General features: G+C 41.1%; 1 protein-coding gene across 1 annotated transcript; it reads right to left on the bottom strand.

Annotated features, from left to right (window-relative positions):
- Positions 1-401: 401 nt before the first annotated feature.
- On the bottom strand, positions 402-99,804 carry grik5 (glutamate receptor, ionotropic, kainate 5). The gene is given in 24 exon segments (XM_051956388.1): positions 402-2,713; positions 4,028-4,149; positions 5,513-5,641; positions 8,497-8,722; positions 9,873-10,038; positions 12,202-12,375; positions 12,613-12,722; positions 13,304-13,417; positions 14,354-14,557; positions 16,929-16,994; positions 16,996-17,037; positions 20,563-20,625; positions 20,627-20,668; positions 22,428-22,580; positions 22,991-23,148; positions 23,738-23,930; positions 24,703-24,881; positions 31,298-31,463; positions 31,832-31,929; positions 36,614-36,778; positions 37,454-37,615; positions 94,417-96,369; positions 98,918-99,084; positions 99,358-99,804. Coding segments are annotated over 21 exon segments (3,309 nt in total). The 5' UTR covers positions 37,566-37,615; positions 94,417-96,369; positions 98,918-99,084; positions 99,358-99,804; the 3' UTR covers positions 402-2,086.
- Positions 99,805-121,896: the final 22,092 nt, after the last annotated feature.

Raw genomic sequence — 121,896 nt, 5'->3', positions numbered from 1 at the left:
AGAGATTGCATTTGGGTGAAAAAGACTGAGCTGCCCACATGGTAAAATTATGTTATTTCATGGATGTGGTTTTTAACACTTGTTGACAGAAAGATATATAACATATAAGCCTGTTTCCCCTAATCTGACAGTCATCTAAACATGTTGGTTCTTGTGTGAATGAGCACCCAGATCACGTTTCCATAAAAGTCACGGTGGAAATCGCACTACGATTAGACCTACAAATGTTTACACATAATTTTCAACACAGCACCAGTGTGGACGGCTTGAAGTCACAAGACTGCACATGCACTGACGCTGGAGCTTTTCACATGGGTCAGTATTATGTATGTACCAATGGCTCTTTTCTTCACTGTTGTGGGTATGGCCTGGCTGGACGAAATGCTGAATAAATCATGATGTGAAGTGCACACAATTTTAAGTAAAAGCAGCAAAAACAAACAAATACACCAGTATTCCCTTCAAGGAACCTTGTTTACACAGTTTAGATTCTGCACTGTTTAGCCACAGTTTCATCCAACTACAGGGCTGTAACATTAACAAGATCATTAAAGGAGACGAGATTCTCTTCTCAGCCATGACAAAAAAAACAAAACATGTATTTCTTTGAAATCTATTTATCTGCATGTTTGACTGTGCTCAACCCTCTCCTAAATGAGTTCCCAGTCACTGAGGGGAGTAATTAGGCGATCAAAAGCTTGAGACAGTATTGACAAGGCTATGTTGAGGCTATCATTCTGGAAGGAGTCGCGACTGTGGACGGCCAAGTCAGTCTGCTGAACAGAGAGAAGGGAAGAAGCGGCAGCTAAAGCCTGCTGGCACATTAACAAGCTCCTTAAAAGATGCCCAGAATTAACAGATCAGGACAGATCTAATAATGAAAGTAGTTCAGTGAGGGATTTCTCATTTCAATTCACTAGTGTCCTTTTCCCTTTGTGGCTCTCTGTCTCCTCTCTTTCAGTTATTCTCTATCTTGTCGGTCTTGGCTTGCCCAGTCTCTCTATCTCATCCATGGTGTCTGAACAGAGGTGAAAAAGAAGTGAAGTCTTGGCAAGCATTACCCAGGATAAAGAGACATTAATTCCACATTTCAAAACCTCTTGCTCATGCTCGCTCTCATTTTTTGGGGCTGTCTGATTACATTGGTAGAAGGGTACTGATGCTAAGTACATCATTTCCCTAATTTGAGCAGTTAGACACAGACTTACACGAAGCACAAATTTTGCACGTGTGCACACCCATGCACTCACTCACGCACACACACACACACACACAGAGGAAACAAAGACAGACCAACTGTTTTCTCTGCTACTGTTTGCATTATGTTCTTTTGAAGTCATTCCATCTACCTTCCTTGATGTCATCCAAAAAGCAGCTAATGGGGCACAGGGAGGGACACAAAACTCTTGACACAATTAGCTGATGTCAAGTTTCTTAGTATGTTAAACTCCACCATATTGTCACATATAGTCTGTATTTGTTACTCCCACTTAGGACAATGGTAACAAAATAAAGACAACAAAAGAAAAAAACAACAGGAAATTATTCTCTGGAAGTCTTTTAGTAGCTGTTTTAGATCACATACGTATACAGTATGTCCTTCAGCAAGGCTTCATTTCACTGATGGGCTAGTTAGCTTCCAGGGAAGTGTCTGTGGAAGAAAACCAGCACTCACATCCCTAAAGGTGAGGTGAGAGGGGAGTAAGGAGGCAAAAAGAGGCCAGTGGAAACCATCATCTGGTCAAGTGCATTTCTTCTCAGATTTGTCCAAATTGAGCTGTTCATCACAACTGATTAGAGAAGACCACCTTATAGCCAGTTCTACAGCTATAAGCCTCAAGCTCGACATGAGAAAATGTTAGTTATCCTCATTCTTTGTCTTGGTAAGGTCATCTCTTTTTCTGCAAGCTGGCCTTGAAGACTTCAAATCCTTTTTCTTCCCCTTCTCTCCCTCATCTCCCACTTGTTTTTTTTGTTCTGAGATGAATTTCACCTGTGGAAATGTCTCCCGAAGCAGCAGAAATGTCATTCACTAACATCACAGGCTCCCTGCGGTCCTCTCATCTACCCTCAACTGACTCTGGGCTCAGTCCTGGTCTCCCAGTAGGTCTGTGGTGTTGCTGCTCTGTGAAGGTGGAATGGGTCGAGGGGTGTGAGGTGGTGGACTCTGATTTAGTCGTCCCGGGCTGGGTGCCCCTCCACCCTCACTGTCTGTGTTGGACGAAGATGGGGGCGGAGGTGGAGGTAGCCGTGGCAGAGGGGCAGATGAAGGTGGTATTCTTGTTGATGTTGATCCTATACTGCTGCCTGATCTTAGGCTCTGTATCCTTCGGCACTCCTGGCAGATCCTCACGTGGGTGCAGCTGCGAGCGGGCAGCATCACAGGCGTGGGGGCAGGTGGAGGTGGGGTGGTGTTGGCGCCCAGTGGATCATCCAGAATCCGCTGAGGCCCAGGGCCCAGATCTGGCGCTCCTGTCCCACCTGCTCCACTTCCAGCTCCACCTGTCAGAGGGCCAGCTCCGCTATACAGCTTGCCGTTGCTGAGCCGCATCTCCCGGACAAGGCGCAGGGGCCGAGGGGCCCCCAGAGCAATGCGGGTGGGGTGGCGCAAGGCTGCTGAGCTGCTCAGGGGCCGACGGCGGCGCATACGGGAGCTCTTTTTACAGGAGACGGCGTTTCGGAACTCTGTGATCATCTCCTGACAGACAGACACCTAGAGGAAAAAAGGAAGGAGGGAGGAAAGAAGGAAAGACAGAAGGGAAGGAAAAGGGAGGAGGCCGAGGTAGGGGTGGGAGTGCCACAGACACAAAGTAGGCAGGCAGCAGAACAAGACAGTGGTAAGGCAGTACATAAATAGGAGAGCAGAGGGAAAGTAACATAAGGAGAAACAAACAGAAAAACAAGGCGGCAACGAGGCAGGAAGAACAGACACAGTAGGCATGGTAAACAAAAAAGTTGCAGCAGAAGTGAGGGCACAGAGATTAACAAATGGATTGATGGTTTTTAAAACAGAAATGAAGAGGCGATGGGAAGGATGTGGAGATGGATAGAGATGGGAGAATATCCAAGGAGCAGAGAGAGTTATTACAATCCAAACACACAGAACACCAAAATGTTGCTTAGTTTATGAGCACTTCATTACAGCACTATGAACAGACAGGCAGGCCTGCAAACTTAAGCGCACATACACAAAAGCATTCACTCATACAGCAACTGTGCAATCCTCTTAGACACACACACTCTAACGGCACACTTTTACATCAGTAAATGTTTTTCATCATTCCAACAGCAATGACTACTGTCATTTTGACACGTGACAAACAAAATGCATTGACATGTCCACTACAGACGAACATTCTCATTGAAATCATGATAAAAAAAAGTTATGTGCTCACATAAACAGAAACAGTACTCATTATTGGAAAACAGACACTGATGGCCGAATGACAGGAGGTGTGTGTGTGTGTTTGAGAGAGAGACAGAGGGAGACGCACAGTGAAATGGGTGAGAAGTAATCCAACAATGGAAACGAAGAATACCAGCGTACATGTGAGGCATGTAAAAGAAGATACATCATGACATTTAATGCCAGAGAATTAGGATCACACTACTTGTTTATGCAAGCAAATATTGGCATTTCTCAATATTGCTTCTTCATACTATCATGTTTAGCTCACAAACACTTATTGCCATACTGTTAAACACCAAACTAAAAGGGCACAATGACATCAAAACAGGCAGAACATGCACTTAAATTCTCAATTCCTTGTATCATTTTAGGACACTGCAGTTCAGAGCCGCATACTTCAACATTCCTCTCATCTCGCATGCACATAACACGTTGAATCTCAAATGTTACAGCACACACAAACACGTACAAATGGAAGCAAAGGCTGAAAAAGAAATCTACCCATTCTCACACACACAAACACGCACACACTACATAATCAAAAGGGCTGGCAGGATGCCATGGGAACCTACTGGGGAGGTGTCTGTGGGGTCGGCGAGGGCAGGTATGGGGGCATACCTCATCGGTCTCTGCCGAGCGGCGTGTGGACCACACAAATTCCATAATGGCCACAAACACGGCAATAATGAGGCCACAGATTAGAACCACAAAGATGCCCCCAATGTTCTCCATGCCCAGACCTGAGACAGGGCCACAGGAGACAAACATTAGTGCATACATGCAAAAAAAAAACACATCAACAGCAGTATCAGTTGTAAAAATAGTTTGGGCTGTCATGGAGTGGGACAGTCTGTGGAAACAGTGGAAAAGACTGACAGTGAAGTCAGTTTTGTTTACATGATCCAACATCACAAATCACTTTAGAAACGGCTGAGCATACACCAACGGTACAGACAATCAGGATGACAAAATTGCAAACTGTAATCATATGTGATCATATGTAAACATAACACGTAATCAGGCATTATATTATGACCACTGACAGGTGAAGTGAATATCTCTTCATCGTGGCTCCTGTTAGTGGGTTAGATTACTGACAGTTTTGTTACCAGACTGCCTATTGCCTGTTTCCATTCACTTGGTGAGCCCCAGTACCCATACTACTACATATGCCTGTTCTGTCCCACTACATTCAGACGCATTTGCAATATGCAACCCACATGTCTTTCTCACCATTCTGAGCCACAATCCTCTGAACAGCTGAAGATCCATCACATATGCCATTGTGCTTCATGCGGGTATAAACAAGCTTGAGCCACTGAGAGAGCACTCACTGAATACTGCTCATCTGACAGATGAGAGTTCTCTGCAAGGACAACACATTCAAGTGTGCTAAGCTAGCCAGGCTCTAGCTCTGTATCAGCTGAACATTCATGAGCTATTATCTCATCCAACTTTCTCCAAGAAAACAGCCCTATTTAATAAAATGTTTAACTATTTCCTTTTATACTTACTCAAGGGACATTTTTGTGATCTTTTCTTTTGGATGGAGGTCTTTTATGGAAAATATCGGACTTAGTTTTTTAAGCTTGACTCACACTGGGATCTAGAAATCCAGACATCTCCACCTCTGCAGCTTTATTTTTGACTTTTTTTTAAAGTGTCTCTTGTAAGTAGCTAGTAACTGTATGTAAGTGTGATACTACATCGCTAGAGGGCTCTTTTCACTAAATTTAAACAATCATGATGTTAAAATGTTTGAGATAAACTGTACGAATAAAGATAAAGAACACCAAAATGTCTGGCATGAAGAATTTTGTTGTCAAATCATTTTCATTGAGCAGCACTAGCATTAACAAAGATGCATTTTCAGTGTCTGTCATTCATAAAGGTGCAGACAAACTCTTTCCAACTAGATTCATATTACACACCACCTAAGACAACCAGAAAACACTTGGGAAAATAAATTGTGCAAAGCACCCTCCACAAGGACATTAGTTAGACATTAGCCATCAGCTGGACTGTAGCAAAGAGGGAGGAGACTATTTCTTGGGACATTAGAGAAAAGGAGGGAGAGGACACAGACAGCTGCGGTCAACTCACCCTTGGCACGGTGGTCCTCCTCTTTAGGACACCGGCCTCCCTCCCACCACCTCCTCTTCAGTATCTCTAGTCTGTTATTCTCCTGCAGCTGGAGGATGGCCAGCGTGATCTCATCTCTAAACGGAGATCCTGGAAAACGGCAGGAAAGCAGTATAAGAGCATGGTAGACAAGGACCAGAACAAGAGTCCAGACAAGATAGGAGTTATTTCAGATGAGGGGGAAAAGATGAAAAGAGGAACCATGAGAGAGTAGGCTATGGAGTAAAACAGAAAGAATTGCTGTTGCAGCTTTGAGATGGCTCCAAGTGATCTTATGGTGAGCATAAAAAGAGGATTAGTGAGAGATAAACAGTGAGATTACAACCAGGCAAAGAAAGCGGTACAGCTGCCGGCCAGACAGCATATGTTATGAGCTCAGTAAACAGCATATATAGAAAGAAAACAGTGTCTACAAGAAAACGGCCTCTTTGAAAAATGTTGACAGTTCAGTGGATCATCATCAGTACTGAATAAATAAATGAATGAAAACATTGTAAACAGCAGCATAAGCATGAATAACAGCTTTGTCAAAATCAAAACAGAAGGAAACAGCTCCCTTGGCTTATTCCAAACTGTAAATAATAAACCTACCATGGCGTCTAAAATTCAATATTTTAAACACACCTCAAAAATCAAACTGAAATGTAATAACAGTGAATTACACTGTTCCGATGATCAGACTGTTTCCTGCTGAAGTTTGGTATTTTTCAGAAAGTAACTGCTTATTGCAGTACATACCTCCATTTACAGCGCTATATCATTTTAGAGAAAGACTAGCTGCCTGTTGCCAGTCTGTGTCTTCATGCTAAACTGAGGTATTCTCTGGGCTGCAGCTTCATATTTACTGAACAAACTTCTGAGATATCAATCATCTAACTCTCAGGAAGAAGGCAATCAAATGTATTTCCCTAAATGACTAATTAACTTGTCTATGGCCTGAAATGTTTGCTTACCCAGAGCCCATGAGAAAACATCTCTTGTACAGCTTTTTACAATCTATTAATGTCTCTTCGTATGATCTCCCAAGACCTGTTTTGTCCCCGTTGTCTGTCGCTCCTTTATGTCTGCATCTGCTCTCTGTGATAATAATGTGTGTAATTCTTCTTTCATCTTCCCATTCCTCCACATTCCTGGTTGATAACAGTCAAACCATGACTAAACTCTCCACACTGATCCTGTGACATCTCCTCTATGAACAAAAGAAACACAAAGCTTCACTACAGGTGGCTATGTTTGGAAAAGAGATGATTTACATGTTCATTACTTGCAGGTGAAACACTAATCTCACAGAAAAAAAATGAACTAAGATCTCAGATCTAATCAGTTTCACATCTAACATCGCTCATGTTTAAACACTCTGCACTCTGTCAGGCATGCTCAGTTATAGTTTGCCACTTTCATGCCAGAACGTTGTACTGTAAAGGTTCACCAGTCCTAAAACCTACTCTAGTCTTCAAACAGGTCACTGGGGCTATAGGTGACCTACTTCACTCTCAACTGCTAATAGCTCCTAGACTAATGACTGTACTGTTGACTATTTTAGGATTCAGTCTTGAGCTTAAATGTCATTTCAAATGCCCTGTAAGAACAGCTTTTTTTCCCCACTGTCTAAACATTTAGAACAAGCCAATGACAGTCTATTTATATACCTGCTAGTGCACTGAAATCATCTTAATTTTCCTGTTATTTATGTCACTTCTTAGCCACATGGAACACAAATTCATGTTCTGAATGTGAAATTCTTGTTTACAGCCTTGTCATTGTTTACTACTACTCCAATGTCAAAAGATCAGTGTGTAAGTCAGAGGTGTGACGGCACATGTGACAAGTTTCGGTTTACAGCTCAATTCCTGGCACGGTTGTGATAAGAACCACAAACATATCACAGCAAAATGGCGCTAATGATTGTTTTTACTGTTGATTAATTTGACAATCATTTTCTCAATATACTGATTAGACGTTTGGTCCGTAAACTGTCCAAAAACGAGGGAAAATGTTGATCAGTGTATCCACAAGCCCAATATGAAATCATTCATGTCTGGTTTTGCCAACAACTTTAGGAGTAAAGAAATCTGAAAACCTGTACACTTAAGAAGACGTAACCTGAGAATCTTCCTTTAAAAAATACTTAATGAATTGATTATCAACAAAGTGGGTGAGTAATTTAATAGCTGACAAAAAACTGATTAACCGTTGCACCTCTACTGTAAACTAAATCCTTCAACACAGCGGTTCTAGTGGCCAGGCCTCCAACAAGGGTCTGCAAGATCTAAAGGATTATGAGATGATTACCAACGTAGGAAATGGAATAAATCAAATCTACACTATGATTCACTGCTTTTCTCTTTACTTGAGTGTCCAAGATATACGGCCTCAGGTCTGATGACTCAAACACAAGGTCAATCCTCGACCTTTGGCCTGAGGTAGTCTGGAACAAAGCACACTTATGAGCCACCTTCTGCTTGAACGTGGTGTCCATCATGGCCAGTCTGTCCCGCCCCTAAAGTCAGCCAATGAAGTGGTGGACCCATTGGGCGGTGTCTCTTCTCAACATCTTGAGGCACTTGTGGCGGACCATTCAGTTTAATTTGCTTGTTTGAATGAATATGTTTTGTTTCAGTCCATTTCTTTGGAAAACAGTGGCAGCAAATGTGATGAAGCACAGTGTTTCTACAGTGAGTGTGATATTTATTGTGACTGATTCTTGTGATTGATTCAGAGGGAATGTACCATGTTTAAGTAATGATGAGAATTTAAACTAATGGACTGAACTAATGAACCTCAGTTTGCATAATTTTGTGATGTAATTTCCTCCTACAAATTTATGAAATCTACATTGTTCCACATTTTTAGGTAAAGGTATTACATGGTGTTTAATACATTATTAGTTGCTAGATGAACTTTGTAATGTTTGCTTTTGAAAAATCATATCTTCGTATTATTACCCAGTGGCATGCCAATGCCGTAGCCTTTGGTGTCCAGCAGGCCTCCTATCTTTGTGAGATTACAGTTGAGACCGCGATGGTACTCGTTCATAGTACTCTCCATCAGAAAGGCATACTTGGAGTTGACCACGCGGGCGATGCCCTCCTCTGTGCTTTTCACAAATACACTGGGCTGCTTGGAGTTCATGTAGTTCCACATCCGCTGGTACGTCTGGTACCGTGAGTTCTGTATAGCAATGGGAACAACAACGAGAATTTAGAAGTGACTACAGGTGGGTGTATGAGTTTCCCTGCGTGTACTACCTTTCTCTTTGAATGAGAATGAAAAGATGAAAAAGGAACAAAGGACAGAGGGAACCACATAAAAAGCGAAATAAACGCTTTCTAGATTAACAAGAAGGGAAGTACACATGAGACTGACAATCCAGTGTGAACAATAACAAGCAAAGGAAAACACCAATGGCAAACCGAGGGGGAAACCGGAGGAGAGCAGAGTGAAATAAAAGCAAGGTGAACTAAGATAACAGATTATTTGCTCATAGTGTAGCTAATGCATCATCTACATCATACAGATTGAGGTAAATCAGCACACAGGAGGTGGTTCAGCACTTAACACAACATGGCAAGCTCCAAAACAGGATTAAGTGTTTAAAGTGCACAATTACATTTTGTATCTCTGTGTGTGAGAGAAAAGAGGAAGAGGGTAGCATCTGTGTGTAATAAAGTGGGTGTGTTCTAAGTGCGTTCTGTGTGTGGATTAGACACTGAGCAGGGTAATGTACTATAGCAAGGAAAGTGGCTTATGTAGGCAAACAGACCAGTCTTTCTTATATCCTCAATATGGACAAATACTAGAGGATGAGAAAGACCTCACAAATTGGCATGTAGCCATTTCCCATCGATGCACACAAATAAATAAATTCATTTTAAATGCTCAGCTATACACACTCCCACATGCCAACATACCCACACACATACACACACACACACACACACACACACACATTATGACAAGCACAGATGCTGGCACAGATGCCGGAAGCGTTTTCATAAGCAAACACAGGCCGTCAGCCACTTAACACAAACAGCCATAAAGAAAACAACAGAGAAACTCAGAGATATAGCAGCAAATATGAGGACAATAATTGACCCTATTTACTGCAATGAAGCCAGAAACACTGCACTAAGTAATAAAGATTGTAAACATGAAAGCTTTATGAATAGCCATTTACTCAGTTGCAATGAAAGTTATTCATGAAAGTCAGGAACCCAACACAAAGAACAATCAAACATGATCGCAAAGATAAAACACATAATTATTCACAAACCCAAAACACAAAGACAACCAGAGACACAGCTGCTGTGGTGAGTCGTACCATGAAGAAAGTCATGGTGCTCCCTCCATGGATGGTGCCATATTCAATGTTGGTCTGGTCAGCCAAATCATCTGGAGACTCGATTGGAGCCTCCATCCTCTGGACGGTCAGGAAGGCTGCCAGGTTGGCCGTGTAGGAGGAGATGATGATCAGGGTGAACGCCCACTATGGGAAGAAGAACAAGGCAAAGAGATCAAATACTTTAAGTGTGGAAATAGATAAAATATAGATACAATTTTTGTTGTGTACACAGAATTCATAGATCACAACATTCATGCATTCAAATAAACAGCAAATAGTAATCTACATTTTGAGCTGATCCCAGCAAAAGAAAAATAACAAATTCAACATATTGTTCCTCATTGAAAAATCATCTAAAATTCAATATTTCCACAAAGTAGCCCTCTTACAGATTTGTAAAGAATGAAATACAAACAGTAAAGCAATACCTCTCAAATTGTCAATTGCACGGGTTAATATTACCACGCAATCAAAAATACTCCACACCCAAAACCTTACAGACGGGACTCTCCCTATTCTTGCGTGTCTACAAACTTTATTCAAGATGAACATCCTGTACTCACTATACTTATTAGCAGCCCTTATCTTGCTCAATTCAAAGTAAAATGATTTTCCTGTCCTCCTCTACTCTGCATCTCCTTAGCTCTTAGCCATCATTGTTTCTTGTGCAGCATGCATCTCTTTCAGAGGTACTCTGTGGCCACTAAAGTGTTATCAGGCTAGTGTTCCTGTAGGGTTACACAGTTTTTTCAGTGTTTGCAAAAAAAAAAAACCGTAGTGCTCAGGGATTTTATGTTGAGTCAGGCATCAACTATGTCTAAAATGTACAATAAAAATGGTATTATCTCACATAACAAATACTTCAAACTTTATTTATTTGTATAGCACTTTTAATGCAGAACAACACAAAGTGCTTCACAAGAATTAAAAACAAAGAAGACAATAAATAAATATAATTAAAAATAGAAATAAAAATAGAAAAAACAACTCTCAAATATGTTTTTAAAAAAAAGCATATGTGCAATTAAAGATACAGGAAAGTTGCGTTTTTTTTGTTGTTTTTTTTAATTATTTTTAGCTAGGTAACCAGTGAATACACTTTAAGTTACGCTACATAAAGGTAAATGAGCTTTGGGGAAAAAACATGCCAGTTAAAGTATATATTGTCATAATGGGTGAATGTAATTAAATCTTGTTGTGAAGAGTCATGCGTATTTCTTGGACCTAAAGTATTTCTGGTTCCAATCTTTAGAGTCACTTATAATTTAACCGTTTTCAACACATCTGCTATTATTTTTATAGTACAGTTTCATTGCTCCTGTACTAATCTTTTATCTTTGCTGTTACGACCATTTGGCACTCATTGTTTTGTGCTCCTCTTTAACCTTCATGCAATATAAATGCAGTTCTAATTATTATTATGGCAAGTAAGAACTTAATAGTTTAAAGATCTTCTCTGTGAACGTCCTATGAGTATAAAAATACTCTGCTTTCAATAATAATCAGTGTCTGATAGGTTTCATCAAAAAAGAAAAACAACAAAGTCGTAAAAACGTCTTGAGAGTACATTGACTCCTTCACCCTAAAGGATTTTCAGATGAATGTGAACACAACCTTTTACTGTTAAACATCTTTCTACACACTGAAAATTAAAGAGGCGATAGCTGTGAAACATATATCTCAGTGGAGAGTTGTAGATTGGCTGACATGAGCATAAGAAATAAACTTACTGCATGTGTGTGGGAAAACAAGTGGTGCTTTAAGCAAATGTTTATTATGAGGAGAGACTGTACAAGGAGATCTTCTGTCATCTACACTTTTACAATTCAAAATTAAATGCGGTGTTATTCATTTCAGTTCAATTCAATTTTCTTTATGTGGCTCAGATTCACAACAAATGTCACCTCACAGAGTTTAGCATAGTAAGATGCAGACAGTACGAATTATAAACAGAGAACAGAAAACCCGACAATCCAAACATGAAGAAGTTGCTGCCAGACTATGGAGAAGCTTTGATTTCTGCATATTTTCTATGAACAAAGTCTAAACACAGTAGGAAGTTCTCATTTCTCCAGAAATGTTCACAGACTGTGCTCGGCACACCTCAGGAAGAACAGCTGATCCGGTGCTACAGAGTATTCTGTTACCAGCTGGTATTTCCTAGTGTGTGTTTTTTTTGGTTTGTGTTGTTTTTTTAAGGGGAAATGTATCTGGCGACATAGCAGATTGGCGCGGCCCGTTATCGACGGTGTGCACGGCCCAATAGTCACACTACAGACGTGGAAGGCATGGACTGGCCATAACTTACCACACCCCACTAACACATCTGGTGGACAAGGCTCTGGGCATTATCTCTGATCCCTGCTGCATGAAGCCGCCCACAGGAAACCAAAGGCTATTTCCCAGGGTGTACTGGTTCTCCAGCATGTCTCTGCGCTCTCGCAGGCATGGGTGAGGGTTGTACCACTCATAGGGGCTTAACCTGGTGGGGTAACAAGTACAGTCAAACAATCTTAGGGACAAACTGCAGTACAGTTATGCACTCCTGTTATATCATTCAAGCCATCATCTATCAGTCATTTGACCCCTACCAAATTGTCTGTAGGGGTTGTATAAGGTAAAAGATTTCATTATGTGACACGTTCAACAAGATAAATGGCGATGGAGCTCAGATGGGAGCTGCAGACTATCAGTGCAATGTGTGATGTAATGTATTGACCTTGCAGCCAGGAAGAGCACACAGCTGACAGCCAGGTAGGCGAGCAGCATGAAGAGCCAGACAGCTGGAGAGAAGGGATCAAGGAAGGAGAAGTAGCCTGGCTTCCGACCCTGGTATGAAGACAAAAGAGGAAAAGAAGAAGCAAAGAGCTGGGGAAGCAGCGACAGATGGTAGCTGCTGGACAGACATGAAGGTACACGGTGTTTGAAAAAAACTGTTCAGTGTCTCAATTGTAAGGGTACGTCCTATTTGCACCACAGGAGGGCAGTGTCTGACACTGCACTGGGAGATCATGCCTGCAGTGCTTTTACACATTAACGTTCCAATCCATAATCACTCTTTTCACAATTCTGTTGAAACACACTTAGCTTAGACCCAAAGCCTTGTCAGAAATGTAAACCAACAGTTACAGAGCAGTGACATATGAAGAATTATAAGTAATGCCAAAGAATCTGTGTGGACTTAGTGGATGCAGCATCCAGCATACTACACAAATACAAACATCAGCTTCAGAGATGAGATCAACTCTCACGCAATAAGTGGTCAGACTCTTTAAGATTTATCTTTAAAGGTACAGGCTGATGTCTTCTGTGTGACCCTGTTAGCTTTAAAACAGTACAGGCAAAATAAATTAAATCCAGTACAAGATCTGCAGTGAATATCATCCTACAGTCCCAGACAACACTCTCACCAGTTGAACTCTGTACAAGATGCTGATTCCCAGGGTCATGAACGGCTTAGAGAAGTCAATAACTTTCTCTCTTTCTGATGTGATGGTGAAGCCTGCCACGGCCAGGTCTGCTTTCTGGAGGATTGAAAAAGATAGATAGGTGGATGGACAGTAGAGGGGACAAGTGAGAGAGAGGGAGAGGTGGTGAAGGAGAGTCGGGGGGAGGGAAATAACAAGTGGTCAGGTAGCTGTGCAAAGAAAGAAAGACATCTGCTGTTCGTACAAAATGTTGATTTCCCAGAAGAAGAAAAAAGGAAAACTCTGTACATACACTTGAAAACGCATTTGCAAAAACATACAGTCGTGCACCGTTTCTCACAGACATTGTCCACCATCTAAATGAGGTTAATTGCAAGCAAGCATTGGGTGACTGGTCTTTCCACCTGTAGAAAACCTTGCAGGTCTCTGGCCGCTCTGCCTCCTCTCCATCTCTTCCATTAAAAGCTAATTGATGAACATGGGCTGCTAATTAGAGCTGAGTGATCAGGCATTAGGGAGGGCATGGAGGGAGAGGAAGCATGGAGAGCTGGGGGAGCACAAGTGTGGCAGGCCCCACACAGGGACCACAGTCTGATAATTGAAGTATACCGTATGGTAATTAAGCAGAGAGGGGCTCTCATTAGCCTGCTTCAACCAGAGTGACTGTCAGAGGCACACTAGGCGAGGACACGGGGAGGAAGAAGGGGACAGGGTGGGGTAGGGGCAGGATACTGCGAGAAAAGATGGTGCAGACAATTTCAGGCAATGCTACCGCTCTCTTTTGGGGAATTATCAAGTCAGCATTTGTCCTAGATAAGAGTCTCACTCCCCTGTGAGGGCAATTTCAGACATACGAAGTTACAGCAGAGTTGTGGTTTGGGGCTACAGTACAAGTGTAAGTAGGTGGGACTACACAGTTCTGTGTTGGGTGTGAGATTCTGTTTGTAGAGACGCTCGTGGAACATTTGTGCATGTTTCTGTGTTTCTGATGTAAGTGAGGCAGAGAGAAATGGGGAGAGGGAGAGTATTTACCCTGTTGATTAACTCTCCAACCATGCCAGTCCATGAGCCGTTGGCCTCTGGAGCCCCATACAGCCCATCATCCACCAGCTTGATCTTGAAGGAGAATTTTAAGATGTCTGCAATCTCCCTTAGCATGTCAACACAGAAGCCCTCGTACTGGTCGTTGCCCTGGAAGTCTTGGTAGTTGTCTTTACGCATCACATACGGGTTCTCCTAAACACAGGGGGAATATATGAGGAGTCTCAATCTAAAACACAAGCATACAGCCTGAGCAATGGTTAACTGCAGTAAAGGAAGATTTTGGTTTCACGACTATGCGACTATGCTTTTTGGATTTTTGGCCAAGTTTCATGGGAAGAGATTTCATATCTGTTCATTAAATATGAAGCCAAAACCATAAGATAATTGTGCTAGTTTAGCAAAAGGCTGTCATAAGGATGAATTGCTATCACATTCCATAAAATCTTCCTCCAATGTCTGTAAATGTCGCTATTAACCTGTTTTGTCCTGTTTGTTTTCTTGCAAATAGTGCAGTATTTGTTTTTCACAACAAAGCAAAGAGCCATATTTCCAGCAAACTAACTATTCCCTTAGGATATCCAACATAGTAGTGAGTTTCTCTTAGCATGTCATTGGTAATTTAGTGAAAACAAGGAATTCTAATTTATATTTAGTCAGTAGCAACAAAAGGGACAATTTATCCAGATGCATCATGGGAATCTTTGCTTCAACAGAATCAGTTTTAATCATTTTTATTGGCTTCATGTGAGTCTCAGTAAGTTATTGATATCCAATGCTCTTTGTTTTTTAAAATCATAATTGGATCCATGGTTGCAGATGTAGATGAGAGCGAGAAAAACAAATAGATTCAGTCACCACAGGCTGCCCACTGAAAAGCTGCCATCATAAATCCAGAACATTTCCATCACACTAACAAAAGTACTTGTATAAATCTTGAGAGAAAACAACAAATACTCCTAATTGCAACCAAAGAAAAAACATATGATATCCCTACATTGCCCATCTTAATTTTTTTTGATAAATTCTCTTGTAAAAAGTTATACTGTTTAGCATAGTTGTTGTCTTGCAATAGTCTTTTTTTTTAATGTATGTAATCAAAATGGAATTAGGATTTTGCATTATAACATCAAAAAGCAATGTCAATTCAGGTTTTTGTTGCTATTTTGAAAAGGAATGTCAGTGCGAAGATTTATTATCGCAATAATATGAATGTATGATGGAGCCACATCAGGAAAGACAACAGTTCCATTCAAGCTAACTACCTAATAATAATAAAATAATCCAATAATCTGTTCATTCATATTGTTGGCTAACCATTTGAACTGTTGGCCATATCTTTTCAACCAGTGTATTTATTTTTCACTATTACCTGGGTCAGTCTGCGTCAGTTCAGACAGAATTCAGGAAATATACTGCTTCACTATCTCCAATTTTGTTCTAAGTTTACCTATTTGTTATTGGGGACCACCAAAAAAATTCTTAACTGAATTTTTAGAATATTATATGTTTGTGAATCTGTGTTTTTTCCTTTCCTCAAAAGTATGTCTTATCAGAGAAGCCACTTTAAGTATCTCTAGATGTATAACTCCCACAAACACTGAGTTTGGTGAGGACACATTACAGTTTCCAAATGATGGAGTGGCTCTAGCAGAGGCCAGGTTTTTTAATTATCGAGCCTTCAATGGAAAGAAAGGGAAGAATCTTTTAAACCAGTGTGGTTTTGGACCCCGGAAAGGTCATGTGAGTATATCAATATGGATCCCACTATGTACCCATCTTTCTTCCAAAAATTACAGTTCAATCATATGGATCTGCTAGAAAATGTTTTGACTGCGTTCGCCACAATTTCATAGCTGTCGGGGTTATGTGTCTGGAGATATTGCACCTGAAAAATGGCTTCTTAGGTAGGGCATTTTGGGTGAAAACACAAAAGTTCTAGGTTCAAAAACATACAAATTTCAGTCAAAATATGTCGCAGATTTATTTATTTTGACCCCAAATAACAAATAAGTGTAAACAAAATCTGACGGCAAAGCAACACTGCTATCTGAAAAGACACAAACTGACCCATCCATGGATTTAATCATTTATGCATTGCTTTCATTTATGCGTTTAGCCATGTAGTTCTACTGTTAACTTTTCAACTCAAACCTGTTCAAGTCCACTAAATTCTTAAATTAATCTGTAATAACTGAATTTCTGGAATTTTTTTCAGATGAGCTGAGCTCATCAGCCCTTGTTACTGCAAAAGAACCCCTGTACCGCTGGCTTGGAATAATCACTGTAAAAGATTTACTTCCTTTCTGTTATGACACTGCTCATATGAGAACCAGAGTTAGACAACCTCTGGTGTTTGACATTATGAGAATTTTGGGAGTCTGATTTCTGTTGCACATCTTTCTCAGTGCTCTGTCAGTTTCTGTGACAGTTACAGCAACAGCAAAATTACTGTAGCAGAAACAGACCAGAACACAGCGTGAGCTCCAGCACAGTCTGTGTAGCAGCACAAAAAACAACTCTGAGCTCACCAGTGTGGACATTTAGAGGGTAACTGTGACCTTACCAGTATGGTGGTGACAATGAGGGTCTTGTTTGCCAGCGTCTCCGAGACATTAATATCCAGACTGGTGGGAGTTCATTGCCAGGGTGTTGTTGGAGTACCAGATTCCGATCTAACAGAGAAGAGAAAGCGAGAGAAATCAGTGACATTGTGGGATAAATAATGCATTCTTCACTGCAACTGTTTTACTGTTGTGGCAGCCGATATGCATCTGTAGTAAGTATTCCAGTAAGTGCATTAATCATATTGGCCTATTTATAGTGTAAATACATTTGCATGTTTAATATTTGATCCTTTGCAGTAGCATCCATACTGCTAATTACCACATATGCTTGTTGATTTAATTGTCCCACTGGAGCCATGTACTTGCTGTACTCCCAACCATTGTAAATAATAAAACATTTTTTTTAAAAAACTGCTGTTTACAAGCAGAGCAATGAGCTGGGACAAAATGGCAAAAAAAAAAAAAACTGCAATGAAAAGCATTCATGATCAGGAGTTTCATTGCCATGCATTTTATTCCCCTTTCTCACACTTTTCTTAAACTGCATGAAAAAACAGTTAACATATTTCTAGTTTATGAAGACAGTAAAGTCACTTTGGTGTCTAAGTGTGCGATAATGACCTAACCACTGTGCAGAGTGGAACAGCAGCTCACAGAGTCATTTCTTTGAGAAATATAACAGTACATCTTTCAGTAGGTCAGAGGAGAGGTAATGACAGAGTCAAAGCTTTTCTATGACACTCTTTATCCTGCCTTGACATTTAAGAGTGGTCTTTTTCCTATGAACCACCACAGTCTGCCTCCAGAATGGGTGTCACCGCCCTAAGAGGTGGGCAGAGTTAAAATGTTAATTACCACAACATAACTCTCAACTAACTTTAAGCCTAACTTTAAGTATATTTATTAGGTGGCATTTTGTGTTAACATGGGAGACAGATGGCCATGAGTAGAGCTCAGGAAGACATTAAGAGGAGACGAAGAGAAAATGTTTCATCTAGTCAATGCACAGTCTTGATCTGCATTGGTGTGTTCACTGATGCTTAATTCATCCACCTGAGCCCCTTAATGTCTAGGTCTGCCAACAGCTTATTGTGGGTTCACATCTTGTCCAACTAACTTAACTAATTAGTTGTGACTTCAAAATATTGGATTAAAAGTCAAACAGCCAGACTAACTGGGAGGATCGAGTGTAAGGAAATCATAATGAGGCTTACGTTTGTCTGCGAATCTGTCCGTTCGTTTGGAACAATACTCAAAAATGGACGGATTTGGATGAAATTTTCAGGGAAGGACAGAACTGACACAAGGACCACCTCATTTGATTTTGGCAGTGATGCAGCTTATAGTCTGCAGCCACAGATTTGTTAAAGATCTCCTACTGTGAGATGTAGCGGCTGGCATGGCGTCACCATGACAACAAGTGAACGCTGTTTCAGTATCTGTACACAAGGTACGCATGCACAGCACATGCCTGTGTTCACCGCAAGGTAATTTTGGTTTATCTAGTTAGTTTGTGGGTGGATCTATATTAACTCATTCGCTGCCATTGACGTCTATAGACGTCAATTATGTTTTTTGACTGGGGGGGGCTGCAGGATAGTCTGTCGGAGCTTGTCGGTGAAAATCCTGGAGTTTTGGAACGTGAGAGTGTTGCGGTGGGCCAAAATAATGGCAAAGACAGTGGCCATGGTGGGGCGACAGCAAAAAGTGCCGTTGCCTACAGCCGCTGGCGATCAAAGCCGCGCTCGGTTTCGGTTTCTGTTTCGCCACCACCGCTCTCTTGAGCTCATCTGACGAAGCCGAGTCAGATGAGTTTAGAGTGAGCACACATACACACACACCTAAAATAGATTGTTTATATTTTGTAAGATGTATTGTTCTGAACCAAAATGTTGACTTGTGTTGTTTGTTTGTAAATAAACGATTTAGCTAACAAAAGGTTAAAAAGTTGACCTCAAAATGCTTTTCCGAGTTGTTTTTGTTGTTTCATATAAGTAAACAACTGTTCAGTTGTGTGGGATGTCACTAAACCAGAAAATATTGGCATCAAAGTGACTGCTCTGATTGATGTGCCTCTCTGCACAAAAAGCTCGTTATCTTTGTTTTTTGGTCAAAAACAGGTGTTTTTGCTGAAACGACCCTGTTCTGCTGCCGATAACTTTAGAACCGAAAATGCTAGAAACAAACTTTTTTCCTGATGAAAGAAGAGAATCTACCCTTTCTTTCGATAGTTTCCATGTTTATGTAGTCTTAAAACTTGATATTCTGTAGATCTTGAAAAATCTGTCAAAATTCTTAAAAACTCTGGCAGTATGGGGCTCTTTGCTCTGAAAACAGCTGGCAGCCAATGAGTTAAATGACCAGATTCTATGTTGCTGTGATTTCTGAATACACTAATTGAGGAATGAACAGACTTGGCGGAGCAGCTACTGTGCTGTCTTTGCTTTTCTTTGATTGTCATGTAACTTACAGTAGTGAATATTGACTCTTCTCTAGTAGCTCAGCAAAAGTTACATAAGCTTATTGTAAGCAAACTCTTGGGAGTTTATTATTATTGTTTTTGTTGTAATTATTAATACATAAATATTCATATATTTAATTATATTCATAAATGCATTCATGTAATATTTTGTAAAACAACACAACATTGTCATAGTAAAGGTACAGTTCCCCGGAAAGACAATTGATGATGATATCAATTTACTGCCCAGCAATAATCTACCCAAAATCTAACTGATTGCTAGGCTTGGGCTACTACTTAGATCTCCAAAGTGCAAGTTGTCAAAAAAATGAGGTTCTATAAGAGATTCTATGAAACAGCAAGCAGTCATGAACACTTGTGTAGTCCACATCGATTGCAAGACCTGACCCAGCCATATAGAGTCCAAACGAGACCAAAACAATACAGATTCAGAGTTAAGCTTCAACCAAAGCCAGTTCAATGTGAAACAAAAATAAACTCTGTAAATATCCTATAAAAATTTTATTTACAACATATAGTACGAAGACATGTAGATCTATCCGCACATATATTTTGCACTGAGCTTAAGGGAAGTATATGCGGATTTCAACAAATTAATGTTATATTATTGTTTGTAGGGAAAGGAAGAAAATAAACCAGTCATTAAAGGAATACCATTTTGTGTTTTTATATCAGAAAAATGTCTATCAGTGGCTAAGAAAGACAATCCATAGGCAAGTTAAAAAACAAAAAACAAAAAAACAAACTGGGGTATGGACAGTCCAACAAAAGCAGTGAATATTCAGACAGACAGTGGAGACTGGACTTGCTGGACCTGATAGAAAATTATGCAGCTATTTGAAAAGCAGCTGAAGGCTAAAAAAAACCACACCTAATGTATTCCATTGACTTTCACAAAAAGCATGTTTTTTGGAGCTGAGACATCACACTGGTTTAATCGCAGGTTACAGTACACCAAAGTGCTTCCAGGCGAAACACATCAATTTCACAAAAGTAACAATTTGGCAACCATCAGAGGAGATTGTGATGAGGCTGACCTCAGTGTTAAATGGCTCCCCTGGCTTTGTGAAATCAGATGGGTGACCTGTAACTCATCCATAGCCCGAGGGCAAAGCGACCTGGCTTCTGTTTGATAACAGGTGATTCCTGACCTCTTTGTGGCCCCCTCTGTGTTTCTCCAGGATCCGCAGGGTGTAGTTGGTCCTCTGACCTTTTGCTGTTGAACTCCACTCGCCCTGTCAGACCATCGTACTCCACCTGGCAGACATACGGAGAAAGTGAGGTGATCAAGCATGACAGGCATGGAGAAAAGGAGAAGATAAGAAAATGAGGTGAGAACACAGAAACAATTCAAAGAAATTGAGAAATTAATAGCTTCAGTATTCTACAGAAAACCAAACATTTTTCTCTGTACTATTCATCAAGATTAGACAGATATGAACAATGAGGAGGAGGAAAGACAAACGCAGAGCAAGACAGAGAAAGATGATCAGTTGTGGATTGACTAGGAGAAACTGATTGATCAAGAAGCTCAGATAGATCAGCAGAGAGAGTCAACAGCTCTCAAATAAAACTCAGATCTGCACCTCATAGCTCATTTTGCCTCTCCAAAGCCCAGGTGCTGGCACAGTTAGCGCAGGATATGACGGATGGCACAGTGTTGAAGATGGAGCACACCATGATGTTGACTAACAAAGACAGATGTCGGGCCAGTGGGGCGGAGACAATGAGGGATGAGACTCGGGCTGCCTTGACAACAGTTGGTCGATGAGAGAAACAAGACAACCAAATATGGGAGATGACAAAGAACAAGAAGAAACAGAAGTTACATGCAACATGAGCTAAGGATGATACAGAATGTCGCTGTACTGTCATTACTTATCAATCAGTCCATTTAAATGAAAAGAAATCGACCACAGTTATGATCAGTGCCCAATCCTTTGAAATCTTTTATCAAGCAAAATGCCAGACATTTGCTTGTTGTTCTCAAATGTGAGGAGTTCAAGTCATTTAAAGTTTAAAGGTTTTTCTGTTTGGCCACAATTTCTTAAAGGTTATTCTTGTAAAGTGTTTTATTTATCTCATGCAACATTCCAAAACACAAGGATTTTTGTTTACATAAAGGAAAGCAGCCAATTCAAATTTTAGAAACTAAAAGTCAACTAAAATCTGGACTTCTGCTTAAAAATGATTCATCAGTTGATCAATAATCAAAATAGGAAGTAGCAGAGTAATAAATACACAGTCCATTATTTCTGTAACTGTCACCTTAGGGTTTGGAAAATAGCACATTCTCAGTATTTTCTGACATTTTTATTGATTATTTTAAAATTAGCCTGCTTCCTAATTTTAAACCAACCAACAACAAAGGTCATTGTTAGTTACAGCCACACTTACATCGATCATAAAATGTGAATGGCATTGATCATCTTACTGTAATACAATATTCTGCTGTGAAGCTTTTGTGTTGCAGAACTCAAGTGGGATTCTTATATTGACAGGTACCACCGCCGTAAACATTGCTGCAGACCATGCAAACCCTCTGATGGCAACAGCTCTCCCCAATACCAATGGCCTCCCCAGAGGGACAACGTGCCCAGACACACAGTAAAACAGCTTGAGGAACACAACGACAGCCCAAGGTGCTGACCCAGCCTCTAAACTCAGCTGGTCGCACATCTGTGTAACGTGTCAGAACAAGCTCAAGCCACAGAGGCCAGTCCAACAAGTCACATGACCCAAAGGATCCATTGCTAATGCTGCAGTGTCCCATGTCCATGACTCAACAGGTCACAGTGTTTTTTGTGGCACAAGGAGGACCGACACAATATTAGGTAGATGGCTTTAGAGTTGTGGTATATATTGCTACAGTATAGAGAATAAGCCACTGTGCTAAATTTAACTGACATCTTCTACCCATATTTCTTTTGATGCGTGTGTATCTATGTTCACGTACAGGTGCTTGCATGTCAGCAGGCGATTATGCAAGACATACTCGGTCTAATGAAGCATTTACCATACGCAGGTAGTTCATGAGACTGGTCCCGTGCTGCCATATCTGAGGTGAGGTACAGCTGAGCGGCTTCACTCCAATTTCCTGACTGCGGTTCAGTTCCCTCACCGCCCCCACCACCACGTGCACCGCATCAAACATCAGCGCCGACGAGAGCTGTGGAAGGTGGAGAGGACACACGAGATATACAGAAGTGGGAGAAAGGCAGAAAGGGTTGGTTGGAAACACGGAGAGGAAAGGCAAAGAGTCGAGGGGAAGATGAGGAGGCGGGTGCAAGGACAGATGATTGAAGGGTTAACAGGGATGGTGAGAGGGAGGCGGGGAAAATGAGAGGAGAGGGAGAATAGAAGTGAGGGATGAGCTAACCAGTGGGGAGGAAACAAGCATGGATCCATCAATACTCATTAAATACAAGCAAAAGACGACCTGAATCCTTTTAACTGCTTCATGAATCAGTGTGAGAAATAAAGCAGCTTAATGTCAAGAGGAATGCAAACAAAGATTCTTTTTGTTTCTGTTTGCTCTAATGGTGGGCATGCAGAGGTAACTGTGGGCCTGACACTGACCGCAGGGCCGGGGTACGTTAAGTCACAGCCCTCTCTCCAAGACAGGTTGAGGCTCCTGATGAACTCCAAATAGAAGGGATGGGTTGTGTTGAACATGGAGAAACCCACAATATTGGATTGTTCATCCACTATGTCATCCAGTCTCAGTAGAGGGAATCCTACAGAGGGGCAGGAGTGGGGAGGGTGTTTGCAGAGACACAGAGAGAAAATTCTAGTGAGTGACAATGTTGACAGTGTATCAAACCTGTGCATCAGAAGAAAAATACTGTGCAAGAAGAGTGCGATAAAGAAAAATGAGAGGCTACACAGATGACAACATCTAATCTCTGATCAGAGAAAAAAAAAGGGCCCAGGCAGCTAGGAAAGAGAAAACCATAATACAGGTTAAAAAAAAGAGGTTGATGGAAATGACTTAAGCAGTTTGTGCATCTAAAGCACAAGAGCAGATCACGTACAGCGGGCAGAGAGAAACAAAAATGATAGGCACGGCATAAAATGACTCAGGAGGAGAACATATCAAGACGGGAGATGCAAACACTGGAAGCGCAGAGAATGTGGCGGGCGGTGAAGAGAAAGGATACATCACATCTGTCATCACCTTCACCTCAGACCTCTTTCTTTTTTTGCCATCCTCCTCTGCATTTCAACATCTATGTACAGTATGCTTATTTCTCAGATCTCTCCGTTTCTCCACTATTCCCATCTTTCATCTCCTCCCCCTTTTTTTCCTCTGTCACCTCTCTCTACCTCCTTCTATCAAATATTCTCTCCACTCCAACTTGCTCATAAAGGGACAGTAGTGAAAGAAGAGTAGGAGAGAGAAACATGTTAAAACAAAGGAACAGAAGACAAAAGGGTGAACGAGGAAGAATTTGTATTCTCTTACCATGGTGGTGAGGATGTACTTGTAAAATGCTGATGTCATCCCCAGCTCTGATGCCTGTAGGGCAAAGAGAAACAGAAGAACATGGAAATAAACAAAAGACAGGTCGTATACAGAATGTGAAAAGAGGGGGGAAAAAAGGGAAAATTTAGAAAGATTATGAAGAGAGGTGGGGGGAAGGAGGGCAGTTACTGAGAGGAAGAGAGCAAAGGAGACAGTTGGGGGACAAAATAGAAGAGAATGTGAAGGAGGAGAGGGAAAGGAAGCATACGTTAATCACAGTTTTACATCATCAGGCTAACACTAGGACATTTTGCTGAGGGCGGACAGCGGCTCCAATGTACCCGGTGAAAACATCCCATACGCATTCAATGTGTGACTCACTGCGCTGGCTATCGGCACTACAGGCCGTACCATGAATCAGAAGCAGCCTTGGAAACATCTGCACCACATCCCAGCAAAAGATGTTCTTTTGTCAAATACTTTTGTAAGAGTGTAAGTGATTGTTGCTGGCAGACATGCATAGATATTGTTTCCTATGTAGCTCTAGAGGGCACAGAAGGTAAAAAAAAGAAAGAAATAGATGTTAATTTTGTTACAACAACAAATGTGTAGCCTGTGGAACTTTGAGAGAGCGGCTTCATTATCTTACAGATGGTAAGCTCCGCATACCCTTTGTGACTGTAACCCGAATTTCCCAACTGGATATATAAAAGAAAAAAACTTGAATCCCCTTGAGTCGTACGGTTCGTACTGTTTACAACACTGACTTCAAATCTTGAACATGTGTGGGCGGCTCTGAAGAATGTTTTGATGTTCAAGAAATGACCTTCTTGAGAATAAGGTAGGAGACAGAAGCATTGGCGTCAATAATGATGGTCGCCACTTTGTCATCACGGATCTCCTTCAGCAGTGGCGTAGGGTCCAGGTTGTCATCCAGCATCCTTACTGACAGCGTCTCCCGAGAGATGAGAAAGCGGCGGACCAGTTCCTCCAATCTCAGCAGGCCTGAGGGAGAGCAAAGGCAGAGACAAGTCGCATATCAGTGTCTATATCGGTAGACATAGCTCATATTTCCAAAATGTAAGCTTTGCAGGGCCCTGAAAAGCTTCATCTATTCTTGAATAGCCAAATATTTGTTCTATTTTGCAAACCATGATAAATGGGTTGTTTAAATCTCAAGGATATTAAACACAGTATGTCTGTATTAATTCTCTCAGCAGGATTTTTTTTTTCCATCTGTCAAAATGCTTGTCAAGATGGTTTTCTTTTCAGTTTTGCATGTTGGTTTGTTAGTCATCGAGATATCTTACAACCTATCATGTATTATAAGTTAAACTGTAGGCCAGGAAACAGGTGATTAGTTTTGTTGTAAATACATTAATTATAGCTGCATATCACAACAATACAAAACATAACACAAAATACTTTAACTTCCAAACTGATTCAGCAGGTACGGCAAACTGTACTGCAAAAATAGAAATATTGCTGTACCTAGACCTTGACTAATCCAAGTAAAATAGAGCTCTGGAGCTCTAAAATGGTTCTCAAATATAACTTAGTTTTTGTTTCTTGCTTGTTTTTCATTGGGAAAACACTTAGCAGTCCAGCTGTGACATTGGCCTTGAGGGCCAGCTTTATTCCCAAAGCAAGATGACCCATTTTAATCCTATCAAACAGTTTCCACAATGATCATGAGAATAAATTCATCACTAAAGTCTTACTCATATAAGCACATCGCCCATCCATCCATTATCTATACACCGCTTAATCCTCTGTAGGGGCTCAGGAGGGCTGGAGTCTATCCCAGCTGACTGAGGGCTAACACAGGGTTCACTCTGGACAGGTTGCCAGCCTATTGCACGGCTACATAGAGAGACAAACAATCACACTCACATTCAAATCTACGATTTACAATGACCCATTAACCCCAGAATGTTTTTCGACTGTGGGAAGAAGTTGGATCACTCGGTGAAATCCCATGCAGCGCAGGGAGAAAACTGCTTGACTTGAGACTTGAACTCAGGACCTGGTAGCTGTCAGGCGACAGTGCAAACTGCTGTCCATCAGATTACCATGACATGTACACACGTGGACAAAATTGTTGGTACCCCTCAGTTAAAGAAGGAAAAACCCACAATTCTCACTGAAATCACTTGAAACTCACAAAAGTAACAATAAATAAAAATTTATTGAAAATTAAATAATCAAAAACAGCCATTACTTTTGAATTGTTGATTAACATAATTATTTAAAAAAACAAACTAATGAAACAGGCCTGGACAAAAATGATGGTACCTCTATAAAAGATTGAAAACTATTTGACCAGAGTGACATGATTAACTCAGGTGTGTCATTTAATTGACATCACAGGTGTTTCCAAACTCATAATCAGTCAGTCTGCCTATTTAAAGGGAGACAAGTAGTCACCCTGCTGTTTGGTGAAAAGGTGTGTACCACACTGAACATGGACAACAGAAAGCGAAGGAGAGAATTGTCCCAGGACATCCGAAAAAAAATTATAGACAAACATCTTAAAGGTAAAGGCTATAAGACCATCTCTAAACAGCTTGAAGTTCCTGTGACAACAGTGGCTCATATTATTCAGAAGTTCAAGACCCACGGGACAGTAGCCAACCTCCCTGGACGTGGCCGCAAGAGGAAAATTGATGACAAATTGAAGAGACGGATCGTTGGAATTGTATCCAAAGAGCCCAGAGCAACCTCCAAAGAAATTAAAGGTGAACTCCAAGGCCAAGGTACATCAGTGTCAGATCGCACCATTTGTCGTTGTTTGAGCCAAAGTGGACTTCATGGGAGACGACCAAGGAGGACACCACTGCTGAAAAAAACTCATAAAAAAGCCAGACTGGAATTTGCAAAAATGCATGTTGACAAGCCACAAAGCTTCTGGGAGAATGTCCTTTGGACAGATGAGACCAAACTGGAGCTTTTTGGTAAGGCACATCAACTCTATGTTCATAGACTCAAAAACCAAGCATACGAAGAAAAGAACACTGTCCCTACGGTGAAACATGGAGGAGGCTCAGTAATGTTTTGGGGCTGCTTTGCTGCATCTGGCACAGGGTGTCTTGAAAGTGTGCAAGGTACGATGAAATCTGAAGACTATCAAGGCATTCTGGAGAGAAATGTGCTGCCTGGTGTCAGAAAGCTTGGTCTCAGTCGCAGGTCATGGGTCTTCCAACAGGACAACGATCCAAAACACACAGCCAAAAACACCCAAGAATGGCTGAGAGAAAAGCGTTGGACTATTCTAAAGTGGCCTTCTATGAGCCCAGATCTGAATCCCATTGAACATATGTGGAAGGAGCTGAAACATGCCATTTGGAGAAGACACCCATCAAACCTGAGACAACTGGAGCGGTTTGCTCATGAGGAGTGGGCCAAAATACCTGTTGACAGCTGCAGAACGCTCATTGACAAATACAGAAATCGTTTAATTGCAGCGATTGCCTCAAAAGGTTGTGCAACAAAATATTAAGTTATGGGTACCATCATTTTTGTCCAGCCCTATTTCATTAGTTTGTTTTTTAAAATAATTATGTTAATCAACAATTCAAAAGTGATGGCTGATTTTGATTATTTAATTTTCAATAAATTTTTATTTATTGTTACTTTTGTGAGTTTCAAGTGATTTCAGTGAGAATTGTGGGTTTTTCCTTCTTTAACTGAGGGGTACCAACAATTTTGTCCACGTGTGTATGTCAAGACATAAAGGCTCCCCCCCAAGAAAAATCCTACTATCCCAACAGAACAATTAATGTGTGTACTTGTGTTTTGTAATGGTTATATTATGTTGATGTTATTGTAATGACCTAATACGGTGATTTCCCCCCCAAAAAAATACAAGACTGAGTGAGGCCGGAAATTTGCAATTTAAAAAAAAAAAACAATTTTCAAACTCCAAACTGTTCTATTTGAATTATTATTATTATTATTATTATTACTATGTTGGAAACTACTTGATAAATGAATTTAGAAATATCGGTATCTTATGCTATGAAATGCTTTGGCAAGTTGAGACAGCCGAGCAGAAATGTGTGGCATTGTGCTGTGTGATAAAACTGCACCTTTCAGAGTGGCCTTTTATTGTGGGCAGTCTAAGGCACACCTGTGCACTAATCTTGGTGTCTAATCAGCATCTTGATATGGCACACCTGTGAGGTGGGATGGATTATCTCAGCAAAGGAGAAGTGCTCACCATCACAGATTTAGACAGATTTGTGAACAATATTTGAGAGAAATGGTGATATTGTGTATGTGGAAAAAGTTTTAGATCTTTGAGTTCATCTCATAAAAATGGGAGCAAAAACGAAAGTGTTGCATTTATATTTTTGTTGAGTGCAAATATTCCAAACTGATGTAGCACCTTTGTTTTAACCTGAACTTGGGTCTACAAAGCACTTTAAATTGTGTTTCTTAATAACTCATTCACACAGCAATGGTGGCAGAACTAAAATACAAGGTGCCTCTCCTTCCATTGGAAGCATTTTGGGGTTCAGTGTCTTTGCCCAAGGACACTTTTGCACACGAAGGGCTGGGAATGGACTGAACAGGTTTTAGATATTCTATAAAGTCATGACTACTGCTAACCAATTTAAACAAAGAAGAAGAAGAAAACCCGCAATCCAAAAGGAAGACACATGCAACATAATTTCATTGACGTTAATAGTACAATATGTTGTATTTATTTAAGTTGTGCAGCCAAGACAGAGGCATGTGCTCTTTTAATGTTTTGTAATTCACTTTGTCTCTGCTGTCTCATTCTTCACTTATTGCTTTTCATTTCTTTGAGTAATGCAACATCTGCACCTCGAGTAAAATAGTTTGTCCTCAAAATCCTGGAAACCTTCAAGTCAAACAACAAAACTGGAGATGCAACAATTCTCCATACCTATGGGCAAAAATAGGGACAGAAGGAGCATCAGACGGACTGAATTATGATACTTGAGACAAGTCGCCCACTTCAAACGAATTCCTCTTGAAAATGAGTATAACCAATGGCAGTCAAGACTCACTTGACATCATGTGTGGAATAAGCCTTGACTAGAAAGTCTAGTCTGCTGCTTCCTAATTGTAATTCCATAGTAAAGCACCCCTAGCTATGTAAATAAGTGGTGGGGCAGGCATCTGGAGGACGGAGGGGAAAGGGAGAGAGGAGGGAAGAGGTAGCACACAGAGCCCTTCAGCAAGAGAAAGCCTCTGTAAGCAGTGGGGTAATCACTGAACCAGGCCAAAACTTTAATTAGTTTGAGGAAAGAGGGGGGAAAAAAAAAATCAATGCACCTTGCAGCTTCCTCTCCTCTCTACACTCACTCTTCCTCTTTCACATTTTCCCTCTCTTCCCACATAAGCTCTAACCTCTCTATCTCTCTTGTGTTAACCTTGTGTTCTAGTTACCTCTCTCTGTCTTTATCCATCTCGCACTTATGCTCCCACCGTCTCCTCCTCCTTCTGCTCAGCTGTTCCCTCTCGCTGTCCTTTACCTCATCTATCTCATGGAAACTGCATAATGGAATTAGGCTCAGATAGCAAGATCTGATCCCGGCATAGCAAGAGAAGGACACACTGGATTTTTTTTGCTCATTTGCAGAATGTATTAGTTAACGAAGGATAAATGCATTAATGCCATTAACATGTTGTCAAAAAAGACTACTTCATAAACACATAGCTTCATCAAAATGCATGTACTGCATGTACTGCAGGTGCCAATGAAATGTGTGACTTCACACGTTACTCACTGCACTTACAAAAAGACAGAATGTCTACTTCACTTGAATGCGCTGCTCTACACTGGGGTAAACAAGATGAATAAAACAAGTGGGCTGGCAGTAAACATTGTCTGGTGTTGAACCTCCACTGCACAAAAGAGCCAAATGCACACACACACATCGAGAACCCCAAACTCTACTCTTTAATGTGCAGACTCACAGCACACTCAGGGTATAGAATACGCACACTATTGAACTCAAAGACACGCACACGCACGAGCAATGTAAACCAAGCACCCAGAAAAAAAAACAAAAAAACATCAAACACACACGTACTCTGCCACACACACCCACACAGTTGTTCAGAGTGTGGAACAAGCCTGTTGAGTGGCAGTTAGCACCTATTCGGCAGCCATGGCAACCAGCTCCACGGCGAAAGATAGCGCAGCCAAGTGGGTCAGAGTCTGTGAGTGTGATAACCTTGTAAAGATCACCTTCAAGCCAAATATATTACACACAAATGCACCCCTCAGTTTCAACACCAGTGAAAGCGGCATCTTTTAGCCCAGACGGTGACCATCAGCCGATCTGTTGCCTCTAATTCTTATGAGGGAAAAAGCCTGGTGAAAGACAAGGCTCTTATCTAGCCATTCAACTGATGATCAAAACTGAAAGAGATGTCTGATGCCATTTCAAAGCTCTTTTAGTTCAGTGAAATGACAAGTCCACAAGGAATTTAGCTTACTTTCAGGAAACCGCGGGAAGGCTGGCTAACTGCTGGGGAGCTAATGAAAGCATCTCCATGATTGAATCCAATATTCATAATGTCACAGTTTTTTGTTTGTCAAAATTCACCCTTTTCACAAAGCCACAAGAAGCGCTCAGACTTCAGTCGTCTCACTAATTCTTTATTCAAGCGCCCTTTCGTTCTCAGACAGTTCTACTTAACTGGTGTGAGCAGTCGACAGCTGTACAACACGACATCCCAGCTCAGTTTCACTCCGAAATGGACAAAAAGCCAGACAATTATTCAGTGGAAAAATCAGGATTTTGTCACCTCTTATAGTGCAGACCATGTTCTGTCACGTATTCGCAAAGTTGTCTTTGAACACTACAGCCACCATCCAACCAAGGGTTTTAATTCCCAGCAACTCTCGATGGGGGAGTGCATAATAAATCAATAACGGACTCTTTCAAAATGAAAATAAAGAGGGCGAGTGACTAAGCCCCGAATCCCCTGTGATGGTAAAGCTCTCAGAGTGCCTGGCAAGTTAAATCAAATGTCCCTTAAGTTCTTCCAATACTAGAAAGCATTTCAAACATGAATATTTATTAAAATGGTTTGGCCTAACAACCCTCTGAGGTGGATGAGAGACAGGGTGGAAGAACATGAGTAATAAACAGGAAGGCTGCAGCATGAGCCATGTTTTGAACTCTGACAACAGACAGAACTTTATGACCAGACTGTCAAAATGAATGTCCAACAGCGCCAAACAGTTACATCCGCCCAAACAGTGTGAATGAGCCAACACTCCCACAGAGGCATTTGCACACACAATTGCACACATACACTGGGTAAACAAGCTTGCAAGAACGCAACTGATGCATTTACACCCACCCAAGTACAAATACAGCCTTGCAGTCACACAGAATGCACTGTTTAACTATACAACAGGCAGCATGTGTACTCACATTCAGCCTTGGCACAGACCAGACTGGCTGAGGGGTAGCTGAACGAGCGTAAGATGGCTCCTATGGCCAGACTCAGGTCCTCGTTGCTAGGGTACAGAGTCACAGAGGCAAAGCGCAGGTACGGCAAGCGTGGAGTCTCCTCCGGACCAATTTTTACATGAGGGATCTGCGAAAAAAAGAGAACAGGGAGAGGAGAAGTGAGGAGAGAAGAAGGCGAGGCAAGAAAAAGCATAAGCGCCATCACCAACCAACACAAACAACCTATTAGACTGAAAAAAAGGAGATAAGAAAGGTGGTGGGGTTCACAAAACAGACACACAAGAATCAAAGGCTTTGGTAAGAAAAACCGTCGAAAGAAATTGACGATGGTTGATTATATGAGAAGAATTAAAGATGCAAGGGAAACTTAATCTCTGCATGCATTTATCATGATGTCTTTGAATAGGAGGGGTAGTATGTAAGAGAGAAAAGATACCAGATATGCAGAGGTGTGTACATATTTGCACTGTATGTGTGCTTATCTTCAACGCTCACCTCCTTTTCCCCACATATATGACTGACAGTAGAGCCAGAGGCGGGGCTGGAGGCGGGACCTATCACAGAGACGACGCCTTTGGGTAAAATCTGACACACTGTAAGAAAAACAGGAAAATAAACACTGAATATGCAGACACACACCTTTCCTCTGCTTTGTTTTGATGCCAGCACTGACTTAGCATACAGTAGGGACTGCAGTCAAGGGAAAAAAGAGCAGCAAGAACTGCATGCATTATGTTTTCGGCTTAAGCACTTATTAACACCACATTCTGTCTCAATATAATTTCATTTATTTTGACAGAGACACTCCTAGGACTGCAACTGAGGAGCCCTCCAGTTGCCTACTGCTGTTCTTCACTTGTTAAAACAGCGATTTCCAATGATTTTGAAGACATGCTGCTCTAATTATACCCTGTGGAACTAGAACAGTAACAACAGACTGGTGGTCACCTTCAGTTAGCAAAAGTCATTTAGCATGATTACCCATTTTGGAGGAGGAATTTAATGTGGGAAACATCCATCCATCCATTCTCTATGCACCGCTTTATCCTCACTAGGGTCACGGGGGGAGCTATCCCAGCTGACTCGGGAGAAGGCAGGGGACACCCTGGACAGGTTGCCAGTCTGTCACAGGGCTACATACACAGACAAACAATCACTCACATTCACACCTACGGGCAATTTAGAATTACCAGTTAACCTCAGCATATTTTTGGACTGTGGGAGGAAGCCAGAGTACCCGGAGAAAACCCACGCATGCACAGAGAGAACATGCAAACTCCATGCAGAAAGATCCCAGGCCCAGCCCAGGATTTGAACCGGGGAACTTCTTGCTGCAAGGTTAAAGTGCTAACCACTACACGACTGTGCAGCCCAATGTGGGAAACCGTTTCACATAATTGTAACACATTACATTAACTCTTCATGAAATTATATGATTGTTAAATCAATAATTTGTCTCCCCAGGGATGACTCAAGTGAACATGACTCAGGATAAAGTACAATCAGGCAGAGATTTCACTGTAAACAGCCAACAAATGTTAGGCCTAAATGAAGAAGTTCACTTGTATGTTTGTTGTGAAACACATCCGTAGAAAAATGCTGATATGTCCAGCTTTTTGTTTTAGTTAATTACAATGTGTACCTTTATTTTCAACATAAGAATTTTCTTTTTTGTCTCCAATTTACTGCATAGATATATGACAAACTATATTCATTGTCAGCCCCTTGCTTGACTTAAAGACCATTGTGGTCTTTAAGTGTGGTCTCCAGTTGATCAATAGCCTTAACACTCACATTTCCTCCTGACATAGATGATTTAAAAAATATAGAAACAATTTAAAGGAATTTTTTCATATTTTGGGAAATATGGATAGATGAAAAGAGAGTCCAACAGTTTGTGTGCAGAATAAATATTAAGCTACAACCTGTATATAGAGAATGGGAAGAGGGGGAAACAGAGCCTCGTTCTGTCTAAAAGTAACAGAATTGTAGAACCAACTTCTTCAGTGCTCATCCCTTAACATATTATATATAAAGCTCAAGACTAGAAACAAGAAGTTGCTGGAACTATTTGCTTTGCGATGAGAAGTTGCCAAAAGAAACAATCCTGCGTATAAACCCTGCAAAACAAATGGTCCGTGTACACTTTTTTAAGGAGAAGGCATAATTTATTGTTGAACAAGGTTTAAGGTGTATTTTGATAGAATAAAGCCTTGTTATTAATTTCCTGGTTTTACATCTTTAAGTTCTCAAGGCTTGGTAAGATTAATTAATCTGCTGCAGGCTGTAGTTTGGGTTTGGGATATATAAATATACACTGCTCAAAAAAATTAAAGGAACTCTTTGAAAATACATCATATTTCAATGCGGGGAAAAAACAAACTGGATATTTACATTGATATGGACTGGATGATGTGTTAGGAATGAAAAGTGCCACATTGTTTGATGGGAATGAAAATTATCAACCCCCCAGGAGGGCTAAATTCAAGACACCCCAAAATCAGAATGAAAAACTGATGTGGCAGGCTAGTCCATCTTGCTGAAATTCCTTGGCAGCAACTCAAAATGGTATTCAGTAGTTTGTATGGCCTCCATGTGCTTGTATGCATGACTGACGATGCCGGGACAAGCTCTGAATGAGACGACAGATGGTGTCCTGGGGTATCTCCTCCCAGAACTGGACCAGGGCATCACTGAGCTCCTGGACAGTCTGAGGAGCAACCTGGTGGTGTTGGATGGAACAAAACATAATGTTCCAAAGGTGTTCTATTGGATTCAGGTCAGGTGAGCGTGGGGGCCAGCTAATGGTATCAGTTCCTTCATCCTCCAGGAACTGCATGAGTTCTCTTACCACATAAGACTGGGCATTGTTGTGCACCAGAAGGAATCCAGGACCACTGCACTAATGTAGGGTCTGACAATGGGTCAAAGGATTTCATCTTGATACCTAATGGCAGTCAGAATGCCATCGTCCAGCCTGTAGAGGTCTGTGCATCCCTCCATGGATATGCCTCCCCACACCATCACTGACCAAACCGGTCATGCTGAACAATGTTACAGGCAGCATAACGTTCTCCACGGCTTCTCCAGACCCTTTCATGTCTGTCACATGCGCTCAGGGTGAACCTGCTCTCATCTGTGAAAAGCACAGGGCACCAGTGCTGGACTTGCAAATTCCTGTGTTCTATGGCAAATGCCAGCCGAGCTCCACGGTGCCAGTCAGCGAGCACAGCGGGCACTAGAGGACGCTGGACCCTCAGACCACTCTCATTACATCTCTTTCTGATTGTTTGATCAGAGACATTCACACCAGTGGTCTGCTGGAGGTCATTTTGTAGAGCTATTGCAGTGCTCATCCTGTTCCTCCTTGCACAAAGGAGCAGATACCTGTCCTGCTGATCAGTTGAGGACCTTCGACAGCCCTGTCAAGCTCTCCCAGACTAACTGCCTGTCTCCTGGAATTTCCTCCATGCGCTTGAGAATGTGCTGGGAGACACAGCAAACCTTCTGGCAATGGCATGCATTGATGTGCCATCCTGGAGGAGTTGGACTGTCTGTGGAACCTCTGTAGGGTCCAGGTATCACCTCATGCTACCAGAAGTGACACTTACCCTAGCCAAATGCAAAACTAGTGAAAAACAGTCAGAAAACACTAGGAAGGAAAAAAAATGTCAGTGGCCTTCACCTGTAGACTCATTCCTGTTTTGGAGGTTGTCTCATTGTTACCCCTCTAGTGCATCTGTTGTTAATTTTATGAACATCAAAGCAGCTGAAACTGACTAAAAAGCCCCTCAGTTACTTACTTGACCAGATCATTATACCACATGTTTCACTGATTTGATGCAATACTTTGATTAAAAAGTGTTCCTTAAATTTTTTTTGAGCAGTGTATAGGAGAGGAAGAAAGCCAGTAGATAGCCAGAAGTTAAACTATTCCTTTACATTCAAACCTCTGGTGCTGACCAGTTCCCCAGCTGACACAACACTGGCCATTTTATGCGCTCAGGGGCTAGATCACATCGTGTAAAGAAATGCTTTACTGACATATTTTTGCTGTCTATTAATGTGCACTGAATTCATTTATATTGATGTGATTTCTCTCTGCCCACCTGAAAAATGATTTCACAGACACAGCACAAATAAGTCTGGTGGCTTGACAGTGCTATTCTGACAGCAAAGAAGCTCCTCACTTTCTGGTATGTTTGGCCGGTATTTAAATTCGTTTAAATTAGTCCTCCACAGTATCTGCCACTGTCTGTGAATGTGTGTATATGGTCCCATTGTGCATTTGTGTTGCAAAATGACTGTGTATGTGTGTGTGCATGCATGTGTGAATGCCTGAGTGGGTGACTGTGTGCATTTGTGTGTGTGCATGCATGTGTGAATGCCTGAGTGGGTGACTGTGTGCATTTGTGTGTGTGCAAGCGTGCCTCAGTCAGCTGTAGCTGTAAGATGATGAGCTCTCTGATCCAGAGACCAAAAAACGCTGTGAGCAAACAAGCCTGTCAGAGTCTCCTGCCCATCGGTCAAGGACACACACAGACACACACACCCCTACAACTCAAACATGCACATATGCACACAACCCTTTCTCGGGCACACACAGACATTTTGCCAGTAGCTCGTGGCAGGGTCAGTGACCTATTAGAGTAGGAGCAGGGAGTCTCTGTCTTCTCAGTGGCTGGATTCTGCAGTACTTCTTCTGTCTTTTCAGACTCCAAACATTGCATTTCAGCTCTGTATATCAATACATATTTCATGGGGTAATCTCGGTGGTATGGTGCTGCTTTCCGATGGCCTGCACTGTCGATGTGTATTAGTATTTGATGATTTGTTTTTGTAGTGGCCCTCACAGCAAACAGTGTCAGCTGTTACTGGAGGGCACAGGTTCACTGTTTTTAATGAGCCAGTCTTAGTGGCCCATTACTGGTCTCCAATGGCATGTAAACTAATCAAGAAAAGTCCTTACCGGCATCTAATTGGATGAAGCTGGTAGTGTTTTATCACTGTAGCCATCAGTTGAGGCTGTTGCTCAAAACAATGCAGCTTTTTAGAAAATTGCATTATCTTTTGAAAAACAAATATATATCAGCACCTTTCTAAAGTGCTTTGAAATAAAAACCTGCAGCACTACGTGTATGTACTATGATTCTTTTCTCCTCAATATTGGTCTCTCTGTCCCGCTGGAATTGTTTCTGCTGGCCTTTATCATTCTCTCAGATGGGTTGTGCAAATCTACACCACTGGTTGTCTTCGGAGTGCATGGGTTCCACTCACTGGTGTCAGTAGTGTCGTACTGGGAGTCTTTCTGCAGCTCATATATGTCCACCTCCACTCTCGCTCGGGCTGGACCCTCCATCACGCTGTTGATGTTTTCTCTGGCCAGGGCCAGGGCCAGCCGCTCCCCACGCCCACACACAGACTGGTCATCCAAGATTGCCGCTAAAGAGGCAAAGAAAAACAAGAGAGATGGGGGGGGGTTAGGGGAGAGATGGGACAAAAAATGAAGGTGGTGGAGGAGAGAGAGTGGAAGTACGGGTGAGGAGAAAGCAAAAAGCGTGACAAGGAATCGAGGAGAAGCCAAGAAAACTGGTTAGCAATGTTATCCATGCTTCTACACATGTGGAAATGCATATGAGGAAGACAAGTTGAGCTGACAGATAGAGAGATATACAACCACCAACTTACCAAGAGATCTTGTCAAAAATACAAGACATCAGTAATTAAAGTAGTTACTTGACAATTTGAGAAATATTCTTATTTGCTTTTTGCTGAGGGCTACATGACAACACTGGTGAAACTCCTTTGCCTATTAAATATGAAGCCACAGTCAGGAGATGGTTCACCACTGCAAACATTTATACAAAGGTGAGCCACAGAGGATTGGTCTCATCTTGTCAGAGCAGTGTGTTTTACATGTTGTCACAGTTTTCAAACAGGTTTTCATTGACATATTAATGATTATGAGCAGGGATGCTGTAAATCTTTCTCCTCTTGTAATATTTAGGGTGACAAGCCTCACTTTGAGGAACAAAAATGAAATCAAAGAATGACAACTATGTCAAGAAACTTTTTGACTCAAGGAAAGTGGAAAAGGCAGGACGGCTGGCTACTCACCCATGCGGACCGAGGAGAGCAAGGGGGCCTGACTTAGGGACCGTGGCGGCATGATAACTAGCAGGAAGGAGAGGAAGTGTATTGACAGCAGCAGTGCTGGCAGAGCCGGCATCTTCTACTGCTCCTCATGGAGAATGGTCTGCTGGCTTCCTGTACCACCACCTGCAGGAGTGGAGGACACACTGCATATTACTTCACACAAACCATCTCCTGGCACAAGATGTCTCCCTGAATTGTCATCATGGGGCACATCTTCAGTTTGCGCAGTCATATTTGCATTAAGTGGGAGCCCCTATAACTTTACAACACATACAACACGCTTTCACACTCTGCTATAAAGATGTTCACTGTCATATCACAGAGACAGCCTGGTCCTATGCATACAGTTTGTCTAATAATATAATACAGTACACACAACTCTATTACTGTCTGATGTGTAAAGTCTGCTGTTTAGAAGTGACAGGATTCAGCCATGAAGAGATCTCCAAAGGCAGTTCAAAGTAAATCTCATATAAATCCAGCACATACATACCTACACTGCACATATGCATGCACACACGTGTTCATAATTAAGTAACTGCAAACACAGAGACTATGGTCACATATAAGAAACACAAAAACATAAGTGCCAAGACAACCGCCTTGAACATACGCAATAAGAAACTACAAACACTCCACGTCTGTACACATTTACATCCTTTCTATAACCTAACCTCAACCCCCACCTTCAAGCAGACGCACAAACACCAAAAAAAAAGAACACAAAGAGAGCTCAGCTGAGCTCCAGCGGTGCTAAGCAACCTTCTCCAGGAGTGACAAATCCTTGCTCTGACTGACAACATGACAAGGCAGTGTGAAAGGATGGAGAGATGAAGGGAGGGATGAAGACAGAAGAGAGGAGTGTGACAGACAAGCAGGAAGGTTGAGGGAGGGGTGGTGTTGGTGATGGGACAATGGTGGTAGACGCTGTTGACCTGAGAATGTTTCCAGTGTCTGCTTTACCAGACTGAGCTATAGACGATCTGACGGACAGCTGGAACAGTTAGTTCAGGACCTTCAATTAACCCTTACAGCTATAAACAAGGGGTGCTGGTTGTAGTAGGAGGCTGAACGTAGACTCTGACAAGTGCATGTGGGGGTGGAACTAAGCTGTCATTATGTCTTTGTGTATACACTTGTGTGTATATTAAAAACAAAGATCAAGCGGTTTGTCAGTCACTTTCTCAAAATAACATGCCATTACTTTCCATCCTTATTTCATATTGCTATTTTTACTTTAGGATCTTAAATGTATGTTTTTTCTCCAGTCACTTTTCCAACACTAGCTTGGTTTTAAGGTGTTTCAAGTACATAAAAAATCTGCAGCATAACTCTTTGAATCCTTTCACATCTTATAAACCAACCACACTTCACTTTTTTGTTTCCTCTGTTCTCTGTGTAGTTACTGACCTTCACTTTCTTCTTCTCTAAGTTACTGCGTCTGTCATTCATAGGGGGGACAAAGGTTTCCGTCACCATGCTTGTAATACTAATAGCATGCACTGAACTATGGAGATGGCTGTGCTGCTTTCATTATGGTTACCGCAGGTCAAAGTGAGCAGAGGCAAGGCTATCTGTATGTGCGACACATTATATATATTAACAGGCACACAGTGGGAGTAATTTTCCTTCTCATCATTTACAATAAATCATTGTAGTTCAACACAGTGCGTTACAGTTAAGTTCCCAATAAATTAATTACTGCACCAAGTTCAAAGTTCCATGCTGTTGTCAAATTTGGGTGTATGAGTGCAATGGTTATGCAACAGCTGATTGTTTTGACCACACTGTGAAAACACAAAGGGATGCTGCTGTTGCACAGCTGTGCATTGTGCCTCGCAGTGCTGCATTTGCTGGCTGTTATCCTACTACTATATTCCGTTTGCTTCCCACACCAATGGTCTCTTTCTCAATTTACTCTTCCCCAAAGTGTGTGTGTGGTGTCCGTACCTGTGTGTTTATTCCACAGTATGTATGAGCATGCGCTTACCTTGTGAGTGTGATGGAGTATTGATCGAGCCCAGCACAAGTGGCGGGCCCTCAGGTGCAGTCAATCAAAACAATGGGGAACCTATCATGGGAGTGCTGCATTTCACAGGAGCCATCTGATTGGCTATTACCAAGAAGCAGATTGCTATGATGACGAATAAGATCCTAACCGAGGCCATGCCTTCATCAATAATGGAATGAAACCGGTGCGCTTTCAGTGTTATTGAGAGATATTGACAGCATTAGAAAGAGAAGATTATGGTATCTATACTGTGTTGAGGAGAAGAGGGGGAGGGAGGAAGGCAATGGAAAGCTGTGATAGAAGTAAGGAAAATGGAAAAGAGGGAGGGGGGAAGCAGAGGGAATGTGCTCAAAATGATGAGGGAATAAAAGAACAAAATTGAATACAGAGAGAAGAGATTGTCTGCAGAAAGAGACAGAACAGGATAGAGACAGAAAGGCAGAAGAGCAGCGGTGAAAAAGTATATTTGCTCAAGGACTGTGCTCGGGTATAAACGTGAAGTGCTTGCACTCTACTTGAGTATTTTAAAATGAATTTAACTTTATACTTTCACTGCATTTCAAAGAGAACTATTAAACTTTTTATTCCACTACATTTTGGATATCCAGTAGCTGGTTTTCTGAAATAAAAATATCCAAATAAATAGATGATCAACTTACAAAACAGGATTCATTGTTTCAGAATAGGCTCCCAATAGTAAGTACATGCTATAATCCACTATGATAAAATACACAGGGGACACACTGTACTGTCCCATTGTCCTATCATTACCTGAACAGGTGAACCTTGTTTGTTAGATTGTGTTATACTCATCAGTGCTCCTTGTATTACAAAGAAAATTAAATTCCTTACCAGTAACAGGAAAACAATCATCTCACGATATTCATCTATGAAGCTTTACAGCTGAAGCTTCAAGTCTGCGACTTTTTAAAAAATATATATTACGCTTAATTACAAAGTCCAAAAAATACTGAACTCCAAATACACATCTACAAAATATATTATCTTGCATGGAGAGTTTAAAAGGAAAGAACTGCAAACTGCACCAAAGTCCCCTTCTCTTAGGGCAATTTGAGATGATCAAGCTTTATAATCCGACATTTTTGTAACTGAACATGTCATTTTATTGTTGGTTGTTTGACTTGGTGCTTTTGTGAATGGGTTGTGACTATTAATGGTTTATGTACTTTATCTAAAAACGGGTCATTTTTGATTAAGTGCTCTCTGATGTTGCTTTTAATGATTTATTGAGATGTGACATTACATTTGGATGACAGCAATAGTGCCAGCAAATTCTGTTCTTGTCATTACTGTAATTATTGCTATTTTCAGAGGGCACCCTGCACAGCTGTCCTTATTAGCAGCTTTATGTTTGTTTAGCCACAAGGGAGCCTTTTCCTTGTCAATCAGGAGCAGAGGGACCACAGCAGGGCCAGACTGTTTCCAGTTACTCCGGCTATAAATTGATTTACCAATGCACAGCTAGTAAATGGGTGCAGTGTTAACATTTTCACAAACGTTCACCTTTTTAAAATAATTTAAACTTGTTACACTGTTTAGAAACAGCAGGGAACATTTATTTAATTGCTACATTTAAATACCTGTCCTACATTACCTTTGTTGATATAGTTTGAAGCAGATTTGATGCTAGTTAATTTGCAGAATCCTCCAAAGCTGCAAAGTGCAGTTCACCGTTGAGCGAATAAAATCCAGGGCAAACATTGTATAAGGAACTAAAAGATTTTCAGGGAAGTTTGATGATCATCATGAGAATACCCGTTTTAATTTCTTAATCACTGCAGGTGATTGTAAGAGAAGAAGTAGCTGTGAAGTAGTGTACTGCAGTGGAGGGAATTCAGGGAAACAGATGCAATAAGAAACAAACTGAGTGCAAATGGTGAGACACTACTGCCGTGTATAATTTGCGCGGGCTGTGCTTCTGGCTGTCGTACGAGCTCCGTTGCTGCAGTAGTACATGGCTGAGTCCCTGTAGCAGTTGGGTGTCAGTCTGCGGGGAGCTGGAGCAGCAAGGGGACCACGCGGAGCCAGACAAGTCTGAGATGTACAGAACACACTGCGACGAGCTCTCCTCAGTAGCTTTCATTCTGCACCCTGCTGTAAGTCACCTCACACGCTGGCACCGCTGAAAATACGCACAAGCTAAAATACATAAATATCCTGACATTTTCCTTGTCATCTCTCTGTTTCCCCCCCATTCCCTCACCCGCTGTCCTCAAGCCCCACCACCATCACTAACACTTCTTCCCTACCAAGCATCCTGCCTCTTCTCCCTCCAAACTCTCTTCTTTAGCCTGTCCTCACCTCTTCCTCTTTTGCCTTCCATCACATGTGTGCATGCTGTGGAGGGGGAGTACTGATTGTACACTTGGCTGACAGGCACAGTAATGGGCAACTTGCTCAGTATATGAATATGTGCATGTACTGTGTGTGTTTGAAGATTTTTCTGTCTGCTGCATGCATTAATCTTCATGTGGCTATGAAAAGAAGCATATTTGTGTGTGTTTTCTGTTCTGTTTGTGTGCGCATGTACGAGAGACTTGGCATCTTGCTTGTAGTGTCTGCAGAGCCTATTATGAAAAAGAAAACCGTAAAATCAGAGATCTTAATTATCTGGAGAGAGGAAGAGGAAGAAAGGATGGGTGAGTTGTATGGCAGGCAAGGATGCAATGGGGGGGGGGGGGGGGGGGGGGGAGTATGGAGAAAATCAGAAAACAAGGGAATGCTATCTTGCCTGGCACCCTCGGGCAGATGAAGAGGATGAACGGAGACTAAGGCAGAGGAAGCAGGATGAGCGATAGCAGGGGAGCAGTGGGAAAACGAAGGGATGCAGAGAAAGACAGAAAGAACTCGGATGGAGAAAAGTAGCTTGGGGTGGGGCAGGGAAGGAGGGGCTGAGGAGAAGGAGAGGAGACGTGTTTCGGTGGGTATGCTGCCCAACTATTTTGTTTCCCCCCCCCTTCTGTCTTATTGTATGGCACGAGAAAATCTGACAGTTATCAAAATGGAAGGATGAATCAATCCGATAATTGAATTTGCAAGTGGAACAGCTTCAGTGGCTCTGGATTTAAGAAGACTGCACTGCCAGTCATTATGGAACACAAGTGTTATTTTGCTCATTCTTCTCTTGGTTAAAGCCTGTTGCAGACATTTAAGAGCATTTAATAACCCCCACACGTTATAGATGAGGTGGGAAGGTGACTTGGTGTGTTTCTGTATGTCCTTTGTGTACAAATGTGGGTCAGTGAAAGCGGGAAAATATAGAGAACACTTTGCTTACCTCTTTTGTTGGATTAAGACTGTAGTACTTTGTAGCACGTGTTCTTTTTTCACACTGATTCAGCATTTTTTACTTTGCACCTACTTTCTTTCTCCTAATCTACCGCTCCAATCTTCCCATCTTTGACTTTTTCATCTTTTTTAGCTTTATCCTCCACTCTATAGCACCATGTCTCTGTTTTTCTTCTGCCTTTTACTTTCACAGCATTTCCCTTTTGTGGATTTTTATCATCTGTCCTTTTTTATTTTATTCTTACTGCCAGTCTTGTTGTTACATTGTGTTGAGATTTCAGATTATAGGCATGTCAGGGTTCAAGATAAAGTATAACTTTGGGGGGGGAAAGGTTTTATTCATATGATGGCTGCAATTCAGTAAATCGGTGCAGCAATAAATGCCCTGCGAAGCTTGTAATGTCGAATGTTTGCTTCTGCTAAGAGTTCCTATTATTCTAGATGTAGCCACATTACAAAGCGCAGTCTCAAAACTTTGTTGATCAACACGTCTCACATCAACTCTATCATGAGTGAGCTTTAACATGTTGATTCTGTAAACCCCAAAATAACATCCACTGACAATATTTTTCAGTATCAAGTGTAAGACTTTTGAAAAAATAATGTCTTTCTACACACTGAAAGTGAGGCAACTCAAACCTCTGGTGTAAGGTCAGGAAAAAAACAGGTTCCAGTTTTTTACAAAGCCAATACTCTGCATTGTACTGACAAAAATTCCTCCTGTTCTTTCAGCTTTCTGTACAAAAATCAACTGAGCTACTGAAAACACGTAGAATTCATTTAACAGCACATTACTTCCTGCACCGTTACCACGCAACTGACAATAGAAAAGAAGAAGACCGTCTTTGAGAGAAATGTAATTTTATCTTTGCCATCAGCAGATTACTAATTAACATTTTGATTATCATTATGTATCAAAATGCCAATAAAAAAATACTGGCTTGTGCTAGACAAATGTTTATTTTCACCATTTTCTTATGAATGTAAATGGAATGTGGGCTGTTCACCAGACAAAACAAACAATGAAAAGATGTCACTTTGGCTTTCACAAGTGCACTGGACTTTATTTTTTCCAATTTCCTTTTCCAACAAAACGAATAAATAATCAAAACAGGCACCCTAATCACATGACTGTTTTTTGTGAGCTGCATTAGGTGTTCATATGTTCCACCCAGGTCTCCAGCTTTCTGTCTTGCTGCCACTTCCATTCATTTCTTTTATGTCTTCACCTTGTCCTGGATCAGGATGGCTGCAGACACTCTGATCTCTCATTTTCACCCTCTCACTTTCTCTCTGCTGTCCTTCTTCCCCCACCTCTCTAACTTGTCTCCCTCAGCCTCCATCTATTTTGTCTCTATTCCTCAGGAACACTCTATACCCCTGTCTCTTTACTGACCTCTCTCTTCTCTCTCTCCCTATCTTAGCTCTCAGCGGTCTCTTCAATCTCGACAGTGCACTTTCTCTGTTACAGTCCTTCCTCTCTCTCTCTCTCTCTCTCTCTCTCTGTTCATTGAACATGGATAAATTCTTCCCAGTGTTCTCCTTGACAAAGAGGCCCTCAGTCAGTGACACCGCCAGCTTGGGGATCCACCAAGCTCCTGTGACACTGTCACATCCGAGTATGTCACACACAAACACACACACCCAAGCATCCACTAGCAGTGCACACATACACTAACTCTCAAAGAAGGCTCAAAGAACAATTGGTGTGTACTCGCTTATGCGTAAGTGTGTCCTTTTGTTTTCTCTGCGCCCGCATGCCGCTGCAAATCTGTATGTTATTTGTTGGTATGTGCCAACGGGGACTTTACGTTTTAACGTTCCTCCCTGCATGCATATGTACCACCCACTGCTCAGATCAGTGTGGGTGGGGGTGGGGGGTTGACGTTCAGTGCGCTGGTTTCCCCAGGAACTGTTCAGTGTCTATAGCTGTCAATGCAGGCCCAACTTGTTGCAGCTGTGGCTTATATAAGCACAGCAGTTTAATTACAATTAGAAGCTCTCCTTGAACTCACTTGCCCCTTGGCTTGCTGGGAGAGCTAAAATTTGCATTCAGAAAAAAGCCTTGGAAAAAATAAGAATGATATTTTTACACATGGTGCTGCAAAGAGAACAATGTCGGAGTAAGAACGGTGCACTGTCAGTTCAAATCACTGTTAGCTATTAGGTGGACGTTACAGTGGATATGAAATGTTTCACTTTCATCATAAATGGACAGTACATGTTTAGTCATGAGACTTTATATCATCATATTGGTTTACTGTGTAGTATTTGACTTAAATATGCCCCATTCTTAGACTGTCTTGTTTCTTGTGTTTTTTACAGTTTTTTTTGGCCATTTTTTAGCTGTCTTTTTCCTAACTGCTTCTTCTGCACAGCCGGCCATCCGAGGAGGAGGGATGTCTTTTTGAATTGCTTCTCCTGAGGTTTCTTTGTATTGTATTTTTTCCGCTTATGTGCTAAAGGATTTTCTTTTCTTGTGTGTGTGTATTTTATTTTCTTAGAGGGCTTAGCATGTGGCGATGTTGTGAGCCTGTGAAGTCAACTGAGATACTTAGATACCATATTACTATATAAAAATAAATCTCAGCTAATTTGTCTTGTTTTTAACGGATGCCATGTCACCAGGATCTTATACCAACACAGATCTTGACGCAGACTATTCAAATTATTTCCATTACAGCAAGAGAAACTGTGTTACATCATGAAAGCATTTCAGAGTTAGAAGTTTTGTTTGTTCGATCAGTCAGACCACAAAACCGTCACAGCGCAGAGATGTTTGTGAATCACTTGAAGCCGTTGAGGAAATATTGCTTTAAAATGACTACATATTTACAGTGAACATGAAATACAATGCGGAAACAGCACGGCTGCACGCAGCGAGACAGACAAAGGTAGTGTCTTTGCCTTCGCACTGCCATAGCTCTGTGATGAACCACTGAACTGACTCCACACAGCTCTCCCACTTAAACACCCACATGCTGCACTCATACGCGCGTCCACACACATTTAACAGAGATAAATTCACAAGCGCTTAACAGACAAATTCACACAAACATATCCAACGTATTCGCCTTCATGTACAAACACACATATGCATACATATACACAGGTTGGAGATTAAATGACTCAGATTTTGCTCTCTCTCTCTCTCTCTCTCTGTCTCCCTCTCTCTCATATTGTCAGGTTATGCTGCCGTGGCAACAGAGTCGAGGATGAGAGGAGGAGGGAGTGAGAGCGGCGAGGAGGAGTGCGAGGGAGACAGATAGAGAGAGGAGCTGGTGATGGAACAGGTAAATGAGAGATCGGGGAGTCAGAGCCCACTGGACATGTGAATAAGGGCTTCGTCGCTGCTGCACCGTGTGTCCGTACGTGTGCTCTTGCAGTGACGGGCAAAAACAGAAACAATGTGTTCCGTCTACGTGCCCCAGAACAAGCCTGCACACTGCGCTGAGTCAAGTGTGTGCACTATATGACTGGGACATGTTGTGTGTCCACTCAGATCATTGTGTAATTTTGTCTCCTACGATTACATCTAAAATTGGTCACATAAGATCAGGAAAAGCCATCATGTAATCATTGCTGGTAGAGAACAACTGAGAGTGGAGCAGAAACACTAATACAGAAGCAGAGTGGGAAAAAAGCATGGAAATGAAGGGGTAACTAAGTGCTGTGAAAGCGCCCTTGTGATTAAAGTTTACATGCGAGGCTTCTGGTTTGTGTTTTCGTCTGTACTAATTTGCTTTGCAGAAAGCAGAATGCTCAAATTTGGTTTGTTTTCAGCTGCCCCGGGCAAGAGACAAATTCTCTCTGACTGCACTTCCCAGACTCAGTTCAACATCTGAAAAGGATTCACTTGCATCGGTGCAAAGCAAAGACTAAAATATGTAGGGCAAGCCCCTGTTCTCATTCAGGAGAGGAACCATCACGCTTCTTGTAGTGTTAAAATTGCCAAGTAGAATGTGAGGGTTAAAATCGTATTAAAAAAATAAAATCTTACATCATGCCTTCAGACTATTTCTACCAGCTCTTTCATTTAAGACATTCCACAAAGAAATCTGCGAGAAACCTCTTTCACTGCTCAAGAAAAAGACAAGTGTGTATGGATTTGTAATGAATGAACAAGGCTTGAATCATCTCTATGTCGTTTTATGATTGCTGCAGGTATTATGAAAGACTTTCAGAGAGCTGGTAATACAATATAAAAACATGAGTTTCCAGTAAATATCTTTGAGACATTCAACAGACATTTAACATGATGTTTGAAAGGATCAGATAAACCGATGACTTTAAAATTAACAACAGCATAAGAACAGCATTTTATCAGCCACTCTTAAGTACTTCCCGGCCAGTTCAATCTTCTGTCTGAATCCTGAAGCCTTCGTCACATTTTCTTGTTTATCTGTCATTTTTTTTTCGGCAGGCACTGTGCAATGAATAAAAATATAATCTAATTTACTGAAAACAAATGTAGTAATTATCCTGTCTTATCATACTTCATGTTTCTTCATCTGACATTGTTTTCTCGTTGTGCTGAAAATTGTGCCTTGGGATAAATGCATAAAAAATGCATTTCTACTTGTGACGCTGCTGCTAAAATAGCTGAGAACGTTGCATTAGTGCCAGACGGTGAATATATAAGCCATGAATAATGCCATGCGATTCAAGACGGCGGCAATCTGTGTTGACTCAGCGACAATCTGAAGTCTGTGTCTTAACAGATAATACTGACTTGGCCTTCATGTTGCTAAAGCAGGAAAGTGTGAGACTCGCCAAAACTAATTATAAACACGGTATCTAGAAATAAGAGAATGTATACTTGAAATAATACAAATGAGTAACTGTATTTCTAGCTCATAAATGTGTATATGTAGTATAGATTCCTGGTGGCTGCACTGGATTATGTAATTGATTACATTATTTGAGCAATTTAATTTAAAAAAGTACAAACAGCACTACTCGTTTAAAAGATGCCACAGAAGTGACAAGAGAACACAATGAAGTCCTGGAGGATCTTTTGTATTGTGTCAGGATTCGGAATGAGAGCTCAGATGCAGAGAATGGACTGGCACGCAAGGTTTTAAGTTTTAAAGGCTTTATTGCCAAGATACAATGCCAAAAAGGAATTAGCTCACAGGCGGAAGGCTAACAGGCAAAAACAACGAAGAAGGTAAGTCTACTGCTACTAGCAGCTGAGAAGACTAACTGGAGACCAGGACTCACAGTGGGTAACACCCAGGCAAGAACTGGGGCTAAACTAAATACACGAAAACAAGGCAGGGAAAATAACTAAAAGCGAAGCCTCTGGTTTGATACTACAAACTCACCAAGGAGAAATAACGAAACTGAATCAACACGCTAGGAATGAAATAAACTACAACGAAAATTCTAAGTACTCAATGAAGCTCGGACTGGGCTTCGGCTGGAGTGAGTGTCCGGGGAGGGGTAGCAGCAGTGGGGTCGATGGTTGTGAACGGTGGACGGAACAATGGAGACGGTAGGTGGCTTTCCAGGTGGCCGCGGAAGGGTCCGGGTGAGGAATGGAGGAAGCCAAGACGGTGGACGGTAGGTGCAGGTGGAACAGGGAAGGTGGTTTCACGATCCAGCACAGGGAGACGAGTGGCGTCTGTTCTTGTAGTCGAGCAAGTGAAGCTGATTGGCTGAGACCACACGTGCTCCAAATCCAGCAGTTGATTACAATGAGCCGCAGCTGTTGCTGCAGCCACAAGGTGCAGACACCTAAAAAGGAAAAAGGGGAGGGGAGGAAGCACTAGCCAGAGCTGTCAGCAGCCAGCTTGACATATTGTGTCTCATGATGGAAAGAACATGAGTATGAATATGACGTTGGTTTATGTTATCCTGGCTCTCCTATGTCGTCCTTCATTCTACAGTCTGTGATACACAGCATACATGAAATAACAGGAAAATATACTCACACGCAAAAGAAACGCAAGTTTCTTTTACCCGATGAAAAATTAAATTTGGTTTCCCAAAACAAAAATGCATTTGGTACTTTGTGGTGCATGGTGTGTTCTTAACATTTTCTGTTGCGTTTTGTAAGGTTGGTGTGAAAACGGAAAACAGAAAACGAATCGTCGCAATACACCAATGCATTGATGATGTGGACATGATTCACACTTTGCACGTGCAATTGAATATGCACGATTTATCGACACCTTCAGTGGGTATAAATTTCATTCAAGATCATAGGCATTTCACTTGCTGTTTAACTATGCCATGCTTAAACCAAATTGAGAGGAACCAAGCCATCGGACGTCTGCAAGCTGGAGAGTCTGTCCGAGACATTGCCCGTCACTTTCATGTCAACATCACCACCATTTACCATCTCCAGCGTCGATACAACACCACACAGAGCACCGATGACCTTCCCCGAAGCGGACAACTTTCACACCAACCTTACAAAAAGCAACAGAAAATGTTAAGAACACACCATGGACCACAAAGTACCAAATGCATTTTTGTTTTAGGAAACCAAATTTAATTTTTCATCAGGTAAAAGAAACTTGCATTTCTTTTGCGTGTGAGTATACATTTTAATGTTGTGCTTTGCCAGATTGTGGATGAATGCGTTTAACCATAAACTATACCTTTTAATTAAATGCTTGCAGTTCTGCCCTGCATTTTCACCCGCTGGCTGCAGCCTTTTATTTATGACTAAACACACATTATAATGGCCGATTGTTTCACGCTGTGATTATATAGTATGACATAAAAGTGTCAGTTTTGGCATCAGTTTTATGACTTAGCCGGAAACACCTTGTCCAATCCTGATTGACGTTAACCTTGCTAAGCTTTTAAACCAGCTGTGATAATAATCTGAACAAGAATAGTTATAAAATTACTTTTTTAGATCTGTGGTCTAACCTGGGGCCATTGGTCGGTATCTATCAAAATTTTATTCCCTAAAAAACTATTTAACACTTTGCCCGAATATCTTGCATGTGTCCTCAAGACACACGTGACTGAGTCTAAAATTTATCACCTCCACTCAAAACAAGACATCACACTATTAGGACTGACTTGTGAGGGAAGAGGGATGAGGCAACGAGATTCAGTAAAATACTTAAATATGGAGTGACTCTGCACTGTAAAAGCATTGTTGGGCATTATTTTTTGCATAAAAACCCTTTTTGTGTATCAATTTGTGCTAAATGCACAACAGAATTCTCAATTGCTCACGACCAGAAACAATTTTCTCCCCTCGAATCTGGATGGGAAACAAGAAAAGACTTCACATAAAGCAAAAGTAACAATGTTTTGGGGGATTCAGCCATTTAGAATGATTACTGCAATGTTTTGAAAGGACTAATGCTTTTTCTACACGTCAGGTTTCAATACTGTCACATGAGAAATGAGCAAAATATATGTGACAATAATTGGATTTTTTTAAACAAAGCATTACAATACATTTAGTACAATAACACAATATGTGACACAGAAGACTGTGGGAAGGCTGTGGCCTATCTGTGCGGAGTTTGCATCTTCTTCTGTCTGCATGTTCTGGCTCCTTCCCACAGTCCATGTATAGGGTAATTGGTGATTTTAAATTGGCTGTCTTTTCGTGTTAGCCCTGAGATGAAGGGGTGACCTGTCCAGGGTGTACTCTGCCTCTTGCCCAGTGTCAGCTGGGATAGGCTCCAGTCCCCCGTGACCCTCTGCAGAATACTGCCGGTTTAGCAAATGAAGAGATTAATGGAAAGCAAAGTGATAATGTAATACTGTTTTAATAACTATTACTACTTATCAACAGAAAAAAAAATTAAATGCATTGTGCTACAACAAAATGCAACAACCTTCTGTAACCAATTAGAGATAAAAGAGAATGTTTTGTTATTAATGCACAATCTGTACTAATATTCTCCTGGCGAGTGTTTTCTCACTGTATGTTTTTTGCTGCTCAGATCACGCTGTACAGAAGCTCTGGACTTCAATATATATTTCATCATATTGAGGGTATGATGGGATTCTGTCCAAGGTCAACAGCGGAGCACCCGGGACCAGAGGTCTGAAGCACAACGGCGGCTCCACTGATCAAAAACATCGTATCTGGCAAATGATGAATAATTTCTTGTCTTCTAGACCTTGAATCTATCTGTAAGTCAATATTTAATGTCCCTCACCAGACAAATTGGCTGTTCAACCATCTTCCCAGACCATGTTTAAGCTACCTCACAGCCAGCAAATAAAAGAAAAGAAAAGCCTTATTCGTACGAGAAATGCAGGTCACATTCAGGCTGCATGTGCCTGTGTCTCCATGATCAGAGTGTAACCTTCACAAGGTTAATTAAGTGAATCAGTTTGCCATTCAATGGTCAAACACTGCTGCGCTACATTCAGCTCAGTTTTCTCATGCTAAAATGTTGGTCATCTCTCTGCCTGGTCTATACTAATAGATCATAGCATATGCTAAAAGCAATGTCTGCTGGAATATTTATGCAACAGCACCATATTTAATGCAGGATTACAATTTGTTTGCTCCATTGTTCAGTAAATCACTACCAAGCACTGGTGAATAAATGCATAATACATTTAGTTAGCCCATGGTACATTAGCCTTTGAAATTCCACAACTTACTACAGAATTATGTATATCCGCATTAATTTTTTATACTGCTTACAACTGGCAACTCAAATTAGCATCACTCATTTATACTACTTGATCTGGGTCAGGTTTAAGTTAATTATGCATAACAAATGTGTGTATACTCAACTGCTTTCTTATTTGAATAGCTGTTTGTAGTGTGCAGCCACAGTCGTCATCTGTATTTTCCTACTTTTAGCTGCAGATTAAATGACTTGAATTAAAATTATATGATTTGAAAATGAAATAATGTGCACAATAATACAAAAAGTTAGTGATACAATGTGATTTAATGTACACAATATGCTAGTGGAACATTAATAAGTATATGTTTTGTTTGTACCAATACATGCATTGTGCTGGTATGTACAAAATTTCACATAATTAGGCGATTAAAATGCAGCTGATGTACTGGAATTAGGTTCATGAATGTACAGTATTTGCAACAGCATCCGGTCTGAACGTAAATGTCACAGGCTCTATCTATTAGATCAACACCATGAAACAAAAGCTATTCCGCTGTCAAAGAAGCTGCTACATTAAGCTCTGCGCTCATCATGGCCATGTCCAAAAACTGCCTGAGAGAAAACAAACCGACTCCGCTTCCTTAATAATCCATAAAAGAGTGGACACAAAACACCACAAAACAGTGTTATGGGCGATGGAAAAGAGATAGTTTTAATTGAATCGCCCATATTAGCATTTTAACGGCGGCATATGTCTTACACTGTGCTGCTATCCATGCTGCAGTGATGATTTTTAAGGTGCACGACTCACAATTTGCCAGGAACAAAGAGGATCGTGTTTTGGGGGCAGCACTTTTGATATGCTCGATATGCTGCATATCTGAGATGAATGTAAAACAATGTAATATGACAGCAAGGGACATATTTCACTGCAGTTTTTGAATTTACTTGTCTGTTTTATTGTAAGTATTTTCACATGGTCAAAAACAAGTTTACAAGGAAAGAATAGGGTGTGATTTGAAAGTTGTCCTATATTTGCCTCAGTTGCTTTTAAAATGCACCGCGTGCTGCAGCACTTTTCATTTTGCCTGCCTGCCCGGTGGCCATCCACTTGGTCAGGTGAGTTATTGCCACGACTGCTGGTTAAACACCCCCCATCAAACACACGTGCACACACACACACACACACACACACACATACATACTGAGCAAGTTGTCCATTACTGTGCCTGTCAGCCAAGTGTACAATCAATACTCCCCCTCCGACAGCATGCACACATGAGATGGAAGGCAAAAGAGGATGAGGTGAGGACAGGGTAAAGAAGGGAGTTTGGAGGGAGAAGAGGGGCAGAATGCTGGGTAGGGGAGAAGCAGCAGTGATGGTAAGGGAATGGGGGAAATGTCCATAGACCAAGACAAAAAACAGAGAGCAGTAATACATAACAAAACATAGAGAAAGAGAGTGTGGGAGGAAGAGATGGAGGACAGAGATGAGGAGTGGCAGAGCAGAGGAGAGATGGAGAGAAGAGAGAAAAAGAGAATGTTTGTGTGTGTGTGTGTGTGTGTGTGTGTGTGTGTGTGTGTGTGTGTACGTGCGCACGCTTGCATGTTTGTGAGTGTAAGAGAAAAATGGAAAGAGGTTGTGGGTGGATGAAGAGAATGCTATATATAATGGCAGAGGTTCAGGAATAGATCAAAATGATTGTGTTTTGTGATTACCTAACACTGCAAACACTAGCAGCCACCAGCTGACATCAAAGACCACACACACACACACTCACAAATATCCAAAATACACACACACTCATTGACACACATACACACAGGAATACACTCAGCAAACCAATACTGGCACATGTGAGCCAGCAAACCTCATCTTCAAGCTAAACTGAACTAACTCTCCACTAAAGGGTTTCTCTCATCTGGTTCAGATAAATTACGCTACTCCCATCATGCTACCAGCACATCTCATATACATTAAAAGATTCAGAATCACATGTAAACACATGGGCAAGGCTGTTTTCTTCATCCAAGATACTCTCCTGCTACACATGTAGACATAGAAAATACAGAAATAAATACAAAATGAAACAAAACAAAAATACTTGAGGGACTTCATCTTTCAGTATGTGTGCATGCCTGTAGGTTCATAGATGTAATGCTAAAAAAAGATTCAGCCTCCTGTATTCTGCTACAAACTCCAACCTTGAGATGGCCTAATATGGTAATACAACTGGATCAGTAGCTGCTGAAATTAGTTTTTGCAGCATAGTGTGTTGCAAGGTAATTTAGGCATAAGTGTGAAGGAAATAGTGTAAAATTTGTTTGCAAGAGATTTAATCAGACATGCTGGACCCTTTTGTCAAATTAGAAAGCAGAGCAGTGTTCAACTGGTGGAACACTGAGTGCAGAAGACAGGAGAATATCACCAAAAAATAGAGAATATACATGGCACGATACTACCTGAGATGTATTCAGACTGGTTTAGAGGCATTATTAAAAAAACATGATTGAATACAGTTCATTCCTCCTTCTCTCCCTGAAGTTAGTCTGATTTTAGGAGGAATTGTCGTCATTGAAACTGCAAAAAATCCTAACAGTGATATACTTCTGGAAACCATTTTAAAAGCGAAGTGAAAAATGAAAAATTAGAACCAGGCAAATATGCACAGTGATTACAAAAAGCATTCAACCCCTTTGGAACTTGCCCTTCTATTTGCTTTTCAACACTGAATCATGGAACTGATCGATATGGTTCTCCCAGGGACGATATCTGTATCGATATCAAAAAAGATCAACAACCATTATTGGAACATGTATAGATTAAACATTATATATAAACAGCAGGGAACCCAATATTAATAACTACTATGATAACTGAATATATACTGTAGAAATAAGAGTGATGACATCAGAGCATCACATGATTCTAGGACGCTCTCCTCTGTTTATTGTGAGGTCGACTGATTGAGATCAAACAGTCTGTCTCCTCTCGTCCTGCAGTTTCGTTTGCTGTACTGCTCTGTTTTGTTGATCTTATACTGTTCTATCACTTTTATTGCCCACTTAGGCCCGTGTCCTACAGCATTTTTCCTTATTGTCTTCCAAATACTGTTTCAGGGATGTCTCCTAATTTAGCCACTACCATTAACTCTGAAAGTAGACTGTTTCCTGATTTGTAGGGACGGCTATGTTTCTTTGGTCTGATAAAAAAAAACACAATTGAGCTTTTGACCATCCCACTAGGTTTGGAAGACACCGACCCCAAGCACGGTATCACCACCGTGAAGCATCGGGCCGATAAGCATCATGACGTGGAAATGCTTATCGGCAGCAGGCCGTGGAGAATTGTAAAGGGAAAGTTTAAATCCTGAAGGACGACCTGATGCAGCCAGCAAAAACAGCTGCAACTTGGGAGAAAGTTTGTTTTCCAGCAAGACAATGACCTGAAGCCTATGGCCAAAGCAACAAGGTGAATGCTCTGGAGTGGCCGAGTCAGAACCCAGACCTCAATCCAATAAAAACTGGTGGCCTAAAAGCAATAAAAGGGGAAAACGTCTAAAGGGGGAGGTGAATACTTTAAATAGCCACTGTATGTCTGTATGTGTGTGTATGTCTGCATCCTAAACAGCTTCTTTTAGCCGCAGGATGATGTGCTCCCAGCCCGCTAAGTGCTCGGCTAGCAGATACTCCTGCTTTGACCTACACCGACAGGGGAAATTAAATAGCTTCTATAGTATCTCTATTGTTCTGTGTGCCTGCTTCGTTGTGTATGCATGTAGCCTATAGCGTACGTCTATGTCCGGGCATGTAGGTGAGTGTGCAGTATGTGTTTATGTGCTTTAGAAATCTGTGCACAGCATAACCTGCTGTGTGTCCTTCCAGTCTAAGGCAGTGAGAGGAAAAGCTGAGGGCTCATGGGAAATGCTACAGCCAGTGCACAGGACGAGCCTCTCTCCTCTCTTCTTTAAGATAAAATTACCCCCCAAAAAAAGAAGCCATTTATTGTCTTCTTACCAAGCTGTGAAGTTCAAGAATATCTGAGTAAAGAGACAGGTGTGGAAGTGCTCCAGTTTCATGTCTGCATAGAGTGGGTCGCGAGCTGCACACAGCCAAGGTGATCCCTGCCAGCCATTTTGCCCTGCATTTAGTATTCATTTTCCAGGCGATCAAACCCACTGCCAGGAGGTAGAGAAAGAGTGTGTGTGTGAGAGTGGGGGTGTGTGTATTAACGTTTCCCACAAATTGAGTGTGTCTGAAATGTGCATGCATTAACAAACACATGGCTGTGGGTGTGCAAATGTCGGCTTAACAGCCTCAAGACTGATGCATAGCAAAAATGTCAGTGAATATGTGGAACAATTTGACGTTAAAGAATTTACTAACGTGTGTTGTGCGGTAGGCCTGATTAGGAGCACAGGGAAAGAGCCAGAATAGGCCAGAGGCCAGCAGACCCGACTCCATAGACACAGCCGGTGAAGTAAGCCTGGATGCCACAGCTTCCTGCCGGCGAGGGATAAGGGAAAAGGGGGGAACAAAGTAATAAGGAGGAAAAGAACAAAGGAAGCAGTAAACGGGGTAAAGCGAGGAGAAGGTGGATGAGCGGAAGAAGTAAGTTTGGAGGGAAAAGACAAAACAGTGCAATAACAAAATAGGTGGGGGTGAGGGAGAAAGAAGAGGTGAGAAGAGGGGGCAAAAAGAGAAAAGGGGATGAAAAGTGTTCAGTTGTGGTGGTAGAAAAGAAGGGGGGAAAACAGAAGAAATGGCATCGGCAACGAGAGGGGAGGAACTGAGGAGCAGTGCCCTAGCAACATGCGGTGGAGGCAGGCAAGATGGCTGCAGGGGACAGAGCACCCGGCCAAATATGGTCATCAGGACCCCGCTCTGTCCTACTTTCTCTAATGGGCTAAACCAGTGCCTGGATGATGCAGGAAGAACCATATATGGTCAGCAGGCTGCAGCATCAGCTCCCGTCTCTTTGATGTGTCGTGCTGGAATGAGTGATGCAGGACGCGGGCCTAATATACAAACAAAGCCCTACAGCATGCTTACACATTTGTACATACACACGCACACTCATCTCACTAATTCCCTTTCCTTCATGGTGCGCTAGTTGACATGCTGACCCCGTCTAGAAAACGGTGATGAGGGATGCTTGTGAACTATGTGAGGGTGACTGAACAGGTTGTGAGCACGTTGTACCTGCCCATCTGTGTTTGCGTGTAAGTGTGTGTCCTTCTCTGACCACATAAGCATGCCTGCTTGCTTATATGCGTCTGTGTCACCCTACCTGGGGCTCAGCCGAGCTGTGTGAACTCTCATCAATCTGTGAAGTCTGCCCTATGGTTTCCCTTCAGGCTACAGTGTAATAGACTGGAGTTGTGCACCACACACACACCATGTGGCCAGGTCAACCGCCTTCAGCCGCAACATCTATACGCATGGCCAGCAATCAGGAACGTACAAATATGGATCAACCAAGGGCATTGCTGCAAGTGGCTCCCCTCCTGGTGTTGTTTGTGTCCTCTCAATCGTGTTTGCAGCTTTAGAAGTGAAGGCAACACTCCCAGATAAAAGCAACACTGTATCTTTGTAAATATTGTTTTTCATTTGAATTATTCCAACTAATAATTTGATTTATTTGTCCACACTGTTTTTCTTGGCAATGTTATCCACCCCAGAATGTGGGGACAAGCTGAGAAATGCTGATCACAAAAGGCGTTGTCATGGCCAGGAGATAAAGCATGCCAACAGTAAAGCACTGCAACTGATTCATCTCATCTCTATTTCAGTTGTCCTACGCAGGTCTTGTTGCTATGTGAGTTGCTATGATTGACCAGCAGGTCTCACATCCGTACACACAGTGGATTCCATTCCTGCCTGAATTAAGCCATTATATGAGAAGCAGTGCTACAAAAACTGGGGTCTCGTTCATTATGACCTCTGAGTCATAAACTGCAGAAACTATTTTAACAACTCATAGACTGTACCGTAAAGACTGTCGTTAAACAGCAAGACCTGCCTCGAAAGAACAGAGCTGTTTGGTAACATGGCTTTAAATGCAACTAGTGAAGTCCACTTACACTGCTCCATATATAGGCACATTAAGAGAGGTGTCATTCTCACTACTATGGAAGCGAGTAAGTCTGAAGTGATCCCATCATAAGAGCCTGCGGGCTGAAACAATAGCTGACAAACTATGCACTGGCAGCAGCAAGTAAGTAGCATATGGATTCAAAGAATTTGGACTTCATTATTGCAATTTAGAGAACACATAGTACATTTCATGGGGAAACTGAAGCGTACGCCCACGGTGTATCTGCAAGCATACTCTAAACACTGGTGCACCAAAAAGATGTTGTATACAGTAGGTTTGTGACAGCCCACACATAAATGTGCCCATTACCATCAAAAAATATGTGCAATAACAACACATTTTCAAAACGTTCCCTTCTGCCCAGGAAATAGTTTCAGCATCATCTTCCTCATCAGCCCCTCATCTAGCGTGCATTAAAAACAGACCCCAGTGCAGGTCCTCGTCCTGTCCTCACTAACAGCTACACTGACAATGAGGCCTGTTGGCAATAAAGTATTGGTTAACATTCAGCCAAAATGCCGCTTAACAACTCCATTGTGGCTACTAAGCCCTGTATTAAAGCACAGATAGCATGCCAAAATAGTTCTCTGCATGCTACATTAGACAAACATGCTTTCACTCAGAGCCGTGCTGAGCAGGGAACATTACAGACTCCCTGAAAACAACAACAACAACAACAAAAAACAATTTAAAATATGCAATTACATTTTCAGTGTATCCTGGAAACTGATTTATAATAACAAAAGTGAAGGGGTTATCTGTTAAAAGTCTATCAGTGATTAGGAATAACAGGGAATTTAAATAAGAACAGCAACAAAAACAAGAAACCATGTCCATGTTCAGTAAGTATATGTCAGTTGAATTTAAGTACCGCGGTAAAGAGTCTGCCTCAGGATGGATGAGGCTGAACTGAGTGAAAATGGGATAGTGAGGGAGGAAGACGACCCACTGTTCCTGTCAGGTGAGTTGACACACGCTCACAGTTTTTGACAGTGTTTTGTTATGAGTTTGCATAACATGGACACTCACCAAAGGCCAGTGGGAGAACTGACGGAGCAGGCAGCGTGTACGTGCACGTGGAAACATGTGAATGTCCTGTATTTGTCTGTGCTTGCAGAATGCCTGCTAAAGTGTACATTAGATATGCAACTGTATGTGTATATTTGTGTGTTTGTGAAGGTGCGTCCATCTCTGTCAGTTTTCAGAATGCAGCCAGCAGTGTGCTGATGGCTGAGCTGCGTGGATGACACCTCCTGTTGACAGTGGGCTTGGAGCGAGGATGCTAGTCATAACATAACAGCAGGAAGGTGGGAGGACATCACCTCCAAGCACACACACACACACACATACACAGTGACACACCATGACACAGTGTTAAAGTCACATCAAGGTCCTTATTTAGATTGGTTATCATCTCTGACCTCTCTCTCTATCCTCATTAGTCGGACGAGACAGCCTCTGCAGGCCTGAAGCTGCCGCAGGCCCACACACAAGATGTCACAATGCTTCATCAGTGCTACAGTAACTAATGCACACAGCCTGCAGGTTTCATCCTGCTCACGGACGTCTTGTTGTGCCATAATTGACTGTTTCACTGACATTCGATCTGCTCCTTCTGACAGCCTTTTTGACAATCCAGAAATAGTTTCCAAATAAACTCACCAACATCAAGCTTTAGGAATCAATTTTTGTTAATATTCCAGAATTTAAGTGAGGTGGCTGGCACACGTGGCTGGAAAGACTTCAAACTGATAACAGTAAGCATGATACAACATCAGGGCAGACTGCTGTTGTCACTGGAGAAACAGTTGGAGGTGGAGAATGACTGGAGAGGAGGGCATAACATGAGCGCTGATACAAGAGGCAGAAATGGGTTCAAATCAGGCCTGTGTCACATTTCTCTTTCTTCACATTTTAGCTTCAATGTAAGTCCCCATTCAACGCCCCCTCCCCCTCCTACCCCCACCTCCTCCACCGACCGAGACACACACGCACACAAAAACATAAAATGCCAAAGTGAAGTCTACAGCCCACTCCCTTGAAATGTCAGAATGTCAAAATGTCAAATGCCTCTCAAGTATGACCTCCAATATCAAAATGAAGGTTGATACAAGCATTATCTAAGGACGTCATCTGCCCTTATTTACGGCTCCCATCCAGCCTGCCAAGCCTTTAATTATTAATCTTATCATGGATGACAGAAAAAATGGCAAACTTGTATTTGGCTGGTCTTTACCTGAAGGACAAAACCTTTGATAAGCTCTTTCTGTCTTTTAGTCTCTTTCTAATTCGGTTTCTTTTTCTTTGACTGCCTGTCTCAAGTAAATTCAAGTCAGTTCAAAGGGTCTTTATTAGCATGACCAGCCCTGTGGCTACGTGGAACATCAGCAGACTGCAGGCATCTCAGCACTGCTACACAAACACACGCATCAGGTGTATAGAAGAAAAAGGATTGTGCTTGCTGTGTGTGTGTGTGTGTGTGTGTGTGTGTGTGTGTGTGTGTGTGTGTGTGTGTGTGTGTGTGTGTGTGTGTGTGTGTGTGCAGTTTGATGCATGTGGTCTAATATTATATGTTATAATCCAGGATTATTTTTAGCAGATTAAATAATTAAGCACGCACAAAAGGTAAATGTGTAAATGTGAGAGTATGCTCGCCCACACACGTCTAGCTCACTTTGACTGGCAGTTGTATTGTGCGTGTCTGTGTTTCTATGCATTAGTCATGTCTGAAAGGAGGAAACATCCACAGCAAGTCAAGAAGCTGCTTTAGCTCCTGCTAGAGAGACAGAGAAGAGGTGTTGATTGAATGAACTCATTCATTACTGTAGAAAACTAGGGGATTAGCATCTGTTACATCATAAAAAGGTGTCTGATAGGAAAGTTTAAACCCTGTAGGTGGATTAATGCTGGCTGTCATCAGACACTGAGGCCAAAATTTCACACTTTTTGAGTTGATTGTAGAAGCTTACGAGGCATGCTTGCATTTCGTTTTTTAATATCCCACTAGCTGGGCAGTAATTAGTAAATACCATTACCAATTGGAACCCTAAATCATGATGTAGACATATTTTCTAAAAGAAGTAGAGGGTATTCCTGTCACGTTTGACAGAAAGTCAAAGTCTTGATATGCCAGTTTCTGTTCCGCAAACTTGATGAAATCAAAGTAACTGCTCCTTGAGAGTTTTATTGACATGTGTAGTATCTGACCAGCGATATGTGGGAAACATACGTTTCCTCTTCTTCAGTAGCAGGCAGTGACTGACATGAGATATACATTATCTTTGTTTTGGTTCTGATGATGTTTATGTTGAAGAGGCTTCTGTGCCTGGGAGATTAGCAAAGGGAAGTGGGGCCTGTCATTGACGGAAACCATACATTATGTTATGTTCCCATATGCAAACCTATGTAACTGAGTGATCTCTGATTCAAGCCGAGTTGTTCATTTCGGCTGAGAATGCTCTCGGGTATCCATGGTGCCTGATCGATCCTGGTCTTCGTTGCAATAAACTTATTTCTTTAACAAACAAGTCAGTGTCAACGGACGTTTTCTTCAACATCTGCACATCCTCTATGTCTGAGAAACTACACCTGTCTCTCTGATGCTCTTTTATATATATATATATATATATATATATATATATATATATATATATATATAAACTAAGACCAGGGGACCAGATGGTTGGAGATTGTGCAAACTAATATGAATTACATGTTAAAGACAATGTTGACAAAGTACAGTCTGCGCGAATGGGCACAATTTATTACTGGACCGTGGACCAGTAAACAGTAATTTTTTACTGGACTGAAACAGTTTTTACTGGACCGAATATTTTATGCATACCATACCATGGATTATGGTATTACATACCATAATCCATGAAATAACCTACCATACTCTCATAGCAACAGCCAAATCTAACGCAGCATCCACCCTCTCTCATTAAACACCTTGTAAATTACCATCTACCATAGACTGTATATATAATGGACGAAGCATCTGGCTCCAGAATTGAAGCCAACCCGGAAGTGTCAAAAACTTGCAATATCACGCCGTCCGCTAGGGTTGGCTCCAAAAAGCTTTTGCTCCATAGACCCCAATTCATTTTTGGAAAAAATAAAATTTGATAGACTGATGTTCTACAGCTCAGGATTTTTTTCCCGTAAGTTTTCATGGTCAAAATGAGAGATCAGGTGGCCGATCTTAAAATAAATCAATACTGAATTTTAAATAAATCGTTAAAGTTGGCGGAGCCAGGGGGCGTGGCTATACTTGATAGACAGCAACAGAAGCCTCTGCGGTAAAATGTGGGCGGGATAAGAGAGTCCTCAGCCAATCCTGCCCCTAGTTGCTCTCCGGTCCAGCCTGTTTGATGACGCTTTTTACGTCACTGGCTCCAAAAAATCTAAAACGGCGACCAGGAAGTAGCAAAATCCGGGCTTCATTTTCTCGGCGTTGAAACCAACGGGTGACGTCACGGTTACTTTACGCCTGCCATCTACATGCACTGTCACCGTCACTACACCCTCCCACACCATTCTACCATACCACCATCAACCCTTGCATACCATAATCCATGAAATAATCTACCATACTCTCATAGCAACAGCCAAATCTAGCTCAGCATCCACCCTCTCTCATTATATACCTGGTAAATTACCATCTACTTGCACTGTCACCGTCACTACACAGCTTGAAGTTCCTGTGACAACAGTGGCTCATATTATTCAGAAGTTCAAGACCCACGGGACAGTAGCCAACCTCCCTGGACGTGGCCGCAAGAGGAAAATTGATGACAAATTGAAGAGACGGCTCGTTCGAATTGTATCCAAAGAGCCCAGAGCAACCTCCAAAGAAATTAAAGGTGAACTCCAAGGCCAAGGTACATCAGTGTCAGATCGCACCATTCGTCGTTGTTTGAGCCAAAGTGAACTTCATGGGAGACGACCAAGGAGGACACCACTGCTGAAAAAAACTCATAAAAAAGCCAGACTGGAATTTGCAAAAATGCATGTTGACAAGCCACAAAGCTTCTGGGAGAATGTCCTTTGGACAGATGAGACCAAACTGGAGCTTTTTGGTAAGGCACATCAACTCTATGTTCATAGACTCAAAAACCAAGCATACGAAGAAAAGAACACTGTCCCTACGGTGAAACATGGAGGAGGCTCAGTAATGTTTTGGGGCTGCTTTGCTGCATCTGGCACAGGGTGTCTTGAAAGTGTGCAAGGTACGATGAAATCTGAAGACTATCAAGGCATTCTGGAGAGAAATGTGCTGCCTCGTGTCAGAAAGCTTGGTCTCAGTCGCAGGTCATGGGTCTTCCAACAGGACAACGATCCAAAACACACAGCCAAAAACACCCAAGAATGGCTGAGAGAAAAGCGTTGGACTATTCTAAAGTGGCCTTCTATGAGCCCAGATCTGAATCCCACTGAACATATGTGGAAGGAGCTGAAACATGCCATTTGGAGAAGACACCCATCAAACCTGAGACAACTGGAGCTGTTTGCTCATGAGGAGTGGGCCAAAATACCTGTTGACAGCTGCAGAACGCTCATTGACAAATACAGAAATCGTTTAATTGCAGTGATTGCCTCAAAAGGTTGTGCAACAAAATATTAAGTTATGGGTACCATCATTTTAGTCCAGCCCTATTTCATTAGTTTGTTTTTTTAAATAATTATGTTAATCAACAATTCAAAAGTGATGGCTGATTTTGATTATTTAATTTTCAATACACTTTTATTTATTGTTACTTTTGTGAGTTTCAAGTGATTTCAGTGAGAATTGTGGGTTTTTCCTTCTTTAACTGAGGGGTACCAACAATTTTGTCCACGTGTGTATATTTCATCACATGTCCACTAGCCTCTGTCAGCGTCGGCGTGTAGGGAAATGACCGATGGATTTTTTTTGACATTTGTCTTGACAATAAAGTCAGTTTGTCTTTGAAGGCTTCACATTTGTGTACAATTGCACAAATTGATCTTTCCCTTGCAGCTTCACGTTCAGCTCATTCATGTGCGTCAGCAAAAGCAAAATCACAGCCAATCTCTGTCGCGCAGCTCTGGAAAATCATCGGTTTTCCCGATTAACTCCAAAAACGAGCTCATCCCGCCTTTCAGCTCCCACACTCGCAGCGGACATGAGAGTGGTAAAGCAAGTCCTGGTGATCAGCATCAGTTTCTTCAAGAAACTTCATGAACTACAACTGGCTTCAAGACATGATCAAGATCCAAAACAGACTTACAGAGTGCTTCCTGGTGGATTAAGGAGTGTAGGAAAATCACATCCAGCTCAGGGTTTTCCTCCTTCACCTTATCCTGGATTCTCTTCAGCAGCCCGACGTTTTGTCCTGTCGAGTTTGGCGAATTTACACCATGACAGCTTCATCCTCTGGATGACCCCAGACACCTTGTCCTATAGTCCTCTCCACGTGTTTTCCCCTTCATGGATTCCATGGTCAAAAATTCCCCCGTTGTCTCAAAATGTTCATTAATCCCTCTAATAAAAATTAAAAGCTGAGCAGTGTATTTTATGTCATTACTTTCGTCCAGTGCTAATGAATATAGCTTGAAGGACTCCGCTTTTTCGTTCAGTCAGCTGGCTAAATCTTCTTCGATTAGTTCAACACGGCGAGTAACTGTCCCGCGTGATAAACTAATTTTTTCACATTTGTTTTTGCTCTCTGGACACAGGAGACCTGCTGTCTCTACCATGCATTCTTTCAAAAACTCCCCTTCGGAGAAAGGCTTGCTAGCCTTTGCTATTTTGAATGCTAGCAAATAACTTGCCTTCGTGCTTGACTCTTGAATCGTAGTTTGCAGAAAAAAACGTATTTGGATGAGTGTGTAAACTGACTGCCAGCCTCTGAGCCAGAGCTGTCCATTCTTGCGCTGACTGGCTGCTAGCGTAGTTAGCATGCTTCGTGGAAACGTGCAGGCTGATATTCTTTAAAAACCGCAACGGTTTCATTGCAAATAAGACATTCAGCCTTTGAACGGACTTAAGCGAAAAAAATATTTAGCAGTCCACTCCTTCTGAAACACTCCACACTCACTGTCGACTTTTCTTTTTTTTGATCCACTCATTGTTACAGCAGGGCTCAATGCAGGTGCAAAGTAGAAGAAGAGAAAATAAACCAACAAAGGTCACTTGTGTCTGGAGCGCCATCTAGTGGGGCAACAGAAACGTCGGTACTGCAGGCGAAGGCCAAATGAATGTGGTCTTCACTGTAATTTTGATAATTCTAATATTGACAAAATTATTTCGCGGGCCGGGGGCCGTAGTTTGCCCATGCCTGCACTAAAACCATTGACAATCTGTTACAGTGTTATTAGACTTTGAACTGTTAATAATAAAGTTGAAGGATTTACTTGTGATTTACTTGTGAACAGTCAGAAAACTTCAACTATGTATGTTTTTTTTTGTTTGATACATAAATCATCTATATTTCCTCCTCATTTTAATCAACTCTGATGCCATTCTTGAAGTCGTATGTAGACTGGAGACTGACAGGCCTAATGGTTTGACACTCAACCAGCCTCAGTCTGTCCAGCTGGAAACCTTTAAAAGTGTAGTGGGATGGTTAACTCTACATACAGTATATGCTCCCAGGAGCCAGTATGTAGTGACTAATATTAGAATTGGGTATATTCTAACCACTTTTACACTGGCTTCATGGTTTTTTGCAGCTTGATACAAGGCTGTTTAATTTCAACACACATTTCAACAACTGATGTGCTGCACATTTTAGTTGCCTTCCTCAGCGGCTTCATGTTGGAAACTATTGCAGCTTTTATGAGTGCTCAATCTCTAATAAGCACCTACCATCCTCATAATGGCCTAATGAGCACAGACATGGGCGAACGGAGTTACATACTCTCACATATACACACACATTACTGTCAAACATGCCATGAAACATGTGCTCATACACACATCCAGGTGGTCCCATATGCTCCATGTGTCTCCAGCCAGCCTACCCATTAGAAAACCAATCATGGTCTGCACCTGGGCCTATCAATGGTAGAAACCTGAAGTAGAACAAACTAGTTTTCCTGCAATATGCTTGTTTCCAGTCTGGAGGAAAATCTAGAAGAAAAATCATGAGTAAGGTCAGAAATACTGAGAAATTGAGCTGCATTTGGTTGATTGCTTATATGTAAAAATAAATTGTTTGTGTCACACAGGAATGCGTTTATCTACACTCAACAAAAATATAAACGCAACACTTTTATTTTTGCTCCCATTTTTTTATGAGATGAACTCAAAGATCTAAAACTTTTTCCACATACACAATATCACCATTTCTCTCAAATATTGTTCACAAATCTGTCTAAATCTGTGATAGTGAGCACTTCTCCTTTGCTGAGATAATCCATCCCACCTCACAGGTGTGCCATATCAAGATGCTGATTAGACACCAAGATTAGTGCACAGGTGTGCCTTAGACTGCCCACAATAAAAGGCCACTCTGAAATGTGGGCAGTCTAAGGCACACCTGTGCACTAATCATGGTGTCTAATCAGCATCTTGATATGGCACACCTGTGAGGTGGGATGGATTATCTCAGCAAAGGAGAAGTGCTCACTATCACAGATTTAGACAGATTTGTGAACAATATTTGAGAGAAATGGTGATATTGTGTATGTGGAAAAAATTTTAGATCTTTGAGTTCATCTCATAAAGAATGGGAGCAAAAACAAAAGTGTTGCATTTATATTTTTGTTGAGTGTATGTGATGGTGAAATAGAGAGAGACTTTAACAGTACAGGGTGAAGGATACGATTTATATGCTTTCAGAGTACAAATACCAATTAGCGATCACTTTAAAATCATTGATAAGAGAAGAAAGGAGAAGGTCAAAGTGGTCAACAGTCTTTTTGTGTTGGTACATTTCTGTAACAACAGAGAGGAGAGAGTGAGATATTCGTACATTCAAAGTTAGATTATGGCAAATGCAGGTGTCTACACAAAAACATGAACACCTGTGCAGGATAATGCAATCCAACATAACAGCCCTGCAACAACTGCACATTATCAATAGATTCGTTTTGGTATAAGCCTCCTAAAGATGGCTAGAGCAAAACTTTTGAACTCGGCTATCAGTGGCTACGTGTTAGCCAGTCAATCTCAGCATTCAGAAAACATTATCGAAACCATGCTTAAGGTTTAGTTTGCAGTGCTGAGCCTGAAATTTTAGAGATATCCTAAAATTATTATAATAAAAACTGTAAAAGCGAAGCTGACATTTCCTCTGGCATCATCATGAGGGCAAATTACAAAGATAAAGATATTTGCCAAACTGGAGGGAAGTAATAACCTTCACAGCTTCAAAGAATTTAATCTTACAGTCAGGCAGCCATGTTTTTCGACTCCAAATTTAAATTACCATTTCAATGCAGAAAATTTTAAACATTGGACATGCAATGATTTGTTCAAAACATTGTGAGCAAATTATTTACAGATTAAAAAAAATACTTATGGCATCAAGTCATCTGAAGTGCAGATGCAGAGAAACACTTTGGACACTATAGATTTTTTTTTTTTAAATGACAGTAAATCAATCTAATTTCATTAAACCCAGTCACCTTACAGCAACATTAACCTATCAGTCTATTGAACTAGTGACAAAATACAGTTTCATCTGAATGCTCTGCTTTGTTCTCATGAATGTTTTGGAACACGTACCACATGAATACAACACACATGGCGTTTTAACAGCTTAAGCAGTTTGTATCAAATAAAACAATTCTTCTTTGACTGGACATCATCAGCAGGATGTGATGCAATATGTGAGCAACTCCTTCGTTTTCTTTTTGAAATGCATTGTGGGAATAGAATATAACATATGCACAAATATTAAGTGCAAAAATGTGCATCTTAGCCGTTTTCACTGTTCTTAATTTTCTAAATTTAGCTTTGAAACTATGTCATCATGATAAAGGACACAGCTTTAGTCTTGTTTTATAATCAGGCAAAAAAAAATCTTTCCAAAAATACCCTCAAATATTAAAAGTTGACTAAATCTAAACATGTAAAATATAATTAATAGTGCCCATGTCCTTGGTGACACCATGATAACTAACTGCTGACCTCTAATTATCCTGGCTGTAAATATGGTATCATTTCATACTGAGTCATACCATTACAGTGGGGGTAACACATCCATTGCTAAATACTGCTGATAATAGATGACACACTGACGCCTCCGTCTGTTGCTGGGCTCCTTCTCTCACCTTTTACCTGTCTCTCAACATGCCATCATCGTCACTTCCACACACACAGACATCCACACATAGATACACCACAAACCCCCTAATGCGCCATCCAGCGTAATCACTTTCACACCCAACAGGGTTAGCGAGCCGAGCGGGAGTGAGAGATAGATAGAAAGAGAGAGAAGCTGAAAGAAACAGCGGCAAAGTGATTAGCTTGACATCACACAAAATAAGGGAGAGACGGGAGAGGAGGTGGGAGAGCGCAAGAGAAAAATGAAGAACAGGTGAGAGTCCTGGAATGAGAACAAAGCGTATAAGACGGCAACAAAGGGAGTCAGAACAGAGGCATAGAGAGAAAGAAGAGATGGGCAGCCTGTGCTAAAACAGCGAAGGAATGTGGAGACATAGTGAAGGCACACAATGAAAATCAAAACCGTTTCATCATTATTTGAACAAAGAGAGAGAGAGGAAAGAAAGAGAAGAATTCCTTCATGGCCAGGGAAAAAAGAGCAATAGATAGAACGTGCCCGGAGGATATCACTATATTTATACTCTACTATGCCATTATTTATTTCGTTCTCTCCTTCTCTCTCCTTCTCTCTCCTTCTCCTCTGCTCCATTTGACGGGGCTGATTTTTAATAACATGCATATCTTTGTTCTTCTACTTGATTAAGGGATGGAGATTGGGAAGACAGTGCCGCGGGGGCCAGTGAAGACCACACTCTTGAATGGCAAATAACCCCACCTCCCGCTCTTCCTTCCAACAATCCCTGAACTCAACCTCAACCTCACCCGCCTCGTCTTCTTTGTACGTTTTCATTCCATCATCAACTTCCCCTCTTGCATGCTTTCCCCTCCTTCATTCATTATCTCCCCCTCTCCCTCATTCCTCCGTCTTCACTTTTTATCCATCTCCACTTACAGAAGACATCATCTATTCGACACATCTGCTTATTCATTTTGTGGGGGGAAACAAGATAATACAACCTGAAATTGATCAGTCAGTGTTAGGACTGAAAAATATTCCCAAAATCAGTGTGTCCATTTTGGGATATTACACATAAAACACTCAAAATGATGATCACAGTTTAAGATATGCTTTACTATTATGTTATTATAGCAGACAGAAAGCTTTCTACACATGTAAAACAAAAAAAAACTAAAATAAAATGCTTTCAGGCAGTCAGTGAAAGATTATTGAGGTTCAAATCAGTACCTTATAATGCCATGATCAAAGCAATAACCACATGACTGAGGTTAGGAAATGGCCTCAGTTGTGGTGAAAACATGTTAACTGCCCATGTAAGGTGGCAAATCAACAGTGTTGGGTAAAGCTAGTTAGTGCTGGTGGTGCTCTGCATAATGCAGTGGAAAATGTACAATCAAGCCTCTACTTATAAACTGAAAAGAAAAATAACGACTTGAAGCACTGTTTAAATCTCCATTTGGACAAGAAAGCAGACTTCAAAGATGGAGACAAACTGATAAGTTTGGCAAATGTAGACCTATCTTATGTAACTTTGTTTGACTTCGGCTGCTGGAGTGTATACTTTCTAAAATCCAATAAAAAAGCAGGAGAGAGCTTCTAAGGTTACTTAAACTCTTATATAGCATCTGAAAGTTGTTGATGAACAGCAATGCTGAGTAACAACCAAGCTCTGTTTTTCATGAACCTATTATAATTTTTGCCTGACTGACATACTTTAAAATGACAAATTAAAGGTTGAAGTAGATTTGATCATTCTGCAGAAGTAGATGTCACTTTTTTTCGGAAAAGAGAAAAGAGACATTACCTTCATACTCTCTCTTCTCTACTCCTCCAACTCATCCTGCTGGTAACAATCCAATCCTCAAGCCTCCTTGGCATATTAACATGACAGCCGTCAGCACCTCTGTGCAGCGTGGCCTTTGCGCTGTGAGTCTGTAAGTCTGCACGGATGGGTGTGTATCTGTCAAGATGTGTCATAGCACGTGTGGTGCAGTCAAGTGTGCTGAAGTTGTGAGTGCAAGCATACAGTATATGCATCAATACTTTTTGTAAGAGTTTGTGTGCTCGGAGTTTTCCCTCTGCCTTCTAATTTTTGTTCACTGTAGTATTTACCCCAGTGCGTTCATTGACAGGTGTAGGTAGTTTTTATTTATCAAATTAAAATGTTACTCCAAAGTAAATCGCCATCCTCCAAGTCTTCATTATTAAAGATGAATCTATGCAAAACCATTCTGATGACAATGCTTCTGAATTTTGAATTACAGCGGCAGTTCACCTGAATTAAAGTTGACACAAAATAAAAAGTAGTAAAGAATAAAAGTATAGATTTTCACCTGGTTCCAATAAGATGCAGGTAGCCGTCTAAGCTACAGATGTAAATATTCAGAACTTGTGTTTTAACAGAGATGGGGGTTAAAATTGGAGGGGGAATTAAAATTAAAACATAGAAGATTTTGTACAACACTAAAGTCCTTTTGTCTTTCTATATGTGGAGTGACTTTGTGGAGCAGATTGCTCAAGCACTGTCCAAGCACGACGCAGTTTAAAAACCGGTACAAAATTTGGTTTTCTTGAGGTATAGGGAGGAGGAGGGGCTTTAACACGGGTATATCACTGATTATTTATTATTTGTTTATGTTACTTATGCTGTATTTTGTTTGCACATAAATAACTGAGTGACTGCTGGTCAAGATAGAGAAGGGGTAGGAATAAATAAGCGTATGCTTCGTCCCACTCCTTTTCGGATATGTTGGGTTATATTTTGTTGCTTTGTATTTTTACCTATTTTGTTGATGCTTTGAATATTTTCGTTTGTTTTTGTGGCTTCTTCGTTTTTTTCAAATGTCAAAGATAAACATCTTCATTCATTCATTCATTCAGATATCTTAAAATCTGGATGTTTAACAATAAAATCTGCTTGGCCGCGTGCAACTAGAGCAAGCTAGAAAATATTAAATTAGGGTGAACCACATCTGCTAGTTAATTATGAAATGCAGGACTTTTTGTAATAGATGGTTTCTTCTTTTATTTACAAAAGTGTTTAAATATTTCTTCCACTGCTGCTCTCTGCCATGTACTGTGAGCCTGAACAACACGCAACTGTCTACACTAAATATGCATGTGCATGAATGTGTGTCAATACCATTGCCTTCTAATGAACTTTATCCTTCTACAATGTCTGAGTATCAAATCACATTCAATGCATTGCTTTACTCATCATCCATCCACTGTTGCAGATTTGTTACTATCATCGTGCACTCTGCCACTGTCAATCTCTCACAATCACTGCTTTGTTTTAGTTTTTTAGTTTTTGTTGCTATTTTGCATATCTGTCTCACTGTGACGCACTTTTCTCTTCTCTCCCTTAAGCCTGTAATACATGCGTGGCCACACACACACACACACACACACACACACACACACACACACACACACACACACACACACACACACACACACACACACACACACACACACACACACACCGGATTGAGGATGTGCTGACACAAGGATATTTGTCCTTCCGCATGAGCCTTCTCCTCTAAGCTTCAGGTCAGAACAGAACACAGAGCATCCACATATCAGTAACAGCTTCAAGACTGAGTCTCATTCTATGAAACTGACAAATACACAAACACAAAAAGAAATAAACACACATACGTAGCAGTGCATGTGCGGTATGTTTTTGCCATTATCCTTGACTTTCTCTGGAAGCGTCTGTTTTCACCCATAACATTTGTTAATAGTCGTCCTTCATTGCCTCCTGGAACAAAGGTGGAGGGCAAAAAAGGGTAGATGAGGGATGGAAAGCGAAGGAGGCTCTAATGGTGGTGTTTTTCAATTGGGTTGATTTATGGCCAGGTTACCATTATTCTGCCACATACTCCAGTGGGCTGGAGGAACCAGACTGGACATCTCAAGCTGAAGGAAGCAATATAGGGGGAGTAGAGGAGAAAAACAAACAAACACCAGAGCCACAGGAAACATGCAAGAGGAAAGATTCAATGCAGAAAATTGCAGCCAGGCTTTCAGGGTGAAGACAAGCAGGGCAGAGGAAGATAGGAAAGAATGATGGAATTAAAGAAAAAGTGGGAGGAAGATAAAGAAAGGCAAAGGGAAAAGCAGAGGGGGCTTAATGAATGTAAAGGCTATAACAATGAGGTGAGGTAAATTGTCCATTAACTTCTCATGCGTGTGTGTTGCCTCACCATAACATTCCAATTTAGCACGTTACACTCTGATGCTTCCTGGCCACAGACATGCAAGGCATCTTTACGATACCAAGTTCGCTTGAAGTGAAACAAAAGAAAGTGACTGAGGTGGGCAGATAGGACGCAAAACGACAAAGGAAAGAAAGGGAGGAGAGAACATGGAGAAAATGTAGTGGTGGAGGAGAGATAAGAGGGGAAGATAGAAAAGCCAAAGAGGAAATATTGAAAGTTGAGAAAGAGGGCAAAAGGTGGAGAATGGATAATTCACCTGGAGAGTAGGAAATTCACAGTGGGAGGGAGATACCATCAGTTCTTCAGATACAGAGAGAGATAGTCACTGCAGAGGAACAGGATCGAGATTTCAATGCAGACCCAAAAGGAGCAGAGAGCAACGCATTATCACACAGCAAGAAACACAATTATTACTTTCGACAGCCCCTAAGAGAGTGAAACAAAAAAAACAGAGCGAGCTTGGGCCACTGAAATGCTCTGAAGTGACACAATAATTTGGTGGCAGAAGGGTGAACTAGGAGAGGGTTAATTTGGTTTAAATGAGGTGTGATGAGGAAGATAATGACGGAAAGAACAAAATGATTTATTACTCTCATGTAGCCTAACTAGCTAAACTGAGTCTGTCACATCAATGCCAATTAAGCAATTCGACAATGGATATGGACAATGGCTATCGAACAGCAGATATTATTTTTTAACGAGTTAAACGAGTGCTCAGCAATATAAAAGGCACCTCTTCCTATAGAATATTGTCCCACTGTAGCAGCTGATGCTAGTGATGGCAAGAATTTGGCAGCGTTTTTATACCATGAACCAAACACGAAAGGACACCTGTCATTAGCACTGATAATCAGTCAATTTGGTGTCTAAGTAGCTTCCAATGCTGTGCCAGGTTTGGCCATATGCTTTGCTTTAGCACCTAACCCGCTAGCATGGCTTGGAGCAATGTTTCCTGGCCAGGGTCTTGGTAGAGGGACAACATTTATTTACCCAGAATGGCCTGAGCGGTTCTGACAGATGTCAAGTCAAACTGATGAGACAAACGAAGAAGTGACCACAGTTCAAAGGACATTCATCAGTTCAGCGAAAAAATACTAAGATCAGTGTTTCTGTAGGGTTTGTACGTGCATGCAAACACTTGCACTACATCTGTGTATGCGTTGGGATGTTCCCAAAGCGTGCAGGAAAAGAAGACAGACAGACAAACACTGTATAAAATGGATTAACTCACTATTATGGAGGAGCTGTCAGATGCCTATAAAACCAAAACATATTTCCCCTCCCGTCTCCCTTTAACCAGTGCTGCTTAATCTCCGCCCCAATCCGCCACAGAAAGACTTGAAGGCTGTTACTGATTCCACTAATGCTTTCAGATGAACTCTATGCTTTGACATGTATTCAGCTAGCTAGAAAAAAAACCCTCAAAGAGCATGGCATAAAACACTGATGGGAAGGCAGTGAAATCTGTGCATTTCGCCCTCAGTGATTTGGGGGAGGGTCGGTTATGCACAGGGTTATTCATAACCAGCAGCCTGCCATACTGGAGGATATCAAACTGCAGCGCGTGTATAAGCGGTCCAACAGGCAGAGTTTCTAATCACACCATGCAGAGGGATGCACGGACGATAAGGTGCTAGTTAATACTCTCAGCCTTGGGGGAGGCAGTGGGTTAATATTAAAAATGCTTATAGATGAGATATGATTTGGTGTGAAACTTTTAGGAGTTATATAATTTCTTATAAACTATGTGTTAGAAGCTATACATTATCATCAGTTTGTTTCAGCAACTGAAAGGAGAAAAATTTGTCCTTGCAAAATGGCAGGGAAACAGAAAATTATTAGAATGGCTTTCTCAATATAATTTCTTAATTTGCAGACAAAATTCATTCATTCATGTCATCAGGTGGTTAACAATATAATTGGTGGCTAATTTAAAAATACTGAGAAATGTATGAAAACACAATACAGTAGATGATCGCTGGTATTTTCATGTAAACGTTTTCCTTTCAATCAGTGTCTCCAGTCTTTCTCATCACTGTGTACATGATTAAAAGAAAATGAGCTCTCCAATGGTAAATGCTACCGCATGAGCTTGCTTTGCTTTTTGATGCAGTAAATGACAGCCACAGTTCTTTTATCAGCATGCTCTCTTGCTCTCTAATGAGCATCACACCTTCAGCCTTGCTCTGCTCGAAAGCAGACATTGTTCATGTTTATTCATGTTATGCCAATACGGGCCACTTCAAAAGACTGTCCGGTTGGCACTTTCAAGAGACTTGCTCTCTTCCTCTCACTCTTCTCTCTCTCTCTTTCTGAGTTACAGTAGTTCTCCTTTGGCCCAGCCTGCTGCACCTGTCTCCCTGCCAGGACTCAAGCTTTATTTACTGTAAAGCTTTCGCACAGATAAACACAGCAACTCAGCAGCTGTCGTGTATGCACACTCAAATACACATGCACCCACAAGACACGCGCAAGCTCACTTGTGCACACTCAAACTCTCAGACTTTGGCTTACGATCAGAGCGAAACAAAATACGGCTGCTCGGGGCTCTCCTGTTTGTTTGATTCCTGTCTTTCTTTTTGTCGATTGTTCTCGCTCAAAAACACCATCTTCGCTTTTCTTCCACTTCATTCTTAAATGCTTTCCTTCCATCCTCAATCATCCTCCTCATGACGGCTAATCAATATGCTTGGGTTTCCCCCTGTGGCTGGGGCCCAGGCGGTTTGAAAGGCGAGCCCCATGGAGCTTCCTCTTTCCTCTGAGAGGGTACGGAGAAAACCTGCTGCCATAAGCCTGGCAGATTAGCTAACCACCAGAGGACTTTACGACTTTTCTGCTGAGCTATCTTATTGCTATTTCCTCTTCCCCACACCTCCTCCCTTCTGCCTCCAAAGTCCAGTCAATAAAGAAGCATTGGAGCATATGGTCATAGACACACTTTGTTAACATGTTTTTGAAACTGCGTTTTCTTTTAAAATGGATTGCTGCACATCAGTGTTTTGATATCAAAGTCATTGTGGAAGGGTAAATGAGTTGATATCACAGCGGCGGTGGTCTCCTTTGAAAGGAGTCCTGTGTTTTCTATGGTTCACAGCAATACACTGAGTGAGCTGATCACATGGATAATGGCCTACAGGTACAGTAAGTGTTTAGACGAATTACACGCATGTGAGCACATACACACACACACACGTTAAAATCATCCAGCTACTACACTGATCTCTGCAGCAGCATGTCAGCTCCAAACAAGCCTTATTGCCAAATGAAAACAAAGGCTGCATGTACACTGCTGACACACACCATCAGTCACAGATAGCCTACAGTCACAATGATTACCTGCTGTATGTAAATCCATTGAGCAATAAGACAGGTTATCCCCTTATGAGACAATGTTGTTATTATCGTAGACACATTATCACCGGCAAGTGCCACTGGCCAATTGCTAGCAACTGTTTATGTCTCATTGAGACTAGATGGCAAAATTGGAAAATGGTGATATCAGGAAGCCAGCATAAGCAGCTCCTCGGGCAGTGCAAATGAAGGCTGCGTGTTTTCTGCACATTTTTCAGAGTGAGCAAAAGTCTGACTTCATTGGGAGAACAATGAATCTTCAGTGGGAGAACAACATATAACTGCTAATTGGCTTCCTTGTATTTACAACAGTTAGTGCATCTCAAACAATTAGAATATCATGAAAAAGTTAAATTGTAATATTTTTAATTAGTTATTTCCGAAAGTGAAAATGTAATATATTGTAGGCTAATTGCAAAAAGTCAAATGTTTCAACCATTTTTGTATTTAGATGTTTAATTACTCTCAAAAAATGGAAAACATATTCTAAAATATCAGAAGATTGAATTTCAAGTTTGAGTAGATCACTATTCAAACGGTGCAAATGCCATCTACCTCTTAGTCTAGCTCATATGAGGCTGATATGAGACTGCTGTAATAACAGTTGTCCAAAAGATGATCACAGACTCTCTCCACAAGGACGGAAGGCAGCAGAAGGTCAGTGCTGAAAAGGCTGGTTGTTGGCAGAGCGCTGTATCAAAGCATATTGATGGAAAGTTGACTGGAAGGGAAAAGTGTGAGAAAAAGGTGCACAAGCAACAGTGATCACCACCTTGAGAGGATTGTCAAGATAAATCAAGTCAAGAACTTGGAAGAGCTTCACAAGGAGCGGACTGAGGCTGGTGTCAGAGCATCAAGAGCCACCGAGTACAGACGTCTTCAGGAAAGGGACTACAACTGTCGCATTCCTAACATCAAGCCACTCCTGAACCAGAGACTACTCAGAAGCGTCTTACCTCTGCTAAAGAGAAGTCAAACTAGACTGCTGCTCAGTGTTCTGAGTTCTCTTTTCAGATGAAAGTATGTTTTGCATTTCATTTGGAAATCAAATTTTAGAGTCTGGAGGATGAGTGGAGAGAGACAGAAGCCAAGATGTTTGAAATCCAGTGTGAAGTTTCTGTATTCTGTGATCATTTGGGGTTCCAAGTCATCTGCTGGCGCTGGTCCACCGTGTTTTATCAAGTCCAACGTCAACGTAGCCATCTACCAGGAGATTTTAGAGCACTACATGTTTCCATCTGCTGACATAGCTCTTTTGGGATGCCGAGTTCCTTTTCCAGCAGGACTTGGCACCTGCCCACATAGCCAAAACTAAAACACAATGGTTTTCTGACCAAGATATTACTGTGTTTGATTAGCCAGTCAACCTGAACCCCAGAGATGATCTTTAGGGTATTGTCAAGATTACGCTCCCCTTAGCAGTGCCACTGGCTGATCACCTTCATGCCATGCCGCACTGATCCAGTATCTCATGGTCTCAAAGAAGAGTCCCAACCAAGTATTTAGTGTATGAATGAAGATATATTTTAGAGTTTGGACATTTCTGTATTATAAATCCTATATTTGATTGACCATAGGAAATATTCTAACATTTTTGAGATGCGACATTTTTATTTTTCCTGAGCTACAAGCCATAATCATCTAAATTTAAACCCAAAAAGTCTTGATATTTTTGACTTCGTGTACAAATTTACCATTTTCAATTAAAACACAAAAAACAGCAACAAAACTCTTATTGTTTGAAATGCACTAGTGTTTGAATTTCCACAAGAGAGAATCAGATTACAGAAAATTTTGTGATATATTTTGCACATACATCTGAATTGCATATGTATGTGCAAAAAAAGGCTAAATGTGACATTTTTACCTTGATTTTACCTGCTCAGCATCACATAAACCAATGACACACTGTTAGTGACTAGTTGGTGAGCATATTGGATAATGCGGCAGCTTAAGTGCCAGACATCTCCTTTAGGAGTTTGTGGATGCCAAAAATATAAGAAAAGAGAACAAATATTAGAATTGGATTCATCGGGTGGCCAGAAACGTGTCTCCTTAATACTGCTCCATATGTGCTGGGTGTTTAAATGTACAGCTATTTTCTAATATGACTGCCATTTTAAGTGTTATGTTTAAAGCTTGTTGCAGCTGCTCCCAAATGGCCAAAACAACCTGTTAGTAAAGGTTTAGATGCCAGAAAATACAATTAACGTCAATATGGCACCTGGTATTTAATACCTACAATCTACTACTAATCTCCAGTTTCCTAATACCCAATACTAATACTAGTACTAATACCAAATACTAATAGTAGTACTGATACCAAATGCTTGACAACTTGAACCTTGCTTTTGAGTAGAACACAGAACATGCTGTGTCCTAAGTTATCTTGTTGAATTTCTTACACTGTTTTTTACTAATGGCCTGCCACCAGCAAAGAATTCAACAATGAATATAGTACAAATTGACATCAGACTTCGAAACAATGCAATTAGCAAATAGCAAAGGCTGCAGTTTAGGATGTACATTATGTGTGTCTGATCCAGGATTTGAATTGTTGTGTCAGTGAGTTTACAAATTCATGATGTTCTCTTTGTGTGACGGTCTAATTTTGATGGCATCTTCAAGGGTAGTGTTCCACCATATTCAAATCTATTAAAAGTAAATACTGGATTGCAGTGTACTGAAGTTGGCTTTACAAGATTATATCACAAACCAAATCACAATAACTCAAATTTAAAAATTATCATTCAGCTCTACAACAGCAGAGCTGAGGCTGACAGCAGGTACTAACAGATACTATCGTCTGCATGCATCAGTGGAGAATGTACACTCTCAGCCTGCTTTACTTTGGATCACAGATTGTCACATGCGCAGTCTAAAAATGCTTTGTGCCTCTCAGCATGACCACAGCTCTGTTTGTGTGAAAGACATTGATTGTTGCATCTACAGCACACAAATGTGACACTGGCAGAATATACGGATGAAAACCTCCTAATATGCTTTCACTGTGTCTGAATGCAGAAATTAAACAACAAGAGCATCACACTACAGCTCTAATATTCACAGATAACCCAAGCAGAGACAGAAAAAAAACACACACAAGCATGGATAAACATAGCACACACACATACAGTTACACAGGCATATGTCTAATATCAACACCTTGTCATTGTTCTTGTGTCTCAACGTAAGATATATGCATCGCGTCTTTAAAAGTCACTGCAGCAATTCAGAGAAAAGTATTTAAAATACATGAGCTTCAGACTTTGATTCCTAAGCAAGCTTTAGCTCAGAAGGACTTGGAATAAAACTAGTCAAACAACACCATGGATTATATTGAGTACCGCTGAGCCAGAGAGACAAAACAGTTTTTCATTTTAACTGAGCCTCTTGGATAATGCGCTGCAATTGTTTATCTTTAGTAAAGTAGAAAACTATTGCCTCCAGGGAAGTGTCAGATTGTTTAAAGACAGTCTCTTTATTTTACTTTATATCACGCACACCTTCATATGAGCCGAACTGCAGCCACATGTCTATCTTTTGGTGTAAAAGATGCTACTGACAAGCTAATCTGAAAATTATGCCTCAAAAAAAGCAATGATGTAGATAATATTTTATTTTTTAACGACACTTCTGTGGAAGTGCTTGCAGCAGTATACAGTGGTTTGGGGTTGCCATAGCAGCCAAGTTTTTAACTCAACAGAAAAAAATCATGCATGCGTTGGTTGATATTTAAAGTCTATAAAATAACAAAAGAGTTAAGCAATCCTATGAGTTGTGTTCTTTATTGAATTAGTTATGATGATATGAGATGAACCTATTTGGAGTTTTATGTTTTAGTGTGTCAATTAAATATGCAGCAGTTATAAAGGTAGTAGCATGTAATCCCATGCTGCATCACCACTTGGACATGGAGACAACTGATCTGAAACTGTCTTGCATGTCAGTACTTCTGATTGGTGGAGAATCCAGGCTCTTGGTTCACAATCCAAAAACACTAGTGTTTTGAAAGGAATGATACAAAAGGCAAAACATAGAATTCATGACCAAGTCTAACCTGAGACTACATTTTAGGAAAGCATTTTCACAAGTGAAATTACCTTTCAAAGACTCTTTTTGAAAGGATATATCAGTGGGAAATCTGACTAAGTTGAATGTCAGATTTAAACGTAATGAACGACTGCTATCAGTCGTCATCACTCCATTAGTTATGATTCACATACAGCAAACTGCCTCTACTGTTAGACCAGAAGGTGTCTTACTATCCATTCTGATTATAGTAAAACAGAATGTTTATTTAAAGACATGCGTCGGTTAACTGGTGGTTCCAAAATGGCCTTGAGTGTTACCATGCATGGGTCTCTGTCTGTGTGGCTGTAAAATGGGCTGGCGATCTGTCCAGGGTGTACTCTGCCTTTTGCTCTTTCGCATTAGTCGCTTTCAGACATGGGATGTGGAACACTGCTGGCTTCATCAATTTGTTAAAGTGACAGCATTCTAGTCATTCTTACATAGGGCGCTGTTCCGTTAATGTCCCTCATGGGTGTGGTGTTTCTCAACGATGTACGCATGCAAAATCATTCATGTGAGACTAGATGATACACCAAATGATGGAGAAGGGATGAACGCTGCAGCACAGTCACAATGGAAAACAGCAGTTCAAAGGTTCATTTGAGTGAAACTCTAAACATTTTAAGTCCATTATCATATCTGAAGTTTCAGCATTTCCAAGTAACTAGAGCCTTTTTCAGACACGTGACATGGAGCACTGATGGCTTCATCAATCTGTAAAAGTGACGGCATTCTAGTTATTTAGACATAGATCACTTTTCCATTGATGTTCATATGTGATGTTTATCATTCACATGAGACTAGTCAAGACATCAAGTGATGTAAAATATGATACAAAATAATGCAATAACAGACTAAAACTAAACTAACAGCAGCTGAATGAAGTGTTCAAATTACTAACAGCCCAGTCGATCTCTGATTTCTTAAACAGTAAAACAAAAAGCTCAGGACTCAATCTGAGGGTGCAATGTAACAAAATATTTACCTGCAGCTGATAAACTGTTACTCTGAAAGCTCACTTTGCTGATGTGAAGAAAGGTTCACATTGTGACCTGCTGTTTGATTCTGATCGATCCTTTCTCCATGTTGGGATAATTTAGAATTAAACCTAATTAATGAAGACCCGAGTGTTGCTTCATGTGTAAATGCGTGCAGTTCACTCTCTGTACAGATACTCGTGGATCAAACCAATGTCTGACGCTGCAGGCATGCAATTAAGTAGGAAAAAGTAGTCCTTTAACAGCTTGGAGTTACACAGTTATTCTGAGTGTGTCTGATGTGAAGACATGCAGACCTATACAGTGTGACTTACCATCAGTTTCTGTCTCGGAGAGAATAATAATATTTTCTAATTCTAAGAGTTAAATAAGGGATGTTTTGAATGAATACTGATGTTGAAATGTGTAAAAATTCATTAAACCGCTTCACACAGCCCCAAGTACTGCTTGCTTGTGCTCACCTGTTCATTAATGTGGTGGTTCGGTTCACACTTGTGCCATGTTGAAAGTGATACAGAAATGTTTCTAGGTCCAACCTATGGTACGTTTCCACAGGATGTTTTAACATGCAAGGCTTCCAGACACTGAACATTTGACTTTTCAACAGGAGTCAAAGCAGGAGTCATTGTCGCTCAAACGTTGGCAGCCTCAGACTGGAATAAATTTCAAAACAGTTTGACAAAATGTGTGTCTAAAAATATCTGCAATGAGAAAATACCTATGAAGTTGCTGACTTATTGTATTCTCAGTGTCAGGGACCACTTATGATTACAAGTAATTAATGAAATTATCGCTACTGTGATGTGTGTCAAACTCTCTTGCTTTTGAGATGCTCACATGGATCCTGCCGCTGTCTGAAGCTACAGGAATATAATAAACTCAGAGGAGGATTCCTGCAAACAGCTTGGAAGCAACAAACTAAACTTCATCTTTTTTGTCAAAATCACTACTCTCATTATTGGTGAATCTGTTTAATTTGGCCTGTGTACATAATCTGTTTCACCTGTGAGAGCAAAATAAATTGTAAGCTCTTAGGATATAAGTTACATGTAAATGATCTGTTAGTCTTCTATTAATGATAAATTGCCTCTATGATCAGTCATTTCGAGACAAACAGAATTCGTATGTGTTCAGATTTACAGGCTGACTGCTGCTTACAGTAATGTGAGATGTGTCTGTTGTACAAGTCTTTTACAGGCATGAATTTTCAGTCTGAAGAGCTTTTTGTCACTCCATATGGAACGTAACCCAGACTACAGGTCTCTGTAAAGAGACGCCTTCATCTCATCCCCTGGAAGCTGCTCAGTTTAAAGAAGTAGGACGTACAGATTTATATGTACTACTCCTCCATACTCTTGTATTACTACTTAGAAGGTGAAGAGAGGAAATGAGTTTCTGTTTACTGTCATGTTAGAAATAAGATCTCATCTTCTTCTTCTTGGAGAGAGAGACGGGAGCGGTCTCTCTCCAGAACTGCAATGCCAAACTATTATTCCCTGTATTGTACACCATACTTTCTTTACCAACCAGTAATGTAGTAGTAACCAGTAGTGTGTTTGTTTTCCTGTTTAGGGCACTACCAGCCAAAGCAGTATTTTACCATCTACTGTAGTAAAGTTGTATTTTTACAAATATTCGAGGTTCTAATAGATGTGGAATTAAGACAAACGACAAAAAAGGCATGGAAATTGTGTATTTTGCACTTTCTGTGATGCTTTTAGATCAATGTTGATTGCAACATATGAAAAAAGGCTTCCCCAAATCACTTCACACAACGCCAGTACATTGCTAGAGCATGCCTATCCATTATTGAGCCAATATGAAATTCAGACTTGTTCCCTGCTGACAATGATACGATAAAGTGATGAGGTCCAGCCTTAATTTTTCCACAACTTCTATCAAAGTGTTCATTCAGAGGAGTAAATATTTAACAGGGGCTGATCCACATGAAGACCAGGACCCAAATTTCACAACAAAACCTCACACTGTACTAAGATTTACAGGTCAACCATAGATTCCTGTGTAATCTCGCTAAGCTGTGTGATATCAGTAGATGTGCTGATAATGAACGCCATTACTAGTCAGGAAAACTGCTCAGCAGGATCAGCAATGAAAAATTACAATGTGTAACACAAGACTGGCAATTTTGTTACCTGAATGCTTCTTGATTTTTTTTTCTTCACAGAAGAGTATTTATGTGGAATTGTACCAGAGTGGAGGAACACAACAAGACGGCTTTCAGAGTGCTTCACTTATTCTGTAATAAAGTACAATGAGCTTCTTCTGCAGTCAGACAGTCTAAGTATGAGGTTTTCAAACATCTTCACAAAACAGTTTCCTAAACAACAGATAAATTGTGCAACTGTTTACACTGATAATAAAATCTTAGATCACAACAGTCATTGCTATAATATGCCCTCATAAGCTTTTTATCAACATAAAGTGACAGTAAAATTAAACCAGTTTTTCTTATTTTGCAGCATGACTCCCTCTGGCCTCCTCAGGGGTCGGCAGACAGGTTTGATCAGTGATTGCAGTATGATGTCCCCTGCTGAGACTCCATTTTCTAGCTACAGGCTTCGCCTGCTCAACAACTGATTAGATTAAAAGGCATGCTCTTTCACTTTGAAATTTATTTTCTGATCTTCTGATAAAAAGCACTGACACCATTTGACACATAAATTCGTTTTGTGACCATGAGGCTTCCAAAGACTTGTTGGTGTGCAGCACTGTTCCCTCTAAGCTGCGCGCGTGCGCAATTGCGCACTCCTGACACAGTCTCAGCGCACAGAAAATCTGCGCTGCGCACAAAAAAATCCAACCTAAATTGAAAATAAAATAAATTCATGACAATTCTTTCTGTGCTATTTTTCAGTGTGAGTCAGTGAGTGACCCGTGACTGGCTGCTCCAGCCAATGGTGTGATTCACGTTGGTATTTACGCAGCTAATCAACGTCATTTACAGACATCCTTATGTGCAGCTATCTTAGCCGGCTGCCACAGCGTGCTAGCGTATCTCGTCTTCCATATATATCTATGCTTCTCTGCAGGGGCGATTCTAGGATCAGATGTTTAGGGGTGCTGAGCACTCAGAGGTGCCTGGTCAGGCAAGATAAATTTCACTGTCTTGTACATTTTAATGCAATTTCATTCACACATTTGTCAAAGAAAAGCAACACTTTTTGAAAAAGTCTGTGACTAAACCATCCAATCTGATAAAGGATATTTAAATGCTGAGTCACAGCAAAGGAGGAATGCTCTGGAATCTTAAAAGAAACCTATCACAACCCTAATTTCTGGGAAAAGTGACTAATTTAGATGCAGCAGCTCCTTAACATACACATAAACAACATGTATGTTTGTGGAGTAAACTAGCCCCCTATACTGAGTACCAAAAACACCAAATACACACGTGGACAAAATTGTTGGTACCCCTCAGTTAAAGAAGGAAAAACCCACAATTCTCTCTGAAATCACTTGAAACTCACAAAAGTAACAATAAATAAAAATTTATTGAAAATTAAATAATCAAAAACAGCCATTACTTTTGAATTGTTGATTAACATAATTATTTAAAAAAACAAACTAATGAAACAGGACTGGACGAAAATGATGGTACCTCTATAAAAGATTGAAAACTATTTGACCAGAGTGACATGATTAACTCAGGTGTGTCATTTAATTGACATCACAGGTGTTTCCAAACTCATAATCAGTCAGTCTGCCTATTTAAAGGGAGACAAGTCGTCACCCTGCTGTTTGGTGAAAAGGTGTGTACCACACTGAACATGGACAACAGAAAGCGAAGGAGAGAATTGTCCCAGGACATCCGAAAAAAAATTATAGACAAACATCTTAAAGGTAAAGGCTATAAGACCATTTCTAAACAGCTTGAAGTTCCTGTGACAACAGTGGCTCATATTATTCAGAAGTTCAAGACCCACGGGACAGTAGCCAACCTCCCTGGACGTGGCCGCAAGAGGAAAATTGATGACAAATTGAAGAGACGGATCGTTGGAATTGTATCCAAAGAGCCCAGAGCAACCTCCAAAGAAATTAAAGGTGAACTCCAAGGCCAAGGTACATCAGTGTCAGATCGCACCATTCGTCGTTGTTTGAGCCAAAGTGGACTTCATGGGAGACGACCAAGGAGGACACCACTGCTGAAAAAAACTCATAAAAAAGCGAGACTGGAATTTGCAAAAATGCATGTTGACAAGCCACAAAGCTTCTGGGAGAATGTCCTTTGGACAGATGAGACCAAACTGGAGCTTTTTGGTAAGGCACATCAACTCTATGTTCATAGACTCAAAAACCAAGCATACGAAGAAAAGAACACTGTCCCTACGGTGAAACATGGAGGAGGCTCAGTAATGTTTTGGGGCTGCTTTGCTGCATCTGGCACAGGGTGTCTTGAAAGTGTGCAAGGTACGATGAAATCTGAAGACTATCAAGGCATTCTGGAGAGAAATGTGCTGCCTAGTGTCAGAAAGCTTGGTCTCAGTCGCAGGTCATGGGTCTTCCAACAGGACAACGATCCAAAACACACAGCCAAAAACACCCAAGAATGGCTGAGAGAAAAGCGTTGGACTATTCTAAAGTGGCCTTCTATGAGCCCAGATCTGAATCCCATTGAACATATGTGGAAGGAGCTGAAACATGCCATTTGGAGAAGACACCCATCAAACCTGAGACAACTGGAGCTGTTTGCTCATGAGGAGTGGGCCAAAATACCTGTTGACAGCTGCAGAACGCTCATTGACAAATACAGAAATCGTCTAATTGCAGTGATTGCCTCAAAAGGTTGTGCAACAAAATATTAAGTTATGGGTACCATCATTTTTGTCCAGCCCTATTTCATTAGTTTGTTTTTTTAAATAATTATGTTAATCAACAATTCAAAAGTGATGGCTGATTTTGATTATTTAATTTTCAATAAATTTTTATTTATTGTTACTTTTGTGAGTTTCAAGTGATTTCAGTGAGAATTGTGGGTTTTTCCTTCTTTAACTGAGGGGTACCAACAATTTTGTCCACGTGTGTATGGACCTTGGACTTTATTTTTTGACTTTTATTTGAAATGCAATGCACAGCATCTCTTTCCCTGGTCTGTTCTCTCTCATCTTCCCGAGTCTCTCCCTGCTCTTCTCCTCCTTGTATCGTGAAATTAAGCAAATAGTAAAGCATATAGATAATTGGGAAAATGTAATGAAGATGTCCTGTTTAGAATGAAGTCCACTGATATCTGTTAAGTGTGCTTCTGGAAAGCATTTAATGTGGGGAGAACACATAACTTCCATGACATATATGTAAAATTTTATTGTGAATGGAATGCTTTTCTTTGTCATCTTAACAGTTGCTGTTTTGCGTGTCACTATTCTCTGCTTGTTTTCTTATCTGGTTCTTCCTGACCTTGCACAGTCTCCTCTCATTCCCCTTTTTCATCTCTCCCTGTTTAGACTGACAATCATAAACAAATAGATTGCATTCAACTAGATGAAAAATTACATAAATATGAAAAAATACCAATAACAATACAAATAAATAACATCCTCTCTCTCTGATACATTGATCCAACTTACAACATTACTGATGATAGATAAACCATTTGATCTTACACTCTTACCTGAACCTGGCTCTTTAAAAAAAAAACAAAAAAAAAACAGTCTTATGTCCATGATGAGGCTGTCTGTCTCTCTGTCTGTACACACACACACAATAGGAGTTATAATGTTAATGGGTATCCAGTCAGTTAGCTAGTCAGTAGCACCTTCGCTTTAATATTAACACATGCACTGACACAACAGCTAGCTCCTCAGTCCAGTTCAAACAGACACTGACCACCTGTAACGTTTGCTAGCTAGAAAAAACGTCAGCTAACTCCTACCTAACAACATAAACAGTAACCTGTGATTAAATGCACAAAAACGAGGACCTGTAATGATAATAATGTGGTGGTATTGAGTGGTAGAAGTTAAGAATTTTACCACGTATCCTGACTTAAACTGGGTACTTACTATTGAACATGTGCTTATGTGGGAGGCAGCTTAGTTCTGCAGGTAAAGGCTCAGAGCCCGAGTCGGGAAAGTTGGACGGGATCAAACCATTTTTGAGGCAAGATAGGGGGAGAGGAGTACTGTATTTTTGTTGTTAAAGCATTACGTATCAACCAAGTACTGTATGATTTTTACACGTTTCTGGTTTGTTAAAAAAGGGCATGCAATACAAAAATAAAATCTCTCAAACTTTGGGGGTACTGGGATTCAATTTAGGGGTGCTTGAGCACCCCCAAAAATGGGCTAGAAACGCCTATGCTTCTCTGTGTGCCCGGTCCTATGGTCCTGTCGCGGGTTGCCTGGTTACAGACGCTGCTGCGCACTGCTCTGCGCGTTTAAAAATGTCTACACTCGTAACTCCACCACGTCAAAAGAAGCAAAAACGTTTGAGTGGGAAGACTCGAACCCCTGGCAATGGGTACGAGAAAAACTGTGTTTTCTGTTGCTCATGGACTGGCTGAAGTAAGGCAGCATCAGGAGACAAACATGTAAGAAACATGAGAACAGAGAGCACCCAACCAGCAGGTCACAGTTTATCATCCCCAATCATCTCCTGAAGTCCATATGGTAAGGGGCATCATGATGAGATAAGCTGGATTTCCTACAGTATATGTTTGTGAATTTATCAGAGGATGCTTATAATCATGCTGACGTGGCCGTAGACTCTACAGTATTTTAGTGACTCCATAAATTCCTAAGTTTTATTTAAATGCTTTTTAGTTTTCAATAAACATTTATTTAATAGCCTATATATGATCAATAAATGGCCTTTTCCTATCTAAAGAAAAACTCACTCAAAACTCTATGTTAACAGTACTAAATAAATAAATACGTGCAGACACACATAAATGAGTTAATACATTAACTGTGTTAAGATAAGATTTAGATATAGATTTAGATATAGATGAAAACATATCTGTAGATAATTTCTTTGTACAGTATTCTGCATTCAGCTGTTGATGTTTTTGCAGAATCCAGTATTGCACACTGGTTGGCCATTACATTTCATTTCATTAGTATGGTTTCACTGTTGAAAATGACGCCACTTCTTTTCAGACAGAACCTGTTATCATAAAATAATGCAAAATTCTTAGTTCCGTGTTAATAAAGCACTTAAAGCTTTAAGTATGGCTAAATGCTTTTTTTCCAAATTAAATATTACCACTCCTTGGGTGGTAGTGGCCCCAAGTTCAGTCAAGTTGGAAAGATATTCACAGATTCAGAGTTCCAGCATCAATAACTCGTTAGATATAGGTTGTCAAAAACATAAACAATGCCTCTTTCCCATCGCTGTAAGGCACACAATGTGCTACAAGCCCAGTTTTATCAAAAGTAGCTGTCTTTCAAGCTGCAGAAATAACACGGGTGTCTATGGAGTGAACAGGGACTGTCTGCAACAGCAAAGAGAGAAAAAAATATTCAATAACTTCACTCTTATACATTGTAGTGTCACCAAAATCACTGCAGTCTTCAACTGGCTCCTGTTGACAAAGTGTTTTAACAGAAGTGTAAATGCTGTAATTTGGTTCTTTTAACAAACCATGTAACTTGGATGGATGCGATGCTGGCGCGACCACAGTGCACACGTCTGATGTTGCTCACAGTGGTCCAAGGGTCTGCTCAGTGAGTTTGTGTGTTTGCTCAGACTCATGAAAAATTAGAGGGAACATTGGTGTGCAGTATTTATAGACAATACAGGGACACATTTTTCTTAGTTCGGTTTTCAGTTTTAAAAAAATGCATTTGTTAATAAAAGTAACTATTTTCTAGGTTGAAAGAAGAAATTGGGGGGGGGGGGGGGGGGGGATGCCAAATTTAGCAAGTCAAGCTACTGACTCACTTTGTTATTTCTGTCTAATTGGAAAACATTTTCTATTTTGTATTTAATTATTCTGTTGTGTAAGTTAAGGTTAATTGCGCCTACAAATGAGCATACCAGGGTTCACTTCATTGAATACAAGTGAATGAGGCAAGCTGGACCAATCATGGCTAAAGCTGAACACATGATGGGCTTGGTGACATGAGCTCACCCTCTGGTAAAAATCAAGATACTGACAGACCTAATGAGCAGTCATGCCACCATGAAAACAACACGCAATACTACCCACAATGCTTTTCTTCATCCTCCTTACATTCTTTCAGGGACAGGTCCTGAAAAGACCTCAAATCAGCCTTTGGCTCTCACACAAGGCAGCAGCAATTCAACAGTGAAACATTATAGCCGTGACTTTCTGAGCGTCCGCCAGCCAGCTGATTAGGACAGGCCGGGTCAAGACTGATCACCTGAGTCTCAGATCGTATTACAATTACACTGACAGAATGCTGACCTTTTCTACTAATGCTAATGCCAGAGAGTTTTATTTCTGCCTTTAGTGCCGTCATGCGTGTAGATACTAAAGTACTAAATAACCAGGAACACCCAAAATGGTTACAGTAGCAGTACACATATACAAATGATCCCACTTTTACCCCAGCTGACGCACATTACACACATTGCTTTTATCTTCTTGCAATCCAGTCCTAATGACTCCATTAACGGAAGGGCCATTAGCAGCATTCACTTTATGGCCAGCCAAACAGCCCAGCCGGGAGCACATTATGGAAAGGGCATGTGTGTCCTAATGTCCATTTCTTGTCACCCTCCTAACACACACACACTCATACACTCACTCAATCTTTCCCCTAAGGCCAGCTAGCCTGAAGCAAGCAGGACTGGGCAAACGACTAAGCAAACAGGACCATTTTTTGTGCTCCATTAGGCAATGGGGAGCAAAGGTTTATTGCAGGCTGCAGTGCCTCGCGCTGGTGGTCAAGCGGCGGAGGATTGAAGGCGGAGGAAACTGAAGTGCTGCTCAGTGTTTGAAGAGATTTCATATTCCAAATTAGCCCAGTTCGCTCCGGAGCAGGGGCTATCCAAGACACTTCAGAGGCAAACGGCCATGCAAGAGGCATCATGGGGCATGAAAGCTAGACCAATCATAGTTCCAAGTTTATGAGAAAATAATATACATAGTTTTGTAACAGTCTAGCTATTATCTAATCCTAACATAACACCATAAATCAAGTCTTTTATGACCTGAACAAAGCACTCCCTGCTATATTAAGGCATAGCTAAGAAAGAATGGCTATTCCCACCAAAAAACTGATTGATGACGCACTACCTAAAAATGTGTTTTTATTATTTTTAAAAATTTAAGCGGAATATAAAGCAAAGATATTCTCAGGCAGAATCAAAACTGGATTCAGAAAATAATAACGTGAACCAGTAATTCGAGAATATAACCTGGCAAGAGAACTGAATTTCTAATCTGAACTCATTCTTATGCAGATGACATCCAGTTATATTTATCTATAGAGACAAATGAAATCAATTAGTTAGTCAAACTCTGAACATTTCTTAAGGACATAAAGGTCTGGATGACCTGTAATGTCTTAATTTAAGATGAAACTCAAATTATTGTATTTGATCCCTTAGAAACACATTATTTAACCAGATAGTTACTCTGGATGCTATTGCCTTGGCCTCTAGTTCTACTTTGAGGAACCTTGGAGTTATTTTTGAGTTATTTTCTCCCTTAACTCACACATAAAACAACTCTGTAGTACGGCTTTCTTTCACCTGAAAAACATTGTTTTCTTGCATCTCCTAGAGTTTTCAGAAGTAGAATGGGAGGCAGAGCCTTCAGTTATCAGACTCCTCTCTTGTGGTATCAGCTTCCAGTCTGGGTTCGGGAGGCAGACACCTGCTCTACTTTTATGATTAGGTTTAAAACTTTCCTCTTTGACAAAGTTTACAGTTAGGGCTGCTCACTATCGCCTGAGATGTCCCATAGTTATTCTACGACAGGCTTAGACAGCTGGAGGATTTTCCATGATGCAGTGACCATCTCTCACCTAGTCTCCTCTCTCTTCCATACAGTTATACACCATTATTACATGTCATTAACTTTGTGTCTCCCCTAAAGTTCTCTGTTTGCTCTCTGGTGTCTCTGGATCTGGAGATATTCGTCTCTGATCTGGCCTCACCAATCTTGAAAATGTTCACTGTTCTCTTATCTATTGTATGTCTTCTCTATCTGCTATCCTGCCATGCTTGCCCCATCTACTCTCCCCCACCAGTTGAGGCAGACGGCCGCCTTCCCTGAGCCTGGTTCTGTCTGAGTGAATGGAACTGAACAAACCAAACTGGCGCAAACCAGGGAAATTGGAACATCTGAAATTCAACGCTAAAGGTTGTTTCATGAACCATCTGCATTTCTTCCATGATTTAGACTAAGTCAAGTGAAATGACTGCATAGTGCTGCTGTGAAAAAACTCAGAAAGAGGAGGCCAAAAAATGAGAACAAGCAACTGTTGCTTTGCCACATCATCTCCATAGTGTCTCTCTGACTCTACATGTCTGGACTCAATGAGCAGAGTGCATGTGCAATGTGGATGTTTTGTGACTGGAGCAGTACTGGTTCTACAGAGTGAGTCATACAGCTTTTTTGTGACCGTGGGGAACAGCTGTGGAGGGCCTGGGTCAAAGTTCAGTTAATGTCACTAAAGAAACCGCACATGGCACGTACATGAAACCTCCTCTAGATGACAAATCTGATGCTCAGAACAGAAAGTGAAATGAATGGTTGCCAACTTGGTTTAGGGCTGTTTTAGGCTGCATGTTTGCGCTGTGTCATAATTCATTGATTTTGTTGCGTGCCTTCAGCTCTGGTTTGTTATTGTTATTCTTATAATCAGTGTTCGAGTGTAGTGCACCACGTGTGTTTAACCTAATAGTTTACTTACATTTTGCAGTGGCTTTCTGGAACTGCTTTTATTTTATACACGGTGGTAAATTAGCTAGTTAACAGCTGAAACTACAAACACTTCTCAACCGTACAAGGTAAGTAATGAACAAAAGCCCCTTGAAGAGCCCTGCCTGCTTTACCTTTCATCCTGGCTGCTGTGAAGGCATGCCACCACCACACACCTTAGTAATCCTGCTTGAGGCAATACCCCAACCTGGACTCAAGTTTCTGGAAAGTAGGTGTCTGACTGATGCACATTTTATACAAAACAAATCTGACACTCCTTTCACTTTCACATGAATATTTTCTTTTATTATTTGTTTATACATGACCTGTGAACGAGTGGGCACTTTTTGCAACAGACTGAGGGGTTGCTGCTTTTTTTTTTTTTTTTTTTTTGCTAATGTGTGACTTTGTGTTTAATGTAATATTTTGTCTTTGTTCTAATTTCATATCACATATACAGTGTCCTCCAGTGTTTCTCCTGAAGTGTACAGGCCAGGCAGGCTTCGAGGCCAACAAGAGCCCCATATATCAACTATTTTACACTACGCATGCTCCATATGCCCGTCAGTTTGCACACTTGCAAGGGATGTTAACAAGAATCCTCGCACTTAGCTAATGGCTGCAGCACAATGATTCCAACAACAAGCAGCACAATGGATTCAGGATTTGAGCTTGCTGTAGGGAAAACAGCCCTGGACCTTGACATGAGAGACGCATTGTGGCCTAACTTTACAGCAAACTCGTAATCCTACTGTAAGTGCAAAAAAGTTTGCAACAAGTGTTAATCTGTCCAAAAACAAAGATGAAGAAATGTTGGCCTCAAGCTTCCTAAGGTCAAGCCAAAAACATATGTGTCCAAACCAAAATCTGGTGACAGCGGCTGATGGAAGCCAGGAAAAACTAGTCCTCAGCAGCTCTCCTTCTGATAGCATTACAGCTGTACCACCGCCCAGCAGTCACAGGAAGACAGGCTTTAGCACAGGGTAATATCAAAGGGACAGGAAGAATAACAACTATTATTCAAAAACTGTGCTGGGGGTCCTGTGGCTAAACACCACTTCAAAGCAGTCAAGCTAGGGAAAACACAGGTCTCCATAGGGCAGCTTTACTGTAGTTCAGCTCCCGCCATTGTGAAATTATTGGTAGTTTGCAAAACTATGCTTTTAAACTAGGTTTCTCTACACTGCTTTTTATACACAATTCCATGCTAAATGTGTATTTTCTGCTTTGTGCTTCAAGCTCTGTATGCAAATGGTTGTTCTTGCTACGGGAAGAGTTCAAATACTCTGTATCTCATAAAAGTGGTGTTAGCTTACGACTCTGGGAGTCTTGGATTTCAGATGGGTGTACTTTACTTCCGCTGAGCAGGACTGGACGTCAGTTCTGCTGGCGGCTTTTTTTTCCGCTTTCCCAAGAGGTGAGAGACCATTTATCAGCTACCAGAAGAACATGTATCGATGGGCAACATAGTCTGGGAATTTAGCTTTTATTACACTTCAAACTGCAAGGTCAACTTGGAAGAAATCCGTGTCAAAGCTGTCAAGCACAGAAACATAAAACAAATAGCCCACGCAGAGGATGCAGCGTAAAACATCAAGATAAGAGGCAGATGTCTCACAATGAAAGCCACGGTGTATGTTTATGTGTGTGAAATCCGCTCATATACAGAGCCCTGTTCACTTGTTTTTAGTAGTCTTTGGAGCTGACAATGTAACATCAACAAGTGGAAAAAAGATTAGCTAACATTTGTAACATGACTGCACATACTGATGGCACATATATACTTGAAGAGGAAACACGTGCTGGCGATTTTTTCCTCAGTATCCTTTTGTATGTGTCATGCCGTATAATAACTCCACACTAACTCTTTGCACATTTACTTAAGCTGGCAAGCAGAGAAGCCATGTTGTTGAGCCTGGACCCTTGTGACATTGTAATGTAGTCAGTACTGTCGATGCCTTTGATGCCATCGTACTGCCACTCGTCTTATCTTCTCTGGGTTTTCTGACAGTGACAAAGGGGATCGGCAGGCAGTGTGTTATCAGTGTGCAGCGCAGTAATCGTATTATTAGTAATCTTAATTCTGAGAGGCTGACCAACAGTGTGAACAAAGCAGGGCCTTGCTAAGCCCATCAGTGCTCCCATGGAGCACAGGTCTTTTCCTGCTTCACAGCCCCTCTAGAACCATGCATTCCCTTTCCTTCTGTTTCTCACCCTCCCTTCCCTGCTCCTCCCCTCTGTTGTTTCTGTCTCACACTCTTGGTCTCCTCTCTCATTTGCCTTCTGTTGATTTTCTTCTATTTCCAAAATGTTTTTGCTGTTTCTCTCTGTCGTCTGTCTCTCGCCATCTCTTTTTCATTGCTTTTTTCACCCTTCCAATCTTTCTGTCTCTGTAACACTCTGAGCTGGGAGTTTGTGTAATGGCGTTATTCACAGTTCATTGGTCTGTTTGAAGGGACTATCTTGATTGAGCGTCTCCTGGTGCAAGGCCTGGTGACTGTGGGAGTGTATAAAGATGTGGATGTGTCCATGGAGATAGATGGCTTAGTAATATGCAGGACATTGCAGAGGCTGGGTTTCAGACACACACACACGGAGAAACACACTGGGAGATAAAGGAGGCTGAAAATGATATGCAGCCAAAGTGTAATGCTCATGGCATTAGATGTGAAATGGAGGCAACAAGAACTAGTCAGGGAATGAGAGTCATTTCACAAGCTGGTGTTGTATGCTACACGGGTTCAGCCTCTTCAGTTTAGCCGGACATCCTCTTTCCACCCTAATGAATACAAGTATACCTGACACAGAACCAAAAAACTGCTCTGAGAAGCAAAAATACTCACTATTAATTAGTCCAAATTAACCTTAGGAAAGATATGTTGGAGTGCGCACATGCCAATTCAACACAAACACACACATGGACAGGCAACTCATGTGCCTCATCCTGACACCACTCTGATGCTGTTGTAAGCTTGGCTGTAAGATCAAAATCTCTTTCTTTGGCACACACTCTCAGACATACACGTGCACGCACGCACGCACACACACACACATTGCCTGGAGCAGAGGAAGCACAGGAAAGCAAATCCGTTGTAGACACCATAAAACCAACACTGCAGAAAGACAGGCCACTTCTGTGTTGTGAATGCATGAGGTAAATTCATGCTAATGACTTACAGGGCATATATAAAGACATACATACATACACAGAAGAGAGGGAGTCCTACTTACAGAATGAATCAGACGGTATCAAAAGCGCCGTTCCATATTATCGGCTGTAGCAGTGAGTCAACTGAGGCATTGAGATCTGAAACCACAGAGTTTCAGTACTCAGGCAAGGGGGGATGCCATGGGGAAGTCAGAGGAGTTCACACTTTGCCATTGGGGGAGAGGACATATAGAGTTAATTTGGAGGAATCAAGTGTTTATACTCAGATGGAGAAATAATCCCCACAAAAAACAGGCAAGAAAAATCAAAAATTGTCTTTTTTCTATTTCTTACTTCAAGTAAGAAATAAAAAAAAAGAGATAACAAACCCGTCTTGACAAAAAAATGAAAGTGGCAAAAATATGTCAATTCAAAAAGGCTCCACCTTTCCCTTCTTGCTGTCCTTTTCCTCTTGATTTTCTAGAGATTGCAGAGGGCCTATAAGCAGAGGACACTAGGCATCAGAACACCAGTCATTGTGCTAGACGACTAGAGGGCATAAAGGAGTAAATGACAAGCAGATGAAGGGGAGGCATTTCAACACCTGCTCTCTCCCTCTGTTTCTTTGCCTGCCCTCTCTACCGCTCGCCTCCTTCTCTCCAACCTGTATTTCCTTTCTAGTAATAGGACCCCTCCCTCTTAGCTTTATTTTAGTGCATGGGCTTGCCACAGTACTGACTGAGATGGATGCAGATGAAGTGAGGTTCTCCAGAAACTACAACTACAGACGCTCCTCTTCTTTCTTTCTGTCTGTGCTTTCTTTCCTTCTCTCCGTCGTCTCTTCACACGTTGCATAGAATGACAATGAATTGCATGCTGTCTACTGTGCCGGCACTGGATGTCTGCCTGGCTCTCTGCCTGACACTCAGTCTGTGTATCTGTCTTCCTGTCTGTCTATATTCTTGTCTGTCTGTCTCACTAGTCTCAGAGCTTGTCTGTCATTCAGTACAGTTGTCTGTTTACCAAGCCATCTTTCAGACTGCCATCCTCCCAACCACGAAGATACAGGCCAGGAAGGCTCAGACAGGACAAAACACTTGTCTTCTGCTTAAGTCCCCCTCCTGGTGTAAATCCTGAACCATCCCTGCCCATTGCACCAACTAGCCTCCAACACAGCACAGTCAAATTACAAAGAGACGAAGTGTCCAAAAGAAATCTGAACAATCCTAGTTAATTCTCTGATTTTTATTTATTTTTTTTGCTTCTCTGTGTCTTTCTCCGTCTCCTTCCCTGTTTTCTTTCTCCACCTGTTTCTCGGTTTTCTGCTTTTTCCCCCCCTTCCTTCCTCCTAAGTGTCGGTCTCCTTGCTCGTTATCTATTCTGGACAGTCTGTCCCTCCTCTCTCTCCATCACTGAGGGAGGATGAAGAAGAATGGTGCTGCTTCATAATGTATTTCTCTGCAATGTGGGAGAAAGACAGTAAAAAAGAACGAAGGGGAAATTGAGGGATAAAGAAAGAAGGTTTTTGAAATTGTTCCTTGTAAAAAAAAAATAAACTCCTCCCCCACAACAATCAGAACAGAGAGCCTCTCAAGGGGGGATTTTCAATTACTCGCTTTTGCCCACAAACCAATCTTGGAAATGCGCTCAGCACTGAGGTGTGCACCAAAGTGTCGTAATCGCGATAGGATATCCGATCGATAAATCCGGACATGTCCAAAAGCTCCATCCCATTGCACAAGCATCACTGCAGCCTATTTCATTTTAGATGAAGTCCAAGAAGCTCAATTGTATGCTCAACACACTGATTGGTTTGCTGAACGTTGACTCGGCTTATCTCTGCTTCCTGTAGATGGCTCCTGGTATCACAGTCCGCCTTGTCCAGCCTCAACTTTGTAGACTCAGACCTGGCTGGGATGGTTTGAGCTGATGGCTGGAGATGGTGGAGGCAGTTAGGTGTGGAAAGCTTGTCACTGGAGGGTATTTGTTGGATTCCATGCTGCCCATTTGGTGTCCATCTCTGCAAGGCTTCAGATCTAAGAAGAAGAGGAAGAAGAGAGGTAAAGTAGAAAATAGGAAGGAGAATGAGAGTGTATGAAAGGTTAGCATGGTGACATTTGTGTCACTCCTCCTTATCGCGTACGTCATTCTCCTCCTCGTCACACTCCACCCTGCCTGTCGTCCTGCTGTCTATTCCGTCCTTGTCACTCTTCCACCGACTTTGCTGCTTGTTTGCTCCTCTTCACTCCCTCTATGATTTGATCCTTTCACTCTCCTCCAACAAGCTCATCTTTAAACGCTCTCCCCTATCATCTCTCTTCTATTCCCTCAATCCAATTTAATATCTACACCTCTCCTGCTTTCATCAAATCATTTTAGCTGTCCTTTTTCTTGAAAATCTGAGTAAGCTGTCTATCATACTCCATCAGATGCATCAGAGGGACGCACAGTGAAAGACGGAGAGAATCCTCTGATTGACGACTGCAACTAGGCTCACGGCACTGGTCAGGTACAAGTAGATATTCTAACCAGGTTTTGACTATTGCTGTCACATTTCAATCAAACAAAAAAAATCTGTTCAAAAACAGAAGGAAAATTCAGTATTCAATATTTGAAGGGTAGAAAATAGACTAAACCACGTCTTACTAAACCTAATGCAATGGTTGCCCACACAGTTTTTTTTCTGGTGCCTGAATGGATAATTACAATGCAAGTCTGACATGTAATGCGGGAAAGTATTATTTAAATCCATTTATGGTAATATGTGTGGATTAATGTAAGGTTCTGTGCTAACTATATAAAATACATTTAAATAATAGTAACTTGTCACTGAGGTAAAGCAGTGGACAGGGCAAAGTTAATTCCACCAGATATTAGAACAAGAATACATGGGTTCACAGTTATAGTACAGTAAAAATATATGTTATTAATCCCATATTTATTCTTCTGTAGTTACAAAAATATGTGCTATGTGCAGTTTTGTTCCAAACATGATGTTCTTGTCTGCAGTAATATTCTCATTCTGTGACAAAGTCCAATTTCCATGTTCAACAAACTGAACATTTTTGATTTGGAAACTGGCCTGAGCTTAGGCAGATGTGGATGCCTGCTGAGTTTCGTTTTTCCATTTCTTAATAAAACAAATCACCCTTTGTCAAACACATTACTTAAATCTAAAAATAGCAGCATGATGTCAAATCTTGCTCAACAGGTCGTCTTGCCTCTGTTACTATGCAACAGTTTGCACCTGTTGAATATGAAATTCTAATCAAAAATGCTCGCTTCTCGCAGCAGACTGATGGATCCTGTCTTAATTCAGGAAGTACAGAAAAAAGCAAGCATTTCTGTAAAAATAAATGTACAGTCAGAGACATGCAGCAAAAATACCTTCTATTTGAACTGAACAAAATGATTAAATAGGCTCAGTAATGCTTTTCTTTCCCAGAGTTCAGTGAGGTAACAGTCCATTTACAGTGAAACATTGGAGGCCATTCATATCAGCTATAATCAATACTACTGTGTGGACAGATAAGACCCTTCTGAGACACCTATTCTCCTAGGATTTAGTATTTAGGATGTGTGTAATGGCTGATGAGTTAAGTTTGTGCTCAGTGTCTGCTGGGGTAGTATGCGCATGTACTGTATATTTGCATGTTATGTTGTTGCAGGGGTGAAAACATGTAAGTGTGCAGAACATATGTCACCAAGGAGTGCAAAGAGGAGTGTGTAAAATCAGTGACTGTGTGTCTGTTTTGTACATATGTGTCACAGCTGTCATGCCTGAAGCACTGAAGTAAATTGATCATCTTCGTAACCTTGTATTCCCACACACCGAGGCTGAACACACACCTCGTCCCCTCTGCATTGTCACAGATGCACCCACATTAAAACACTACATAAAATGACTGACGCTGGCTCAAAAATAGCAAGCCTTTCACAGACACACACACACACACACACACACACACACACACACACACACACACACACACACACACACACACACACACACACACACACACACACACACACACACACACACACATCCACGGCATCTCCAGTCATTGCCTGTGCCAGGAAAGAAACTTAAATATCTTCGGTGTGTCTGAATTCAAATAGACTGTACAGAGGAGCCTGAAGAGACCAAGAGAGGGATGGAAGCAAGGGTGGGGGGGGAGGGTAGCACAGCCAAGGAGGGGAAGAAAGAGGGAGGCAAAAAGGGAATGCGGGGATAGGGGGTGAGGGGGGGAAGAGGGGAAGACAAGCAACAAAATGAAGTGAGCTATTCAGATTTCATCCAAATCTATCAAACTGAACAAGTCTGTTTATGTCCACATTGAGGGAGGGGGGCGGTTAAATGAAATAAAGATGGAAGGAGGGGATGGAGGAAACAGGTGGGGCAGTGGTAGAGAGCCGGGCTGGATGGGGACACAAGGAAACGACGGGAACCCATCAGAAGTGAAAATGCTCTGAGCATAACTGCAGACCGGAGAAGAGGATACAGCCTGAGGTAAATATGAAAGGAGAAAATGAGAGGGAAAAGAGCAAGGAGAGAGAGGGGGGGAAAAGGAGACAGGCACTCACCCATTTCAGTGGGTTCTCCATAGGCAAGCACAATCCCTGCTCTGTGATCCCATCCTGGGGAAAGGCGCAGCGAGATCCTGGAGCTCCCTCAGCTGAATACCAATGGAGCTGCTATTATCAGCTCACACACACACACACACTCTCTCACTCACTCATACACACTGGCACTGAGGAGGAAAAGGCACAAACACACAGTCAAGTGTAGGGTAGTTGTTTAAATCAGCAAAAATAAAAATAAAAAAAGCAGTCCAGTGGTGCAAACAGGATATCACAATCGAAGAAACATTGCAGCACAACTGCATCTACATCCCCTTCTTCCTCTCTCATTTTCCCTCTTTTCTCTTTCTTCATGAAAAAAGCATCAGAGGCAGTGCACGAGCCAGAGGCATCAGTCCATGCACACATATACACTCTCATACTGCACCTATACCAATACTTACTGAGCTTCTACTCAAAAATCCCAGCGAGTCCCACAGTTTACTCTATTGCAGCTCACAGCTCGTCGGCTTCCAGGGTGTTGGAGAGAAATGAGTTGTCCACTGCTTCCCTTTCCCTCCCGACTGGCTCCTCACAGTAGTATTTGATGCAGAGATGAAAGGATATAAAGGCAGACTAGTCGTCCTCCCTTGCTCCCCCCTCATATGCAGCATACATCCCGTTTTCTGTCTCCATTTGTTGATTCACATCCAATCTGTCCGCCTGCCTGTGGACTTCGCTGTGATACACGACACGCGACTGCATTCACTTAGTCACCCTCCCCTCTGCCTCTCCCCTTGCTCAATAGTATACCCGTACCTCCTTGGCTTTCTCCAATCTAATCAGCTCTCTCTCTCTCTCTCTCTCTCTCCCTGCACCCTCCCACTCTCTCCCCTGCCTCTCTCCTCCTTCCCAACACCCACTTCTTCACTCTCTCTCTCTCTCTCTCTCTTTCCCTCCAAGGTATTTTTCTTAACGATGAATATCAACTCCACACCGCCTCCCCCCGCTCTTCTCTCTGTCAGTTTCTACGATGAGCATTTAAAATAATGGAAAAGGGGGGGAAAAAAAGCTGCCTATGAAGAAAACACACATTCACACAAACACACCGACAGAGAGAGAGAGAGAGAGAGAGAGTAATCATAGGGATGTGTTGCATCCCCAGCCAGGGTAAACTAACCTGACAGAGTTTGACATGGCTACATGCTCAGGGTGACAAACACACTATCACACCACCATGCCACTTGCCTCATACCCTATGACACGCATCACACACTGACATGCAAACACAAACATATATGTATGTACACATGCTCACGAACAAACAGGCAGAATTGAACATAAACACACATGCTGACTCAGACTGAAGCAAACACTGACGTATCACTAATATGCAACAACGCAACGCAACAAACACACTCATGAGCTTAAGTCTCATCATTCTATCAGCATTTAGCTCATCCATGTATGCAGGCATGAAAAGTGGCGGAAAAGTAGTTGAAATAAGTATATAATGAGTCAAGAGTTGTCATTTTGAGGGATTCTGCGGTATTTCTGCCTTACATGATTAATTCCATTTTATGCTCCGTGATTCTTCAGCCTTAATAGCAAAACAACAAAAAGGGGACGCAAACCAGGGACCTTCCAGTTCTAACACCTACGCCCATACAGATTCTAATTTTACATGCTAAACAGAAATCAGCTTTGAAATATGATGCTTTTTATACATTTAATGTACAATGTCAAATCACATACAAAAAAATCCCTCCATGTTTTATCTGATCTCAAAATACAAAAGAAATGAAATGGTGGATTTTTAATGGACATATTTTACATGTAATGAAGCACACTGTGAATTTTGGCATCTATACTGTTACTTGAGGAAAGGCCAATAACATCTTTAACATTAGGTGCACTCATGTACGAACACATTACTGAAAACCATCCCTCCTTTCACCAGAGCACTCTGTCACCTCATGCAGGACTTCCTTGAATGTAGCTGGCATCGTTCTCACTGTTTATAATGTTCACTCATATAAGGCACAGCTCTACAACAGCATGCCCCCACTGCAAACACACAGCAATCTCCAGAGAAGCAGTTCACACTATACGATGTCACTGCCTAACTCCCATATCCCACTTCGAACACAGTATGCTGTATCATACCCCCTAACGAGACTGGGACACTGGCCTTGTGATTGCTTTGCTCCTCTGTCAGTCCAAGCAGCCTTTTCAATACAGATCTTTTCCTTAACCTTACAGCCCCAGTGCTCTCTTAGCATTTTGTGTCCTCCAAGGCTGTTGAACCCATCACAGTGTGTTGAATCATTGATTTTGTCATTCTGTGCAGGAGGTGGCTCTATAATTGCTAGTAACAACACTACGTTGCTCTACAGGGATATCTCTGAGCTATGCTTCACAAGATTTTAAAGAGGCTTTTGGATATAATACAATATGGCTGTTTAAATTCAGATTAAAATAATAGCAACAAAATCAGTCGTGTCTATTACTAATTAATCCAAATTGCTCCAGTCCAACCAAATAAACAATTTAGCCCATTAAGTTACTGCAAATGCAAAGTGGTGTGATGTAAAGTTAGAGTGGAGAGAGTCTTTCATATTAACTTATACTCTCTGATTTCAGCCTGTGGATACATCAACTCTGGTTTGTCCACTAAGCTGTCCCCTAATCAAACAAGGAAGCAAATATAGTATCTGACAATGCTGAGCTGTCTCTTCTGCTTTGGTTTCAAACCAACACACCAAACCAGCACACACATTACACACCAACATACACACACATGCACACACACACACACACACACACACACACACACACACACACACACACGTGCACACAAACACACATACACACACAATGCATCATCATGTTTTCACCTACTCACTTTGCATCTAATAAAATAATGTGCATCTCAAGATGTCTTTGTCCAGTGGGCGGACAGTGCTGGAACACCTATTACTCACTCATGTTTGAGCCTATTAGACTGCAACCATGTCACGCCAGAGGTTCCCTTAGGCCATGGCATTTATTTTTTTCTTCGTGTGTGTTTGTATGTGTGTGTCTGTGTGCATATTTGGATATGACTGTATTTGCGTCTTCCCAACTTGCAAATTTAAAATTCTTTTTCAGTGTGTGCGTACGTGGATGTGTGTGTTGGAGGGTTTGGAGGGCCACGTACACAGCGCTACCCCTGGCTGTGACCCACAGCTGTAGTTTTCAAGAAGTCAGGAGGAGTCTCCGTGTGCTGTCTCTCCAATTCCATCACACACACTGACACACGCCCCCGCAGTCCAAGTGTGTGTGTGAGGTCTGATTTACCCCTGGTCTATTTTACCCCACTCTTGGTGTGTTGGCACTACTGAGTGATACGAAATCTGCATGTGAGAGTGATTGTCTGCATATCATACCTCACCTCTTTTCTTTCAAGTGTATGCTATGCTATATAATATTAAACAACCCAACATGCAGCAGCAATGCGGCCGTTTACTGTACCATTACTGGCCTCACTGCGTCCACTGAAAGTCTCCTGTCACTCTCTGTTTCAGTCTCCCTCCTCTCTCTAAATATTCATTCAACAGCTGTCTCTCTCATATCTCCATCCCACACCACTTTGCTCTTGACAAATTGATGTGGCGCGCGTTTACATAACAACTATGTAACGCACACATGCACTCCAAATACCATCCACGGCACAAACGTAAACCTTTCTCAAGCACTGAACACAGGCTTCACTAAGGATGTTATGCTATGTTAGTGTTTGCAACTGCAATTTTGTATTTCTAAGTGTTTCCTGAATTTCACTGTGTGCAGCACAAATGTGGCTTCCATGTTAACTACTGTTTGTAAAGCATGAAGGGGAGGGCTGGGAAAGGGAGAGGAAGACAGAGGGAGGGGGAGAATTGACATTCTGTCTGAGCACTGTGCTCTGCTCATGGAATAATGATTAGCTCCTCAGTATTCTAGTCACATATGCTTCACTATCAATGAAAGAGGGAGGAAGGAGCAAACATGAGGGAGGGGACGGAGAGGGAGGAGACAAGCGGAGCGGGGTGGCCGAGTGAAGGGGGAGGGACGGCGAGGGGGGTGGGTGTCACACGGGCAGAAACAAAGTGAACAAGGGAGCAAGGGATGAAACAGTGAGAGGTAATGGAGGACAAAGCAGCGTGTAGTATGACATAAGCAGCAGACGTACGTGCTAGTGTGCTGCAGCGTGCTCACACATACAGATGCCTGTGTTCAACATGTGCAGCATCACAAAGAGAAATCTGCAAACTAAAATCTAGTGCAAGCAACGCATGCCCACAAACACTCGTGTTCGCATTCGCATCCACACGCACGTGCATACACACTGAGAAATACACCACTACATGTGTGGAGACTACTTTGTCAAAGTCACAGCAGGTACAGCCACCTCAGCAAAGGGGGAGACAGATGCTGTGTCGCAAGGGGGGGGGGGGGGGGGGGGGGGTGAGAGGGAGAGACAGAGAGACAGAGCAGGGGAGTTATGATGAAAAAAAGAGGGAAAAGAGGAGAAGAAAAAAACAGAAGGACAAAGGGTGAAAAGGAAGCATGCGCAAGCAATAAATATGTAATCACATGGCATAGAGGATGATAAATGTATACCATTAGTTAAATAGGTCAATCATACATTAATAACTATGATGTGATAATAAAGATGTGAAGTCAGCTGGAGCTGCCTAAGTTTGCATTAGTGTGCTCATTTAGCCAAATACAAGGACTACATTATGCTTTTGCATGCATCTTAACTCAGATTGTATTTTTCAAGATGGAATACTGTAGGAAAAATTAAATATGAAAAATGAAAACAGTACGGCAATTTTTAATGGGATGAATACAAAACACAAATGTTGATGCTCCTATTTCATAAAGCTGACTAGACTGTCTTTAAAATAATCTCAATATACAGCGTTTAATCTTTATCAACCTAACATCTCGTAGGCTGTACAGGATGTATTTAATGTATTTAACAGGAATATGAGCATAATAAAGCAGACGGAGTAAGTACGAATAAAGATTCATGCTTTTGATTAATTTCCAACTGCAGGAGTGTATATCTAAATGTAACTTAATTAAACGTATCTATCGCCCTACAAAAAAAAGTAGTAGTGCTGCACATACAGCATATTGTCCTTAATGTGATTTAATATAGGTTTCATCCCCGTTGGATAACTAACACGTTTGATTTTCACAGGTAAATTGTTTTATTGGCATCACACTTGTTTTGTTGTGACATTTATTTTGCATCTCTCAGTATATTGCAATATTGTTTTAAATCTTTCAAGGTTGAGTGAAATCAGCTGCTTCTCTGATACATGATTTGCATGAAATGACCTGCGCACATTCTATTAGTGTAGCATATAAGTGCAGTAATTATTCCATGAAGAATGCTCATACGGCATTAAAGACATGTGTCACATGTCACTGAAAACATGATAAATTAATAGTGTCATTACCATTTATAAATAAAATGGCATGTCTGTTTTCACCACAGTGCTAATCTATGTCAGTGAACACAATTTCTCATCATGTTGCCTTGGAAACTACTTGGAAAATGACATGCTATAACATAACCGATAAGACTGTGAACTAGTTTTACGATAACATTTTATCCTTCGGTCAGATCATTCTAGCATGGCCGTAGGCTTTGTACTGAATAAGATATTGCAGTTTGAATAAGTTTCAGTTTATACTTACCAAAATGTCTAGAGTACTGATGACACATTTTTCATTGTATATAGAGATCCTCTTTTCTTCTTTGTTATTTTGTTATTTAGAAATTTGTTTTTCCACCAGTGAATCCCAACCATAGTATAGACTGTAGAATAATTTTAGTAAAAGTAGTTTTGAAAAAAAGGAACTTTTGTGATTAAAAATGTATCCATATTGAGTAAGCTATAACTAGACATCACATGTTGCACTAAGTTCTAAATGTACATGAAAAGAAATTAAACACACAGAGATGGTAAAACTGATGGCTAAAACTAAGGGTAACATGGAATAAAGATCTATAAGACATCCATGAATGATTGCAATAGTCAACTTTAAGTTAAGGGCGAGTGTTTCAGTGGTTCAACTAGCGAAAGCATGGCTCTAAATAACTGATACATTTTTAAAGGCATAGCTAAATGTGTGTAATAAATTGTTTCAATAGCTGTAAGTAACGAAGTGTGGTTAAAACAGCTAACATTAACAGGGATGGCAACAGGAAATTCTGATTTCAGCTGAAAATGATTGACTTGGTGGGGGGCAGGGGGGTGGAGCCCCCCTGAAGCTGAGAGATTTATAGTAAAATAGAAGTAATTTAGACTGATAAAAATGACCAAAAACATAATAATACAAGACTTAAATAAGTCAGCAAATTTAATGAAAAGTTAACTTACTTGTTCTTCAATCTTTTCTCACTATCTTCAGTTCAAAATATTTCACAAATCTATAAGAGTTCTATACTACTATGTACACTATATACAAGTCAGTTCACTGCAACACTCCTATTTTGCCAATTTTCTTCTCTTTGCAGCAAGCTGTGTAAGTCTCTGGACAGCCTTCCTTTTGAACTCCTGCTGGTGGGCTTTTCTTGCAGCCATTTCGTTCTCTTTCAATGTATCTTTTGCTTTAGCACTTGAAGTAGCTGTTGATGCTGCTAGTGTAACTGTCTCCAAGCGTTTCCTCTTGTTAACTACGCATCCACGCGATCCGTAGTTAATCAAATCTTTACAATACACACAAAAAGCTTTTCCGGCCACGTGTGGTTTCTTCAGAAATCGTCCAAGTGTTTCTGTTACCTCGTCGATCTTTGAGCCAATTTTCACCTTCACAGTGACTTTTCTCTCAAGCATTCCCATTGAAACTTATTTTTGACACTTTTGTCAATTTATGTAACTGATGACTCCTGATCCTTCGTTAAAAATCTCATTATTCCATTGAAGACGATACCAAATCTCAAAATATCCGAGTCAAACACGCCGCCATGAATTTGTGACAAAGAATGCTACGAGCAATTTGATTGGTCCAAGCTTGAAGCTATCCAATCGCTGGGCCGTTTACAATTGAACGATAGCTTCAGTGAAAATCTAGCTTCAGGATTTCGTTAACATCGGTGACAATAAAGTATCTAACCTCCCCTAAAATTTTCTCAACGGATTTAGAAGATTCACAGAAATGTTCAAATTTGAAATTAAATCGGCGGAAATCTGCGGATCCGCAGAAAATTGCCATCCATGCATTAATGGGTATGGGGTTGAAATAAAATGTGGGAAACATTAAAGAGAGGAAATGGTTGAAACAAGGTAGTGTGGAGTTTGCATGTTCTCCCTGTAGCTGCATATGTCCTCATCAGGTTCTCAGGTTTCCTCCCACAGTCCAAAGATGAAGGTTAATTGGTGACTCTAAACCAGGGGTGGGCAAACTTTTAGGCTCAGGGGCCACATTGACTTTTGAAATTCGACAGATGGGCCAGACCAGCATCAGATGGTTGGAGATTGTGCAAACTAATATGAATTACATGTTAAAGACAATACTGACAAACTGAAGAATACTCACATTCAGTTTAAGTGGGAACAGTGTTATTGGTCTGAACTTCTCCTTTAGGACCGAGTCACTTTGAAGATCGATCAGTTCCAACTGCAACTCCTGAGGTGCTGTTTCTGGGTCTTGTGACAAGGGACATGATACCAGCTAAAGTGTCTTCTCAATATTTTTAAAATCAGAGAACTGACAGCAGAATTCTCCGTGTAGGTCTTCTAGTGATTCCTCATATTTCATCACATGTGGACTGGCCTCTGTCAGCGTCGCCAGTGTAAGGAAATGAGCAAAGAATTTTTTTGACAATTGTCTTGAGAATAAAGTCAATTTGGCTTTGAAGTCTGTCCCATTTGTGGACATTTTGTGCACAAATTTATCTTTCCCTTGCAGCTTCATGTTCAGCTCATTCATGTGCCTCAGTATGTCCACGGCAAAAGCAAAATCACGGAGCCAATCTGTCGCACAGCTCAGAAAAATCATCGGTTTTCCCGATTAACTCCAAAAATGAGCTCATCTCGCCTTTCAGCTCCCACACTTGCTGTCATACTTTCCCCAAACTTAACCAGTGGACATGAGAGTGGTAAAGCAAGTCCTGGTGATCAGCATCAGTTTCTTCAAGAAACTTCATGAACTGACGACGCTGAAACCCTCTCGCTGTTTAAAGTTAACGAGTTTTACGACTGGCTTCACGACATGATCAAGATGCAAAACAGACTTACAGAGCGCTTCTTGATGGATTATGCAGTGGAGGAAAATCACATCCAGCTCAGGGCTTTCCTCCTTCACCTTATCCTGGATTCTTTTCAGCAGCCCGACGTTTTTTCCTGTCGAGTTTAGCGATCCATCCGTGGTGACATTGGCGAGTTTACACCACCGCAGCTTCATCCTCTGGATGACCCCAGACACCCTGTCCTACAGTCCTTTCCACATGTTTCCCCTTCATGGATTCCATGGTCAAAAATTCCCCCGTTTACTCAAAATGTTCATTAATCCCTCTAATAAAAACTAAAAGCTGAGCAGTGTCTTTTATGTCATTACTTTCGTCCAGTGCTAATGAATATAGCTTGAAGGACTCCACTTTTTCGTTCAGTCAGCTGGCTAAATCTTCTTCGTTTAGTTCAACACAGCCAGTAACTGTCCCGCGTGATAGACTATTTTTTTCAAATTTGTTTTTGCTCTCTGGACACAGGAGACTTGCTGTCTCTACTATGCATTCTTTCAAAAACTCCCCTTCGGAGAAAGGCTTGCTAGCCTTTGCTATTTTGAATGCTAGCAAATAACTTGCCTTCGGGCTTGATTCTTGAATCGTAGTTTGCAGAAAAAAATGTATTTTGCTGAGTCTGTAAACTGGCTGCCAGCCTCTGAGCCGGAGCTGTCCATTCTTGCGCTGACTGGCTGCTAGCGTAGTTAGCATGCTTCGTGGAAAAGTGCAGGCTGATATTCTTTAAAAACCGCAATGGTTTCATTGCTAATAAGCCACACAGTCTTTGAACAGACTTAAGTGAAAAAATATTTAGTAGTCCACTCCTTCTGAAACACTCGACACTCACTGTCAACTTTTCTTTTCTTTGATCCACTCATTGTTACGGCAGGACAGGACTCAAAAGAGAAAATAAACCAACAAAGGTCACTTGTGTCTGGAGCACGCCATCTAGTGGGGTCAACAGAAACGTCGGTACTGCAGGGGAAGGCCAAATGAATGTGATCTTTACTGTAATTTCGTCAATTCTAATATTGAAAAAATTATTTCGCGGGCCGGATTGAAAAGCCCAATGAGGGCCGTATGTGGCCCAGGGGCCGTAGTTTGCCCATGCCTGCTCTAAACTGTCAATAGGTGTGAGTGTCAGTGTGCTTGTTTGGTTGTCTCTGGATGGATGAATGGATGGATGGATGGATGAAACAGGTAAAATGAAACTCGTGCATATGTAACAGAGTTAAAATGAATTTTATCAACTATTATTTTCATTTCATGTTTGTTGTTATTTTAAACGTTTTCTAAATTTTATCTCAATGAGTTGTTTTTATTTACCATTATTTAATTGATTTTGTAAATATGAATTGCCTTTTTTCATCCTGCTCTGTTTGTTCCTCCTGGGCTTCTGTAGCTACTCTGGGGCTTCTGTAGTTTCTCTAACCTGGCAATAGCCAGATTAATAATTGTGTAGTACTTGATAGTACTCCACAATATCAATCTGGGACCGCTCCATGTAAATCTGTTCGGAGGAAAGAGGCACGGATTGGACAATGCAACAGTATGTCCCGCCTCTGACAGGTTTGTTTTTAGCCAATCGCGGGATCTTCACAACGAGCGGAGCCAATTGGTAGATTAAACTCTTACCAAAACCCGTAGGTAAAAAAGCACAAACATCTTTACCATCCAGAAATGCGCAAAGCGCCTCTCGTTGTTCTTCCTTCAAAGAAGCGATAGGAGATTCAGCTAAAACTGACTTAATAGCAGCATCTACACGATCGCTGTCCTCCGTTGCCATGTTTGTTTTGATCTACTGGCGCTTGGTGTTGTCGTCACACCCGGATATCCCGCCCATTATCCCGCCCCATACACGAATACTGCTGCGTGATTGGCCGCGAACCAACTTGGTGCTGTACGAAAAGTGAAGGCGGGAGCGGAGCAAGATGGTTTCTTGAGAGATTTGTGAACTCACAAATATCGCGAGAAATCAACTTGCTGCCAAGGTTATAGTTTCTCCTCTGTATTCCATACGGTCGCTGTTTACCTGCTGTGGGTAAGTAATGTGACCATTTGCTGCTGTGATGTCATGTTATTTTCTTTATATATTTAGCGTTTTATGTTTCAATCTTTGGTGCATGTTGTTTAACATTGTGTATTATTTTGATGGCTAGCTGTATTGCGTTGTTTTAGCCGTTTTTAGAGGTTTTATAGATGTTTTAGTTTATGTTGGTTGTCAGTAAAGGCGCGCGCCCTGTGTATATTCACGCAGCACAGCTCGGGTGTTCATTGTCCTCGTTTATATGTTGAGGAGCAGAGTGCAGATGAAGAAGGAAATTCAGCAGAAGAATTTATATGTATTCATTTCTTCTGCAGGTGTGTGTTTAATTTTAAGTTCTAAGTTTAATTTTCGTTCAGTCATCCCACCCTGACACTGTACTAATGTGGCCACCAGGTGGCATTGTTCTTTGTTTTGTGTTTGATTTTTTTATTCTTATTGTTGAAAATGTGCTTTCTAAAAACATTAGTCGTAGTTTATCTGCTGTGGAAGCAGAGTGTAGATGAAGAAGGAAATTCAGCAGAATAATTTATATGTATTCATTTCTTCTGCAGAGTATAAAAGCTGAAGAAAAAAAACAACTGGGCTATCTTCTTTGAGATCCTGACCACACATATACACATCGGTTACACATAATTAATTTAAATATCCTAGGCAGGTAAATGTTACTTTATGGAGGAGATAGCCATGAATATGAATAGCTATGAGGTAAAGAATATTGCCAAAATAGTTAAAATAGCTTTGACTGACATTGCTGGTTAGATAACTGTTAGTTGAAACGGCTAAATAATGGTAATGGAGAAATACACCCCTTTCTGATGATTGTTAAAACCATAAAAACCCTACTGTGTGTATCAAAGTTCTATATTTAGAAGTTCCCTTTCAGCCGATTCCATCTGTACGACATATATAATACGGGATTTTATGCTGTCATGTGGCCTGTCTGAAGACACCTCTATTCACGCCTTCAAGGCAGATGATCTGACATGACATACGTGAGGCACCCCTGCACATTTAAGCACCTGTCATCGTACTCTTCCCTCTGTTCTTACACCACTCACCTCGCTAAGAACACCTCCTGTGAGATGGGCTAGTTAGCTATGGCTAGTTGGCTCTGTTTTCTGTAGGCTACTGCCAGTTTGAAGTTAGCTTAACTGCACCTGTTTGTGATAGCCATTGTAGTCTCTCAGACATTCATGATGTGCAGAAGAAATGCCCGTTGACACTGATTTGTTACATAATAAGTTTATTATAAAGAAGATCAGCATTGATAGACAGAGACTGCCTGGAAGGATTTAGCTAATATGAATCTTGTAAAACAACATTCTGAGTTCACTTATATAGGTTTGTGGTTGCTTGTAAAACTTCAACCTATGTTCTTCAGTTGGTGACAGAACCCTTCTAATAAAACAAAAGTCTGATGTTCAAGGCCTGGCATAGGAGGCCCTCTCAGCAATGAAGTATCTACACATTCCAGAATATGCAGTAATTAACACATGTCTCAGGTCAGATACTACACCATCACTACTACTGTGTTGAGTGTGGCTGCCCGCAAAGCTCTTATTTCAAGTTTTTCCTCTAAGTCATGAGCTTTGTGTCTCGGTATGAGCACCAAGCCTTAGGAGAAGAAGGAGTCTTCTGTGCACCCCTGTCCTCAAGGGTGCTTCTCTCTACCCAGCAAAGATCAGCATGAAGCATGTCCTATCTGTCTGGGATGTGTTCATGCCATGAGAGCATTGACAGGTCCCGTGGCAAGTAATGCCACCAACTTTGGTGTTCAACCCTGAAGACAGGGATGGTGGGTCACATTTCTAGAAAAAAAGTGTTGAGGAAGACCATGGCCACATGGCATGCTGCAAGAAAAGACAACCAACAGCAAGGAATTTCTGGTCGAAGTACTCGCTGCTAGCTTGGCTAACCACAGTTTTGGACTAGCAGCCCGCCATGGCAATGAAGAAGTGATGGACATTGGCTTGGACATACAGCCATGGTTTTTAGGAGAAGAAGGGTTTGTCATCAGATCAAATTGCTGCTACTGCTGTACCAGTTGGTCATGACAACAGATCCTTCTTCTCACTATTCCACAGAGCTACAGAGAAATTGGAAGTGAAATAGCCCTGTTCTATGTTGACTCAGAAACCATCACAGTTTTGGGAATTCTTTCTTCTCCTTGAGCCAAGATGATGAAAAACAGTCTGCCTATGTACCCAAACTTCGTCATTGTATTAAAGATTGGTGACCAACTAAAAATCAATCAAAACACAACTGCAGCAGTAATCAGAAGGCACAAAACAAGCCATATTACCAATCACCACCATGGTGCCTGTCATCTTAAAACAATGAGATGGACCATGCAACAACTGAACAGTCTGGCTCTAAAAAAAACAGGCTGGCAAGAGCTTCAGGCTTGTCACCAACGTTATCAATGGAAGTATGAATATATGTGACAGCTCTGACAGCGTGAAGAACGTCCTACTCCAAATGGACAGCGGTCAAGAAGGAACCCTCTTTAACACAAAACTGCAAGATTACACTTTGCTTAAAAAAAACAACTACAACAAGCCTGATGAGTATTGGGAGCATAATTTTTGGTCAGGGACTAAGATGAATTTGTTTGGCTCAGATAGGGTACAGAATATCTGGAAAGAATCAGGCCTGAACTACCACAGTGAACCACAGAGGTGGGATTGTGATGTTGTGCGGCAGCACTAGAGCAAAAAATGCTGGGGAGATGACATTTATAGATGGCTCCATGAATGCTTGTGTATTTACTAAAATGCCAGCCAACAAGATGACTCGCAGTGTCAGAAAAAGCACAGTGCCAAAAGCAAACCAGTGTTTTCTAAAGAAGAAAAAAGTGAAAACTGTGACCTGACCGATGAAGTTGCTTGACTTGAAACCAACAGAAGAGTTTTGGGGTACATTAAAGAGAAAACTAGAGAAATACAACCCCTTCAGCAAAGATCTGTCTGAGAAGGTTTGAAGTTATTGCACACAACAAAGACAGATTTTTCATTGAACTGACTTTTGTTGCATTGACTGCCTAATGCTGGGACTGCATTTTTATAAAGTGAATTCAAATAGATTTTTTTGTATTTTTACGGAATTTTCACTGAAGAGCAAAATTCCCTGTTGTTCAATTTAGCAGTCATGCAATTACTGTGAGTTGGTATTTTTTAATCATTTGACATTTAGATGATGTGATATTCCACAGGGGTGTAGTTACTACTGCTATACATTGTATGTATGAAATTCCGTATGTCTGTATCTGTGTTTTTGAGACTGGCATAATCCCAGTATTCACACTCAGACTTTTATGCGGCTTCTGGCTAAGTGTGTGAAAGCTTATAGTTGTCCCATTCTTAAACTGTCAAGTGCATGATGGTTCTGGTCTAAAGTTTTTGATGCTGTTATGCACCCTTTTTGTGAATCTGCATATCTGCAGACTTTTCAGACTGACTGTGCAGACATCCCTGTGGTTCATAGCAAAATTGGTGACGTACAAAAGTGGTTTCCTGCTCTCCAAAGTATGTACACAAACAAGCATGAATGATGTAGGAAAAAATCTGCCAAGACGTCTGTCTGCAAGTGACAGCATCTGGTCACTCGCTGTTGTGGTTATTTATTGCACGTTTGTGGCGTTGTGTGTTTTTTCAAACGTCCTCATAGGATAACAGATGTTGATAGATTTCCTGATTTTTGGTAGTTCAGTAAAATGTATGAAGACTGTAATGTCACACACTGCTGATCAGCTGAGCACTAAAACAAGCTGTGAATGGAACACAAGTCCAAGTTCACTTTATTTCCAAATTTCCCAGCAACATGTTCTGTCTTCATAGTGAGTTCCATTCCTACATTTAATAACGTTTCAAGCAGTGGTCAACCAATTATTAGTTTGGACTTTCAGACTATTGGTGTTGCTTTTACCTATAACCCAAACAAGTAAATTAAAAAATACATTATTTTAGCTCTGAAGTAGTCAGTTCTCTGTTTTTGTAGTTTTATAGCAATAGCCTTTCAGCACTGAAGGATAAATTTTGAAAAGTTCTCTTTAATTCAACATACATTAAACATAAATTTTAAAAAAGGCATTTAATACAAATTTTGTGCTGAATTTTGCCTTAGTCTAAATTTTGACACAGAGATTTCAATTTTTATAGGGGTGGCATGGCTCAGTGGGTAGAGTGGCCGTCTTGTAACTGGAAGGTTGCCGGTTCGATCCTCGGCCCGTCGTGCTCACGTTGAGGTGTCCCTGAGCAAGACACCGAACCCCTAATTGCTCCTGATGGGTCGTGGTTAGCACCTTGCATGGCAGCTCCCGCCATCAGTGTGTGAATGGGTAAATGTGACATATCATGTAAAGCGCTTTGGATAAAAGCGCTATATAAATACAACCATTTACTGCAAGTGTGTATTGGTTCCAAACCTTCAAAATCATCCATCCATCTTCTATACACTGCTTTATCCTCTGTAGGGTTGTTCATAGCTGTGTTGTATACATATATTTATATATATCCAAAATTCAAATCTGTGTCACTCAAATTTAATGAAAAGATTCAAACGTCGTACTGTTGAGTCACCATCTAAACCAATCAGCTGTTAGATCAGGTGAGAGCCAGATGTTACCCATCATGCCCTGAAGCCATGCAGTCGCTGGAGAGCAACTGTGGCAGCTGGTTCCAAAACCTGCAGCCTTCTTAATCTCACAGACGTCAGACCATGTCAGGATCAAGCTGGACAGAAATCTAACCGGCATGGTTAGATTTAAAAACCAAAATGTTATTAAAAGGAGCAATGGGACACAGTATGAAGACAGAATACGTTGATGGAAAATGAGGTATCACCTTGGAAATGAAGTGAACTTTGACTTGTGTTCCATTTGCAGATTGTTTTTATGTTTAGCTGATCACCATTGTGAGACATTACAGTGTTCAATCAAGGACTCTTTTCATGATCTTTGCTTGCACCTCAATTCCAAGAAAACAAAATGTACCAGACAAACAGTGTCTTCAGCCCCCCAAAGATCACCTGTGCAGATTGCTTAGATCTGGAATTGGTCAACTCCTACTAGTTCCTTGGTCTCTGGCTGGACTTTTTACTTTCTTTCTCTTCTCACATCAATATCCTACAGGGTAAAATCAAATCCAGACTGGGGTTCCTTTAAGTTAATAAGGACTCCTTCACACACTCTGCCAGAAACACTCTTGTGAACATGACCATCCTCCCCATGTTTGACTACGTTGATGTCATCTACAAAATGTCCTTAACTGTGCCCTTAACAGGCTTGATGTCCTCCATCACTCAGTCATCCGTCTTGCTACCGGTACACCTTTCTCCACCCACCATTGTGACCTTTAAAACTGATGGGTTGGCCCTCCTTTTACACCAGGTGACTCCAGCACTGGCTTTTGCTCATCTACAAGACCCTATCAGGGAAGACACCTCAATGCCTCTCCAACCTCTTACACTCCCATAATAACTACCACCTGAGGACCAGTGATTTCATAACACTCTCTATCCCCAAGGTTCAAACTGTCTTTGGCTGGAATTCCTTTCACTTTGCTGCAGCAGTAGATTGGAATTCCCTCCAAAAATAGAAACAGTCATCTCTTTCATCACTTTAGATGTTTACGAAGAAGCTGCAGCAGACCCAATAATCTAGGTTGTTTTAAATCTCTGTTCAAGCACTTCTGTGTCCTTTTTTTGTATGTGTATTGTTTGTTTGTTATCTTTCTTCCTGCTGGAGCCTCTTGCCTGGTCATCACTGTAAATGAGAATTTGTTCTCAACTGATCCGACCTGGTATAATAAAGAATAAATGCACTGCATGCATCATCAGTGATTGAATCTACGTAGGTCTGTTTCATATCGAGCAAACCCGTTGGTACACTGCAGCTCCAAGATGGATATGCTAGGCCATTGTGCTGACTCCCTATTTTGCTCACTACATGATTTCTAGCATGCAGAAGAAGAAAAAAGAAATGGACATCTTTACAGAGTATAACACTTGTTTTCACCAGAGGGGGTGGAAGTAACAAATTGATTATTGAAATGGCTATGACTGGCTTTGAAATAATGGTACAATACAGCTACAAAAGCTCAAAGTTATGGTTACTAACAATTAATAAATTGTTAAAATAGTTTGACTAATTAATGTGAATGGATTAAAAACGTATAATTGCTAAAATAATGAACCAATAATTGACATTATTAGTTAGCTAAATGTAACAAATGATCTGAGTGACTAAAGCTAATTAATATATTGAAGTGACCAATATATTGTTATGGTTAATTAACAAATTAGCTAACAGATAAAGTGGAAAAGCAAAAAGTACATGATAGTAAAAGTCAAAACGACATCAGCTACCTTAATGTAACTGATAGATAATACAAGCTGACTGTAACCGCAGAAAAAGTATTGCTTTTAAAATCACACTTAAAACTCAATGCGATGGGATATTCACCATAGCTACTCCAGTGGTGTTTTCAGCTGGTATTTAAAGCCAAAAACAGCACTCCTGTGTCCTCCACCTGCACGGGACTCTGGTGATGTCAGCTAGTTTAATGAGATCTGAACGCTGAATATGCACTTCTCTCCCGAGGGTCACTTAGGTATTTTTAGTGTTTATGATATAAAAAGAGGTGAGAATCAACAGGGATGCCCAGGGTAAGAGAGGCTATTGCATGTGCTTGTTTCTCTCTTATATTATTCTTATTATTCTTATTTGTACCAAGGATATTCCTGAAACTGATGGTTATTTTAGAGCTCATATAGCTGCATAATAGTCTGGTGCATTAGACCACATTAAAATATAAAACCCTTTTATCTTGGTCTGCTTTATACATTCCATTTATAATTGACAGATATAATTGCAAGAACCACTGCCCATGCAAACACATAAAGGTTTATTTTTATCTGTGTACATGTATGTTTTGTAAATCATTTATTGTGGATTTTGAGTATTTTCATCAGTGAAGTGCAAAATCAAAAACCTATTCAGTTAAATACTAGCCAAGTTAGTGTGTTTTCAGTGAGCTGAAGGCTTTTTTTTGAGTGCTGTAGTAATCAAGAGTTACCTTTTAAAGTGTTTTAAAAGTTTCAGTGGTTCATACTATGATGACAAAGCATCTCAGGAAAATTGTTTTTCCTGCATTTATTCCCACCACCAGCTATGTTTATGTACTGACATTCATTCCCAGTGCTCCGTTATCACTTTTTAAAGTCAAATCTGCAGTTTATTTGACTATTGTTAGATCAGTTTTGGAGTATTTGGCATTTGACATTGCTATTATAAGAAACCATATCCCAAATTTTACAATGGGAATATCCATATTTAGTGTTGTGTAAATTTTAGCGCTGTCAAACGATTGAAAGTTTTAATCAGTTTAATGGAAAGGTTGCGGTGGATTAATTTTGATGAATCACAATTAAAAATAATTACTTCTTAATCTAAATTAATAGCATTTCATTTTGAATGTGCAAACAGGCTCAATAAAAAAGAGAATATACTTAGCACTGTAAGCGATTATCAAACACCTTTAAAGGTTCATGTTATAATCCCAGACTAACACGTGCTTCAGGTTAATGTGGTACTTTAAGGGGGAAGTGCTTTGGTGAAAACAAAACTCCTTCCTACAGAGTGGGCATATCATTGTGTCAGTCGACTCTTCCGTCTTGGGTTTTTTGGTATTTAAATTTCCCAGTGAGAGTGTCAACGTGCCCGACCGATATGGATTTTTTGAGGGCGATGTCGATTTTGTAATTCGGCAGAAAAAAATTCTGATAACTGATTTATCGTCCGATTAATTTAAAAAATATATAATTGTCACGCCCCCTCCTGCTCCTGTGCTCTGGCTCTTCAGGCTAAGGATGAGCTGGCGCAAATCCACAATCAGCGCAGCATAAAAGCCTGGCCCTCCTCTGCTCCCACTGCTGGATCATTGTTTCATGCTTCATGCCTCATGCCACACGCTGTACTGGCTGCACTCCGCCACGAGCACACCACTGTTGGACAGTCTGGATTACTTCACCAACTCTTCACTGCTCCTCCGTTCTGCACTGCCCCTCCCCCCTCCCCCGTTGTCTGCCTGGATTCTGCCTGCTCCTCTGCTCCTGCCTCAGTTCGGCCACTGGCTTCCATCTGTCCGTCTCCGCCTCGTCTCCCGTTCTCCCCCCGGACTGCTTCGTGAGTCACCTCTTCCCCGTTTAGTTTTGTTTAGCCCCCATCACGGCCCCACACCGTCACCCTTGGTTTAGTTTAGTTTTCCTCATTCTGTTATTTCCCCGTGCCTCCCTCACTGAGGACTTTCTGTGTTATTTTATGTCATATTAAATCCTGATTAATCCACCTGCCGGTCTGTCGCCTGCTGCTTGGGTTCATACACCTAGTTTCATGACAATAATGAATAAAACTATTTCTTTTTTAGTCTCTTAACGCTTACAGCAACAAGGATATGAATTCCAGGCAGAGCATTTTACTGCATTTTAAATATATAATGGTCCGACACTAATGTTACTCCACAACAACACACAATGAGTTGCTGTTCCAGTCTCTGTCACGTTGTAGTATTTTGTGACAAAGTAAAACTAAGAGTGACATTATGACAGCTGCTGAAGACATAGAGTAATGTTAATCATTTTTACTATATTTTTTTCTCTTAACGAAAATGGGAGACCTGTTGAGTCATTGTTCATTTCAGAATGTCGTTAGTCAGCTCGGCCCACTCCTGTAATGTTGCCTGGCTGTAGCTTAAACAGTGATCTGATTGGCCACCCCGTGTGCCCCCTCCAAAATTTTCGTTGGAAATTTCCATTACTGAAACCCGATTTCCGATGCTCCTGAACGCAACTTCGTTGTCCAACTACACCTGAATGCACCAATGACGTAAATTTGATCTTTTGATTGTATTTCGTTTGAATTTGAAGAAGCTTTGAAGATGTTTCCTGATACTGGAGGAGAAGACGAGCAGCTTTGTACCTTTGCGGTAAGAAGACTATGGCCGTTTCTCAGTAAGTAACTGTCCGTACTTGCGTTCTCACGTACTCGTGGAATGTCATCATCGAGACTGCATCAGACCAGACTAGTGTGCAAAGATATGAATCAGTAGATACACACGTGGACAAAATTTTTGGTACCCCTCAGTTAAAGAAGGAAAAACCCACAATTCTCTCTGAAATCACTTGAAACTCACAAAAGTAACAATAAATAAAAATTTATTGAAAATTAAATAATCAAAAACAGCCATTACTTTTGAATTGTTGATTAACATAATTATTTAAAAAAACAAACTAATGAAACAGGCCTGGACAAAAATGATGGTACCTCTATAAAAGATTGAAAACTATTTGACCAGAGTGACATGATTAACTCAGGTGTGTCATTTAATTGACATCACAGGTGTTTCCAAACTCATAATCAGTCAGTCTGCCTATTTAAAGGGAGACAAGTAGTCACCCTGCTGTTTGGTGAAAAGGTGTGTACCACACTGAACATGGACAACAGAAAGCGAAGGAGAGAATTGTCCCAGGACATCCGAAAAAAAATGATAGACAAACATCTTAAAGGTAAAGGCTATAAGACCATCTCTAAACAGCTTGAAGTTCCTGTGACAACAGTGGCTCATATTATTCAGAAGTTCAAGACCCACGGGACAGTAGCCAACCTCCCTGGACGTGGCCGCAAGAGGAAAATTGATGACAAATTGAAGAGACGGATCGTTGGAATTGTATCCAAAGAGCCCAGAGCAACCTCCAAAGAAATTAAAGGTGAACTCCAAGGCCAAGGTACATCAGTGTCAGATCGCACCATTCATCGTTGTTTGAGCCAAAGTGGACTTCATGGGAGATGACCAAGGAGGACACCACTGCTGAAAAAAACTCATAAAAAAGCGAGACTGGAATTTGCAAAAATGCATGTTGACAAGCCACAAAGCTTCTGGGAGAATGTCCTTTGGACAGATGAGACCAAACTGGAGCTTTTTGGTAAGGCACATCAACTCTATGTTCATAGACTCAAAAACCAAGCATACGAAGAAAAGAACACTGTCCCTACGGTGAAACATGGAGGAGGCTCAGTAATGTTTTGGGGCTGCTTTGCTGCATCTGGCACAGGGTGTCTTGAAAGTGTGCAAGGTACGATGAAATCTGAAGACTATCAAGGCATTCTGGAGAGAAATGTGCTGCCTAGTGTCAGAAAGCTTGGTCTCAGTCGCAGGTCATGGGTCTTCCAACAGGACAACGATCCAAAACACACAGCCAAAAACACCCAAGAATGGCTGAGAGAAAAGCGTTGGACTATTCTAAAGTGGCCTTCTATGAGCCCAGATCTGAATCCCATTGAACATATGTGGAAGGAGCTGAAACATGCCATTTGGAGAAGACACCCATCAAACCTGAGACAACTGGAGCTGTTTGCTCATGAGGAGTGGGCCAAAATACCTGTTGACAGCTGCAGAACGCTCATTGACAAATACAGAAATGGTTTAATTGCAGTGATTGCCTCAAAAGGTTGTGCAACAAAATATTAAGTTATGGGTACCATCATTTTTGTCCAGCCCTATTTCATTAGTTTGTTTTTTTAAATAATTATGTTAATCAACAATTCAAAAGTGATGACTGATTTTGATTATTTAATTTTCAATAAATTTTTATTTATTGTTACTTTTGTGAGTTTCAAGTGATTTCAGTGAGAATTGTGGGTTTTTCCTTCTTTAACTGAGGGGTACCAACAATTTTGTCCACGTGTGTAGATATATACAGGGACGGCTGGTATAAATGGGCTAACAGGGCTAAGCCCTTCCAAGCGAACACAAAAAAGATGAGAAAAGTATTTTTTTAAATAACTTACAACAGATTGTTTTAAGTTTAGGTGAAACCAAAGGTAGCAACAGCACCAATCAGCCAAAAGAAAAACGTAAAATATCTCGAAATGGGCTTATTTTATACAGCCCCAGCAGATACCGTCCGTTTTCATTCATTTCGTTCTTGTAAGTGATTGACAGGTGTCATGTCACGCCCCGTCATTTACTGATCATTTGGGCTAACTTCACTCAGCCCACAGGCTGCTGACTTTTGACCAATAACGGCGAGTTAATGCAGCGGTGCTGCCTGCTATTTGTGCCAGAGTTGGGAAGGAGGGAGAAAAAGTTAAGCTATGACGGGTGTTAGCATGAACGAGGTGGATTATTTGCTTTGTTGTCCATTTTCCTCAATGTCTTTGGAGGAAAAGCTGGAAGTTCAGAGACTGGGATCACATCGGCCAAACATTGTTTAAATAACTCAACGGGACAAACGATAAAATTGTAAGTTTTGCATTTCTTACTTTGACAGAAAGGACTGGCTAACGGCAAGTGTAGCTAAGAATTCACTTTTCTGTTTCCCATGCTTACTTTTCGGAGGAGATACCGCATGGACTCAACAAGGAATTCAGTATTTGAAACATTTGTCGGACAAAATTAGAAAACATGAATGCAGCACAAGTCACATCGGAAACAGCGTCAAGCTGTCCATGTTAGGAAAAGTTAACATCGCCTGTCAGCTGGATGAGGGCCACCCCATCGCTGTACAGAGGCACAATGAGCTGGTGAAAAAAAATAGACATTCACTATCAAGGATTGTGGACTGTATTAAATTTTGTGGAGCACACGAGCTAGCTTTACAGAGGTCTGACGAATCCCCCACTTCAACCCAACGCGGTGTATTTCTGGACCTGGTTGATCAATTTTCTTTTTTAGACAGCCAGTTGGCAGATCACCTGTCAAACACACAAGTTGCAAAGTTCACGTCCAAGACTAGCCAAAACGAGTTGCTTGATTGTATGTTAGCTGTTTATGAACAAAAAGTGACTGATGAAATATCGCAGACGGCATTTGTGGCTGTGCAAGCTGATGAGACAACCGATGTGGCATGTGTATCTGTATGTGTGTGTGTGTGAGAGAGAGAGAGAGAGAGAGAGAGTGTTGATGTAGAGCACTAAAGTATAGTGTACCTGTAATTGATGTAACTGTGTGTATCATAGGTGATGTTAACTATTTAACCGGTATTATGCATTTGTTAGTCCACCCAACAAATTTTACCACCAGCTGCCACTGTATATATATATCATGGTAGAGACTGCGATTTGGTAGAATTGGAGTTTCTACCAGTAGAGATTGCGATTGGAGTCTCTACCAGTAGAAACTCCAATTCTAGCAGTAGAGATTTGTCAGGGCTAAGGTTAGACTTTTAAGGTTAGGGTCAGGGGTCAGGGCAGGGGTCAGGGCAGGGGTCAGATTAAAAGGTCAGGGTCAGTTAAGGTTAGGGTCAAGGGTCAGGGGTCAGGGCAGGGGTCAGATTTAAAGTTCCATCTCTACTGGTAGAGACTCCAATCGCAATCTCTACTGGTAGAAATTACAATTCTACCAAATCGCAGTCTCTACCCTGACATATATATATATACATATATATATATATATATATATACATATATGTATACACGTGTGCCATCCCATTGTATGTCCCCATTGCATTTCTCTAGATCTGCCCTTGCTAGCTATCGACTAGCCCGGCCCTGTTGTGGTGATTGAATCTGGAACCTTTGGTCGGAGGGAGGGAGTGTAGACCTGGATGAGAGAGTTCTGGTAGGAGGGAACTGTTTTCATTGTAGTTTTGTGTGCCAGATTTTTGAATTTTTTGCAGGCAGCACCTGAAAGCCAG

Source organism: Acanthochromis polyacanthus, chromosome 12 (assembly GCF_021347895.1).
Source record: "Acanthochromis polyacanthus isolate Apoly-LR-REF ecotype Palm Island chromosome 12, KAUST_Apoly_ChrSc, whole genome shotgun sequence".
NCBI lineage: Eukaryota > Metazoa > Chordata > Actinopteri > Pomacentridae > Acanthochromis > Acanthochromis polyacanthus.
The sequence above is the reverse complement of the archived record's forward strand: the minus strand, read 5'-3'. Positions and strand labels throughout refer to the sequence as shown.